Source organism: Schistocerca gregaria, unplaced genomic scaffold, assembly GCF_023897955.1.
Source record: "Schistocerca gregaria isolate iqSchGreg1 unplaced genomic scaffold, iqSchGreg1.2 ptg000634l, whole genome shotgun sequence".
Taxonomy (NCBI): Eukaryota; Metazoa; Arthropoda; class Insecta; order Orthoptera; family Acrididae; genus Schistocerca; species Schistocerca gregaria.
In genome coordinates, this window is record NW_026062020.1 from 362,765 (window position 1) to 506,943 (window position 144,179).

Genomic DNA, 144,179 nt, shown 5'->3' on the forward strand with positions numbered 1-144,179 from the left:
AGATATAGACTAGTTTGTTCAAGATGCTACTCTCTGCAGTGTCTGGTGCTAATTGCCGCTCTCGATGGCTCAAGGTATTTGCTGGCACTGAAGAGTAAATATACCAACTATGGTACATATGTGTGAACAGATTTAGTACACATTATTAGGTATCCCAGGTGGTAATGTAAATGTGAAACTTTATCTGAACATTATTTGGGTTGACATTATGAATTGCACAATTGCCTTGGACGTGTGTAACTAGTTGTGATTCACCACATACAAATGCTTAGACTATGACAGCATTCAACTTCTCGGATACCTTCATACTTATGACCTGTCTGTCGACATCTTTGTATGCACCATATCACTGTGTGGACGTGTTACATTCATTTCTTAAGAGTAGAAATGTTTCGAGTATTTGTTATGGAATACGCACATCTTCGTGAGTGTTATCATTTGCAGGAAACGTAGTCTCAAAATAATGTAATGGTTATGAAATTTGAGGATTTTTACGACCACATTTACAGTTGCACAGAGATGAGGCTGTGTATGTGTCATGTCATTCCCCACTCAATATAAAGTTGAGTATCTTGATTACCAAATGAGGTATTGCTCCCATTTCTATTTTAAATAATGTATCGACATCTCATCTACATTTCATACACAGTAAGGCATGAGATAATAAAAAAACAAATGCAATGTGTATCTAATATGCTTACATCTCTTTAAATGGATAGAAAAAATTGTGTTTTTCTTTAATTAATTAGATACAGAATTACAAATATGAGGAAAAACGAAAAGGAACGAAGTTCTGTATCTACAGAAGATATCTGGCAGCATAAAGGGCAGAGAACAGATCTTTCTCATTGAGTAAATTTCTTACCATTGCATGACGAGTTGTTCACAGTAGTCAAAACCGCATCTCTTAGTGCAGATACCAGCGTTAGATAGTAGTACAGCGACAACAAAGCTGCGCTCGGCACGGATTTCAAACCATACTTCAGTTTCTGTTAAAGATTAAAGAAAGATCAGAAACTATCTCCATCCACACTACATGGAACTACTGTTTTGACACCAACATATAAAGTAACAGTATGACAGCACTGGGAACTATATATTAATGTCTCAAGCATTAAAGTGTAAGCTGAAATTAGATTCTAGAAGCATAAAAAAGCTGCTGTACCTAAGAATGGCATTTTAATAAATATTTGGTGTTATGTGACCTTCATAATCTATGGCTATTATTTACGTTACGCTCAGGAAGTAAATGAGCATTCATAAAATAATATATGTCGCCAGCCGCTTATTAGTTGGCTTCACATGGACTGTCGAATGATGTCACACATGGTGATAATTGTGGGTAAACGTGAACAGCGGATCGACCAAAAATACAATACCTACAGGAAACAGGTTGCGGATATCTCCAGTTACATTACAGACAGAGCCAAAGACACTAACCATGACAGTACACAGTATATGAAACAACTGTGAAGAGGGAATGTAGTAACAGTACCTCAGAATGTTTGTGAATATAGCATACCTCATTCCTAACAACATTACACAAACGATGCACCTACAAAAAAATTCAGGACATTCAGTTAATCTAAAAAGTTTTATACTACCACATGTAATACTTGACATGTTAATGCTTGAACTAGTGAGGAAGGTTCCAATGCTGCATTTCACACTGAAGATTGAATAAACCAACAATGATACAAAAATGAAGTAGGTCCGGGTTACTAGTGATAAGTATCCATGGTGGTCCCAGAACAGTGAAATTATACCTACAGAACTCATGTGGATGACATTGCTGAAGACAATTTTGTACATTCACAAAGACCTTACATGGAACTACAATTTGGAACTAACCTATATTTCAGTGATGTAACTGGAATGAGAACTAAGGTATTTGGGTATGAGATATTAAAATACGCAAATAACTGAAATGTACCTATTTTAAGAGAGGTACTGCACTAAAATGGTCTAATTTCATACAATTAAAGACATATTTGCTTCGCTAGTTTATTAACACTCTTGTACACTGTTAGGATGTCACTCATTGTGTTTGAGTTAGTGCAGAATTTAAATGTCAGGAAACAAATTGGAGGCACAAAATGAGATATGAGGCAAGCAATTTATTTCCTGGTTTGCTCTAGCACTGTCGATTAATGCCACAGAAGATGTTCTCAGTGGGCACGCTAGAACAGTGCATGAACTTGAAACAAAAAGTCTACATGTGTATGAACCATGGATATTTCCTATTATTTTAGTCGTGGAGACAGCAACATAGATTAGTTGTTCCCAATATATGCAAAAAAGTTGAAGCGGAATTGCAGTAAGTGTATTATAGTTTGCTTGTTAATTTAACATAGTCCGTTCCTAACAACGTTATAGGAATGACTGTGTCTATTTCACACTCAGGATATCCACTTAATCCAACACAGTTGTCATAGTGTGTCACCCAGTACACATAATTCATCTGAATGAGAGTAATCAAGTACTACATGTGCAATAACTATCACTAGTAAGCCACAAAAAAATTATTGGAACAATAGAACTAAGAATTGGCTTTGAATCACTTGTTTTGGAGACAAGTTGTAAGTTACAGTGGAAGAGTGGCAATGGTTTTATGTCTCCATTATAGGGAAGACACACAAGGTAAACTAATCTAATTTATCACTACAAGCATTTTTCTTTTCTAATCTGTTGTGGTAGATAATAACAGAGGAAATATACACTGTTTATACTGATATGCATTCAATGCAATTGCAATGTGGCAGTCATACATAAATATATAAAACTTTGTGATCAAGATATAGACTAGTTTGTTCAAGATGCTACTCTCTGCAGTGTCTGGTGCTAATTGCCGCTCTCGATGGCTCAAGGTATTTGCTGGCACTGAAGATTAAATATACCAACAATGGTACATATGTGTGAACAGATTTAGTACACATTATTAGGTATCCCAGGTGGTAATGTAAATGTGAAACTTTATCTGAACATTATTTGGGTTGACATTATGAATTGCACAATTGCCTTGGACGTGTGTAGCTGGTTGTGATTCACCACATACAAATGCTTAGACTATGACAGCATTCAACTTCTCGGATACCTTCATACTTATGACCTGTCTGTCGACATCTTTGTATGCACCATATCACTGTGTGGACGTGTTACATTCATTTCTTAAGAGTAGAAATGTTTCGAGTATTTGTTATGGAATACGCACATCTTCGTGAGTGTTATCATTTGCAGGAAACGTAGTCTCAAAATAATGTAATGGTTATGAAATTTGAGGATTTTTACGACCACATTTACAGTTGCACAGAGATGAGGCTGTGTATGTGTCATGTCATTCCCCACTCAATATAAAGTTGAATATCTTGATTACCAAATGAGGTATTGCTCCCATTTCTATTTTAAATAATGTATCGACATCTCATCTACATTTCATACACAGTAAGGCATGAGATAATAAAAAACAAATGCAATGTGTATCTAATATGCTTACATCTCTTTAAATGGATAGAAAAAATTGTGTTTTTCTTTAATTAATTAGATGCAGCATTACAAATATGAGGAAAAACGAAAAGGAACGAAGTTCTTTATCTACAGAAGATATCTGGCAGCATAAAGGGCAGAGAACAGATCTTTCTCATTGAGTAAATTTCTTACCATTGCATGACGAGTTGTTCACAGTAGTCAAAACCGCATCTCTTAGTGCAGATACCAGCGTTAGATAGTAGTACAGCGACAACAAAGCTGCGCTCGGCACGGATTTCAAACCATACTTCAGTTTCTGTTAAAGATTAAAGAAAGATCAGAAACTATCTCCATCCACACTACATGGAACTACTGTTTTGACACCAACATATAAAGTAACAGTATGACAGCACTGGGAACTATATATTAATGTCTCAAGCATTAAAGTGTAAGCTGAAATTAGATTCTAGAAGCATAAAAAAGCTGCTGTACCTAAGAATGGCATTTTAATAAATATTTGGTGTTATGTGACCTTCATAATCTATGGCTATTATTTACGTTACGCTCAGGAAGTAAATGAGCATTCATAAAATAATATATGTCGCCAGCCGCTTATTAGTTGGCTTCACATGGACTGTCGAATGATGTCACACATGGTGATAATTGTGGGTAAACGTGAACAGCGGATCGACCAAAAATACAATACCTACAGGAAACAGGTTGCGGATATCTCCAGTTACATTACAGACAGAGCCAAAGACACTAACCATGACAGTACACAGTATATGAAACAACTGTGAAGAGGGAATGTAGTAACAGTACCTCAGAATGTTTGTGAATATAGCATACCTCATTCCTAACAACATTACACAAACGATGCACCTACAAAAAAATTCAGGACATTCAGTTAATCTAAAAAGTTTTATACTACCACATGTAATACTTGACATGTTAATGCTTGAACTAGTGAGGAAGGTTCCAATGCTGCATTTCACACTGAAGATTGAATAAACCAACAATGATACAAAAATGAAGTAGGTCCGGGTTACTAGTGATAAGTATCCATGGTGGTCCCAGAACAGTGAAATTATACCTACAGAACTCACGTGGATGACATTGCTGAAGACAATTTTGTACATTCACAAAGACCTTACATGGAACTACAATTTGGAACTAACCTATATTTCAGTGATGTAACTGGAATGAGAACTAAGGTATTTGGGTATGAGATATTAAAATACGCAAATAACTGAAATGTACCTATTTTAAGAGAGGTACTGCACTAAAATGGTCTAATTTCATACAATTAAAGACATATTTGCTTCGCTAGTTTATTAACACTCTTGTACACTGTTAGGATGTCACTCATTGTGTTTGAGTTAGTGCAGAATTTAAATGTCAGGAAACAAATTGGAGGCACAAAATGAGATATGAGGCAAGCAATTTATTTCCTGGTTTGCTCTAGCACTGTCGATTAATGCCACAGAAGATGTTCTCAGTGGGCACGCTAGAACAGTGCATGAACTTGAAACAAAAAGTCTACATGTGTATGAACCATGGATATTTCCTATTATTTTAGTCGTGGAGACAGCAACATAGATTAGTTGTTCCCAATATATGCAAAAAAGTTGAAGCGGAATTGCAGTAAGTGTATTATAGTTTGCTTGTTAATTTAACATAGTCCGTTCCTAACAACGTTATAGGAATGACTGTGTCTATTTCACACTCAGGATATCCACTTAATCCAACACAGTTGTCATAGTGTGTCACCCAGTACACATAATTCATCTGAATGAGAGTAATCAAGTACTACATGTGCAATAACTATCACTAGTAAGCCACAAAAAAATTATTGGAACAATAGAACTAAGAATTGGCTTTGAATCACTTGTTTTGGAGACAAGTTGTAAGTTACAGTGGAAGAGTGGCAATGGTTTTATGTCTCCATTATAGGGAAGACACACAAGGTAAACTAATCTAATTTATCACTACAAGCATTTTTCTTTTCTAATCTGTTGTGGTAGATAATAACAGAGGAAATATACACTGTTTATACTGATATGCATTCAATGCAATTGCAATGTGGCAGTCATACATAAATATATAAAACTTTGTGATCAAGATATAGACTAGTTTGTTCAAGATGCTACTCTCTGCAGTGTCTGGTGCTAATTGCCGCTCTCGATGGCTCAAGGTATTTGCTGGCACTGAAGATTAAATATACCAACAATGGTACATATGTGTGAACAGATTTAGTACACATTATTAGGTATCCCAGGTGGTAATGTAAATGTGAAACTTTATCTGAACATTATTTGGGTTGACATTATGAATTGCACAATTGCCTTGGACGTGTGTAGCTGGTTGTGATTCACCACATACAAATGCTTAGACTATGACAGCATTCAACTTCTCGGATACCTTCATACTTATGACCTGTCTGTCGACATCTTTGTATGCACCATATCACTGTGTGGACGTGTTACATTCATTTCTTAAGAGTAGAAATGTTTCGAGTATTTGTTATGGAATACGCACATCTTCGTGAGTGTTATCATTTGCAGGAAACGTAGTCTCAAAATAATGTAATGGTTATGAAATTTGAGGATTTTTACGACCACATTTACAGTTGCACAGAGATGAGGCTGTGTATGTGTCATGTCATTCCCCACTCAATATAAAGTTGAATATCTTGATTACCAAATGAGGTATTGCTCCCATTTCTATTTTAAATAATGTATCGACATCTCATCTACATTTCATGCACAGTAAGGCATGAGATAATAAAAAACAAATGCAATGTGTATCTAATATGCTTACATCTCTTTAAATGGATGGAAAAAATTGTGTTTTTCTTTAATTAATTAGATACAGCATTACAAATATGAGGAAAAACGAAAAGGAACGAAGTTCTTTATCTACAGAAGATATCTGGCAGTATAAAGGGCAGAAAACAGATCTTTCTCATTGAGTAAATTTCTTACCATTGCATGACGAGTTGTTCACAGTAGTCAAAACCGCATCTCTTAGTGCAGATACCAGCGTTAGATAGTAGTACAGCGACAACAAAGCTGCGCTCGGCACGGATTTCAAACCATACTTCAGTTTCTGTTAAAGATTAAAGAAAGATCAGAAACTCTCTCCATCCACACTACATGGAACTACTGTTTTGACACCAACATATAAAGTAACAGTATGACAGCACTGGGAACTACATATTAATGTCTCAAGCATTAAAGTGTAAGCTGAAATTAGATTCTAGAAGCATAAAAAAGCTGCTGTACCTAAGAATGGCATTTTAATAAATATTTGGTGTTATGTGACCTTCATAATCTATGGCTATTATTTACGTTACGCTCAGGAAGTAAATGAGCATTCATAAAATAATATATGTCGCCAGCCGCTTATTAGTTGGCTTCACATGGACTGTCGAGTGATGTCACACATGGTGATAATTGTGGGTAAACGTGAACAGTGGATCGACCAAAAATACAATACCTACAGGAAACAGGTTGCGGATATCTCCAGTTACATTACAGACAGAACCAAAGACACTAACCATGACAGTACACAGTATATGAAACAACTGTGAAGAGGGAATGTAGTAACAGTACCTCAGAATGTTTGTGAATATAGCATACCTCATTCCTAACAACATTACACAAACGATGCACCTACAAAAAAATTCAGGACATTCAGTTAATCTAAAAAGTTTTATACTACCACATGTAATACTTGACAAGTTAATGCTTGAACTAGTGAGAAAGGTTCCAATGCTGCATTTCACACTGAAGATTGAATAAACCAACAATGATACATAAATGAAGTAGGTTCGGGTTACTAGTGATAAGTATCCATGGTGGTCCCAGAACAGTGAAATTATACCTACAGAACTCATGTGGATGACATTGCTGAAGACAATTTTGTACATTCACAAAGACCTTACATGGAACTACAATTTGGAACTAACCTATATTTCAGTGATGTAACTGGAATGAGAACTAAGGTATTTGGGCATGAGATATTAAAATACGCAAATAACTGAAATGTACCTATTATAAGAGAGGTACTGCACTAAAATGGTCTAATTTCATACAATTAAAGACATATTTGCTTCGCTAGTTTATTAACACTCTTGTACACTGTTAGGATGTCACTCATTGTGTTTGAGTTAGTGCAGAATTTAAATGTCAGGAAACAAATTGGAGGCACAAAATGAGATATGAGGCAAGCAATTTATTTCCTGGTTTGCTCTAGCACTGTCGATTAATGCCACACAAGATGTTCTCAGTGGGCACGCTAGAACAGTGCATGAACTTGAAACAAAAAGTCTACATGTGTATGAACCATGGATATTTCCTATTATTTTAGTCGTGGAGACAGCAACATAGATTAGTTGTTCCCAATATATGCAAAAAAGTTGAAGCGGAATTGCAGTAAGTGTATTATAGTTTGCTTGTTAATTTAACATAGTCCGTTCCTAACAACGTTATAGGAATGGCTGTGTCTATTTCACACTCAAGATATCCACTTAATCCAACACAGTTGTCATAGTGTGTCACCCAGTACACATAATTCATCTGAACGAGAGTAATCAAGTACTACATGTGCAATAACTATCACTAGTAAGCCACAAAAAAATTACTGGAACAATAGAACTAAGAATTGGCTTTGAATCACTTGTTTTGGAGACAAGTTGTAAGTTACAGTGGAAGAGTGGCAATGGTTTTATGTCTCCATTATAGGGCAGACACACAAGGTAAACTAATCTAATTTATCACTACAAGCATTTTCTTTTCTAATCTGTTGTGGTAGATAATAACAGAGGAAATATTCACTGTTTATACTCATATGCATTCAATGCAATTGCAATGTGGCAGTCATACATAAATATATAAAACTTTGTGATCAAGATATAGACTAGTTTGTTCAAGATGCTACTCTCTGCAGTGTCTGGTGCTAATTGCCGCTCTCGATGGCTCAAGGTATTTGCTGGCACTGAAGAGTAAATATACCAACTATGGTACATATGTGTGAACAGATTTAGTACACATTATTAGGTATCCCAGGTGGTAATGTAAATGTGAAACTTTATCTGAACATTATTTGGGTTGACATTATGAATTGCACAATTGCCTTGGACGTGTGTAACTAGTTGTGATTCACCACATACAAATGCTTAGACTATGACAGCATTCAACTTGTCGGATACCTTCATACTTATGACCTGTCTGTCGACATCTTTGTATGCACCATATCACTGTGTGGACGTGTTACATTCATTTCTTAAGAGTAGAAATGTTTCGAGTATTTGTTATGGAATACGCACATCTTCGTGAGTGTTATCATTTGCAGGAAACGTAGTCTCAAAGTAATGTAATGGTTATGAAATTTGAGGATTTTTACGACCACATTTACAGTTGCACAGAGATGAGGCTGTGTATGTGTCATGTCATTCCCCACTCAATATAAAGTTGAATATCTTGATTACCAAATGAGGTATTGCTCCCATTTCTATTTTAAATAATGTATCGACATCTCATCTACATTTCATACACAGTAAGGCATGAGATAATAAAAAACAAATGCAATGTGTATCTAATATGCTTACATCTCTTTAAATGGATAGAAAAAATTGTGTTTTTCTTTAATTAATTAGATGCAGCATTACAAATATGAGGAAAAACGAAAAGGAACGAAGTTCTTTATCTACAGAAGATATCTGGCAGCATAAAGGGCAGAGAACAGATCTTTCTCATTGAGTAAATTTCTTACCATTGCATGACGAGTTGTTCACAGTAGTCAAAACCGCATCTCTTAGTGCAGATACCAGCGTTAGATAGTAGTACAGCGACAACAAAGCTGCGCTCGGCACGGATTTCAAACCATACTTCAGTTTCTGTTAAAGTTTAAAGAAAGATCAGAAACTCTCTCCATCCACACTACATGGAACTACTGTTTTGACACCAACATATAAAGTAACAGTATGACAGCACTGGGAACTACATATTAATGTCTCAAGCATTAAAGTGTAAGCTGAAATTAGATTCTAGAAGCATAAAAAAGCTGGTGTACCTAAGAATGGCATTTTAATAAATATTTGGTGTTATGTGACCTTCATAATCTATGGCTATTATTTACGTTACGCTCAGGAAGTAAATGAGCATTCATAAAATAATATATGTCGCCAGCCGCTTATTAGTTGGCTTCACATGGACTGTCGAATGATGTCACACATGGTGATAATTGTGGGTAAACGTGAACAGCGGATCGACCAAAAATACAATACCTACAGGAAACAGGTTGCGGATATCTCCAGTTACATTACAGACAGAGCCAAAGACACTAACCATGACAGTACACAGTATATGAAACAACTGTGAAGAGGGAATGTAGTAACAGTACCTCAGAATGTTTGTGAATATAGCATACCTCATTCCTAACAACATTACACAAACGATGCACCTACAAAAAAATTCAGGACATTCAGTTAATCTAAAAAGTTTTATACTACCACATGTAATACTTGACATGTTAATGCTTGAACTACTGAGAAAGGTTCCAATGCTGCATTTCACACTGAAGATTGAATAAACCAACAATGATACATAAATGAAGTAGGTTCGGGCTACTAGTGATAAGTATCCATGGTGGTCCCAGAACAGTGAAATTATACCTACAGAACTCATGTGGATGACATTGCTGAAGACAATTTTGAACATTCACAAAGACCTTACATGGAACTACAATTTGGAACTAACCTATATTTCAGTGATGTAACTGGAATGAGAACTAAGGTATTTGGGCATGAGATATTAAAATACGCAAATAACTGAAATGTACCTATTATAAGAGAGGTACTGCACTAAAAATGGTCTAATTTCATACAATTAAAGACATATTTGCTTCGCTAGTTTATTAACACTCTTGTACACTGTTAGGATGTCACTCATTGTGTTTGAGTTAGTGCAGAATTTAAATGTCAGGAAACAAATTGGTGGCACAAAATGACATATGAGGCAAGCAATTTATTTCCTGGTTTGCTCTAGCACTGTCGATTAATGCCACACAAGATGTCCTCAGTGGGCACGCTGGAACAGTGCATGAACTTGAAATAAAAAGTCTACATGTGTATGAACCATGGATATTGCCTATTATTTTAGTCGTGGAGACAGCAACATAGATTAGTTGTTCCCAATATATGCAAAAAAGTTGAAGCGGAATTGCAGTAAGTGTATTATAGTTTGCTTGTTAATTTAACATAGTCCGTTCCTAACAACGTTATAGGAATGGCTGTGTCTATTTCACACTCAGGATATCCACTTAATCCAACACAGTTGTCATAGTGTGTCACCCAGTACACATAATTCATCTGAACGAGAGTAATCAAGTACTACATGTGCAATAACTATCACTAGTAAGCCACAAAAAAATTACTGGAACAATAGAACTAAGAATTGGCTTTGAATCACTTGTTTTGGAGACAAGTTGTAAGTTACAGTGGAAGAGTGGCAATGGTTTTATGTCTCCATTATAGGGCAGACACACAAGGTAAACTAATCTAATTTATCACTACAAGCATTTTTCTTTTCTAATCTGTTGTGGTAGATAATAACAGAGGAAATATTCACTGTTTATACTGATATGCATTCAATGCAATTGCAATGTGGCAGTCATACATAAATATATAAAACTTTGTGATCAAGATATAGACTAGTTTGTTCAAGATGCTACTCTCTGCAGTGTCTGGTGCTAATTGCCGCTCTCGATGGCTCAAGGTATTTGCTGGCACTGAAGAGTAAATATACCAACTATGGTACATATGTGTGAACAGATTTAGTACACATTATTAGGTATCCCAGGTGGTAATGTAAATGTGAAACTTTATCTGAACATTATTTGGGTTGACATTATGAGTTGCACAATTGCCTTGGACGTGTGTATCTAGTTGTGATTCACCACATACAAATGCTTAGACTATGACAGCATTCAACTTCTCGGATACCTTCATACTTATGACCTGTCTGTCGACATCTTTGTATGCACCATATCACTGTGTGGACGTGTTACATTCATTTCTTAAGAGTAGAAATGTTTCGAGTATTTGTTATGGAATACGCACATCTTCGTGAGTGTTATCATTTGCAGGAAACGTAGTCTCAAAATAATGTAATGGTTATGAAATTTGAGGATTTTTACGACCACATTTACAGTTGCACAGAGATGAGGCTGTGTATGTGTCATGTCATTCCCCACTCAATATAAAGTTGAATATCTTGATTACCAAATGAGGTATTGCTCCCATTTCTATTTTAAATAATGTATCGACATCTCATCTACATTTCATACACAGTAAGGCATGAGATAATAAAAAACAAATGCAATGTGTATCTAATATGCTTACATCTCTTTAAATGGATAGAAAAAATTGTGTTTTTCTTTAATTAATTAGATACAGCATTACAAATATGAGGAAAAACGAAAAGGAACGAAGTTCTTTATCTACAGAAGATATCTGGCAGCATAAAGGGCAGAGAACAGATCTTTCTCATTGAGTAAATTTCTTACCATTGCATGACGAGTTGTTCACAGTAGTCAAAACCGCATCTCTTAGTGCAGATACCAGCGTTAGATAGTAGTACAGCGACAACAAAGCTGCGCTCGGCACGGATTTCAAACCATACTTCAGTTTCTGTTAAAGATTAAAGAAAGATCAGAAACTATCTCCATCCACACTACATGGAACTACTGTTTTGACACCAACATATAAAGTAACAGTATGACAGCACTGGGAACTACATATTAATGTCTCAAGCATTAAAGTGTAAGCTGAAATTAGATTCTAGAAGCATAAAAAAGCTGCTGTACCTAAGAATGGCATTTTAATAAATATTTGGTGTTATGTGACCTTCATAATCTATGGCTATTATTTACGTTACGCTCAGGAAGTAAATGAGCATTCATAAAATAATATATGTCGCCAGCCGCTTATTAGTTGGCTTCACATGGACTGTCGAATGATGTCACACATGGTGATAATTGTGGGTAAACGTGAACAGCGGATCGACCAAAAATACAATACCTACAGGAAACAGGTTGCGGATATCTCCAGTTACATTACAGACAGAGCCAAAGACACTAACCATGACAGTACACAGTATATGAAACAACTGTGAAGAGGGAATGTAGTAACAGTAGCTCAGAATGTTTGTGAATATAGCATACCTCATTCCTAACAACATTACACAAACGATGCACCTACAAAAAAATTCAGGACATTCAGTTAATCTAAAAAGTTTTATACTACCACATGTAATACTTGACATGTTAATGCTTGAACTACTGAGAAAGGTTCCAATGCTGCATTTCACACTGAAGATTGAATAAACCAACAATGATACATAAATGAAGTAGGTTCGGGCTACTAGTGATAAGTATCCATGGTGGTCCCAGAACAGTGAAATTATACCTACAGAACTCATGTGGATGACATTGCTGAAGACAATTTTGAACATTCACAAAGACCTTACATGGAACTACAATTTGGAACTAACCTATATTTCAGTGATGTAACTGGAATGAGAACTAAGGTATTTGGGCATGAGATATTAAAATACGCAAATAACTGAAATGTACCTATTATAAGAGAGGTACTGCACTAAAAATGGTCTAATTTCATACAATTAAAGACATATTTGCTTCGCTAGTTTATTAACACTCTTGTACACTGTTAGGATGTCACTCATTGTGTTTGAGTTAGTGCAGAATTTAAATGTCAGGAAACAAATTGGTGGCACAAAATGACATATGAGGCAAGCAATTTATTTCCTGGTTTGCTCTAGCACTGTCGATTAATGCCACACAAGATGTCCTCAGTGGGCACGCTGGAACAGTGCATGAACTTGAAATAAAAAGTCTACATGTGTATGAACCATGGATATTGCCTATTATTTTAGTCGTGGAGACAGCAACATAGATTAGTTGTTCCCAATATATGCAAAAAAGTTGAAGCGGAATTGCAGTAAGTGTATTATAGTTTGCTTGTTAATTTAACATAGTCCGTTCCTAACAACGTTATAGGAATGGCTGTGTCTATTTCACACTCAGGATATCCACTTAATCCAACACAGTTGTCATAGTGTGTCACCCAGTACACATAATTCATCTGAATGAGAGTAATCAAGTACTACATGTGCAATAACTATCACTAGTAAGCCACAAAAAAATTACTGGAACAATAGAACTAAGAATTGGCTTTGAATCACTTGTTTTGGAGACAAGTTGTAAGTTACAGTGGAAGAGTGGCAATGGTTTTATGTCTCCATTATAGGGCAGACACACAAGGTAAACTAATCTAATTTATCACTACAAGCATTTTTCTTTTCTAATCTGTTGTGGTAGATAATAACAGAGGAAATATTCACTGTTTATACTGATATGCATTCAATGCAATTGCACTGTGGCAGTCATACATAAATATATAAAACTTTGTGATCAAGATATAGACTAGTTTGTTCAAGATGCTACTCTCTGCAGTGTCTGGTGCTAATTGCCGCTCTCGATGGCTCAAGGTATTTGCTGGCACTGAAGAGTAAATATACCAACAATGGTACATATGTGTGAACAGATTTAGTACACATTATTAGGTATCCCAGGTGGTAATGTAAATGTGAAACTTTATCTGAACATTATTTGGGTTGACATTATGAGTTGCACAATTGCCTTGGACGTGTGTAACTAGTTGTGATTCACCACATACAAATGCTTAGACTATGACAGCATTCAACTTCTCGGATACCTTCATACTTATGACCTGTCTGTCGACATCTTTGTATGCACCATATCACTGTGTGGACGTGTTACATTCATTTCTTAAGAGTAGAAATGTTTCGAGTATTTGTTATGGAATACGCACATCTTCGTGAGTGTTATCATTTGCAGGAAACGTAGTCTCAAAATAATGTAATGGTTATGAAATTTGAGGATTTTTACGACCACATTTACAGTTGCACAGAGATGAGGCTGTGTATGTGTCATGTCATTCCCCACTCAATATAAAGTTGAATATCTTGATTACCAAATGAGGTATTGCTCCCATTTCTATTTTAAATAATGTATCGACATCTCATCTACATTTCATACACAGTAAGGCATGAGATAATAAAAAAACAAATGCAATGTGTATCTAATATGCTTACATCTCTTTAAATGGATAGAAAAAATTGTGTTTTTCTTTAATTAATTAGATACAGCATTACAAATATGAGGAAAAACGAAAAGGAACGAAGTTCTGTATCTACAGAAGATATCTGGCAGCATAAAGGGCAGAGAACAGATCTTTCTCATTGAGTAAATTTCTTACCATTGCATGACGAGTTGTTCACAGTAGTCAAAACCGCATCTCTTAGTGCAGATACCAGCGTTAGATAGTAGTACAGCGACAACAAAGCTGCGCTCGGCACGGATTTCAAACCATACTTCAGTTTCTGTTAAAGATTAAAGAAAGATCAGAAACTCTCTCCATCCACACTACATGGAACTACTGTTTTGACACCAACATATAAAGTAACAGTATGACAGCACTGGGAACTACATATTAATGTCTCAAGCATTAAAGTGTAAGCTGAAATTAGATTCTAGAAGCATAAAAAAGCTGCTGTACCTAAGAATGGCATTTTAATAAATATTTGGTGTTATGTGACCTTCATAATCTATGGCTATTATTTACGTTACGCTCAGGAAGTAAATGAGCATTCATAAAATAATATATGTCGCCAGCCGCTTATTAGTTGGCTTCACATGGACTGTCGAATGATGTCACACATGGTGATAATTGTGGGTAAACGTGAACAGCGGATCGACCAAAAATACAATACCTACAGGAAACAGAATTGCGGATATCTCCAATTATATTACAGACAGAGCCAAAGACACTAACCATGACAGTACACAGTATATGAAACAACTGTGAAGAGGGAATGTAGTAACAGTAGCTCAGAATGTTTGTGAATATAGCATACCTCATTCCTAACAACATTACACAAACGATGCACCTACAAAAAAATTCAGGACATTCAGTTAATCTAAAAAGTTTTATACTACCACATGTAATACTTGACATGTTAATGCTTGAACTAGTGAGAAAGGTTCCAATGCTGCATTTCACACTGAAGATTGAATAAACCAACAATGATACATAAATAAAGTAGGTTCGGGCTACTAGTGATAAGTATCCATGGTGGTCCCAGAACAGTGAAATTATACCTACAGAACTCATGTGGATGACATTGCTGAAGACAATTTCGAACATTCACAAAGACCTTACATGGAACTACAATTTGGAACTAACCTATATTTCAGTGATGTAACTGGAATGAGAACTAAGGTATTTGGGCATGAGATATTAAAATACGCAAATAACTGAAATGTACCTATTATAAGAGAGGTACTGCACTAAAAATGGTCTAATTTCATACAATTAAAGACATAATTGCTTCGCTAGTTTATTAACACTCTTGTACACTGTTAGAATGTCACTCATTGTGTTTGAGTTAGTGCAGAATTTAAATGTCAGGAAACAAATTGGTGGCACAAAATGACATATGAGGCAAGCAATTTATTTCCTGGTTTGCTCTAGCACTGTCGATTAATGCCACACAAGATGTCCTCAGTGGGCACGCTGGAACAGTGCATGAACTTGAAATAAAAAGTCTACATGTGTATGAACCATGGATATTGCCTATTATTTTAGTCGTGGAGACAGCAACATAGATTAGTTGTTCCCAATATATGCAAAAAAGTTGAAGCGGAATTGCAGTAAGTGTATTATAGTTTGCTTGTTAATTTAACATAGTCCGTTCCTAACAACGTTATAGGAATGGCTGTGTCTATTTCACACTCAGGATATCCACTTAATCCAACACAGTTGTCATAGTGTGTCACCCAGTACACATAATTCATCTGAATGAGAGTAATCAAGTACTACATGTGCAATAACTATCACTAGTAAGCCACAAAAAAATTACTGGAACAATAGAACTAAGAATTGGCTTTGAATCACTTGTTTTGGAGACAAGTTGTAAGTTACAGTGGAAGAGTGGCAATGGTTTTATGTCTCCATTATAGGGCAGACACACAAGGTAAACTAATCTAATTTATCACTACAAGCATTTTTCTTTTCTAATCTGTTGTGGTAGATAATAACAGAGGAAATATTCACTGTTTATACTGATATGCATTCAATGCAATTGCAATGTGGCAGTCATACATAAATATATAAAACTTTGTGATCAAGATATAGACTAGTTTGTTCAAGATGCTACTCTCTGCAGTGTCTGGTGCTTATTGCCGCTCTCGATGGCTCAAGGTATTTGCTGGCACTGAAGAGTAAATATACCAACAATGGTACATATGTGTGAACAGATTTAGTACACATTATTAGGTATCCCAGGTGGTAATGTAAATGTGAAACTTTATCTGAACATTATTTGGGTTGACATTATGAATTGCACAATTGCCTTGGACGTGTGTAACTGGTTGTGATTCACCACATACAAATGCTTAGACTATGACAGCATTCAACTTCTCGGATACCTTCATACTTATGACCTGTCTGTCGACATCTTTGTATGCACCATATCACTGTGTGGACGTGTTACATTCATTTCTTGAGAGTAGAAATGTTTCGAGTATTTGCTATGGAATACGCACATCTTCGTGAGTGTTATCATTTGCAGGAAACGTAGTCTCAAAATATTGTAATGGTTATGAAATTTGAGGATTTTTACGACCACATTTACAGTTGCACAGAGATGAGGCTGTGTATGTGTCATGTCATTCCCCACTCAATATAAAGTTGAATATCTTGATTACCAAATGAGGTATTGCTCCCATTTCTATTTTAAATAATGTATCGACATCTCATCTACATTTCATACACAGTAAGGCATGAGATAATAAAAAACAAATGCAATGTGTATCTAATATGCTTACATCTCTTTAAATGGATAGAAAAAATTGTGTTTTTCTTTAATTAATTAGATACAGCATTACAAATATGAGGAAAAACGAAAAGGAACGAAGTTCTGTATCTAGAGAAGATATCTGGCAGCATAAAGGGCAGAGAACAGATCTTTCTCATTGAGTAAATTTCTTACCATTGCATGACGAGTTGTTCACAGTAGTCAAAACCGCATCTCTTAGTGCAGATACCAGCGTTAGATAGTAGTACAGCGACAACAAAGCTGCGCTCGGCACGGATTTCAAACCATACTTCAGTTTCTGTTAAAGATTAAAGAAAGATCAGAAACTCTCTCCATCCACACTACATGGAACTACTGTTTTGACACCAACATATAAAGTAACAGTATGACAGCACTGGGAACTACATATTAATGTCTCAAGCATTAAAGTGTAAGCTGAAATTAGATTCTAGAAGCATAAAAAAGCTGCTGTACCTAAGAATGGCATTTTAATAAATATTTGGTGTTATGTGACCTTCATAATCTATGGCTATTATTTACATTACGCTCAGGAAGTAAATGAGCATTCATAAAATAATATATGTCGCCAGCCGCTTATTAGTTGGCTTCACATGGACTGTCGAATGATGTCACACATGGTGATAATTGTGGGTAAACGTGAACAGCGGATCGACCAAAAATACAATACCTACAGGAAACAGAATTGCGGATATCTCCAATTACATTACAGACAGAGCCAAAGACACTAACCATGACAGTACACAGTATATGAAACAACTGTGAAGAGGGAATGTAGTAACAGTAGCTCAGAATGTTTGTGAATATAGCATACCTCATTCCTAACAACATTACACAAACGATGCACCTACAAAAAAATTCAGGACATTCAGTTAATCTAAAAAGTTTTATACTACCACATGTAATACTTGACATGTTAATGCTTGAACTAGTGAGGAAGGTTCCAATGCTGCATTTCACACTGAAGATTGAATAAACCAACAATGATACATAAATGAAGTAGGTTCGGGTTACTAGTGATAAGTATCCATGGTGGTCCCAGAACAGTGAAATTATACCTACAGAACTCATGTGGATGACATTGCTGAAGACAATTTTGTACATTCACAAAGACCTTACATGGAACTACAATTTGGAACTAACCTATATTTCAGTGATGTAACTGGAATGAGAACTAAGGTATTTGGGCATGAGATATTAAAATACGCAAATAACTGAAATGTACCTATTATAAGAGAGGTACTGCACTAAAAATGGTCTAATTTCATACAATTAAAGACATATTTGCTTCGCTAGTTTATTAACACTCTTGTACACTGTTAGGATGTCACTCATTGTGTTTGAGTTAGTGCAGAATTTAAATGTCAGGAAACAAATTGGAGGCACAAAATGAGATATGAGGCAAGCAATTTATTTCCTGGTTTGCTCTAGCACTGTCGATTAATGCCACACAAGATGTCCTCAGTGGGCATGCTGGAACAGTGCATGAACTTGAAATAAAAAGTCTACATGTGTATGAACCATGGATATTGCCTATTATTTTAGTCGTGGAGACAGGAACATAGATTAGTTGTTCCCAATATATGCAAAAAAGTTGAAGCGGAATTGCAGTAAGTGTATTATAGTTTGCTTGTTAATTTAACATAGTCCGTTCCTAACAACGTTATTGGAATGGCTGTGTCTATTTCACACTCAGGATATCCACTTAATCCAACACAGTTGTCATAGTGTGTCACCCAGTACACATAATTCATCTGAATGAGAGTAATCAAGTACTACATGTGCAATAACTATCACTAGTAAGCCACAAAAAAATTACTGGAACAATAGAACTAAGAATTGGCTTTGAATCACTTGTTTTGGAGACAAGTTGTAAGTTACAGTGGAAGAGTGGCAATGGTTTTATGTCTCCATTATAGGGCAGACACACAAGGTAAACTAATCTAATTTATCACTACAAGCATTTTTCTTTTCTAATCTGTTGTGGTAGATAATAACAGAGGAAATATTCACTGTTTATACTGATATGCATTCAATGCAATTGCAATGTGGCAGTCATACATAAATATATAAAACTTTGTGATCAAGATATAGACTAGTTTGTTCAAGATGCTACTCTCTGCAGTGTCTGGTGCTTATTGCCGCTCTCGATGGCTCAAGGTATTTGCTGGCACTGAAGAGTAAATATACCAACAATGGTACATATGTGTGAACAGATTTAGTACACATTATTAGGTATCCCAGGTGGTAATGTAAATGTGAAACTTTATCAGAACATTATTTGGGTTGACATTATGAGTTGCTCAATTGCCTTGGACGTGTGTAACTAGTTGTGATTCACCACATACAAATGCTTAGACTATGACAGCATTCAACTTCTCGGATACCTTCATACTTATGACCTGTCTGTCGACATCTTTGTATGCACCATATCACTGTGTGGACGTGTTACATTCATTTCTTAAGAGTAGAAATGTTTCGAGTATTTGTTATGGAATACGCACATCTTCGTGAGTGTTATCATTTGCAGGAAACGTAGTCTCAAAATATTGTAATGGTTATGAAATTTGAGGATTTTTACTACCACATTTACAGTTGCACAGAGATGAGGCTGTGTATGTGTCATGTCATTCCCCACTCAATATAAAGTTGAATATCTTGATTACCAAATGAGGTATTGCTCCAATTTCTATTTTAAATAATGTATCGACATCTCATCTACATTTCATACAAAGTAAGGCATGAAATAATAAAAAACAAATGCAATGTGTATCTAATATGCTTACATCTCTTTAAATGGATAGAAAAAATTGTGTTTTTCTTTAATTAATTAGATACAGAATTACAAATATGAGGAAAAACGAAAAGGAACGAAGTTCTTTATCTACAGAAGATATCTGGCAGCATAAAGGGCAGAGAACAGATCTTTCTCATTGAGTAAATTTCTTACCATTGCATGACGAGTTGTTCACAGTAGTCAAAACCGCATCTCTTAGTGCAGATACCAGCGTTAGATAGTAGTACAGCGACAACAAAGCTGCGCTCGGCACGGATTTCAAACCATACTTCAGTTTCTGTTAAAGATTAAAGAAAGATCAGAAACTCTCTCCATCCACACTACATGGAACTACTGTTTTGACACCAACATATAAAGTAACAGTATGACAGCACTGGGAACTACATATTAATGTCTCAAGCATTAAAGTGTAAGCTGAAATTAGATTCTAGAAGCATAAAAAAGCTGCTGTACCTAAGAATGGCATTTTAATAAATATTTGGTGTTATGTGACCTTCATAATCTATGGCTATTATTTACGTTACGCTCAGGAAGTAAATGAGCATTCATAAAATAATATATGTCGCCAGCCGCTTATTAGTTGGCTTCACATGGACTGTCGAATGATGTCACACATGGTGATAATTGTGGGTAAACGTGAACAGCGGATCGACCAAAAATACAATACCTACAGGAAACAGAATTGCGGATATCTCCAATTACATTACAGACAGAGCCAAAGACACTAACCATGACAGTACACAGTATATGAAACAACTGTGAAGAGGGAATGTAGTAACAGTAGCTCAGAATGTTTGTGAGTATAGCATACCTCATTCCTAACAACATTACACAAACGATGCACCTACAAAAAATTCAGGACATTCAGTTAATCTAAAAAGTTTTATACTACCACATGTAATACTTGACATGTTAATGCTTGAACTAGTGAGGAAGGTTCCAATGCTGCATTTCACACTGAAGATTGAATAAACCAACAATGATACATAAATGAAGTAGGTTCGGGTTACTAGTGATAAGTATCCATGGTGGTCCCAGAACAGTGAAATTATACCTACAGAACTCATGTGGATGACATTGCTGAAGACAATTTTGTACATTCACAAAGACCTTACATGGAACTACAATTTGGAACTAACCTATATTTCAGTGATGTAACTGGAATGAGAACTAAGGTATTTGGGCATGAGATATTAAAATACGCAAATAACTGAAATGTACCTATTATAAGAGAGGTACTGCACTAAAAATGGTCTAATTTCATACAATTAAAGACATATTTGCTTCGCTAGTTTATTAACACTCTTGTACACTGTTAGGATGTCACTCATTGTGTTTGAGTTAGTGCAGAATTTAAATGTCAGGAAACAAATTGGAGGCACAAAATGAGATATGAGGCAAGCAATTTATTTCCTGGTTTGCTCTAGCACTGTCGATTAATGCCACACAAGATGTCCTCAGTGGGCATGCTGGAACAGTGCATGAACTTGAAATAAAAAGTCTACATGTGTATGAACCATGGATATTGCCTATTATTTTAGTCGTGGAGACAGGAACATAGATTAGTTGTTCCCAATATATGCAAAAAAGTTGAAGCGGAATTGCAGTAAGTGTATTATAGTTTGCTTGTTAATTTAACATAGTCCGTTCCTAACAACGTTATTGGAATGGCTGTGTCTATTTCACACTCAGGATATCCACTTAATCCAACACAGTTGTCATAGTGTGTCACCCAGTACACATAATTCATCTGAATGAGAGTAATCAAGTACTACATGTGCAATAACTATCACTAGTAAGCCACAAAAAAATTACTGGAACAATAGAACTAAGAATTGGCTTTGAATCACTTGTTTTGGAGACAAGTTGTAAGTTACAGTGGAAGAGTGGCAATGGTTTTATGTCTCCATTATAGGGCAGACACACAAGGTAAACTAATCTAATTTATCACTACAAGCATTTTTCTTTTCTAATCTGTTGTGGTAGATAATAACAGAGGAAATATTCACTGTTTATACTGATATGCATTCAATGCAATTGCAATGTGGCAGTCATACATAAATATATAAAACTTTGTGATCAAGATATAGACTAGTTTGTTCAAGATGCTACTCTCTGCAGTGTCTGGTGCTTATTGCCGCTCTCGATGGCTCAAGGTATTTGCTGGCACTGAAGAGTAAATATACCAACAATGGTACATATGTGTGAACAGATTTAGTACACATTATTAGGTATCCCAGGTGGTAATGTAAATGTGAAACTTTATCTGAACATTATTTGGGTTGACATTATGAGTTGCTCAATTGCCTTGGACGTGTGTAACTAGTTGTGATTCACCACATACAAATGCTTAGACTATGACAGCATTCAACTTCTCGGATACCTTCATACTTATGACCTGTCTGTCGACATCTTTGTATGCACCATATCACTGTGTGGACGTGTTACATTCATTTCTCAAGAGTAGAAATGTTTCGAGTATTTGTTATGGAATACGCACATCTTCGTGAGTGTTATCATTTGCAGGAAACGTAGTCTCAAAATAATGTAATGGTTATGAAATTTGAGGATTTTTACTACCACATTTACAGTTGCACAGAGATGAGGCTGTGTATGTGTCATGTCATTCCCCACTCAATATAAAGTTGAATATCTTGATTACCAAATGAGGTATTGCTCCAATTTCTATTTTAAATAATGTATCGACATCTCATCTACATTTCATACAAAGTAAGGCATGAAATAATAAAAAACAAATGCAATGTGTATCTAATATGCTTACATCTCTTTAAATGGATAGAAAAAATTGTGTTTTTCTTTAATTAATTAGATACAGAATTACAAATATGAGGAAAAACGAAAAGGAACGAAGTTCTTTATCTACAGAAGATATCTGGCAGCATAAAGGGCAGAGAACAGATCTTTCTCATTGAGTAAATTTCTTACCATTGCATGACGAGTTGTTCACAGTAGTCAAAACCGCATCTCTTAGTGCAGATACCAGCGTTAGATAGTAGTACAGCGACAACAAAGCTGCGCTCGGCACGGATTTCAAACCATACTTCAGTTTCTGTTAAAGATTAAAGAAAGATCAGAAACTATCTCCATCCACACTACATGGAACTACTGTTTTGACACCAACATATAAAGTAACAGTATGACAGCACTGGGAACTACATATTAATGTCTCAAGCATTAAAGTGTAAGCTGAAATTAGATTCTAGAAGCATAAAAAAGCTGCTGTACCTAAGAATGGCATTTTAATAAATATTTGGTGTTATGTGACCTTCATAATCTATGGCTATTATTTACGTTACGCTCAGGAAGTAAATGAGCATTCATAAAATAATATATGTCGCCAGCCGCTTATTAGTTGGCTTCACATGGACTGTCGAATGATGTCACACATGGTGATAATTGTGGGTAAACGTGAACAGCGGATCGACCAAAAATACAATACCTACAGGAAACAGAGTTGCGGATATCTCCAATTACATTACAGACAGAGCCAAAGACACTAACCATGACAGTACACAGTATATGAAACAACTGTGAAGAGGGAATGTAGTAACAGTAGCTCAGACTGTTTGTGAATATAGCATACCTCATTCCTAACAACATTACACAAACGATGCACCTACAAAAAAATTCAGGACATTCAGTTAATCTAAAAAGTTTTATACTACCACATGTAATACTTGACATGTTAATGCTTGAACTAGTGAGGAAGGTTCCAATGCTGCATTTCACACTGAAGATTGAATAAACCAACAATGATACATAAATGAAGTAGGTTCGGGTTACTAGTGATAAGTATCCATGGTGGTCCCAGAACAGTGAAATTATACCTACAGAACTCATGTGGATGACATTGCTGAAGACAATTTTGTACATTCACAAAGACCTTACATGGAACTACAATTTGGAACTAACCTATATTTCAGTGATGTAACTGGAATGAGAACTAAGGTATTTGGGCATGAGATATTAAAATACGCAAATAACTGAAATGTACCTATTATAAGAGAGGTACTGCACTAAAAATGGTCTAATTTCATACAATTAAAGACATATTTGCTTCGCTAGTTTATTAACACTCTTGTACACTGTTAGGATGTCACTCATTGTGTTTGAGTTAGTGCAGAATTTAAATGTCAGGAAACAAATTGGAGGCACAAAATGAGATATGAGGCAAGCAATTTATTTCCTGGTTTGCTCTAGCACTGTCGATTAATGCCACACAAGATGTCCTCAGTGGGCATGCTGGAACAGTGCATGAACTTGAAATAAAAAGTCTACATGTGTATGAACCATGGATATTGCCTATTATTTTAGTCGTGGAGACAGGAACATAGATTAGTTGTTCCCAATATATGCAAAAAAGTTGAAGCGGAATTGCAGTAAGTGTATTATAGTTTGCTTGTTAATTTAACATAGTCCGTTCCTAACAACGTTATTGGAATGGCTGTGTCTATTTCACACTCAGGATATCCACTTAATCCAACACAGTTGTCATAGTGTGTCACCCAGTACACATAATTCATCTGAATGAGAGTAATCAAGTACTACATGTGCAATAACTATCACTAGTAAGCCACAAAAAAATTACTGGAACAATAGAACTAAGAATTGGCTTTGAATCACTTGTTTTGGAGACAAGTTGTAAGTTACAGTGGAAGAGTGGCAATGGTTTTATGTCTCCATTATAGGGCAGACACACAAGGTAAACTAATCTAATTTATCACTACAAGCATTTTTCTTTTCTAATCTGTTGTGGTAGATAATAACAGAGGAAATATTCACTGTTTATACTGATATGCATTCAATGCAATTGCAATGTGGCAGTCATACATAAATATATAAAACTTTGTGATCAAGATATAGACTAGTTTGTTCAAGATGCTACTCTCTGCAGTGTCTGGTGCTTATTGCCGCTCTCGATGGCTCAAGGTATTTGCTGGCACTGAAGAGTAAATATACCAACAATGGTACATATGTGTGAACAGATTTAGTACACATTATTAGGTATCCCAGGTGGTAATGTAAATGTGAAACTTTATCTGAACATTATTTGGGTTGACATTATGAGTTGCTCAATTGCCTTGGACGTGTGTAACTAGTTGTGATTCACCACATACAAATGCTTAGACTATGACAGCATTCAACTTCTCGGATACCTTCATACTTATGACCTGTCTGTCGACATCTTTGTATGCACCATATCACTGTGTGGACGTGTTACATTCATTTCTTAAGAGTAGAAATGTTTCGAGTATTTGTTATGGAATACGCACATCTTCGTGAGTGTTATCATTTGCAGGAAACGTAGTCTCAAAATAATGTAATGGTTATGAAATTTGAGGATTTTTACTACCACATTTACAGTTGCACAGAGATGAGGCTGTGTATGTGTCATGTCATTCCCCACTCAATATAAAGTTGAATATCTTGATTACCAAATGAGGTATTGCTCCAATTTCTATTTTAAATAATGTATCGACATCTCATCTACATTTCATACAAAGTAAGGCATGAAATAATAAAAAACAAATGCAATGTGTATCTAATATGCTTACATCTCTTTAAATGGATAGAAAAAATTGTGTTTTTCTTTAATTAATTAGATACAGAATTACAAATATGAGGAAAAACGAAAAGGAACGAAGTTCTTTATCTACAGAAGATATCTGGCAGCATAAAGGGCAGAGAACAGATCTTTCTCATTGAGTAAATTTCTTACCATTGCATGACGAGTTGTTCACAGTAGTCAAAACCGCATCTCTTAGTGCAGATACCAGCGTTAGATAGTAGTACAGCGACAACAAAGCTGCGCTCGGCACGGATTTCAAACCATACTTCAGTTTCTGTTAAAGATTAAAGAAAGATCAGAAACTATCTCCATCCACACTACATGGAACTACTGTTTTGACACCAACATATAAAGTAACAGTATGACAGCACTGGGAACTACATATTAATGTCTCAAGCATTAAAGTGTAAGCTGAAATTAGATTCTAGAAGCATAAAAAAGCTGCTGTACCTAAGAATGGCATTTTAATAAATATTTGGTGTTATGTGACCTTCATAATCTATGGCTATTATTTACGTTACGCTCAGGAAGTAAATGAGCATTCATAAAATAATATATGTCGCCAGCCGCTTATTAGTTGGCTTCACATGGACTGTCGAATGATGTCACACATGGTGATAATTGTGGGTAAACGTGAACAGCGGATCGACCAAAAATACAATACCTACAGGAAACAGAGTTGCGGATATCTCCAATTACATTACAGACAGAGCCAAAGACACTAACCATGACAGTACACAGTATATGAAACAACTGTGAAGAGGGAATGTAGTAACAGTAGCTCAGAATGTTTGTGAATATAGCATACCTCATTCCTAACAACATTACACAAACGATGCACCTACAAAAAAATTCAGGACATTCAGTTAATCTAAAAAGTTTTATACTACCACATGTAATACTTGACATGTTAATGCTTGAACTAGTGAGGAAGGTTCCAATGCTGCATTTCACACTGAAGATTGAATAAACCAACAATGATACATAAATGAAGTAGGTTCGGGTTACTAGTGATAAGTATCCATGGTGGTCCCAGAACAGTGAAATTATACCTACAGAACTCATGTGGATGACATTGCTGAAGACAATTTTGTACATTCACAAAGACCTTACATGGAACTACAATTTGGAACTAACCTATATTTCAGTGATGTAACTGGAATGAGAACTAAGGTATTTGGGCATGAGATGTTAAAATACGCAAATAACTGAAATGTACCTATTATAAGAGAGGTACTGCACTAAAAATGGTCTAATTTCATACAATTAAAGACATATTTGCTTCGCTAGTTTATTAACACTCTTGTACACTGTTAGGATGTCACTCATTGTGTTTGAGTTAGTGCAGAATTTAAATGTCAGGAAACAAATTGGAGGCACAAAATGACATATGAGGCAAGCAATTTATTTCCTGGTTTGCTCTAGCACTGTCGATTAATGCCACACAAGATGTTCTCAGTGGGCACGCTAGAACAGTGCATGAACTTGAAATAAAAAGTCTACATGTGTATGAACCATGGATATTTCCTATTATTTTAGTCGTGGAGACAGCAACATAGATTAGTTGTTCCCAATATATGCAAAAAAGTTGAAGCGGAACTGCAGTAAGTGTATTATAGTTTGCTTGTTAATTTAACATAGTCCGTTCCTAACAACGTTATAGGAATGACTGTGTCTATTTCACACTCAGGATATCCACTTAATCCAACACAGTTGTCATAGTGTGTCACCCAGTACACATAATTCATCTGAATGAGAGTAATCAAGTACTACATGTGCAATAACTATCACTAGTAAGCCACAAAAAAATTATTGGAACAATAGAACTAAGAATTGGCTTTGAATCACTTGTTTTGGAGACAAGTTGTAAGTTACAGTGGAAGAGTGGCAATGGTTTTATGTCTCCATTATAGGGTAGACACACAAGGTAAACTAATCTAATTTATCACTACAAGCATTTTTCTTTTCTAATCTGTTGTGGTAGATAATAACAGAGGAAATATTCACTGTTTATACTGATATGCATTCAATGCAATTGCAATGTGGCAGTCATACATAAATATATAAAACTTTGTGATCAAGATATAGACTAGTTTGTTCAAGATGCTACTCTCTGCAGTGTCTGGTGCTTATTGCCGCTCTCGATGGCTCAAGGCATTTGCTGGCACTGAAGAGTAAATATACCAACAATGGTACATATGTGTGAACAGATTTAGTACACATTATTAGGTATCCCAGGTGGTAATGTAAATGTGAAACTTTATCGGAACATTATTTGGGTTGACATTATGAATTGTACAATTGCCTTGGACGTGTGTAACTGGTTGTGATTCACCACATACAAATGCTTAGACTATGACAGCATTCAACTTCTCGGATACCTTCTTACTTATGACCGGTCTGTCGACATCTTTGTATGCACCATATCACTGTGTGGACGTGTTACATTCATTTCTTAAGAGTAGAAATGTTTCGAGTATTTGTTATGGAATACGCACATCTGCATGAGTGTTATCATTTGCAGGAAACGTAGTCTCAAAGTAATGTAATGGTTATGAAATTTGAGGAATTTTACTACCACATTTACAGTTGCACAGAGATGAGGCTGTGTATGTGTCATGTCATTCCCCACTCAATATAATGTTGAATATCTTGATTACCAAATGAGGTATTGCTCCCATTTATATTTTAAATAATGTATCGACATCTCATCTACATTTCATACACAGTAAGGCATGAGATAATAAAAAACAAATGCAATGTGTATCTAATATGCTTACATCTCTTTAAATGGATAGAAAAAATTGTGTTTTTCTTTAATTAATTAGATACAGCATTACAAATATGAGGAAAAACGAAAAGGAACGAAGTTCTGTATCTACAGAAGATATCTGGCAGCATAAAGGGCAGAGAACAGATCTTTCTCATTGAGTAAATTTCTTACCATTGCATGACGAGTTGTTCACAGTAGTCAAAACCGCATCTCTTAGTGCAGATACCAGCGTTAGATAGTAGTACAGCGACAACAAAGCTGCGCTCGGCACGGATTTCAAACCATACTTCAGTTTCTGTTAAAGATTAAAGAAAGATCAGAAACTCTCTCCATCCACACTACATGGAACTACTGTTTTGACACCAACATATAAAGTAACAGTATGACAGCACTGGGAACTACATATTAATGTCTCAAGCATTAAAGTGTAAGCTGAAATTAGATTCTAGAAGCATAAAAAAGCTGCTGTACCTAAGAATGGCATTTTAATAAATATTTGGTGTTATGTGACCTTCATAATCTATGGCTATTATTTACGTTACGCTCAGGAAGTAAATGAGCATTCATAAAATAATATATGTCGCCAGCCGCTTATTAGTTGGCTTCACATGGACTGTCGAATGATGTCACACATGGTGATAATTGTGGGTAAACGTGAACAGCGGATCGACCAAAAATACAATACCTACAGGAAACAGGTTGCGGATATCTCCAGTTACATTACAGACAGAGCCAAAGACACTAACCATGACAGTACACAGTATATGAAACAACTGTGAAGAGGGAATGTAGTAACAGTAGCTCAGAATGTTTGTGAATATAGCATACCTCATTCCTAACAACATTACACAAACGATGCACCTACAAAAAAATTCAGGACATTCAGTTAATCTAAAAAGTGTTGTACTACCACATGTAATACTTGACATGTTAATGCTTGAACTAGTGAGAAAGGTTCCAATGCTGCATTTCACACTGAAGATTGAATAAACCAACAATGATACATAAATGAAGTAGGTTCGGGCTACTAGTGATAAGTATCCATGGTGGTCCCAGAACAGTGAAATTATACCTACAGAACTCATGTGGATGACATTGCTGAAGACAATTTTGTACATTCACAAAGACCTTTCATGGAACTACAATTTGGAACTAACCTATATTTCAGTGATGTAACTGGAATGAGAACTAAGGTATTTGGGCATGAGATATTAAAATACGCAAATAACTGAAATGTACCTATTATAAGAGAGGTACTGCACTAAAAATGGTCTAATTTCATACAATTAAAGACATATTTGCTTCGCTAGTTTATTAACACCCTTGTACACTGTTAGGATATCTTTCATTGTGTTTGAGTTAGTGCAGAATTTAAATGTCAGGAAACAAATTGGTGGCACAAAATGACATATGAGGCAAGCAATTTATTTCCTGGTTTGCTCTAGCACTGTCGATTAATGCCACACAAGATGTTCTCAGTGGGCACGCTAGAACAGTGCATGAACTTGAAATAAAAAGTCTACATGTGTATGAACCATGGATATTGCCTATTATTTTAGTCGTGGAGACAGCAACATAGATTAGTTGTTCCCAATATATGCAAAAAAGTTGAAGCGGAATTGCAGTAAGTGTATTATAGTTTGCTTGTTAATTTAACATAGTCCGTTCCTAACAACGTTATAGGAATGGCTGTGTCTATTTCACACTCAGGATATCCACTTAATCCAACACAGTTGTCATAGTGTGTCACCCAGTACACATAATTCATCTGAATGAGAGTAATCAAGTACTACATGTGCAATAACTATCACTAGTAAGCCACAAAAAAATTATTGGAACAATAGAACTAAGAATTGGCTTTGAATCACTTGTTTTGGAGACAAGTTGTAAGTTACAGTGGAAGAGTGGCAATGGTTTTATGTCTCCATTATAGGGCAGACACACAAGGTAAACTAATCTAATTTATCACTACAAGCATTTTTCTTTTCTAATCTGTTGTGGTAGATAATAACAGAGGAAATATTCACTGTTTATACTGATATGCATTCAATGCAATTGCAATGTGGCAGTCATACATAAATATATAAAACTTTGTGATCAAGATATAGACTAGTTTGTTCAAGATGCTACTCTCTGCAGTGTCTGGTGCTTATTGCCGCTCTCGATGGCTCAAGGCATTTGCTGGCACTGAAGAGTAAATAAACCAACAATGGTACATATGTGTGAACAGATTTAGTACACATTATTAGGTATCCCAGGTGGTAATGTAAATGTGAAACTTTATCTGAACATTATTTGAGTTGACATTATGAATTGTACAATTGCCTTGGACGTGTGTAACTGGTTGTGATTCACCACATACAAATGCTTAGACTATGACAGCATTCAACTTCTCGGATACCTTCATACTTATGACCGGTCTGTCGACATCTTTGTATGCACCATATCACTGTGTGGACGTGTTACATTCATTTCTTAACAGTAGAAATGTTTCGAGTATTTGTTATGGAATACGCACATCAGCATGAGTGTTATCATTTGCAGGAAACGTAGTCTCAAAATAATGTAATGGTTATGAAATTTGAGGAATTTTACTACCACATTTACAGTTGCACAGAGATGAGGCTGTGTATGTGTCATGTCATTCCCCACTCAATATAAAGTTGAATATCTTGATTACCAAATGAGGTATTGCTCCCATTTATATTTTAAATAATGTATCGACATCTAATCTACATTTCATACACAGTAAGGCATGAGATAATAAAAAACAAATGCAATGTGTATCTAATATGCTTACATCTCTTTAAATGGATAGAAAAAATTGTGTTTTTCTTTAATTAATTAGATACAGCATTACAAATATGAGGAAAAACGAAAAGGAACGAAGTTCTTTATCTACAGAAGATATCTGGCAGTATAAAGGGCAGAGAACAGATCTTTCTCATTGAGTAAATTTCTTACCATTGCATGACGAGTTGTTCACAGTAGTCAAAACCGCATCTCTTAGTGCAGATACCAGCGTTAGATAGTAGTACAGCGACAACAAAGCTGCGCTCGGCACGGATTTCAAACCATACTTCAGTTTCTGTTAAAGTTTAAAGAAAGATCAGAAACTCTCTCCATCCACACTACATGGAACTACTGTTTTGACACCAACATATAAAGTAACAGTATGACAGCACTGGGAACTACATATTAATGTCTCAAGCATTAAAGTGTAAGCTGAAATTAGATTCTAGAAGCATAAAAACGCTGCTGTACCTAAGAATGGCATTTTAATAAATATTTGGTGTTATGTGACCTTCATAATCTATGGCTATTATTTACGTTACGCTCAGGAAGTAAATGAGCATTCATAAAATAATATATGTCGCCAGCCGCTTATTAGTTGGCTTCACATGGACTGTCGAATGATGTCACACATGGTGATAATTGTGGGTAAACGTGAACAGCGGATCGACCAAAAATACAATACCTACAGGAAACAGGTTGCGGATATCTCCAGTTACATTACAGACAGAGCCAAAGACACTAACCATGACAGTACACAGTATATGAAACAACTGTGAAGAGGGAATGTAGTAACAGTACCTCAGAATGTTTGTGAATATAGCATACCTCATTCCTAACAACATTACACAAACGATGCACCTACAAAAAAATTCAGGACATTCAGTTAATCTAAAAAGTTTTATACTACCACATGTAATACTTGACATGTTAATGCTTGAACTACTGAGAAAGGTTCCAATGCTGCATTTCACACTGAAGATTGAATAAACCAACAATGATACATAAATGAAGTAGGTTCGGGCTACTAGTGATAAGTATCCATGGTGGTCCCAGAACAGTGAAATTATACCTACAGAACTCATGTGGATGACATTGCTGAAGACAATTTTGAACATTCACAAAGACCTTACATGGAACTACAATTTGGAACTAACCTATATTTCAGTGATGTAACTGGAATGAGAACTAAGGTATTTGGGCATGAGATATTAAAATACGCAAATAACTGAAATGTACCTATTATAAGAGAGGTACTGCACTAAAAATGGTCTAATTTCATACAATTAAAGACATATTTGCTTCGCTAGTTTATTAACACCCTTGTACACTGTTAGGATGTCACTCATTGTGTTTGAGTTAGTGCAGAATTTAAATGTCAGGAAACAAATTGGTGGCACAAAATGACATATGAGGCAAGCAATTTATTTCCTGGTTTGCTCTAGCACTGTCGATTAATGCCACACAAGATGTCCTCAGTGGGCACGCTGGAACAGTGCATGAACTTGAAATAAAAAGTCTACATGTGTATGAACCATGGATATTGCCTATTATTTTAGTCGTGGAGACAGCAACATAGATTAGTTGTTCCCAATATATGCAAAAAAGTTGAAGCGGAATTGCAGTAAGTGTATTATAGTTTGCTTGTTAATTTAACATAGTCCGTTCCTAACAACGTTATAGGAATGGCTGTGTCTATTTCACACTCAGGATATCCACTTAATCCAACACAGTTGTCATAGTGTGTCACCCAGTACACATAATTCATCTGAATGAGAGTAATCAAGTACTACATGTGCAATAACTATCACTAGTAAGCCACAAAAAAATTACTGGAACAATAGAACTAAGAATTGGCTTTGAATCACTTGTTTTGGAGACAAGTTGTAAGTTACAGTGGAAGAGTGGCAATGGTTTTATGTCTCCATTATAGGGCAGACACACAAGGTAAACTAATCTAATTTATCACTACAAGCATTTTTCTTTTCTAATCTGTTGTGGTAGATAATAACAGAGGAAATATTCACTGTTTATACTGATATGCATTCAATGCAATTGCAATGTGGCAGTCATACATAAATATATAAAACTTTGTGATCAAGATATAGACTAGTTTGTTCAAGATGCTACTCTCTGCAGTGTCTGGTGCTAATTGCCGCTCTCGATGGCTCAAGGTATTTGCTGGCACTGAAGAGTAAATATACCAACAATGGTACATAAGTGTGAACAGATTTAGTACACATTATTAGGTATCCCAGGTGGTAATGTAAATGTGAAACTTTATCTGAACATTATTTGGGTTGACATTATGAGTTGCACAATTGCCTTGGACGTGTGTAACTAGTTGTGATTCACCACATACAAATGCTTAGACTATGACAGCATTCAACTTCTCGGATACCTTCATACTTATGACCTGTCTGTCGACATCTTTGTATGCACCATATCACTGTGTGGACGTGTTACATTCATTTCTTAAGAGTAGAAATGTTTCGAGTATTTGTTATGGAATACGCACATCTTCGTGAGTGTTATCATTTGCAGGAAACGTAGTCTCAAAATAATGTAATGGTTATGAAATTTGAGGATTTTTACGACCACATTTACAGTTGCACAGAGATGAGGCTGTGTATGTGTCATGTCATTCCCCACTCAATATAAAGTTGAATATCTTGATTACCAAATGAGGTATTGCTCCCATTTCTATTTTAAATAATGTATCGACATCTCATCTACATTTCATACACAGTAAGGCATGAGATAATAAAAAACAAATGCAATGTGTATCTAATATGCTTACATCTCTTTAAATGGATAGAAAAAATTGTGTTTTTCTTTAATTAATTAGATACAGCATTACAAATATGAGGAAAAACGAAAAGGAACGAAGTTCTTTATCTACAGAAGATATCTGGCAGCATAAAGGGCAGAGAACAGATCTTTCTCATTGAGTAAATTTCTTACTATTGCATGACGAGTTGTTCACAGTAGTCAAAACCGCATCTCTTAGTGCAGATACCAGCGTTAGATAGTAGTACAGCGACAACAAAGCTGCGCTCGGCACGGATTTCAAACCATACTTCAGTGTCTGTTAAAGATTAAAGAAAGATCAGAAACTCTCTCCATCCACACTACATGGAACTACTGTTTTGACACCAACATATAAAGTAACAGTATGACAGCACTGGGAACTACATATTAATGTCTCAAGCATTAAAGTGTAAGCTGAAATTAGATTCTAGAAGCATAAAAAAGCTGCTGTACCTAAGAATGGCATTTTAATAAATATTTGGTGTTATGTGACCTTCATAATCTATGGCTATTATTTACGTTACGCTCAGGAAGTAAATGAGCATTCATAAAATAATATATGTCGCCAGCCGCTTATTAGTTGGCTTCACATGGACTGTCGAATGATGTCACACATGGTGATAATTGTGGGTAAACGTGAACAGCGGATCGACCAAAAATACAATACCTACAGGAAACAGAATTGCGGATATCTCCAATTACATTACAGACAGAGCCAAAGACACTAACCATGATAGTACACAGTATATGAAACAACTGTGATGAGGGAATGTAGTAACAGTAGCTCAGAATGTTTGTGAATATAGCATACCTCATTCCTAACAACATTACACAAACGATGCACCTACAAAAAATTCAGGACATTCAGTTAATCTAAAAAGTTTTATACTACCACATGTAATACTTGACATGTTAATGCTTGAACTAGTGAGAAAGGTTCCAATGCTACATTTCACACTGAAGATTGAATAAACCAACAATGATACATAAATGAAGTAGGTTCGGGCTACTAGTGATAAGTATCCATGGTGGTCCCAGAACAGTGAAATTATACCTACAGAACTCATGTGGATGACATTGCTGAAGACAATTTTGTACATTCACAAAGACCTTTCATGGAACTACAATTTGGAACTAACCTATATTTCAGTGATGTAACTGGAATGAGGACTAAGGTATTTGGGCATGAGATATTAAAATACGCAAATAACTGAAATGTACCTATTATAAGAGAGGTACTGCACTAAAAATGGTCTAATTTCATACAATTAAAGACATATTTGCTTCGCTAGTTTATTAACACCCTTGTACACTGTTAGGATGTCACTCATTGTGTTTGAGTTAGTGCAGAATTTAAATGTCAGGAAACAAATTGGTGGCACAAAATGACATATGAGGCAAGCAATTTATTTCCTGGTTTGCTCTAGCACTGTCGATTAATGCCACACAAGATGTCCTCAGTGGGCACGCTGGAACAGTGCATGAACTTGAAATAAAAAGTCTACATGTGTATGAACCATGGATATTGCCTATTATTTTAGTCGTGGAGACAGCAACATAGATTAGTTGTTCCCAATATATGCAAAAAAGTTGAAGCGGAATTGCAGTAAGTGTATTATAGTTTGCTTGTTAATTTAACATAGTCCGTTCCTAACAACGTTATAGGAATGGCTGTGTCTATTTCAAACTCAGGATATCCACTTAATCCAACACAGTTGTCATAGTGTGTCACCCAGTACACATAATTCATCTGAATGAGAGTAATCAAGTACTACATGTGCAATTACTATCACTAGTAAGCCACAAAAAAATTACTGGAACAATAGAACTAAGAATTGGCTTTGAATCACTTGTTTTGGAGACAAGTTGTAAGTTACAGTGGAAGAGTGGCAATGGTTTTATGTGTCCATTATAGGGCAGACACACAAGGTAAACTAATCTAATTTATCACTACAAGCATTTTTCTTTTCTAATCTGTTGTGGTAGATAATAACAGAGGAAATATTCACTGTTTATACTGATATGCATTCAATGCAATTGCAATGTGGCAGTCATACATAAATATATAAAACTTTGTGATCAAGATATAGACTAGTTTGTTCAAGATGCTACTCTCTGCAGTGTCTGGTGCTAATTGCCGCTCTCGATGGCTCAAGGTATTTGCTGGCACTGAAGAGTAAATATACCAACAATGGTACATAAGTGTGAACAGATTTAGTACACATTATTAGGTATCCCAGGTGGTAATGTAAATGTGAAACTTTATCCGAACATTATTTGGGTTGACATTATGAGTTGCACAATTGCCTTGGACGTGTGTAACTAGTTGTGATTCACCACATACAAATGCTTAGACTATGACAGCATTCAACTTCTCGGATACCTTCATACTTATGACCTGTCTGTCGACATCTTTGTATGCACCATATCACTGTGTGGACGTGTTACATTCATTTCTTAAGAGTAGAAATGTTTCGAGTATTTGTTATGGAATACGCACATCTTCGTGAGTGTTATCATTTGCAGGAAACGTAGTCTCAAAATAATGTAATGGTTATGAAATTTGAGGATTTTTACGACCACATTTACAGTTGCACAGAGATGAGGCTGTGTATGTGTCATGTCATTCCCCACTCAATATAAAGTTGAATATCTTGATTACCAAATGAGGTATTGCTCCCATTTCTATTTTAAATAATGTATCGACATCTCATCTACATTTCATACACAGTAAGGCATGAGATAATAAAAAACAAATGCAATGTGTATCTAATATGCTTACATCTCTTTAAATGGATAGAAAAAATTGTGTTTTTCTTTAATTAATTAGATACAGCATTACAAATATGAGGAAAAACGAAAAGGAACGAAGTTCTTTATCTACAGAAGATATCTGGCAGCATAAAGGGCAGAGAACAGATCTTTCTCATTGAGTAAATTTCTTACCATTGCATGACGAGTTGTTCACAGTAGTCAAAACCGCATCTCTTAGTGCAGATACCAGCGTTAGATAGTAGTACAGCGACAACAAAGCTGCGCTCGGCACGGATTTCAAACCATACTTCAGTTTCTGTTAAAGATTAAAGAAAGATCAGAAACTCTCTCCATCCACACTACATGGAACTACTGTTTTGACACCAACATATAAAGTAACAGTATGACAGCACTGGGAACTACATATTAATGTCTCAAGCATTAGAGTGTAAGCTGAAATTAGATTCTAGAAGCATAAAAAAGCTGCTGTACCTAAGAATGGCATTTTAATAAATATTTGGTGTTATGTGACCTTCATAATCTATGGCTATTATTTACGTTACGCTCAGGAAGTAAATGAGCATTCATAAAATAATATATGTCGCCAGCCGCTTATTAGTTGGCTTCACATGGACTGTCGAATGATGTCACACATGGTGATAATTGTGGGTAAACGTGAACAGCGGATCGACCAAAAATACAATACCTACAGGAAACAGGTTGCAGATATCTCCAGTTACATTACAGACAGAGCCAAAGACACTAACCATGACAGTACACAGTATATGAAACAACTGTGAAGAGGGAATGTAGTAACAGTACCTCAGAATGTTTGTGAATATAGCATACCTCATTCCTAACAACATTACACAAACGATGCACCTACAAAAAAATTCAGGACATTCAGTTAATCTAAAAAGTTTTATACTACCACATGTAATACTTGACATGTTAGTGCTTGAACTAGTGAGAAAGGTTCCAATGCTGCATTTCACACTGAAGATTGAATAAACCAACAATGATACATAAATGAAGTAGGTTCGGGCTACTAGTGATAAGTATCCATGGTGGTCCCAGAACAGTGAAATTATACCTACAGAACTCATGTGGATGACATTGCTGAAGACAATTTTGAACATTCACAAAGACCTTACATGGAACTACAATTTGGAACTAACCTATATTTCAGTGATCTAACTGGAATGAGAACTAAGGTATTTGGGCATGAGATATTAAAATACGCAAATAACTGAAATGTACCTATTATAAGAGAGGTACTGCACTAAAAATGGTCTAATTTCATACAATTAAAGACATATTTGCTTCGCTAGTTTATTAACACCCTTGTACACTGTTAGGATGTCACTCATTGTGTTTGAGTTAGTGCAGAATTTAAATGTCAGGAAACAAATTGGTGGCACAAAATGACATATGAGGCAAGCAATTTATTTCCTGGTTTGCTCTAGCACTGTCGATTAATGCCACACAAGATGTCCTCAGTGGGCACGCTAGAACAGTGCATGAACTTGAAATAAAAAGTCTACATGTGTATGAACCATGGATATTGCCTATTATTTTAGTCGTGGAGACAGCAACATAGATTAGTTGTTCCCAATATATGCAAAAAAGTTGAAGCGGAATTGCAGTAAGTGTATTATAGTTTGCTTGTTAATTTAACATAGTCCGTTCCTAACAACGTTATAGGAATGGCTGTGTCTATTTCACACTCAGGATATCCACTTAATCCAACACAGTTGTCATAGTGTGTCACCCAGTACACATAATTCATCTGAATGAGAGTAATCAAGTACTACATGTGCAATAACTATCACTAGTAAGCCACAAAAAAATTACTGGAACAATAGAACTAAGAATTGGCTTTGAATCACTTGTTTTGGAGACAAGTTGTAAGTTACAGTGGAAGAGTGGCAATGGTTTTATGTCTCCATTATAGGGCAGACACACAAGGTAAACTAATCTAATTTATCACTACAAGCATTTTTCTTTTCTAATCTGTTGTGGTAGATAATAACAGAGGAAATATTCACTGTTTATACTGATATGCATTCAATGCAATTGCAATGTGGCAGTCATACATAAATATATAAAACTTTGTGATCAAGATATAGACTAGTTTGTTCAAGATGCTACTCTCTGCAGTGTCTGGTGCTAATTGCCGCTCTCGATGGCTCAAGGTATTTGCTGGCACTGAAGAGTAAATATACCAACAATGGTACATAAGTGTGAACAGATTTAGTACACATTATTAGGTATCCCAGGTGGTAATGTAAATGTGAAACTTTATCTGAACATTATTTGGGTTGACATTATGAGTTGCACAATTGCCTTGGACGTGTGTAACTAGTTGTGATTCACCACATACAAATGCTTAGACTATGACAGCATTCAACTTCTCGGATACCTTCATACTTATGACCTGTCTGTCGACATCTTTGTATGCACCATATCACTGTGTGGACGTGTTACATTCATTTCTTAAGAGTAGAAATGTTTCGAGTATTTGTTATGGAATACGCACATCTTCGTGAGTGTTATCATTTGCAGGAAACGTAGTCTCAAAATAATGTAATGGTTATGAAATTTGAGGATTTTTACGACCACATTTACAGTTGCACAGAGATGAGGCTGTGTATGTGTCATGTCATTCCCCACTCAATATAAAGTTGAATATCTTGATTACCAAATGAGGTATTGCTCCCATTTCTATTTTAAATAATGTATCGACATCTCATCTACATTTCATACACAGTAAGGCATGAGATAATAAAAAACAAATGCAATGTGTATCTAATATGCTTACATCTCTTTAAATGGATAGAAAAAATTGTGTTTTTCTTTAATTAATTAGATACAGCATTACAAATATGAGGAAAAACGAAAAGGAACGAAGTTCTTTATCTACAGAAGATATCTGGCAGCATAAAGGGCAGAGAACAGATCTTTCTCATTGAGTAAATTTCTTACTATTGCATGACGAGTTGTTCACAGTAGTCAAAACCGCATCTCTTAGTGCAGATACCAGCGTTAGATAGTAGTACAGCGACAACAAAGCTGCGCTCGGCACGGATTTCAAACCATACTTCAGTGTCTGTTAAAGATTAAAGAAAGATCAGAAACTCTCTCCATCCACACTACATGGAACTACTGTTTTGACACCAACATATAAAGTAACAGTATGACAGCACTGGGAACTACATATTAATGTCTCAAGCATTAAAGTGTAAGCTGAAATTAGATTCTAGAAGCATAAAAAAGCTGCTGTACCTAAGAATGGCATTTTAATAAATATTTGGTGTTATGTGACCTTCATAATCTATGGCTATTATTTACGTTACGCTCAGGAAGTAAATGAGCATTCATAAAATAATATATGTCGCCAGCCGCTTATTAGTTGGCTTCACATGGACTGTCGAATGATGTCACACATGGTGATAATTGTGGGTAAACGTGAACAGCGGATCGACCAAAAATACAATACCTACAGGAAACAGAATTGCGGATATCTCCAATTACATTACAGACAGAGCCAAAGACACTAACCATGATAGTACACAGTATATGAAACAACTGTGATGAGGGAATGTAGTAACAGTAGCTCAGAATGTTTGTGAATATAGCATACCTCATTCCTAACAACATTACACAAACGATGCACCTACAAAAAATTCAGGACATTCAGTTAATCTAAAAAGTTTTATACTACCACATGTAATACTTGACATGTTAATGCTTGAACTAGTGAGAAAGGTTCCAATGCTACATTTCACACTGAAGATTGAATAAACCAACAATGATACATAAATGAAGTAGGTTCGGGCTACTAGTGATAAGTATCCATGGTGGTCCCAGAACAGTGAAATTATACCTACAGAACTCATGTGGATGACATTGCTGAAGACAATTTTGTACATTCACAAAGACCTTTCATGGAACTACAATTTGGAACTAACCTATATTTCAGTGATGTAACTGGAATGAGGACTAAGGTATTTGGGCATGAGATATTAAAATACGCAAATAACTGAAATGTACCTATTATAAGAGAGGTACTGCACTAAAAATGGTCTAATTTCATACAATTAAAGACATATTTGCTTCGCTAGTTTATTAACACCCTTGTACACTGTTAGGATGTCACTCATTGTGTTTGAGTTAGTGCAGAATTTAAATGTCAGGAAACAAATTGGTGGCACAAAATGACATATGAGGCAAGCAATTTATTTCCTGGTTTGCTCTAGCACTGTCGATTAATGCCACACAAGATGTCCTCAGTGGGCACGCTGGAACAGTGCATGAACTTGAAATAAAAAGTCTACATGTGTATGAACCATGGATATTGCCTATTATTTTAGTCGTGGAGACAGCAACATAGATTAGTTGTTCCCAATATATGCAAAAAAGTTGAAGCGGAATTGCAGTAAGTGTATTATAGTTTGCTTGTTAATTTAACATAGTCCGTTCCTAACAACGTTATAGGAATGGCTGTGTCTATTTCAAACTCAGGATATCCACTTAATCCAACACAGTTGTCATAGTGTGTCACCCAGTACACATAATTCATCTGAATGAGAGTAATCAAGTACTACATGTGCAATTACTATCACTAGTAAGCCACAAAAAAATTACTGGAACAATAGAACTAAGAATTGGCTTTGAATCACTTGTTTTGGAGACAAGTTGTAAGTTACAGTGGAAGAGTGGCAATGGTTTTATGTGTCCATTATAGGGCAGACACACAAGGTAAACTAATCTAATTTATCACTACAAGCATTTTTCTTTTCTAATCTGTTGTGGTAGATAATAACAGAGGAAATATTCACTGTTTATACTGATATGCATTCAATGCAATTGCAATGTGGCAGTCATACATAAATATATAAAACTTTGTGATCAAGATATAGACTAGTTTGTTCAAGATGCTACTCTCTGCAGTGTCTGGTGCTAATTGCCGCTCTCGATGGCTCAAGGTATTTGCTGGCACTGAAGAGTAAATATACCAACAATGGTACATAAGTGTGAACAGATTTAGTACACATTATTAGGTATCCCAGGTGGTAATGTAAATGTGAAACTTTATCCGAACATTATTTGGGTTGACATTATGAGTTGCACAATTGCCTTGGACGTGTGTAACTAGTTGTGATTCACCACATACAAATGCTTAGACTATGACAGCATTCAACTTCTCGGATACCTTCATACTTATGACCTGTCTGTCGACATCTTTGTATGCACCATATCACTGTGTGGACGTGTTACATTCATTTCTTAAGAGTAGAAATGTTTCGAGTATTTGTTATGGAATACGCACATCTTCGTGAGTGTTATCATTTGCAGGAAACGTAGTCTCAAAATAATGTAATGGTTATGAAATTTGAGGATTTTTACGACCACATTTACAGTTGCACAGAGATGAGGCTGTGTATGTGTCATGTCATTCCCCACTCAATATAAAGTTGAATATCTTGATTACCAAATGAGGTATTGCTCCCATTTCTATTTTAAATAATGTATCGACATCTCATCTACATTTCATACACAGTAAGGCATGAGATAATAAAAAACAAATGCAATGTGTATCTAATATGCTTACATCTCTTTAAATGGATAGAAAAAATTGTGTTTTTCTTTAATTAATTAGATACAGCATTACAAATATGAGGAAAAACGAAAAGGAACGAAGTTCTTTATCTACAGAAGATATCTGGCAGCATAAAGGGCAGAGAACAGATCTTTCTCATTGAGTAAATTTCTTACCATTGCATGACGAGTTGTTCACAGTAGTCAAAACCGCATCTCTTAGTGCAGATACCAGCGTTAGATAGTAGTACAGCGACAACAAAGCTGCGCTCGGCACGGATTTCAAACCATACTTCAGTTTCTGTTAAAGATTAAAGAAAGATCAGAAACTCTCTCCATCCACACTACATGGAACTACTGTTTTGACACCAACATATAAAGTAACAGTATGACAGCACTGGGAACTACATATTAATGTCTCAAGCATTAGAGTGTAAGCTGAAATTAGATTCTAGAAGCATAAAAAAGCTGCTGTACCTAAGAATGGCATTTTAATAAATATTTGGTGTTATGTGACCTTCATAATCTATGGCTATTATTTACGTTACGCTCAGGAAGTAAATGAGCATTCATAAAATAATATATGTCGCCAGCCGCTTATTAGTTGGCTTCACATGGACTGTCGAATGATGTCACACATGGTGATAATTGTGGGTAAACGTGAACAGCGGATCGACCAAAAATACAATACCTACAGGAAACAGGTTGCAGATATCTCCAGTTACATTACAGACAGAGCCAAAGACACTAACCATGACAGTACACAGTATATGAAACAACTGTGAAGAGGGAATGTAGTAACAGTACCTCAGAATGTTTGTGAATATAGCATACCTCATTCCTAACAACATTACACAAACGATGCACCTACAAAAAAATTCAGGACATTCAGTTAATCTAAAAAGTTTTATACTACCACATGTAATACTTGACATGTTAGTGCTTGAACTAGTGAGAAAGGTTCCAATGCTGCATTTCACACTGAAGATTGAATAAACCAACAATGATACATAAATGAAGTAGGTTCGGGCTACTAGTGATAAGTATCCATGGTGGTCCCAGAACAGTGAAATTATACCTACAGAACTCATGTGGATGACATTGCTGAAGACAATTTTGAACATTCACAAAGACCTTACATGGAACTACAATTTGGAACTAACCTATATTTCAGTGATCTAACTGGAATGAGAACTAAGGTATTTGGGCATGAGATATTAAAATACGCAAATAACTGAAATGTACCTATTATAAGAGAGGTACTGCACTAAAAATGGTCTAATTTCATACAATTAAAGACATATTTGCTTCGCTAGTTTATTAACACCCTTGTACACTGTTAGGATGTCACTCATTGTGTTTGAGTTAGTGCAGAATTTAAATGTCAGGAAACAAATTGGTGGCACAAAATGACATATGAGGCAAGCAATTTATTTCCTGGTTTGCTCTAGCACTGTCGATTAATGCCACACAAGATGTCCTCAGTGGGCACGCTAGAACAGTGCATGAACTTGAAATAAAAAGTCTACATGTGTATGAACCATGGATATTGCCTATTATTTTAGTCGTGGAGACAGCAACATAGATTAGTTGTTCCCAATATATGCAAAAAAGTTGAAGCGGAATTGCAGTAAGTGTATTATAGTTTGCTTGTTAATTTAACATAGTCCGTTCCTAACAACGTTATAGGAATGGCTGTGTCTATTTCACACTCAGGATATCCACTTAATCCAACACAGTTGTCATAGTGTGTCACCCAGTACACATAATTCATCTGAATGAGAGTAATCAAGTACTACATGTGCAATAACTATCACTAGTAAGCCACAAAAAAATTACTGGAACAATAGAACTAAGAATTGGCTTTGAATCACTTGTTTTGGAGACAAGTTGTAAGTTACAGTGGAAGAGTGGCAATGGTTTTATGTCTCCATTATAGGGCAGACACACAAGGTAAACTAATCTAATTTATCACTACAAGCATTTTTCTTTTCTAATCTGTTGTGGTAGATAATAACAGAGGAAATATTCACTGTTTATACTGATATGCATTCAATGCAATTGCAATGTGGCAGTCATACATAAATATATAAAACTTTGTGATCAAGATATAGACTAGTTTGTTCAAGATGCTACTCTCTGCAGTGTCTGGTGCTAATTGCCGCTCTCGATGGCTCAAGGTATTTGCTGGCACTGAAGAGTAAATATACCAACAATGGTACATAAGTGTGAACAGATTTAGTACACATTATTAGGTATCCCAGGTGGTAATGTAAATGTGAAACTTTATCTGAACATTATTTGGGTTGACATTATGAGTTGCACAATTGCCTTGGACGTGTGTAACTAGTTGTGATTCACCACATACAAATGCTTAGACTATGACAGCATTCAACTTCTCGGATACCTTCATACTTATGACCTGTCTGTCGACATCTTTGTATGCACCATATCACTGTGTGGACGTGTTACATTCATTTCTTAAGAGTAGAAATGTTTCGAGTATTTGTTATGGAATACGCACATCTTCGTGAGTGTTATCATTTGCAGGAAACGTAGTCTCAAAATAATGTAATGGTTATGAAATTTGAGGATTTTTACGACCACATTTACAGTTGCACAGAGATGAGGCTGTGTATGTGTCATGTCATTCCCCACTCAATATAAAGTTGAATATCTTGATTACCAAATGAGGTATTGCTCCCATTTCTATTTTAAATAATGTATCGACATCTCATCTACATTTCATACACAGTAAGGCATGAGATAATAAAAAACAAATGCAATGTGTATCTAATATGCTTACATCTCTTTAAATGGATAGAAAAAATTGTGTTTTTCTTTAATTAATTAGATACAGCATTACAAATATGAGGAAAAACGAAAAGGAACGAAGTTCTTTATCTACAGAAGATATCTGGCAGCATAAAGGGCAGAGAACAGATCTTTCTCATTGAGTAAATTTCTTACCATTGCATGACGAGTTGTTCACAGTAGTCAAAACCGCATCTCTTAGTGCAGATACCAGCGTTAGATAGTAGTACAGCGACAACAAAGCTGCGCTCGGCACGGATTTCAAACCATACTTCAGTTTCTGTTAAAGATTAAAGAAAGATCAGAAACTCTCTCCATCCACACTACATGGAACTACTGTTTTGACACCAACATATAAAGTAACAGTATGACAGCACTGGGAACTACATATTAATGTCTCAAGCATTAGAGTGTAAGCTGAAATTAGATTCTAGAAGCATAAAAAAGCTGCTGTACCTAAGAATGGCATTTTAATAAATATTTGGTGTTATGTGACCTTCATAATCTATGGCTATTATTTACGTTACGCTCAGGAAGTAAATGAGCATTCATAAAATAATATATGTCGCCAGCCGCTTATTAGTTGGCTTCACATGGACTGTCGAATGATGTCACACATGGTGATAATTGTGGGTAAACGTGAACAGCGGATCGACCAAAAATACAATACCTACAGGAAACAGGTTGCAGATATCTCCAGTTACATTACAGACAGAGCCAAAGACACTAACCATGACAGTACACAGTATATGAAACAACTGTGAAGAGGGAATGTAGTAACAGTACCTCAGAATGTTTGTGAATATAGCATACCTCATTCCTAACAACATTACACAAACGATGCACCTACAAAAAAATTCAGGACATTCAGTTAATCTAAAAAGTTTTATACTACCACATGTAATACTTGACATGTTAGTGCTTGAACTAGTGAGAAAGGTTCCAATGCTGCATTTCACACTGAAGATTGAATAAACCAACAATGATACATAAATGAAGTAGGTTCGGGCTACTAGTGATAAGTATCCATGGTGGTCCCAGAACAGTGAAATTATACCTACAGAACTCATGTGGATGACATTGCTGAAGACAATTTTGAACATTCACAAAGACCTTACATGGAACTACAATTTGGAACTAACCTATATTTCAGTGATCTAACTGGAATGAGAACTAAGGTATTTGGGCATGAGATATTAAAATACGCAAATAACTGAAATGTACCTATTATAAGAGAGGTACTGCACTAAAAATGGTCTAATTTCATACAATTAAAGACATATTTGCTTCGCTAGTTTATTAACACCCTTGTACACTGTTAGGATGTCACTCATTGTGTTTGAGTTAGTGCAGAATTTAAATGTCAGGAAACAAATTGGTGGCACAAAATGACATATGAGGCAAGCAATTTATTTCCTGGTTTGCTCTAGCACTGTCGATTAATGCCACACAAGATGTCCTCAGTGGGCACGCTAGAACAGTGCATGAACTTGAAATAAAAAGTCTACATGTGTATGAACCATGGATATTGCCTATTATTTTAGTCGTGGAGACAGCAACATAGATTAGTTGTTCCCAATATATGCAAAAAAGTTGAAGCGGAATTGCAGTAAGTGTATTATAGTTTGCTTGTTAATTTAACATAGTCCGTTCCTAACAACGTTATAGGAATGGCTGTGTCTATTTCACACTCAGGATATCCACTTAATCCAACACAGTTGTCATAGTGTGTCACCCAGTACACATAATTCATCTGAATGAGAGTAATCAAGTACTACATGTGCAATAACTATCACTAGTAAGCCACAAAAAAATTACTGGAACAATAGAACTAAGAATTGGCTTTGAATCACTTGTTTTGGAGACAAGTTGTAAGTTACAGTGGAAGAGTGGCAATGGTTTTATGTCTCCATTATAGGGCAGACACACAAGGTAAACTAATCTAATTTATCACTACAAGCATTTTTCTTTTCTAATCTGTTGTGGTAGATAATAACAGAGGAAATATTCACTGTTTATACTGATATGCATTCAATGCAATTGCAATGTGGCAGTCATACATAAATATATAAAACTTTGTGATCAAGATATAGACTAGTTTGTTCAAGATGCTACTCTCTGCAGTGTCTGGTGCTAATTGCCGCTCTCGATGGCTCAAGGTATTTGCTGGCACTGAAGAGTAAATATACCAACAATGGTACATAAGTGTGAACAGATTTAGTACACATTATTAGGTATCCCAGGTGGTAATGTAAATGTGAAACTTTATCTGAACATTATTTGGGTTGACATTATGAGTTGCACAATTGCCTTGGACGTGTGTAACTAGTTGTGATTCACCACATACAAATGCTTAGACTATGACAGCATTCAACTTCTCGGATACCTTCATACTTATGACCTGTCTGTCGACATCTTTGTATGCACCATATCACTGTGTGGACGTGTTACATTCATTTCTTAAGAGTAGAAATGTTTCGAGTATTTGTTATGGAATACGCACATCTTCGTGAGTGTTATCATTTGCAGGAAACGTAGTCTCAAAATAATGTAATGGTTATGAAATTTGAGGATTTTTACGACCACATTTACAGTTGCACAGAGATGAGGCTGTGTATGTGTCATGTCATTCCCCACTCAATATAAAGTTGAATATCTTGATTACCAAATGAGGTATTGCTCCCATTTCTATTTTAAATAATGTATCGACATCTCATCTACATTTCATACACAGTAAGGCATGAGATAATAAAAAACAAATGCAATGTGTATCTAATATGCTTACATCTCTTTAAATGGATAGAAAAAATTGTGTTTTTCTTTAATTAATTAGATACAGCATTACAAATATGAGGAAAAACGAAATGGAACGAAGTTCTTTATCTACAGAAGATATCTGGCAGCATAAAGGGCAGAGAACAGATCTTTCTCATTGAGTAAATTTCTTACCATTGCATGACGAGTTGTTCACAGTAGTCAAAACCGCATCTCTTAGTGCAGATACCAGCGTTAGATAGTAGTACAGCGACAACAAAGCTGCGCTCGGCACGGATTTCAAACCATACTTCAGTTTCTGTTAAAGATTAAAGAAAGATCAGAAACTCTCTCCATCCACACTACATGGAACTACTGTTTTGACACCAACATATAAAGTAACAGTATGACAGCACTGGGAACTACATATTAATGTCTCAAGCATTAAAGTGTAAGCTGAAATTAGATTCTAGAAGCATAAAAACGCTGCTGTACCTAAGAATGGCATTTTAATAAATATTTGGTGTTATGTGACCTTCATAATCTATGGCTATTATTTACGTTACGCTCAGGAAGTAAATGAGCATTCATAAAATAATATATGTCGCCAGCCGCTTATTAGTTGGCTTCACATGGACTGTCGAATGATGTCACACATGGTGATAATTGTGGGTAAACGTGAACAGCGGATCGACCAAAAATATAATACCTACAGGAAACAGAATTGCGGATATCTCCAATTACATTACAGACAGAGCCAAAGACACTAACCATGACAGTACACAGTATATGAAACAACTGTGATGAGGGAATGTAGTAACAGTAGCTCAGAATGTTTGTGAATATAGCATACCTCATTCCTAACAACATTACACAAACGATGCACCTACAAAAAAATTCAGGACATTCAGTTAATCTAAAAAGTTTTATACTACCACATGTAATACTTGACATGTTAATGCTTGAACTAGTGAGAAAGGTTCCAATGCTGCATTTCACACTGAAGATTGAATAAACCAACAATGATACATAAATGAAGTAGGTTCGGGTTACTAGTGATAAGTATCCATGGTGGTCCCAGAACAGTGAAATTATACCTACAGAACTCATGTGGATGACATTGCTGAAGACAATTTTGTACATTCACAAAGACCTTTCATGGAACTACAATTTGGAACTAACCTATATTTCAGTGATGTAACTGGAATGAGAACTAAGGTATTTGGGCATGAGATATTAAAATACGCAAATAACTGAAATGTACCTATTATAAGAGAGGTACTGCACTAAAAATGGTCTAATTTCATACAATTAAAGACATATTTGCTTCGCTAGTTTATTAACACCCTTGTACACTGTTAGGATGTCACTCATTGTGTTTGAGTTAGTGCAGAATTTAAATGTCAGGAAACAAATTGGTGGCACAAAATGACATATGAGGCAAGCAATTTATTTCCTGGTTTGCTCTAGCACTGTCGATTAATGCCACACAAGATGTCCTCAGTGGGCACGCTGGAACAGTGCATGAACTTGAAATAAAAAGTCTACATGTGTATGAACCATGGATATTGCCTATTATTTTAGTCGTGGAGACAGCAACATAGATTAGTTGTTCCCAATATATGCAAAAAAGTTGAAGCGGAATTGCAGTAAGTGTATTATAGTTTGCTTGTTAATTTAACATAGTCCGTTCCTAACAACGTTATAGGAATGGCTGTGTCTATTTCACACTCAGGATATCCACTTAATCCAACACAGTTGTCATAGTGTGTCACCCAGTACACATAATTCATCTGAATGAGAGTAATCAAGTACTACATGTGCAATAACTATCACTAGTAAGCCACAAAAAAATTACTGGAACAATAGAACTAAGAATTGGCTTTGAATCACTTGTTTTGGAGACAAGTTGTAAGTTACAGTGGAAGAGTGGCAATGGTTTTATGTCTCCATTATAGGGCAGACACACAAGGTAAACTAATCTAATTTATCACTACAAGCATTTTTCTTTTCTAATCTGTTGTGGTAGATAATAACAGAGGAAATATTCACTGTTTATACTGATATGCATTCAATGCAATTGCAATGTGGCAGTCATACATAAATATATAAAACTTTGTGATCAAGATATAGACTAGTTTGTTCAAGATGCTACTCTCTGCAGTGTCTGGTGCTAATTGCCGCTCTCGATGGCTCAAGGTATTTGCTGGCACTGAAGAGTAAATATACCAACAATGGTACATATGTGTGAACAGATTTAGTACACATTATTAGGTATCCCAGGTGGTAATGTAAATGTGAAACTTTATCTGAACATTATTTGGGTTGACATTATGAGTTGCACAATTGCCTTGGACGTGTGTAACTAGTTGTGATTCACCACATACAAATGCTTAGACTATGACAGCATTCAACTTCTCGGATACCTTCATACTTATGACCTGTCTGTCGACATCTTTGTATGCACCATATCACTGTGTGGACGTGTTACATTCATTTCTTAAGAGTAGAAATGTTTCGAGTATTTCTTATGGAATACGCACATCTTCGTGAGTGTTATCATTTGCAGGAAACGTAGTCTCAAAATAATGTAATGGTTATGAAATTTGAGGATTTTTACGACCACATTTACAGTTGCACAGAGATGAGGCTGTGTATGTGTCATGTCATTCCCCACTCAATATAAAGTTGAATATCTTGATTACCAAATGAGGTATTGCTCCCATTTCTATTTTAAATAATGTATCGACATCTCATCTACATTTCATACACAGTAAGGCATGAGATAATAAAAAACAAATGCAATGTGTATCTAATATGCTTACATCTCTTTAAACGGATAGAAAAAATTGTGTTTTTCTTTAATTAATTAGATACAGCATTACAAATATGAGGAAAAACGAAAAGGAACGAAGTTCTTTATCTACAGAAGATATCTGGCAGCATAAAGGGCAGAGAACAGATCTTTCTCATTGAGTAAATTTCTTACCATTGCATGACGAGTTGTTCACAGTAGTCAAAACCGCATCTCTTAGTGCAGATACCAGCGTTAGATAGTAGTACAGCGACAACAAAGCTGCGCTCGGCACGGATTTCAAACCATACTTCAGTTTCTATTAAAGATTAAAGAAAGATCAGAAACTCTCTCCATCCACACTACATGGAACTACTGTTTTGACACCAACATATAAAGTAACAGTATGACAGCACTGGGAACTACATATTAATGTCTCAAGCATTAAAGTGTAAGCTGAAATTAGATTCTAGAAGCATAAAAAAGCTGCTGTACCTAAGAATGGCATTTTAATAAATATTTGGTGTTATGTGACCTTCATAATCTATGGCTATTATTTACGTTACGCTCAGGAAGTAAATGAGCATTCATAAAATAATATATGTCGCCAGCCGCTTATTAGTTGGCTTCACATGGACTGTCGAATGATGTCACACATGGTGATAATTGTGGGTAAACGTGAACAGCGGATCGACCAAAAATACAATACCTACAGGAAACAGAATTGCGGATATCTCCAATTACATTACAGACAGAGCCAAAGACACTAACCATGACAGTACACAGTATATGAAACAACTGTGAAGAGGGAATGTAGTAACAGTAGCTCAGAATGTTTGTGAATATAGCATACCTCATTCCTAACAACATTACACAAACGATGCACCTACAAAAAAATTCAGGACATTCAGTTAATCTAAAAAGTTTTATACTACCACATGTAATACTTGACATGTTAATGCTTGAACTAGTGAGGAAGGTTCCAATGCTGCATTTCACACTGAAGATTGAATAAACCAACAATGATACATAAATGAAGTAGGTTCGGGTTACTAGTGATAAGTATCCATGGTGGTCCCAGAACAGTGAAATTATACCTACAGAACTCATGTGGATGACATTGCTGAAGACAATTTTGTACATTCACAAAGACCTTACATGGAACTACAATTTGGAACTAACCTATATTTCAGTGATGTAACTGGAATGAGAACTAAGGTATTTGGGCATGAGATATTAAAATACGCAAATAACTGAAATGTACCTATTATAAGAGAGGTACTGCACTAAAAATGGTCTAATTTCATACAATTAAAGACATATTTGCTTCGCTAGTTTATTAACACCCTTGTACACTGTTAGGATGTCACTCATTGTGTTTGAGTTAGTGCAGAATTTAAATGTCAGGAAACAAATTGGAGGCACAAAATGACATATGAGGCAAGCAATTTATTTCCTGGTTTGCTCTAGCACTGTCAATTAATGCCACACAAGATGTTCTCAGTAGGCACGCTAGAACAGTGCATGAACTTGAAATAAAAAGTCTACATGTGTATGAACCATGGATATTGCCTATTATTTTAGTCGTGGAGACAGCAACATAGATTAGTTGTTCCCAATATATGCAAAAAAGTTGAAGCGGAATTGCAGTAAGTGTATTATAGTTTGCTTGTTAATTTAACATAGTCCGTTCCTAACAACGTTATAGGAATGGCTGTGTCTATTTCACACTCAGGATATCCACTTAATCCAACACAGTTGTCATAGTGTGTCACCCAGTACACATAATTCATCTGAATGAGAGTAATCAAGTACTACATGTGCAATAACTATCACTAGTAAGCCACAAAAAAATTATTGGAACAATAGAACTAAGAATTGGCTTTGAATCACTTGTTTTGGAGACAAGTTGTAAGTTACAGTGGAAGAGTGGCAATGGTTTTATGTCTCCATTATAGGGCAGACACACAAGGTAAACTAATCTAATTTATCACTACAAGCATTTTTCTTTTCTAATCTGTTGTGGTAGATAATAACAGAGGAAATATTCACTGTTTATACTGATATGCATTCAATGCAATTGCAATGTGGCAGTCATACATAAATATATAAAACTTTGTGATCAAGATATAGACTAGTTTGTTGAAGATGCTACTCTCTACAGTGTCTGGTGCTTATTGCCGCTCTCGATGGCTCAAGGCATTTGCTGGCACTGAAGAGTAAATATACCAACAATGGTACATATGTGTGAACAGATTTAGTACACATTATTACGTATCCCAGGTGGTAATGTAAATGTGAAACTTTATCTGAACATTATTTGGGTTGACATTATGAATTGTACAATTGCCTTGGACGTGGGTAACTGGTTGTGATTCACCACATACAAATGCTTAGACTATGACAGCATTCAACTTCTCGGATACCTTCTTACTTATGACCGGTCTGTCGACATCTTTGTATGCACCATATCACTGTGTGGACGTGTTACATTCATTTCTTAAGAGTAGAAATGTTTCGAGTATTTGTTATGGAATACGCACATCTGCATGAGTGTTATCATTTGCAGGAAACGTAGTCTCAAAATAATGTAATGGTTATGAAATTTGAGGATTTTTACGACCACATTTACAGTTGCACAGAGATGAGGCTGTGTATGTGTCATGTCATTCCCCACTCAATATAAAGTTGAATATCTTGATTACCAAATGAGGTATTGCTCCCATTTCTATTTTAAATAATGTATCGACATCTCATCTACATTTCATACACAGTAAGGCATGAGATAATAAAAAACAAATGCAATGTGTATCTAATATGCTTACATCTCTTTAAATGGATAGAAAAAATTGTGTTTTTCTTTAATTAATTAGATGCAGCATTACAAATATGAGGAAAAACGAAAAGGAACGAAGTTCTTTATCTACAGAAGATATCTGGCAGTATAAAGGGCAGAGAACAGATCTTTCTCATTGAGTAAATTTCTTACCATTGCATGACGAGTTGTTCACAGTAGTCAAAACCGCATCTCTTAGTGCAGATACCAGCGTTAGATAGTAGTTCAGCGACAACAAAGCTGCGCTCGGCACGGATTTCAAACCATACTTCAGTTTCTGTTAAAGTTTAAAGAAAGATCAGAAACTCTCTCCATCCACACTACATGGAACTACTGTTTTGACACCAACATATAAAGTAACAGTATGACAGCACTGGGAACTACATATTAATGTCTCAAGCATTAAAGTGTAAGCTGAAATTAGATTCTAGAAGCATAAAAACGCTGCTGTACCTAAGAATGGCATTTTAATAAATATTTGGTGTTATGTGACCTTCATAATCTATGGCTATTATTTACGTTACGCTCAGGAAGTAAATGAGCATTCATAAAATAATATATGTCGCCAGCCGCTTATTAGTTGGCTTCACATGGACTGTCGAATGATGTCACACATGGTGATAATTGTGGGTAAACGTGAACAGCGGATCGACCAAAAATATAATACCTACAGGAAACAGAATTGCGGATATCTCCAATTACATTACAAACAGAGCCAAAGACACTAACCATGACAGTACACAGTATATGAAACAACTGTGATGAGGGAATGTAGTAACAGTAGCTCAGAATGTTTGTGAATATAGCATACCTCATTCCTAACAACATTACACAAACGATGCACCTACAAAAAAATTCAGGACATTCAGTTAATCTAAAAAGTTTTATACTACCACATGTAATACTTGACATGTTAATGCTTGAACTAGTGAGAAAGGTTCCAATGCTGCATTTCACACTGAAGATTGAATAAACCAACAATGATACATAAATGAAGTAGGTTCGGGTTACTAGTGATAAGTATCCATGGTGGTCCCAGAACAGTGAAATTATACCTACAGAACTCATGTGGATGACATTGCTGAAGACAATTTTGAACATTCACAAAGATCTTACATGGAACTACAATTTGGAACTAACCTATATTTCAGTGATGTAACTGGAATGAGAACTAAGGTATTTGGGCATGAGATATTAAAATACGCAAATAACTGAAATGTACCTATTATAAGAGAGGTACTGCACTAAAAATGGTCTAATTTCATTCAATTAAAGACATATTTGCTTCGCTAGTTTATTAACACCCTTGTACACTGTTAGGATGTCACTCATTGTGTTTGAGTTAGTGCAGAATTTAAATGTCAGGAAACAAATTGGTGGCACAAAATGACATATGAGGCAAGCAATTTCTTTCCTGGTTTGCTCTAGCACAGTCGATTAATGCCACACAAGATGTCCTCAGTGGGCACGCTGGAACAGTGCATGAACTTGAAATAAAAAGTCTACATGTGTATGAACCATGGATATTGCCTATTATTTTAGTCGTGGAGACAGCAACATAGATTAGTTGTTCCCAATATATGCAAAAAAGTTGAAGCGGAATTGCAGTAAGTGTTTTATAGTTTGCTTGTTAATTTAACATAGTCCGTTCCTAACAACGTTATAGGAATGGCTGTGTCTATTTCACACTCAGGATATCCACTTAATCCAACACAGTTGTCATAGTGTGTCACCCAGTACACATAATTCATCTGAATGAGAGTAATCAAGTACTACATGTGCAATAACTATCACTAGTAAGCCACAAAAAAATTACTGGAACAATAGAACTAAGAATTGGCTTTGAATCACTTGTTTTGGAGACAAGTTGTAAGTTACAGTGGAAGAGTGGCAATGGTTTTATGTCTCCATTATAGGGCAGACACACAAGGTAAACTAATCTAATTTATCACTACAAGCATTTTTCTTTTCTAATCTGTTGTGGTAGATAATAACAGAGGAAATATTCACTGTTTATACTGATATGCATTCAATGCAATTGCAATGTGGCAGTCATACATAAATATATAAAACTTTGTGATCAAGATATAGACTAGTTTGTTCAAGATGCTACTCTCTGCAGTGTCTGGTGCTAATTGCCGCTCTCGATGGCTCAAGGCATTTGCTGGCACTGAAGAGTAAATATACCAACAATGGTACATATGTGTGAACAGATTTAGTACACATTATTAGGTATCCCAGGTGGTAATGTAAATGTGAAACTTTATCTGAACATTATTTGGGTTGACATTATGAGTTGCACAATTGCCTTGGACGTGGGTAACTGGTTGTGATTCACCACATACAAATGCTTAGACTATGACAGCATTCAACTTCTCGGATACCTTCATACTTATGACCTGTCTGTCGACATCTTTGTATGCACCATATCACTGTGTGGACGTGTTACATTCATTTCTTAAGAGTAGAAATGTTTCGAGTATTTGTTATGGAATACGCACATCTTCGTGAGTGTTATCATTTGCAGGAAACGTAGTCTCAAAATAATGTAATGGTTATGAAATTTGAGGATTTTTACTACCACATTTTCAGTTGCACAGAGATGAGGCTGTGTATGTGTCATGTCATTCCCCACTCAATATAAAGTTGAATATCTTGATTACCAAATGAGGTATTGCTCCCATTTCTATTTTAAATAATGTATCGACATCTCATCTACATTTCATACACAGTAAGGCATGAGATAATAAAAAACAAATGCAATGTGTATCTAATATGCTTACATCTCTTTAAATGGATAGAAAAAATTGTGTTTTTCTTTAATTAATTAGATACAGCATTACAAATATGAGGAAAAACGAAAAGGAACGAAGTTCTGTATCTACAGAAGATATCTGGCAGCATAAAGGGCAGAGAACAGATCTTTCTCATTGAGTAAATTTCTTACCATTGCATGACGAGTTGTTCACAGTAGTCAAAACCGCATCTCTTAGTGCAGATACCAGCGTTAGATAGTAGTACAGCGACAACAAAGCTGCGCTCAGCACGGATTTCAAACCATACTTCAGTTTCTGTTAAAGATTAAAGAAAGATCAGAAACTATCTCCATCCACACTACATGGAACTACTGTTTTGACACCAACATATAAAGTAACAGTATGACAGCACTGGGAACTACATATTAATGTCTCAAGCATTAAAGTGTAAGCTGAAATTAGATTCTAGAAGCATAAAAAAGCTGCTGTACCTAAGAATGGCATTTTAATAAATATTTGGTGTTATGTGACCTTCATAATCTATGGCTATTATTTACGTTACGCTCAGGAAGTAAATGAGCATTCATAAAATAATATATGTCGCCAGCCGCTTATTAGTTGGCTTCACATGGACTGTCGAATGATGTCACACATGGTGATAATTGTGGGTAAACGTGAACAGCGGATCGACCAAAAATACAATACCTACAGGAAACAGGTTGCGGATATCTCCAGTTACATTACAGACAGAGCCAAAGACACTAACCATGACAGTACACAGTATATGAAACAACTGTGATGAGGGAATGTAGTAACAGTACCTCAGAATGTTTGTGAATATAGCATACCTCATTCCTAACAACATTACACAAACGATGCACCTACAAAAAAATTCAGGACATTCAGTTAATCTAAAAAGTTTTATACTACCACATGTAATACTTGACATGTTAATGCTTGAACTAGTGAGGAAGGTTCCAATGCTGCATTTCACACTGAAGATTGAATAAACCAACAATGATACATAAATGAAGTAGGTTCGGGTTACTAGTGATAAGTATCCATGGTGGTCCCAGAACAGTGAAATTATACCTACAGAACCCATGTGGATGACATTGCTGAAGACAATTTTGTACATTCACAAAGACCTTACATGGAACTACAATTTGGAACTAACCTATATTTCAGTGATGTAACTGGAATGAGAACTAAGGTATTTGGGCATGAGATATTAAAATACGCAAATAACTGAAAGGTACCTATTATAAGAGAGGTACTGCACTAAAAATGGTCTAATTTCATACAATTAAAGACATATTTGCTTCGCTAGTTTATTAACACTCTTGTACACTGTTAGGATGTCACTCATTGTGTTTGAGTTAGTGCAGAATTTAAATGTCAGGAAACAAATTGGAGGCACAAAATGACATATGAGGCAAGCAATTTATTTCCTGGTTTGCTCTAGCACTGTCGATTAATGCCACACAAGATGTCCTCAGTGGGCACGCTGGAACAGTGCATGAACTTGAAATAAAAAGTCTACATGTGTATGAACCATGGATATTGCCTATTATTTTAGTCGTGGAGACAGCAACATAGATTAGTTGTTCCCAATATATGCAAAAAAGTTGAAGCGGAATTGCAGTAAGTGTATTATAGTTTGCTTGTTAATTTAACATAGTCCGTTCCTAACAACGTTATAGGAATGGCTGTGTCTATTTCACACTCAGGATATCCACTTAATCCAACACAGTTGTCATAGTGTGTCACCCAGTACACATAATTCACCTGAATGAGAGTAATCAAGTACTACATGTGCAATAACTATCACTAGTAAGCCACAAAAAAAATTACTGGAACAATAGAACTAAGAATTGGCTTTGAATCACTTGTTTTGGAGACAAGTTGTAAGTTACAGTGGAAGAGTGGCAATGGTTTTATGTCTCCATTATAGGGCAGACACACAAGGTAAACTAATCTAATTTATCACTACAAGCATTTTTCTTTTCTAATCTGTTGTGGTAGATAATAACAGAGGAAATATTCACTGTTTATACTGATATGCATTCAATGCAATTGCAATGTGGCAGTTATACATAAATATATAAAACTTTGTGATCAAGATATAGACTAGTTTGTTCAAGATGCTACTCTCTGCAGTGTCTGGTGCTTATTGCCGCTCTCGACGGCTCAAGGTATTTGCTGGCACTGAAGAGTAAATATACCAACAATGGTACATATGTGTGAACAGATTTAGTACACATTATTAGGTATCCCAGGTGGTAATGTAAATGTGAAACTTTATCTGAACATTATTTGGGTTGACATTATGAATTGCACAATTGCCTTGGACCTGTGTAACTGGTTGTTATTCACCACACACAAATGCTTAGACTATGACAGCATTTAACTTCTCAGATACCTTCATACTTATGACCTGTCTGTCGACATCTTTGTATGCACCATATCACTGTGTGGACGTGTTACATTCATTTCTTAAGAGTAGAAATGTTTCGAGTATTTGTTATGGAATACGCACATCTGCATGAGTGTTATCATTTGCAGGAAACGTAGTCTCAAAATAATGTAATGGTTATGAAATTTGAGGATTTTTACGACCACATTTACAGTTGCACAGAGATGAGGCTGTGTATGTGTCATGTCATCCCCCACTCAATATAAAGTTGAATATCTTGATTACCAAATGAGGTATTGCTCCCATTTCTATTTTAAATAATGTATCGACATCTCATCTACATTTCATACACAGTAAGGCATGAGATAATAAAAAAAACAAATGCAATGTGTATCTAATATGCTTACATCTCTTTAAATGGATAGAAAAAAATGTGTTTTTCTTTAATTAGTTAGATACAGCATTACAAATATGAGGAAAAACGAAAAGGAACGAAGTTCTTTATCTACAGAAGATATCTGGCAGTATAAAGGGCAGAGAACAGATCTTTCTCATTGAGTAAATTTCTTACCATTGCATGACGAGTTGTTCACAGTAGTCAAAACCGCATCTCTTAGTGCAGATACCAGCGTTAGATAGTAGTACAGCGACAACAAAGCTGCGCTCGGCACGGATTTCAAACCATACTTCAGTTTCTGTTAAAGTTTAAAGAAAGATCAGAAACTCTCTCCATCCACACTACATGGAACTACTGTTTTGACACCAACATATAAAGTAACAGTATGACAGCACTGGGAACTACATATTAATGTCTCAAGCATTAAAGTGTAAGCTGAAATTAGATTCTAGAAGCATAAAAACGCTGCTGTACCTAAGAATGGCATTTTAATAAATATTTGGTGTTATGTGACCTTCATAATCTATGGCTATTATTTACGTTACGCTCAGGAAGTAAATGAGCATTCATAAAATAATATATGTCGCCAGCCGCTTATTAGTTGGCTTCACATGGACTGTCGAATGATGTCACACATGGTGATAATTGTGGGTAAACGTGAACAGCGGATCGACCAAAAATACAATACCTACAGAAAACAGAATTGCGGATATATCCAATTACATTACAGACAGAGCCAAAGACACTAACCATGACAGTACACAGTATATGAAACAACTGTGAAGAGGGAATGTAGTAACAGTACCTCAGAATGTTTGTGAATATAGCATACCTCATTCCTAACAACATTACACAAACGATGCACCTACAAAAAAATTCAGGACATTCAGTTAATCTAAAAAGTTTTATACTACCACATGTAATACTTGACATGTTAATGCTTGAACTAGTGAGGAAGGTTCCAATGTTGCATTTCACACTGAAGATTGAATAAACCAACAATGATACATAAATGAAGTAGGTTCGGGTTACTAGTGATAAGTATCCATGGTGGTCCCAGAACAGTGAAATTATACCTACAGAACCCATGTGGATGACATTGCTGAAGACAATTTTGTACATTCACAAAGACCTTTCATGGAACTACAATTTGGAACTAACCTATATTTCAGTGATGTAACTGGAATGAGAACTAAGGTATTTGGGCATGAGATATTAAAATACGCAAATAACTGAAATGTACCTATTATAAGAGAGGTACTGCACTAAAAATGGTCTAATTTCATACAATTAAAGACATATTTGCTTCGCTAGTTTATTAACACTCTTGTACACTGTTAGGATGTTACTCATTGTGTTTGAGTTAGTGCAGAATTTAAATGTCAGGAAACAAATAGGTGGCACAAAATGACATATGAGGCAAGCAATTTATTTCCTGGTTTGCTCTAGCACTGTCGATTAATGCCACACAAGATGTTCTCAGTGGGCACGCTAGAACAGTGCATGAACTTGAAATAAAAAGTCTACATGTGTATGAACCATGGATATTTCCTATTATTTTAGTCGTGGAGACAGCAACATAGATTAGTTGTTCCCAATATATGCAAAAAAGTTGAAGCGGAATTGCAGTAAGTGTATTATAGTTTGCTTGTTAATTTAACATAGTCCGTTCCTAACAACGTTATAGGAATGACTGTGTCTATTTCACACTCAGGATATCCACTTAATCCAACACAGTTGTCATAGTGTGTCACCCAGTACACATAATTCATCTGAATGAGAGTTATCAAGTACTACATGTGCAATAACTATCACTAGTAAGCCACAAAAAAATTACTGGAACAATAGAACTAAGAATTGGCTTTGAATCACTTGTTTTGGAGACAAGTTGTAAGTTACAGTGGAAGAGTGGCAATGGTTTTATGTCTCCATTATAGGGCAGACACACAAGGTAAACTAATCTAATTTATCACTACAAGCATTTTTCTTTTCTAATCTGTTGTGGTAGATAATAACAGAGGAAATATTCACTGTTTATACTGATATGCATTCAATGCAATTGCAATGTGGCAGTCATACATAAATATATAAAACTTTGTGATCAAGATATAGACTAGTTTGTTCAAGATGCTACTCTCTGCAGTGTCTGGTGCTAATTGCCGCTCTCGATGGCTCAAGGTATTTGCTGGCACTGAAGAGTAAATATACCAACAATGGTACATATGTGTGAACAGATTTAGTACACATTATTAGGTATCCCAGGTGGTAATGTAAATGTGAAACTTTATCTGAACATTATTTGGGTTGACATTATGAGTTGCACAATTGCCTTGGACGTGTGTAACTAGTTGTGATTCACCACATACAAATGCTTAGACTATGACAGCATTCAACTTCTCGGATACCTTCATACTTATGACCTGTCTGTCGACATCTTTGTATGCACCATATCACTGTGTGGACGTGTTACATTCATTTCTTAAGAGTAGAAATGTTTCGAGTATTTGTTATGGAATACGCACATCTTCGTGAGTGTTATCATTTGCAGGAAACGTAGTCTCAAAATAATGTAATGGTTATGAAATTTGAGGATTTTTACGACCACATTTACAGTTGCACAGAGATGAGGCTGTGTATGTGTCATGTCATTCCCCACTCAATATAAAGTTGAATATCTTGATTACCAAATGAGGTATTGCTCCCATTTATATTTTAAATAATGTATCGACATCTCATCTACATTTCATACACAGTAAGGCATGAGATAATAAAAAACAAATGCAATGTGTATCTAATATGCTTACATCTCTCTAAATGGATAGAAAAAATTGTGTTTTTCTTTAATTAATTAGATACAGCATTACAAATATGAGGAAAAACGAAAAGGAACGAAGTTCTTTATCTACAGAAGATATCTGGCAGCATAAAGGGCAGAGAACAGATCTTTCTCATTGAGTAAATTTCTTACCATTGCATGACGAGTTGTTCACAGTAGTCAAAACCGCATCTCTTAGTGCAGATACCAGCGTTAGATAGTAGTACAGCGACAACAAAGCTGCGCTCGGCACGGATTTCAAACCATACTTCAGTTTCTGTTAAAGATTAAAGAAAGATCAGAAACTATCTCCATCCACACTACATGGAACTACTGTTTTGACACCAACATATAAAGTAACAGTATGACAGCACTGGGAACTACATATTAATGTCTCAAGCATTAAAGTGTAAGCTGAAATTAGATTCTAGAAGCATAAAAAAGCTGCCGTACCTAAGAATGGCATTTTAATAAATATTTGGTGTTATGTGACCTTCATAATCTATGGCTATTATTTACGTTACGCTCAGGAAGTAAATGAGCATTCATAAAATAATATATGTCGCCAGCCACTTATTAGTTGGCTTCACATGGACTGTCGAATGATGTCACACATGGTGATAATTGTGGGTAAACGTGAACAGCGGATCGACCAAAAATACAATACCTACAGGAAACAGAATTGCGGATATCTCCAATTACATTACAGACAGAGCCAAAGACACTAACCATGACAGTACACAGTATATGAAACAACTGTGAAGAGGGAATGTAGTAACAGTACCTCAGAATGTTTGTGAATACAGCATACCTTATTCCTAAGAACATTACACAAACGATGCACCTACAAAAAAATTCAGGACATTCAGTTAATCTAAAAAGTTTTATACTACCACATGTAATACTTGACATGTTAATGCTTGAACTAGTGAGGAAGGTTCCAATGCTGCATTTCACACTGAAGATTGAATAAACCAACAATGATACATAAATGAAGTAGGTTCGGGTTACTAGTGATAAGTATCCATGGTGGTCCCAGAACAGTGAAATTATACCTACAGAACCCATGTGGATGACATTGCTGAAGACAATTTTGTACATTCACAAAGACCTTACATGGAACTACAATTTGGAACTAACCTATATTTCAGTGATGTAACTGGAATGAGAACTAAGGTATTTGGGCATGAGATATTAAAATACGCAAATAACTGAAATGTACCTATTATAAGAGAGGTACTGCACTAAAAATGGTCTAATTTCATACAATTAAAGACATATTTGCTTCGCTAGTTTATTAACACCCTTGTACACTGTTAGGATGTCACTCATTGTGTTTGAGTTAGTGCAGAATTTAAATGTCAGGAAACAAATAGGTGGCACAAAATGACATATGAGGCAAGCAATTTATTTCCTGGTTTGCTCTAGCACTGTCGATTAATGCCACACAAGATGTTCTCAGTGGGCATGCTAGAACAGTGCATGAACTTGAAATAAAAAGTCTACATGTGTATGAACCATGGATATTTCCTATTATTTTAGTCGTGGAGACAGCAACATAGATTAGTTGTTCCCAATATATGCAAAAAAGTTGAAGCGGAATTGCAGTAAGTGTATTATAGTTTGCTTGTTAATTTAACATAGTCCGTTCCTAACAACGTTATAGGAATGGCTGTGTCTATTTCACACTCAGGATATCCACTTAATCCAACACAGTTGTCATAGTGTGTCACCCAGTACACATAATTCATCTGAATGAGAGTAATCAAGTACTACATGTGCAATAACTATCACTAGTAAGCCACAAAAAAATTATTGGAACAATAGAACTAAGAATTGGCTTTGAATCACTTGTTTTGGAGACAAGTTGTAAGTTACAGTGGAAGAGTGGCAATGGTTTTATGTCTCCATTATAGGGCAGACACACAAGGTAAACTAATCTAATTTATCACTACAAGCATTTTTCTTTTCTAATCTGTTGTGGTAGATAATAACAGAGGAAATATTCACTGTTTATACTGATATGCATTCAATGCAATTGCAATGTGGCAGTCATACATAAATATATAAAACTTTGTGATCAAGATATAGACTAGTTTGTTCAAGATGCTACTCTCTGCAGTGTCTGGTGCTTATTGCCGCTCTCGATGGCTCAAGGCATTTGCTGGCACTGAAGAGTAAATATACCAACAATGGTACATATGTGTGAACAGATTTAGTACACATTATTAGGTATCCCAGGTGGTAATGTAAATGTGAAACTTTATCTGAACATTATTTGGGTTGACATTATGAATTGTACAATTGCCTTGGACGTGTGTAACTGGTTGTGATTCACCACATACAAATGCTTAGACTATGACAGCATTCAACTTCTCGGATACCCTCATACTTATGACCTGTCTGTCGACATCTTTGTATGCACCATATCACTGTGTGGACGTGTTACATTCATTTCTTAAGAGTAGAAATGTTTCGAGTATTTGTTATGGAATACGCACATCTTCGTGAGTGTTATCATTTGCAGGAAACGTAGTCTCAAAATAATGTAATGATTATGAAATTTGAGGATTTTTACGACCACATTTACAGTTGCACAGAGATGAGGCTGTGTATGTGTCATGTCATTCCCCACTCAATATAAAGTTGAATAATTTGATTACCAAATGAGGTATTGCTCCCATTTCTATTTTAAATAATGTATCGACATCTCATCTACATTTCATACACAGTAAGGCATGAGATAATAAAAAAAACAAATGCAATGTGTATCTAATATGCTTACATCTCTTTAAATGGATAGAAAAAATTGTGTTTTTCTTTAATTAATTAGATACAGCATTACAAATATGAGGAATAACGAAAAGGAACGAAGTTCTGTATCTACAGAAGATATCTGGCAGCATAAAGGGCAGAGAACAGATCTTTCTCATTGAGTAAATTTCTTACCATTGCATGACGAGTTGTTCACAGTAGTCAAAACCGCATCTCTTAGTGCAGATACCAGCGTTAGATAGTAGTACAGCGACAACAAAGCTGCGCTCGGCACGGATTTCAAACCATACTTCAGTTTCTGTTAAAGATTAAAGAAAGATCAGAAACTCTCTCCATCCACACTACATGGAACTACTGTTTTGACACCAACATATAAAGTAACAGTATGACAGCACTGGGAACTACATATTAATGTCTCAAGCATTAAAGTGTAAGCTGAAATTAGATTCTAGAAGCATAAAAAAGCTGCTGTACCTAAGAATGGCATTTTAATAAATATTTGGTGTTATGTGACCTTCATAATCTATGGCTATTATTTACGTTACGCTCAGGAAGTAAATGAGCATTCATAAAATAATATATGTCGCCAGCCGCTTATTAGTTGGCTTCGCATTGACTGTCGAATGATGTCACACATGGTGATAATTGTGGGTAAACGTGAACAGCGGATCGACCAAAAATACAATACCTACAGGAAACCGAATTGCGGATATCTCCAATTACATTACAGACAGAGCCAAAGACACTAACCATGACAGTACACAGTATATGAAACAACTGTGAAGAGGGAATGTAGTAACAGTAGCTCAGAATGTTTGTGAATATAGCATACCTCATTCCTAACAACATTACACAAACGATGCACCTACAAAAAAATTCAGGACATTCAGTTAATCTAAAAAGTTTTATACTACCACATGTAATACTTGACATGTTAATGCTTGAACTAGTGAGGAAGGTTCCAATGCTGCATTTCACACTGAAGATTGAATAAACCAACAATGATACATAAATGAAGTAGGTTCGGGCTACTAGTGATAAGTATCCATGGTGGTCCCAGAACAGTGAAATTATACCTACAGAACTCATGTGGATGACATTGCGGAAGACAATTTTGTACATTCACAAAGACCTTTCATGGAACTACAATTTGGAACTAACCTATATTTCAGTGATGTAACTGGAATGAGAACTAAGGTATTTGGGCATGAGATATTAAAATACGCAAATAACTGAAATGTACCTATTATAAGAGAGGTACTGCACTAAAAATGGTCTAATTTCATACAATTAAAGACATATTTGCTTCGCTAGTTTATTAACACCCTTGTACACTGTTAGGATGTCACTCATTGTGTTTGAGTTAGTGCAGAATTTAAATGTCAGGAAACAAATTGGTGGCACAAAATGACATATGAGGCAAGCAATTTATTTCCTGGTTTGCTCTAGCACTGTCGATTAATGCCACACAAGATGTCCTCAGTGGGCACGCTGGAACAGTGCATGAACTTGAAATAAAAAGTCTACATGTGTATGAACCATGGATATTGCCTATTATTTTAGTCGTGGAGACAGCAACATAGATTAGTTGTTCCCAATATATGCAAAAAAGTTGAAGCGGAATTGCAGTAAGTGTATTATAGTTTGCTTGTTAATTTAACATAGTCCGTTCCTAACAACGTTATAGGAATGGCTGTGTCTATTTCACACTCAGGATATCCACTTAATCCAACACAGTTGTCATAGTGTGTCACCCAGTACACATAATTCACCTGAATGAGAGTAATCAAGTACTACATGTGCAATAACTATCACTAGTAAGCCACAAAAAAAATTACTGGAACAATAGAACTAAGAATTGGCTTTGAATCACTTGTTTTGGAGACAAGTTGTAAGTTACAGTGGAAGAGTGGCAATGGTTTTATGTCTCCATTATAGGGCAGACACACAAGGTAAACTAATCTAATTTATCACTACAAGCATTTTTCTTTTCTAATCTGTTGTGGTAGATAATAACAGAGGAAATATTCACTGTTTATACTGATATGCATTCAATGCAATTGCAATGTGGCAGTCATACATAAATATATAAAACTTTGTGATCAAGATATAGACTAGTTTGTTCAAGATGCTACTCTCTGCAGTGTCTGGCGCTTATTGCCGCTCTCGATGGCTCAAGGCATTTGCTGGCACTGAAGAGTAAATATACCAACAATGGTACATATGTGTGAACAGATTTAGTACACATTATTAGGTATCCCAGGTGGTAATGTAAATGTGAAACTTTATCTGAACATTATTTGGGTTGACATTATGAATTGTACAATTGCCTTGGACGTGTGTAACTGGTTGTGATTCACCACATACAAATGCTTAGACTATGACAGCATTCAACTTCTCGGATACCTTCTTACTTATGACCGGTCTGTCGACATCTTTGTATGCACCATATCACTGTGTGGACGTGTTACATTCATTTCTTAAGAGTAGAAATGTTTCGAGTATTTGTTATGGAATACGCACATCTGCATGAGTGTTATCATTTGCAGGAAACGTAGTCTCAAAATAATGTAATGGTTATGAAATTTGAGGAATTTTACTACCACATTTACAGTTGCACAGAGATGAGGCTGTGTATGTGTCATGTCATTCCCCACTCAATATAAAGTTGAATATCTTGATTACCAAATGAGGTATTGCTCCCATTTATATTTTAAATAATGTATCGACATCTCATCTACATTTCACACACAGTAAGGCATGAGATAATAAAAAACAAATGCAATGTGTATCTAATATGCTTACATCTCTTTAAATGGATAGAAAAAATTGTGTTTTTCTGTAATTAATTAGATACAGCATTACAAATATGAGGAAAAACGAAAAGGAACGAAGTTCTTTATCTACAGAAGATAACTGGCAGTATAAAGGGCAGAGAACAGATCTTTCTCATTGAGTAAATTTCTTACCATTGCATGACGAGTTGTTCACAGTAGTCAAAACCGCATCTCTTAGTGCAGATACCAGCGTTAGATAGTAGTACAGCGACAACAAAGCTGCGCTCGGCACGGATTTCAAACCATACTTCAGTTTCTGTTAAAGTTTAAAGAAAGATCAGAAACTCTCTCCATCCACACTACATGGAACTACTGTTTTGACACCAACATATAAAGTAACAGTATGACAGCACTGGGAACTACATATTAATGTCTCAAGCATTAAAGTGTAAGCTGAAATTAGATTCTAGAAGCATAAAAACGCTGCTGTACCTAAGAATGGCATTTTAATAAATATTTGGTGTTATGTGACCTTCATAATCTATGGCTATTATTTACGTTACGCTCAGGAAGTAAATGAGCATTCATAAAATAATATATGTCGCCAGCCGCTTATTAGTTGGCTTCACATGGACTGTCGAATGATGTCACACATGGTGATAATTGTGGGTAAACGTGAACAGCGGATCGACCAAAAATATAATACCTACAGGAAACAGAATTGCGGATATCTCCAATTACATTACAGACAGAGCCAAAGACACTAACCATGACAGTACACAGTATATAAAACAACTGTGATGAGGGAATGTAGTAACAGTACCTCAGAATGTTTGTGAATATAGCATACCTCATTCCTAACAACATTACACAAACGATGCACCTACAAAAAAATTCAGGACATTCAGTTAATCTAAAAAGTTTTATACTACCACATGTAATACTTGACATGTTAATGCTTGAACTAGTGAGAAAGGTTCCAATGCTGCATTTCACACTGAAGATTGAATAAACCAACAATGATACATAAATGAAGTAGGTTCGGGTTACTAGTGATAAGTATCCATGGTGGTCCCAGAACAGTGAAATTATACCTACAGAACTCATGTGGATGACATTGCTGAAGACAATTTTGTACATTCACAAAGACCTTTCATGGAACTACAATTTGGAACTAACCTATATTTCAGTGATGTAACTGGAATGAGAACTAAGGTATTTGGGCATGAGATATTAAAATACGCAAATAACTGAAATGTACCTATTATAAGAGAGGTACTGCACTAAAAATGGTCTAATTTCATACAATTAAAGACATATTTGCTTCGCTAGTTTATTAACACCCTTGTACACTGTTAGGATGTCACTCATTGTGTTTGAGTTAGTGCAGAATTTAAATGTCAGGAAACAAATTGGTGGCACAAAATGACATATGAGGCAAGCAATTTATTTCCTGGTTTGCTCTAGCACTGTCGATTAATGCCACACAAGATGTCCTCAGTGGGCACGCTGGAACAGTGCATGAACTTGAAATAAAAAGTCTACATGTGTATGAACCATGGATATTGCCTATTATTTTAGTCGTGGAGACAGCAACATAGATTAGTTGTTCCCAATATATGCAAAAAAGTTGAAGCGGAATTGCAGTAAGTGTATTATAGTTTGCTTGTTAATTTAACATAGTCCGTTCCTAACAACGTTATAGGAATGGCTGTGTCTATTTCACACTCAGGATATCCACTTAATCCAACACAGTTGTCATAGTGTGTCACCCAGTACACATAATTCATCTGAATGAGAGTAATCAAGTACTACATGTGCAATAACTATCACTAGTAAGCCACAAAAAAATTACTGGAACAATAGAACTAAGAATTGGCTTTGAATCACTTGTTTTGGAGACAAGTTGTAAGTTACAGTAGACGAGTGGCAATGGTTTTATGTCTCCATTATAGGGCAGACACACAAGGTAAACTAATCTAATTTATCACTACAAGCATTTTTCTTTTCTAATCTGTTGTGGTAGATAATAACAGAGGAAATATTCACTGTTTATACTGATATGCATTCAATGCAATTGCAATGTGGCAGTCATACATAAATATATAAAACTTTGTGATCAAGATATAGACTAGTTTGTTCAAGATGCTACTCTCTGCAGTGTCTGGTGCTAATTGCCGCTCTCGATGGCTCAAGGTATTTGCTGGCACTGAAGAGTAAATATACCAACAATGGTACATATGTGTGAACAGATTTAGTACACATTATTAGGTATCCCAGGTGGTAATGTAAATGTGAAACTTTATCTGAACATTATTTGGATTGACATTATGAGTTGCACAATTGCCTTGGACGTGTGTAACTAGTTGTGATTCACCACATACAAATGCTTAGACTATGACAGCATTCAACTTCTCGGATACCTTCATACTTATGACCTGTCTGTCGACATCTTTGTATGCACCATATCACTGTGTGGACGTGTTACATTCGTTTCTTAAGAGTAGAAATGTTTCGAGTATTTGTTATGGAATACGCACATCTTCGTGAGTGTTATCATTTGCAGGAAACGTAGTCTCAAAATAATGTAATGGTTATGAAATTTGAGGATTTTTGCGACCACATTTACAGTTGCACAGAGATGAGGCTGTGTATGTGTCATGTCATTCCCCACTCAATATAAAGTTGAATATCTTGATTACCAAATGAGGTATTGCTCCCATTTCTATTTTAAATAATGTATCGACATCTCATCTACATTTCATACACAGTAAGGCATGAGATAATAAAAAACAAATGCAATGTGTATCTAATATGCTTACATCTCTTTAAATGGATAGAAAAAATTGTGTTTTTCTTTAATTAATTAGATACAGCATTACAAATATGAGGAAAAACGAAAAGGAACGAAGTTCTTTATCTACAGAAGATATCTGGCAGCATAAAGGGCAGGGAACAGATCTTTCTCATTGAGTAAATTTCTTACCATTGCATGACGAGTTGTTCACAGTAGTCAAAACCGCATCTCTTAGTGCAGATACCAGCGTTAGATAGTAGTACAGCGACAACAAAGCTGCGCTCGGCACGGATTTCAAACCATACTTCAGTTTCAGTTAAAGATTAAAGAAAGATCAGAAACTATCTCCATCCACACTACATGGAACTACTGTTTTGACACCAACATATAAAGTAACAGTATGACAGCACTGGGAACTACATATTAATGTCTCAAGCATTAAAGTGTAAGCTGAAATTAGATTCTAGAAGCATAAAAAAGCTGCTGTACCTAAGAATGGCATTTTAATAAATATTTGGTTTTATGTGACCTTCATAATCTATGGCTATTATTTACGTTACGCTCAGGAAGTAAATGAGCATTCATAAAATAATATATGTCGCCAGCCGCTTATTAGTTGGCTTCACATGGACTGTCGAATGATGTCACACATGGTGATAATTGTGGGTAAACGTGAACAGCGGATCGACCAAAAATACAATACCTACAGGAAACAGAATTGCGGATATCTCCAATTACATTACAGACAGAGCCAAAGACACTAACCATGACAGTACACAGTATATGAAACAACTGTGAAGAGGGAATGTAGTAACAGTACCTCAGAATGTTTGTGAATATAGCATACCTCATTCCTAACAACATTACACAAATGATGCACCTACAAAAAAATTCAGGACATTCAGTTAATCTAAAAAGTTTTATACTACCACATGTAATACTTGACATGTTAATGCTTGAACTAGTGAGGAAGGTTCCAATGCTGCATTTCACACTGAAGATTGAATAAATGAACAATGATACATAAATGAAGTAGGTTCGGGTTACTAGTGATAAGTATCCATGGTGGTCCCAGAACAGTGAAATTATACCTACAGAACTCATGTGGATGACATTGCTGAAGACAATTTTGTACATTCACAAAGACCTTACATGGAACTACAATTTGGAACTAACCTATATTTCAGTGATGTAACTGGAATGAGAACTAAGGTATTTGGGCATGAGATATTAAAATACGCAAATAACTGAAATGTACCTATTATAAGAGAGGTACTGCACTAAAAATGGTCTAATTTCATACAATTAAAGACATATTTGCTTCGCTAGTTTATTAACACTCTTGTACACTGTTAGGATGTCACTCATTGTGTTTGAGTTAGTGCAGAATTTAAATGTCAGGAAACAAATTGGAGGCACAAAATGACATATGAGGCAAGCAATTTATTTCCTGGTTTGCTCTAGCACTGTCGATTAATGCCACACAAGATGTTCTCAGTGGGCACGCTAGAACAGTGCATGAACTTGAAATAAAAAGTCTACATGTGTATGAACCATGGATATTGCCTATTATTTTAGTCGTGGAGACAGCAACATAGATTAGTTGTTCCCAATATATGCAAAAAAGTTGAAGCGGAATTGCAGTAAGTGTATTATAGTTTGCTTGTTAATTTAACATAGTCCGTTCCTAACAACGTTATAGGAATGACTGTGTCTATTTCACACTCAGGATATCCACTTAATCCAACACAGTTGTCATAGTGTGTCACCCAGTACACATAATTCATCTGAATGAGAGTAATCAAGTACTACATGTGCAATAACTATCACTAGTAAGCCACAAAAAAATTACTGGAACAATAGAACTAAGAATTGGCTTTGAATCACTTGTTTTGGAGACAAGTTGTAAGTTACAGTGGAAGAGTGGCAATGGTTTTATGTCTCCATTATAGGGCAGACACACAAGGTAAACTAATCTAATTTATCACTACAAGCATTTTTCTTTTCTAATCTGTTGTGGTAGATAATAACAGAGGAAATATTCACTGTTTATACTGTTATGCATTCAATGCAATTGCAATGTGGCAGTCATACATAAATATATAAAACTTTGTGATCAAGATATAGACTAGTTTGTTCAAGATGCTACTCTCTGCAGTGTCTGGAGCTTATTGCCGCTCTCGATGGCTCAAGGTATTTGCTGGCACTGAAGAGTAAATATACCAACAATGGTACATATGTGTGAACAGATTTAGTACACATTATTAGGTATCCCAGGTGGTAATGTAAATGTGAAACTTTATCTGAACATTATTTGGGTTGACATTATGAACTGCACAATTGCCTTGGACCTGTGTAACTGGTTGTGATTCACCACATACTAATGCTTAGACTATGACAGCATTCAACTTCTCGGATACCTTCATACTTATGACCTGTCTGTCGACATCTTTGTATGCACCATATCACTGTGTGGACGTGTTACATTCATTTCTTAAGAGTAGAAATGTTTCGAGTATTTGTTATGGAATACGCACATCTTCGTGAGTGTTATCATTTGCAGGAAACGTAGTCTCAAAATAATGTAATGGTTATGAAATTTTTAGGATTTTTACGACCACATTTACAGTTGCACAGAGATGAGGCTGTGTATGTGTCAATTCATTCCCCACTCAATATAAAGTTGAATATCTTGATTACCAAATGAGGTATTGCTCCCATTTATATTTTAAATAATGTATCGACATCTCATCTACATTTCATACACAGTAAGGCATGAGATAATAAAAAAACAAATGCAATGTGTATCTAATATGCTTACATCTCTTTAAATGGATAGAAAAAATTGTGTTTTTCTTTAATTAATTAGATACAGCATTACAAATATGAGGAAAAACGAAAAGGAACGAAGTTCTTTATCTACAGAAGATATCTGGCAGCATAAAGGGCAGAGAACAGATCTTTCTCATTGAGTAAATTTCTTACCATTGCATGACGAGTTGTTCACAGTAGTCAAAACCGCATCTCTTAGTGCAGATACCAGCGTTAGATAGTAGTACAGCGACAACAAAGCTGCGCTCGGCACGGATTTCAAACCATACTTCAGTTTCTGTTAAAGATTAAAGAAAGATCAGAAACTCTCTCCATCCACACTACATGGAACTACTGTTTTGACACCAACATATAAAGTAACAGTATGACAGCACTGGGAACTACATATTAATGTCTCAAGCATTAAAGTGTAAGCTGAAATTAGATTCTAGAAGCATAAAAAAGCTGCTGTACCTAAGAATGGCATTTTAATAAATATTTGGTTTTATGTGACCTTCATAATCTATGGCTATTATTTACGTTACGCTCAGGAAGTAAATGAGCATTCATAAAATAATATATGTCGCCAGCCGCTTATTAGTTGGCTTCACATGGACTGTCGAATGATGTCACACATGGTGATAATTGTGGGTAAACGTGAACAGCGGATCGACCAAAAATACAATACCTACAGGAAACAGAATTGCGGATATCTCCAATTACATTACAGACAGAGCCAAAGACACTAACCATGACAGTACACAGTATATGAAACAACTGTGAAGAGGGAATGTAGTAACAGTACCTCAGAATGTTTGTGAATATAGCATACCTCATTCCTAACAACATTACACAAATGATGCACCTACAAAAAAATTCAGGACATTCAGTTAATCTAAAAAGTTTTATACTACCACATGTAATACTTGACATGTTAATGCTTGAACTAGTGAGGAAGGTTCCAATGCTGCATTTCACACTGAAGATTGAATAAACCAACAATGATACATAAATGAAGTAGGTTCGGGTTACTAGTGATAAGTATCCATGGTGGTCCCAGAACAGTGAAATTATACCTACAGAACTCATGTGGATGACATTGCTGAAGACAATTTTGTACATTCACAAAGACCTTACATGGAACTACAATTTGGAACTAACCTATATTTCAGTGATGTAACTGGAATGAGAACTAAGGTATTTGGGCATGAGATATTAAAATACGCAAATAACTGAAATGTACCTATTATAAGAGAGGTACTGCACTAAAAATGGTCTAATTTCATACAATTAAAGACATATTTGCTTCGCTAGTTTATTAACACTCTTGTACACTGTTAGGATGTCACTCATTGTGTTTGAGTTAGTGCAGAATTTAAATGTCAGGAAACAAATTGGAGGCACAAAATGACATATGAGGCAAGCAATTTATTTCCTGGTTTGCTCTAGCACTGTCGATTAATGCCACACAAGATGTTCTCAGTGGGCACGCTAGAACAGTGCATGAACTTGAAATAAAAAGTCTACATGTGTATGAACCATGGATATTTCCTATTATTTTAGTCGTGGAGACAGCAACATAGATTAGTTGTTCCCAATATATGCAAAAAAGTTGAAGCGGAATTGCAGTAAGTGTATTATAGTTTGCTTGTTAATTTAACATAGTCCGTTCCTAACAACGTTATAGGAATGACTGTGTCTATTTCACACTCAGGATATCCACTTAATCCAACACAGTTGTCATAGTGTGTCACCCAGTACACATAATTCATCTGAATGAGAGTAATCAAGTACTACATGTGCAATAACTATCACTAGTAAGCCACAAAAAAATTACTGGAACAATAGAACTAAGAATTGGCTTTGAATCACTTGTTTTGGAGACAAGTTGTAAGTTACAGTGGAAGAGTGGCAATGGTTTTATGTCTCCATTATAGGGCAGACACACAAGGTAAACTAATCTAATTTATCACTACAAGCATTTTTCTTTTCTAATCTGTTGTGGTAGATAATAACAGAGGAAATATTCTCTGTTTATACTGATATGCATTCAATGCAATTGCAATGTGGCAGTCATACATAAATATATAAAACTTTGTGATCAAGATATAGACTAGTTTGTTCAAGATGCTACTCTCTGCAGTGTCTGGTGCTTATTGCCGCTCTCGATGGATCAAGGCATTTGCTGGCACTGAAGAGTAAATATACCAACAATGGTACATATGTGTGAACAGATTTAGTACACATTATTAGGTATCCCAGGTGGTAATGTAAATGTGAAACTTTATCTGAACATTATTTGGGTTGACATTATGAATTGTACAATTGCCTTGGACGTGTGTAACTGGTTGTGATTCACCACATACAAATGCTTAGACTATGACAGCATTCAACTTCTCGGATACCTTCTTACTTATGACCGGTCTGTCGACATCTTTGTATGCACCATATCACTGTGTGGACGTGTTACATTCATTTCTTAAGAGTAGAAATGTTTCGAGTATTTGTTATGGAATACGCACATCTGCATGAGTGTTATCATTTGCAGGAAACGTAGTCTCAAAATAATGTAATGGTTATGAAATTTGAGGAATTTTACTACCACATTTACAGTTGCACAGAGATGAGGCTGTGTATGTGTCAATTCATTCCCCACTCAATATAAAGTTGAATATCTTGATTACCAAATGAGGTATTGCTCCCATTTCTATTTTAAATAATGTATCGACATCTCATCTACATTTCATACACAGTAAGGCATGAGATAATAAAAAACAAATGCAATGTGTATCTAATATGCTTACATCTCTTTAAATGGATAGAAAAAATTGTGTTTTTCTTTAATTAATTAGATACAGCATTACAAATATGAGGAAAAACGAAAAGGAACGAAGTTCTTTATCTACAGAAGATATCTGGCAGCATAAAGGGCAGAGAACAGATCTTTCTCATTGAGTAAATTTCTTACCATTGCATGACGAGTTGTTCACAGTAGTCAAAACCGCATCTCTTAGTGCAGATACCAGCGTTAGATAGTAGTACAGCGACAACAAAGCTGCGCTCGGCACGGATTTCAAACCATACTTCAGTTTCTGTTAAAGATTAAAGAAAGATCAGAAACTATCTCCATCCACACTACATGGAACTACTGTTTTGACACCAACATATAAAGTAACAGTATGACAGCACTGGGAACTACATATTAATGTCTCAAGCATTAAAGTGTAAGCTGAAATTAGATTCTAGAAGCATAAAAAAGCTGCTGTACCTAAGAATGGCATTTTAATAAATATTTGGTGTTATGTGACCTTCATAATCTATGGCTATTATTTACGTTACGCTCAGGAAGTAAATGAGCATTCATAAAATAATATATGTCGCCAGCCGCTTATTAGTTGGCTTCACATGGACTGTCGAGTGATGTCACACATGGTGATAATTGTGGGTAAACGTGAACAGCGGATCGACCAAAAATATAATACCTACAGGAAACAGAATTGCGGATATCTCCAATTACATTACAGACAGAGCCAAAGACACTAACCATGACAGTACACAGTATATGAAACAACTGTGATGAGGGAATGTAGTAACAGTAGCTCAGAATGTTTGTGAATATAGCATACCTCATTCCTAACAACATTACACAAACGATGCACCTACAAAAAAATTCAGGACATTCAGTTAATCTAAAAAGTTTTATACTACCACATGTAATACTTGACATGTTAATGCTTGAACTAGTGAGAAAGGTTCCAATGCTGCATTTCACACTGAAGATTGAATAAACCAACAATGATACATAAATGAAGTAGGTTCGGGTTACTAGTGATAAGTATCCATGGTGGTCCCAGAACAGTGAAATTATACCTACAGAACTCATGTGGATGACATTGCTGAAGACAATTTTGTACATTCACAAAGACCTTTCATGGAACTACAATTTGGAACTAACCTTTATTTCAGTGATGTAACTGGAATGAGAACTAAGGTATTTGGGCATGAGATATTAAAATACGCAAATAACTGAAATGTACCTATTATAAGAGAGGTACTGCACTAAAAATGGTCTAATTTCATACAATTAAAGACATATTTGCTTCGCTAGTTTATTAACACCCTTGTACACTGTTAGGATGTCACTCATTGTGTTTGAGTTAGTGCAGAATTTAAATGTCAGGAAACAAATTGGTGGCACAAAATGACATATGAGGCAAGCAATTTATTTCCTGGTTTGCTCTAGCACTGTCGATTAATGCCACACAAGATGTCCTCAGTGGGCACGCTGGAACAGTGCATGAACTTGAAATAAAAAGTCTACATGTGTATGAACCATGGATATTGCCTATTATTTTAGTCGTGGAGACAGCAACATAGATTAGTTGTTCCCAATATATGCAAAAAAGTTGATGCAGAATTGCAGTAAGTGTATTATAGTTTGCTTGTTAATTTAACATAGTCCGTTCCTAACAACGTTATAGGAATGGCTGTGTCTATTTCACACTCAGGATATCCACTTAATCCAACACAGTTGTCATAGTGTGTCACCCAGTACACATAATTCATCTGAATGAGAGTAATCAAGTACTACATGTGCAATAACTATCACTAGTAAGCCACAAAAAAATTACTGTAACAATAGAACTAAGAATTGGCTTTGAATCACTTGTTTTGGAGACAAGTTGTAAGTTACAGTGGAAGAGTGGCAATGGTTTTATGTCTCCATTATAGGGCAGACACACAAGGTAAACTAATCTAATTTATCACTACAAGCATTTTTCTTTTCTAATCTGTTGTGGTAGATAATAACAGAGGAAATATTCACTGTTTATACTGATATGCATTCAATGCAATTGCAATGTGGCAGTCATACATAAATATATAAAACTTTGTGATCAAGATATAGACTAGTTTGTTCAAGATGCTACTCTCTGCAGTGTCTGGTGCTAATTGCCGCTCTCGATGGCTCAAGGCATTTGCTGGCACTGAAGAGTAAATATACCAACAATGGTACATATGTGTGAACAGATTTAGTACACATTATTAGGTATCCCAGGTGGTAATGTAAATGTGAAACTTTATCTGAACATTATTTGGGTTGACATTATGAATTGTACAATTGCCTTGGACGTGTGTAACTGGTTGTGATTCACCACATACAAATGCTTAGACTATGACAGCATTCAACTTCTCGGATACCTTCTTACTTATGACCGGTCTGTCGACATCTTTGTATGCACCATATCACTGTGTGGACGTGTTACATTCATTTCTTAAGAGTAGAAATGTTTCGAGTATTTGTTATGGAATACGCACATCTTCGTGAGTGTTATCATTTGCAGGAAACGTAGTCTCAAAATAATGTAATGGTTATGAAATTTGAGGAATTTTACTACCACATTTACAGTTGCACAGAGATGAGGCTGTGTATGTGTCATGTCATTCCCCACTCAATATAAAGTTGAATATCTTGATTACCAAATGAGGTATTGCTCCCATTTATATTTTAAATAATGTATCGACATCTCATCTACATTTCATACACAGTAAGGCATGAGATAATAAAAAACAAATGCAATGTGTATCTAATATGCTTACATCTCTTTAAATGGATAGAAAAAATTGTGTTTTTCTTTAAGTAATTAGATGCAGCATTACAAATATGAGGAAAAACGAAAAGGAACGAAGTTCTTTATCTACAGAAGATATCTGGCAGTATAAAGGGCAGAGAACAGATCTTTCTCATTGAGTAAATTTCTTACCATTGCATGACGAGTTGTTCACAGTAGTCAAAACCGCATCTCTTAGTGCAGATACCAGCGTTAGATAGTAGTACAGCGACAACAAAGCTGCGCTCGGCACGGATTTCAAACCATACTTCAGTTTCTGTTAAAGATTAAAGAAAGATCAGAAACTATCTCCATCCACACTACATGGAACTACTGTTTTGACACCAACATATAAAGTAACAGTATGACAGCACTGGGAACTACATATTAATGTCTCAAGCATTAAAGTGTAAGCTGAAATTAGATTCTAGAAGCATAAAAACGCTGCTGTACCTAAGAATGGCATTTTAATAAATATTTGGTGTTATGTGACCTTCATAATCTATGGCTATTATTTACGTTACGCTCAGGAAGTAAATGAGCATTCATAAAATAATATATGTCGCCAGCCGCTTATTAGTTGGCTTCACATGGACTGTCGAATGATGTCACACATGGTGATAATTGTGGGTAAACGTGAACAGCGGATCGACCAAAAATATAATACCTACAGGAAACAGAATTGCGGATATCTCCAATTACATTACAGACAGAGCCAAAGACACTAACCATGACAGTACACAGTATATGAAACAACTGTGATGAGGGAATGTAGTAACAGTAGCTCAGAATGTTTGTGAATATAGCATACCTCATTCCTAACAACATTACACAAACGATGCACCTACAAAAAAATTCAGGACATTCAGTTAATCTAAAAAGTTTTATACTACCACATGTAATACTTGACATGTTAATGCTTGAACTAGTGAGAAAGGTTCCAATGCTGCATTTCACACTGAAGATTGAATAAACCAACAATGATACATAAATGAAGTAGGTTCGGGTTACTAGTGATAAGTATCCATGGTGGTCCCAGAACAGTGAAATTATACCTACAGAACTCATGTGGATGACATTGCTGAAGACAATTTTGTACATTCACAAAGACCTTTCATGGAACTACAATTTGGAACTAACCTATATTTCAGTGATGTAACTGGAATGAGAACTAAGGTATTTGGGCATGAGATATTAAAATACGCAAATAACTGAAATGTACCTATTATAAGAGAGGTACTGCACTAAAAATGGTCTAATTTCATACAATTAAAGACATATTTGCTTCGCTAGTTTATTAACACCCTTGTACACTGTTAGGATGTCACTCATTGTGTTTGAGTTAGTGCAGAATTTAAATGTCAGGAAACAAATTGGTGGCACAAAATGACATATGAGGCAAGCAATTTATTTCCTGGTTTGCTCTAGCACTGTCGATTAATGCCACACAAGATGTCCTCAGTGGGCACGCTGGAACAGTGCATGAACTTGAAATAAAAAGTCTACATGTGTATGAACCATGGATATTGCCTATTATTTTAGTCGTGGAGACAGCAACATAGATTAGTTGTTCCCAATATATGCAAAAAAGTTGAAGCGGAATTGCAGTAAGTGTATTATAGTTTGCTTGTTAATTTAACATAGTCCGTTCCTAACAACGTTATAGGAATGGCTGTGTCTATTTCACACTCAGGATATCCACTTAATCCAACACAGTTGTCATAGTGTGTCACCCAGTACACATAATTCATCTGAATGAGAGTAATCAAGTACTACATGTGCAATAACTATCACTAGTAAGCCACAAAAAATTACTGGAACAATAGAACTAAGAATTGGCTTTGAATCACTTGTTTTGGAGACAAGTTGTAAGTTACAGTGGAAGAGTGGCAATGGTTTTATGTCTCCATTATAGGGCAGACACACAAGGTAAACTAATCTAATTTATCACTACAAGCATTTTTCTTTTCTAATCTGTTGTGGTAGATAATAACAGAGGAAATATTCACTGTTTATACTGATATGCATTCAATGCAATTGCAATGTGGCAGTCATACATAAATATATAAAACTTTGTGATCAAGATATAGACTAGTTTGTTCAAGATGCTACTCTCTGCAGTGTCTGGTGCTTATTGCCACTCTCGATGGCTCAAGGCATTTGCTGGCACTGAAGAGTAAATATACCAACAATGGTACATATGTGTGAACAGATTTAGTACACATTATTAGGTATCCCAGGTGGTAATGTAAATGTGAAACTTTATCTGAACATTATTTGGGTTGACATTATGAATTGTACAATTGCCTTGGACGTGTGTAACTGGTTGTGATTCACCACATACAAATGCTTAGACTATGACAGCATTCAACTTCTCGGATACCTCCTTACTTATGACCGGTCTGTCGACATCTTTGTATGCACCATATCACTGTGTGGACGTGTTACATTCATTTCTTAAGAGTAGAAATGTTTCGAGTATTTGTTATGGAATACGCACATCTGCATGAGTGTTATCATTTGCAGGAAACGTAGTCTCAAAATAATGTAATGGTTATGAAATTTGAGGAATTTTACTACCACATTTACAGTTGCACAGAGATGAGGCTGTGTATGTGTCATGTCATTCCCCACTCAATATAAAGTTGAATATCTTGATTACCAAATGAGGTATTGCTCCCATTTCTATTTTAAATAATGTATCGACATCTCATCTACATTTCATACACAGTAAGGCATGAGATAATAAAAAACAAATGCAATGTGTATCTAATATGCTTACATCTCTTTAAATGGATAGAAAAAATTGTGTTTTTCTTTAATTAATTAGATACAGCATTACAAATATGAGGAAAAACGAAAAGGAACGAAGTTCTTTATCTACAGAAGATATCTGGCAGCATAAAGGGCAGAGAACAGATCTTTCTCATTGAGTAAATTTCTTACCATTGCATGACGAGTTGTTCACAGTAGTCAAAACCGCATCTCTTAGTGCAGATACCAGCGTTAGATAGTAGTACAGCGACAACAAAGCTGCGCTCGGCACGGATTTCAAACCATACTTCAGTTTCTGTTAAAGATTAAAGAAAGATCAGAAACTATCTCCATCCACACTACATGGAACTACTGTTTTGACACCAACATATAAAGTAACAGTATGACAGCACTGGGAACTACATATTAATGTCTCAAGCATTAAAGTGTAAGCTGAAATTAGATTCTAGAAGCATAAAAAAGCTGCTGTACCTAAGAATGGCATTTTAATAAATATTTGGTGTTATGTGACCTTCATAATCTATGGCTATTATTTACGTTACGCTCAGGAAGTAAATGAGCATTCATAAAATAATATATGTCGCCAGCCGCTTATTAGTTGGCTTCACATGGACTGTCGAATGATGTCACACATGGTGATAATTGTGGGTAAACGTGAACAGCGGATCGACCAAAAATATAATACCTACAGGAAACAGAATTGCGGATATCTCCAATTACATTACAGACAGAGCCAAAGACACTAACCATGACAGTACACAGTATATGAAACAACTGTGATGAGGGAATGTGGTAACAGTAGCTCAGAATGTTTGTGAATATAGCATACCTCATTCCTAACAACATTACACAAACGATGCACCTACAAAAAAATTCAGGACATTCAGTTAATCTAAAAAGTTTTATACTACCACATGTAATACTTGACATGTTAATGCTTGAACTAGTGAGAAAGGTTCCAATGCTGCATTTCACACTGAAGATTGAATAAACCAACAATGATACATAAATGAAGTAGGTTCGGGTTACTAGTGATAAGTATCCATGGTGGTCCCAGAACAGTGAAATTATACCTACAGAACTCATGTGGATGACATTGCTGAAGACAATTTTGTACATTCACAAAGACCTTTCATGGAACTACAATTTGGAACTAACCTATATTTCAGTGATGTAACTGGAATGAGAACTAAGGTATTTGGGCATGAGATATTAAAATACGCAAATAACTGAAATGTACCTATTATAAGAGAGGTACTGCACTAAAAATGGTCTAATTTCATACAATTAAAGACATATTTGCTTCGCTAGTTTATTAACACCCTTGTACACTGTTAGGATGTCACTCATTGTGTTTGAGTTAGTGCAGAATTTAAATGTCAGGAAACAAATTGGTGGCACAAAATGACATATGAGGCAAGCAATTTATTTCCTGGTTTGCTCTAGCACTGTCGATTAATGCCACACAAGATGTCCTCAGTGGGCACGCTGGAACAGTGCATGAACTTGAAATAAAAAGTCTACATGTGTATGAACCATGGATATTGCCTATTATTTTAGTCGTGGAGACAGCAACATAGATTAGTTGTTCCCAATATATGCAAAAAAGTTGAAGCGGAATTGCAGTAAGTGTATTATAGTTTGCTTGTTAATTTAACATAGTCCGTTCCTAACAACGTTATAGGAATGGCTGTGTCTATTTCACACTCAGGATATCCACTTAATCCAACACAGTTGTCATAGTGTGTCACCCAGTACACATAATTCATCTGAATGAGAGTAATCAAGTACTACATGTGCAATAACTATCACTAGTAAGCCACAAAAAAATTACTGGAACAATAGAACTAAGAATTGGCTTTGAATCACTTGTTTTGGAGACAAGCTGTAAGTTACAGTGGAAGAGTGGCAATGGTTTTATGTCTCCATTATAGGGCAGACACACAAGGTAAACTAATCTAATTTATCACTACAAGCATTTTTCTTTTCTAATCTGTTGTGGTAGATAATAACAGAGGAAATATTCACTGTTTATACTGATATGCATTCAATGCAATTGCAATGTGGCAGTCATACATAAATATATAAAACTTTGTGATCAAGATATAGACTAGTTTGTTCAAGATGCTACTCTCTGCAGTGTCTGGTGCTAATTGCCGCTCTCGATGGCTCAAGGTATTTGCTGGCACTGAAGAGTAAATATACCAACAATGGTACATATGTGTGAACAGATTTAGTACACATTATTAGGTATCCCAGGTGGTAATGTAAATGTGAAACTTTATCTGAACATTATTTGGATTGACATTATGAGTTGCACAATTGCCTTGGACGTGTGTAACTAGTTGTGATTCACCACATACAAATGCTTAGACTATGACAGCATTCAACTTCTCGGATACGTTCATACTTATGACCTGTCTGTCGACATCTTTGTATGCACCATATCACTGTGTGGACGTGTTACATTCGTTTCTTAAGAGTAGAAATGTTTCGAGTATTTGTTATGGAATACGCACATCTTCGTGAGTGTTATCATTTGCAGGAAACGTAGTCTCAAAATAATGTAATGGTTATGAAATTTGAGGATTTTTACGACCACATTTACAGTTGCACAGAGATGAGGCTGTGTATGTGTCATGTCATTCCCCACTCAATATAAAGTTGAATATCTTGATTACCAAATGAGGTATTGCTCCCATTTCTATTTTAAATAATGTATCGACATCTCATCTACATTTCATACACAGTAAGGCATGAGATAATAAAAAACAAATGCAATGTGTATCTAATATGCTTACATCTCTTTAAATGGATAGAAAAAATTGTGTTTTTCTTTAATTAATTAGATACAGCATTACAAATATGAGGAAAAACGAAAAGGAACGAAGTTCTTTATCTACAGAAGATATCTGGCAGCATAAAGGGCAGAGAACAGATCTTTCTCATTGAGTAAATTTCTTACCATTGCATGACGAGTTGTTCACAGTAGTCAAAACCGCATCTCTTAGTGCAGATACCAGCGTTAGATAGTAGTACAGCGACAACAAAGCTGCGCTCGGCACGGATTTCAAACCATACTTCAGTTTCTGTTAAAGATTAAAGAAAGATCAGAAACTATCTCCATCCACACTACATGGAACTACTGTTTTGACACCAACATATAAAGTAACAGTATGACAGCACTGGGAACTACATATTAATGTCTCAAGCATTAAAGTGTAAGCTGAAATTAGATTCTAGAAGCATAAAAAAGCTGCTGTACCTAAGAATGGCATTTTAATAAATATTTGGTGTTATGTGACCTCATAATCTATGGCTATTATTTACGTTACGCTCAGGAAGTAAATGAGCATTCATAAAATAATATATGTCGCCAGCCGCTTATTAGTTGGCTTCACATGGACTGTCGAATGATGTCACACATGGTGATAATTGTGGGTAAACGTGAACAGCGGATCGACCAAAAATACAATACCTACAGGAAACAGGTTGCGGATATCTCCAGTTACATTACAGACAGAGCCAAAGACACTAACCATGACAGTACACAGTATATGAAACAACTGTGAAGAGGGAATGTAGTAACAGTACCTCAGAATGTTTGTGAATATAGCATACCTCATTCCTAACAATATTACACAAACGATGCACCTACAAAAAAATTCAGGACATTCAGTTAATCTAAAAAGTTTTATACTACCACATGTAATACTTGACATGTTAATGCTTGAACTAGTGAGAAAGGTTCCAATGCTGCATTTCACACTGAAGATTGAATAAACCAACAATGATACATAAATGAAGTAGGTTCGGGCTACTAGTGATAAGTATCCATGGTGGTCCCAGAACAGTGAAATTATACCTACAGAACTCATGTGGATGACATTGCTGAAGACAATTTTGAACATTCACAAAGACCTTACATGGAACTACAATTTGGAACTAACCTATATTTCAGTGATGTAACTGGAATGAGAACTAAGGTATTTGGGCATGAGATATTAAAATATGCAAATAACTGAAATGTACCTATTATAAGAGAGGTACTGCACTAAAAATGGTCTAATTTCATACAATTAAAGACATATTTGCTTCGCTAGTTTATTAACACCCTTGTACACTGTTAGGATGTCACTCATTGTGTTTGAGTTAGTGCAGAATTTAAATGTCAGGAAACAAATTGGTGGCACAAAATGACATATGAGGCAAGCAATTTATTTCCTGGTTTGCTCTAGCACTGTCGATTAATGCCACACAAGATGTCCTCAGTGGGCACGCTGGAACAGTGCATGAACTTGAAATAAAAAGTCTACATGTGTATGAACCATGGATATTGCCTATTATTTTAGTCGTGGAGACAGCAACATAGATTAGTTGTTCCCAATATATGCAAAAAAGTTGAAGCGGAATTGCAGTAAGTGTATTATAGTTTGCTTGTTAATTTAACATAGTCCGTTCCTAACAACGTTATAGGAAAGGCTGTGTCTATTTCACACTCAGGATATCCACTTAATCCAACACAGTTGTCATAGTGTGTCACCCAGTACACATAATTCATCTGAATGAGAGTAATCAAGTACTACATGTGCAATAACTATCACTAGTAAGCCACAAAAAAATTACTGGAACAATAGAACTAAGAATTGGCTTTGAATCACTTGTTTTGGAGACAAGTTGTAAGTTACAGTGGAAGAGTGGCAATGGTTTTATGTCTCCATTATAGGGCAGACACACAAGGTAAACTAATCTAATTTATCACTACAAGCATTTTTCTTTTCTAATCTGTTGTGGTAGATAATAACAGAGGAAATATTCACTGTTTATACTGTTATGCATTAATGCAATTGCAATGTGGCAGTCATACATAAATATATAAAACTTTGTGATCAAGATATAGACTAGTTTGTTCAAGATGCTACTCTCTGCAGTGTCTGGAGCTTATTGCCGCTCTCGATGGCTCAAGGTATTTGCTGGCACTGAAGAGTAAATATACCAACAATGGTACATATGTGTGAACAGATTTAGTACACATTATTAGGTATCCCAGGTGGTAATGTAAATGTGAAACTTTATCTGAACATTATTTGGGTTGTCATTATGAACTGCACAATTGCCTTGGACCTGTGTAACTGGTTGTGATTCACCACATACAAATGCTTAGACTATGACAGCATTCAACTTCTCGGATACCTTCATACTTATGACCTGTCTGTCGACATCTTTGTATGCACCATATCACTGTGTGGACGTGTTACATTCATTTCTTAAGAGTAGAAATGTTTCGAGTATTTGTTATGGAATACGCACATCTTCGTGAGTGTTATCATTTGCAGGAAACGTAGTCTCAAAATAATGTAATGGTTATGAAATTTTTAGGATTTTTACGACCACATTTACAGTTGCACAGAGATGAGGCTGTGTATGTGTCATGTCATTCCCCACTCAATATAAAGTTGAATATCTTGATTACCAAATGAGGTATTGCTCCCATTTCTATTTTAAATAATGTATCGACATCTCATCTACATTTCATACACAGTAAGGCATGAGATAATAAAGAAACAAATGCAATGTGTATCTAATATGCTTACATCTCTTTAAATGGATAGAAAAAATTGTGTTTTTCTTTAATTAATTAGATACAGCATTACAAATATGAGGAAAAACGAAAAGGAACGAAGTTCTATCTACAGAAGATATCTGGCAGCATAAAGGGCAGAGAACAGATCTTTCTCATTGAGTAAATTTCTTACCATTGCATGACGAGTTGTTCACAGTAGTCAAAACCGCATCTCTTAGTGCAGATACCAGCGTTAGATAGTAGTACAGCGACAACAAAGCTGCGCTCGGCACGGATTTCAAACCATACTTCAGTTTCTGTTAAAGATTAAAGAAAGATCAGAAACTCTCTCCATCCACACTACATGGAACTACTGTTTTGACACCAACATATAAAGTAACAGTATGACAGCACTGGGAACTACATATTAATGTCTCAAGCATTAAAGTGTAAGCTGAAATTAGATTCTAGAAGCATAAAAAAGCTGCTGTACCTAAGAATGGCATTTTAATAAATATTTGGTGTTATGTGACCTTCATAATCTATGGCTATTATTTACGTTACGCTCAGGAAGTAAATGAGCATTCATAAAATAATATATGTCGCCAGCCGCTTATTAGTTGGCTTCACATGGACTGTCGAATGATGTCACACATGGTGATAATTGTGGGTAAACGTGAACAGCGGATCGACCAAAAATACAATACCTACAGGAAACAGAATTGCGGATATCTCCAATTACATTACAGATAGAGCCAAAGACACTAACCATGACAGTACACAGTATATGAAACAACTGTGAAGAGGGAATGTAGTAACAGTACCTCAGAATGTTTGTGAATATAGCATACCTCATTCCTAACAACATTACACAAACGATGCACCTACAAAAAAATTCAGGACATTCAGTTAATCTAAAAAGTTTTATACTACCACATGTAATACTTGACATGTTAATGCTTGAACTAGTGAGGAAGGTTCCAATGCTGCATTTCACACTGAAGATTGAATAAATCAACAATGATACATAAATGAAGTCGGTTCGGGTTACTAGTGATAAGTATCCATGGTGGTCCCAGAACAGTGAAATTATACCTACAGAACTCATGTGGATGACATTGCTGAAGACAATTTTGTACATTCACAAAGACCTTACATGGAACTACAATTTGGAACTAACCTATATTTCAGTGATGTAACTGGAATGAGAACTAAGGTATTTGGGCATGAGATATTAAAATACGCAAATAACTGAAATGTACCTATTATAAGAGAGGTACTGCACTAAAAATGGTCTAATTTCATACAATTAAAGACATAGTTGCTTCGCTAGTTTATTAACACTCTTGTACACTGTTAGGATGTCACTCATTGTGTTTGAGTTAGTGCAGAATTTAAATGTCAGGAAACAAATTGGAGGCACAAAATGACATATGAGGCAAGCAATTTATTTCCTGGTTTGCTCTAGCACTGTCGATTAATGCCACACAAGATGTTCTCAGTGGGCACGCTAGAACAGTGCATGAACTTGAAATAAAAAGTCTACATGTGTATGAACCATGGATATTTCCTATTATTTTAGTCGTGGAGACAGCAACATAGATTAGTTGTTCCCAATATATGCAAAAAAGTTGAAGCGGAATTGCAGTAAGTGTATTATAGTTTGCTTGTTAATTTAACATAGTCCGTTCCTAACAACGTTATAGGAATGACTGTGTCTATTTCACACTCAGGATATCCACTTAATCCAACACAGTTGTCATAGTGTGTCACCCAGTACACATAATTCATCTGAATGAGAGTAATCAAGTACTACATGTGCAATAACTATCACTAGTAAGCCACAAAAAAATTACTGGAACAATAGAACTAAGAATTGGCTTTGAATCACTTGTTTTGGAGACAAGTTGTAAGTTACAGTGGAAGAGTGGCAATGGTTTTATGTCTCCATTATAGGGCAGACACACAAGGTAAACTAATCTAATTTATCACTACAAGCATTTTTCTTTTCTAATCTGTTGTGGTAGATAATAACAGAGGAAATATTCACTGTTTATACTGATATGCATTCAATGCAATTGCAATGTGGCAGTCATACATAAATATATAAAACTTTGTGATCAAGATATAGACTAGTTTGTTCAAGATGCTACTCTCTGCAGTGTCTGGTGCTTATTGCCGCTCTCGATGGCTCAAGGCATTTGCTGGCACTGAAGAGTAAATATACCAACAATGGTACATATGTGTGAACAGATTTAGTACACATTATTAGGTATCCCAGGTGGTAATGTAAATGTGAAACTTTATCTGAACATTATTTGGGTTGACATTATGAATTGTACAATTGCCTTGGACGTGTGTAACTGGTTGTGATTCACCACATACAAATGCTTAGACTATGACAGCATTCAACTTCTCGGATACCTTCTTACTTATGACCGGTCTGTCGACATCTTTGTATGCACCATATCACTGTGTGGACGTGTTACATTCATTTCTTAAGAGTAGAAATGTTTCGAGTATTTGTTATGGAATACGCACATCTGCATGAGTGTTATCATTTGCAGGAAACGTAGTCTCAAAATAATGTAATGGTTATGAAATTTGAGGAATTTTACTACCACATTTACAGTTGCACAGAGATGAGGCTGTGTATGTGTCATGTCATTCCCCACTCAATATAAAGTTGAATATCTTGATTACCAAATGAGGTATTGCTCCCATTTATATTTTAAATAATGTATCGACATCTCATCTACATTTCATACACAGTAAGGCATGAGATAATAAAAAACAAATGCAATGTGTATCTAATATGCTTACATCTCTTTAAATGGATAGAAAAAATTGTGTTTTTCTGTAATTAATTAGATACAGCATTACAAATATGAGGAAAAACGAAAAGGAACGAAGTTCTTTATCTACAGAAGATATCTGGCAGTATAAAGGGCAGAGAACAGATCTTTCTCATTGAGTAAATTTCTTACCATTGCATGACGAGTTGTTCACAGTAGTCAAAACCGCATCTCTTAGTGCAGATACCAGCGTTAGATAGTAGTACAGCGACAACAAAGCTGCGCTCGGCACGGATTTCAAACCATACTTCAGTTTCTGTTAAAGTTTAAAGAAAGATCAGAAACTCTCTCCATCCACACTACATGGAACTACTGTTTTGACACCAACATATAAAGTAACAGTATGACAGCACTGGGAACTACATATTAATGTCTCAAGCATTAAAGTGTAAGCTGAAATTAGATTCTAGAAGCATAAAAACGCTGCTGTACCTAAGAATGGCATTTTAATAAATATTTGGTGTTATGTGACCTTCATAATCTATGGCTATTATTTACGTTACGCTCAGGAAGTAAATGAGCATTCATAAAATAATATATGTCGCCAGCCGCTTATTAGTTGGCTTCACATGGACTGTCGAATGATGTCACACATGGTGATAATTGTGGGTAAACGTGAACAGCGGATCGACCAAAAATATAATACCTACAGGAAACAGAATTGCGGATATCTCCAATTACATTACAGACAGAGCCAAAGACACTAACCATGACAGTACACAGTATATGAAACAACTGTGATGAGGGAATGTAGTAACAGTAGCTCAGAATGTTTGTGAATATAGCATACCTCATTCCTAACAACATTACACAAACGATGCACCTACAAAAAAATTCAGGACATTCAGTTAATCTAAAAAGTTTTATACTACCACATGTAATACTTGACATGTTAATGCTTGAACTAGTGAGAAAGGTTCCAATGCTGCATTTCACACTGAAGATTGAATAAACCAACAATGATACATAAATGAAGTAGGTTCGGGCTACTAGTGATAAGTATCCATGGTGGTCCCAGAACAGTGAAATTATACCTACAGAACTCATGTGGATGACATTGCTGAAGACAATTTTGAACATTCACAAAGACCTTACATGGAACTACAATTTGGAACTAACCTATATTTCAGTGATGTAACTGGAATGAGAACTAAGGTATTTGGGCATGAGATATTAAAATATGCAAATAACTGAAATGTACCTATTATAAGAGAGGTACTGCACTAAAAATGGTCTAATTTCATACAATTAAAGACATATTTGCTTCGCTAGTTTATTAACACCCTTGTACACTGTTAGGATGTCACTCATTGTGTTTGAGTTAGTGCAGAATTTAAATGTCAGGAAACAAATTGGTGGCACAAAATGACATATGAGGCAAGCAATTTATTTCCTGGTTTGCTCTAGCACTGTCGATTAATGCCACACAAGATGTCCTCAGTGGGCACGCTGGAACAGTGCATGAACTTGAAATAAAAAGTCTACATGTGTATGAACCATGGATATTGCCTATTATTTTAGTCGTGGAGACAGCAACATAGATTAGTTGTTCCCAATATATGCAAAAAAGTTGAAGCGGAATTGCAGTAAGTGTATTATAGTTTGCTTGTTAATTTAACATAGTCCGTTTCTAACAACGTTATAGGAATGGCTGTGTCTATTTCACACTCAGGATATCCACTTAATCCAACACAGTTGTCATAGTGTGTCACCCAGTACACATAATTCATCTGAATGAGAGTAATCAAGTACTACATGTGCAATAACTATCACTAGTAAGCCACAAAAAAATTACTGGAACAATAGAACTAAGAATTGGCTTTGAATCACTTGTTTTGGAGACAAGTTGTAAGTTACAGTGGAAGAGTGGCAATGGTTTTATGTCTCCATTATAGGGCAGACACACAAGGTAAACTAATCTAATTTATCACTACAAGCATTTTTCTTTTCTAATCTGTTGTGGTAGATAATAACAGAGGAAATATTCACTGTTTATACTGTTATGCATTCAATGCAATTGCAATGTGGCAGTCATACATAAATATATAAAACTTTGTGATCAAGATATAGACTAGTTTGTTCAAGATGCTACTCTCTGCAGTGTCTGGAGCTTATTGCCGCTCTCGATGGCTCAAGGTATTTGCTGGCACTGAAGAGTAAATATACCAACAATGGTACATATGTGTGAACAGATTTAGTACACATTATTAGGTATCCCAGGTGGTAATGTAAATGTGAAACTTTATCTGAACATTATTTGGGTTGTCATTATGAACTGCACAATTGCCTTGGACCTGTGTAACTGGTTGTGATTCACCACATACAAATGCTTAGACTATGACAGCATTCAACTTCTCGGATACCTTCATACTTATGACCTGTCTGTCGACATCTTTGTATGCACCATATCACTGTGTGGACGTGTTACATTCATTTCTTAAGAGTAGAAATGTTTCGAGTATTTGTTATGGAATACGCACATCTTCGTGAGTGTTATCATTTGCAGGAAACGTAGTCTCAAAATAATGTAATGGTTATGAAATTTTTAGGATTTTTACGACCACATTTACAGTTGCACAGAGATGAGGCTGTGTATGTGTCATGTCATTCCCCACTCAATATAAAGTTGAATATCTTGATTACCAAATGAGGTATTGCTCCCATTTCTATTTTAAATAATGTATCGACATCTCATCTACATTTCATACACAGTAAGGCATGAGATAATAAAGAAACAAATGCAATGTGTATCTAATATGCTTACATCTCTTTAAATGGATAGAAAAAATTGTGTTTTTCTTTAATTAATTAGATACAGCATTACAAATATGAGGAAAAACGAAAAGGAACGAAGTTCTGTATCTACAGAAGATATCTGGCAGCATAAAGGGCAGAGAACAGATCTTTCTCATTGAGTAAATTTCTTACCATTGCATGACGAGTTGTTCACAGTAGTCAAAACCGCATCTCTTAGTGCAGATACCAGCGTTAGATAGTAGTACAGCGACAACAAAGCTGCGCTCGGCACGGATTTCAAACCATACTTCAGTTTCTGTTAAAGATTAAAGAAAGATCAGAAACTCTCTCCATCCACACTACATGGAACTACTGTTTTGACACCAACATATAAAGTAACAGTATGACAGCACTGGGAACTACATATTAATGTCTCAAGCATTAAAGTGTAAGCTGAAATTAGATTCTAGAAGCATAAAAAAGCTGCTGTACCTAAGAATGGCATTTCAATAAATATTTGGTGTTATGTGACCTTCATAATCTATGGCTATTATTTACGTTACGCTCAGGAAGTAAATGAGCATTCATAAAATAATATATGTCGCCAGCCGCTTATTAGTTGGCTTCACATGGACTGTCGAATGATGTCACACATGGTGATAATTGTGGGTAAACGTGAACAGCGGATCGACCAAAAATACAATACCTACAGGAAACAGGTTGCGGATATCTCCAGTTACATTACAGACAGAGCCAAAGACACTAACCATGACAGTACACAGTATATGAAACAACTGTGAAGAGGGAATGTAGTAACAGTACCTCAGAATGTTTGTGAATATAGCATACCTCATTCCTAACAATATTACACAAACGATGCACCTACAAAAAAATTCAGGACATTCAGTTAATCTAAAAAGTTTTATACTACCACATGTAATACTTGACATGTTAATGCTTGAACTAGTGAGAAAGGTTCCAATGCTGCATTTCACACTGAAGATTGAATAAACCAACAATGATACATAAATGAAGTAGGTTCGGGCTACTAGTGATAAGTATCCATGGTGGTCCCAGAACAGTGAAATTATACCTACAGAACTCATGTGGATGACATTGCTGAAGACAATTTTGAACATTCACAAAGACCTTACATGGAACTACAATTTGGAACTAACCTATATTTCAGTGATGTAACTGGAATGAGAACTAAGGTATTTGGGCATGAGATACTAAAATATGCAAATAACTGAAATGTACCTATTATAAGAGAGGTACTGCACTAAAAATGGTCTAATTTCATACAATTAAAGACATATTTGCTTCGCTAGTTTATTAACACCCTTGTACACTGTTAGGATGTCACTCATTGTGTTTGAGTTAGTGCAGAATTTAAATGTCAGGAAACAAATTGGTGGCACAAAATGACATATGAGGCAAGCAATTTATTTCCTGGTTTGCTCTAGCACTGTCGATTAATGCCACACAAGATGTCCTCAGTGGGCACGCTGGAACAGTGCATGAACTTGAAATAAAAAGTCTACATGTGTATGAACCATGGATATTGCCTATTATTTTAGTCGTGGAGACAGCAACATAGATTAGTTGTTCCCAATATATGCAAAAAAGTTGAAGCGGAATTGCAGTAAGTGTATTATAGTTTGCTTGTTAATTTAACATAGTCCGTTCCTAACAACGTTATAGGAAAGGCTGTGTCTATTTCACACTCAGGATATCCACTTAATCCAACACAGTTGTCATAGTGTGTCACCCAGTACACATAATTCATCTGAATGAGAGTAATCAAGTACTACATGTGCAATAACTATCACTAGTAAGCCACAAAAAAATTACTGGAACAATAGAACTAAGAATTGGCTTTGAATCACTTGTTTTGGAGACAAGTTGTAAGTTACAGTGGAAGAGTGGCAATGGTTTTATGTCTCCATTATAGGGCAGACACACAAGGTAAACTAATCTAATTTATCACTACAAGCATTTTTCTTTTCTAATCTGTTGTGGTAGATAATAACAGAGGAAATATTCACTGTTTATACTGTTATGCATTCAATGCAATTGCAATGTGGCAGTCATACATAAATATATAAAACTTTGTGATCAAGATATAGACTAGTTTGTTCAAGATGCTACTCTCTGCAGTGTCTGGAGCTTATTGCCGCTCTCGATGGCTCAAGGTATTTGCTGGCACTGAAGAGTAAATATACCAACAATGGTACATATGTGTGAACAGATTTAGTACACATTATTAGGTATCCCAGGTGGTAATGTAAATGTGAAACTTTATCTGAACATTATTTGGGTTGTCATTATGAACTGCACAATTGCCTTGGACCTGTGTAACTGGTTGTGATTCACCACATACAAATGCTTAGACTATGACAGCATTCAACTTCTCGGATACCTTCATACTTATGACCTGTCTGTCGACATCTTTGTATGCACCATATCACTGTGTGGACGTGTTACATTCATTTCTTAAGAGTAGAAATGTTTCGAGTATTTGTTATGGAATACGCACATCTTCGTGAGTGTTATCATTTGCAGGAAACGTAGTCTCAAAATAATGTAATGGTTATGAAATTTTTAGGATTTTTACGACCACATTTACAGTTGCACAGAGATGAGGCTGTGTATGTGTCATGTCATTCCCCACTCAATATATAGTTGAATATCTTGATTACCAAATGAGGTATTGCTCCCATTTCTATTTTAAATAATGTATCGACATCTCATCTACATTTCATACACAGTAAGGCATGAGATAATAAAGAAACAAATGCAATGTGTATCTAATATGCTTACATCTCTTTAAATGGATAGAAAAAATTGTGTTTTTCTTTAATTAATTAGATACAGCATTACAAATATGAGGAAAAACGAAAAGGAACGAAGTTCTGTATCTACAGAAGATATCTGGCAGCATAAAGGGCAGAGAACAGATCTTTCTCATTGAGTAAATTTCTTACCATTGCATGACGAGTTGTTCACAGTAGTCAAAACCGCATCTCTTAGTGCAGATACCAGCGTTAGATAGTAGTACAGCGACAACAAAGCTGCGCTCGGCACGGATTTCAAACCATACTTCAGTTTCTGTTAAAGATTAAAGAAAGATCAGAAACTCTCTCCATCCACACTACATGGAACTACTGTTTTGACACCAACATATAAAGTAACAGTATGACAGCACTGGGAACTACATATTAATGTCTCAAGCATTAAAGTGTAAGCTGAAATTAGATTCTAGAAGCATAAAAAAGCTGCTGTACCTAAGAATGGCATTTTAATAAATATTTGGTGTTATGTGACCTTCATAATCTATGGCTATTATTTACGTTACGCTCAGGAAGTAAATGAGCATTCATAAAATAATATATGTCGCCAGCCGCTTATTAGTTGGCTTCACATGGACTGTCGAATGATGTCACACATGGTGATAATTGTGGGTAAACGTGAACAGCGGATCGACCAAAAATACAATACCTACAGGAAACAGAATTGCGGATATCTCCAATTACATTACAGACAGAGCCAAAGACACTAACCATGACAGTACACAGTATATGAAACAACTGTGAAGAGGGAATGTAGTAACAGTACCTCAGAATGTTTGTGAATATAGCATACCTCATTCCTAACAACATTACACAAACGATGCACCTACAAAAAAATTCAGGACATTCAGTTAATCTAAAAAGTTTTATACTACCACATGTAATACTTGACATGTTAATGCTTGAACTAGTGAGGAAGGTTCCAATGCTGCATTTCACACTGAAGATTGAATAAACCAACAATGATACATAAATGAAGTAGGTTCGGGTTACTAGTGATAAGTATCCATGGTGGTCCCAGAACAGTGAAATTATACCTACAGAACTCATGTGGATGACATTGCTGAAGACAATTTTGTACATTCACAAAGACCTTACATGGAACTACAATTTGGAACTAACCTATATTTCAGTGATGTAACTGGAATGAGAACTAAGGTATTTGGGCATGAGATATTAAAATACGCAAATAACTGAAATGTACCTATTATAAGAGAGGTACTGCACTAAAAATGGTCTAATTTCATACAATTAAAGACATAGTTGCTTCGCTAGTTTATTAACACTCTTGTACACTGTTAGGATGTCACTCATTGTGTTTGAGTTAGTGCAGAATTTAAATGTCAGGAAACAAATTGGAGGCACAAAATGACATATGAGGCAAGCAATTTATTTCCTGGTTTGCTCTAGCACTGTCGATTAATGCCACACAAGATGTCCTCAGTGGGCACGCTGGAACAGTGCATGAACTTGAAATAAAAAGTCTACATGTGTATGAACCATGGATATTTCCTATTATTTTAGTCGTGGAGACAGCAACATAGATTAGTTGTTCCCAATATATGCAAAAAAGTTGAAGCGGAATTGCAGTAAGTGTATTATAGTTTGCTTGTTAATTTAACATAGTCCGTTCCTAACAACGTTATAGGAATGGCTGTGTCTATTTCACACTCAGGATATCCACTTAATCCAACACAGTTGTCATAGTGTGTCACCCAGTACACATAATTCATCTGAATGAGAGTAATCAAGTACTACATGTGCAATAACTATCACTAGTAAGCCACAAAAAAATTATTGGAACAATAGAACTAAGAATTGGCTTTGAATCACTTGTTTTGGAGACAAGTTGTAAGTTACAGTGGAAGAGTGGCAATGGTTTTATGTCTCCATTATAGGACAGACACACAAGGTAAACTAATCTAATTTATCACTACAAGCATTTTTCTTTTCTAATCTGTTGTGGTAAGGAAATATTCACTGTTTATACTCATATGCATTCAATGCAATTGCAATGTGGCAGTCATACATAAATATATAAAACTTTGTGATCAAGATATTGACTAGTTTGTTCAAGATGCTACTCTCTGCAGTGTCTGGTGCTAATTGCCGCTGTCGATGGCCCAAAGTATTTGCTGGCACTGAAGAGTAAATATACCAACAATGGTACATATGTGTGAACAGATTTAGTACACATTATTAGGTATCCCAGGTGGTAATGTAAATGTGAAACTTTATCTGAACATTATTTGGGTTGACATTATGAATTGTACAATTGCCTTGGACGTGTGTAACTGGTTGTGATTCACCACATACAAATGCTTAGACTATGACAGCATTCAACTTCTCGGATACCTTCATACTTATGACCTGTCTGTCGACATCTTTGTATGCACCATAGCACTGTGTGGACGTGTTACATTCATTTATTAAGAGTAGAAATGTTTCGAGTATTTGTTATGGAATACGCACATCTTCGTGAGTGTTATCATTTGCAGGAAATGTAGTCTCAAAATAATGTAATGGTTATGAAATTTGAGGATTTTTACGACCACATTTACAGTTGCACAGAGATGAGGCTGTGTATGTGTCATGTCATTCCCCACTCAATATAAAGTTGAATATCTTGATTACCAAATGAGGTATTGCTCCCATTTCTATTTTAAATAATGTATCGACATCTCATCTACATTTCATACACAGTAAGGCATGAGATAATAAAAAACAAATGCAATGTGTATCTAATACGCTTACATCTCTTTAAATGGATAGAAAAAATTGTGTTTTTCTTTAATTAATTAGATACAGCATTACAAATATGAGGAAAAACGAAAAGGAACGAAGTTCTTTATCTACAGAAGATATCTGGCAGTATAAAGGGCAGAGAACAGATCTTTCTCATTGAGTAAATTTCTTACCATTGCATGACGAGTTGTTCACAGTAGTCAAAACCGCATCTCTTAGTGCAGATACCAGCGTTAGATAGTAGTACAGCGACAACAAAGCTGCGCTCGGCACGGATTTCAAACCATACTTCAGTTTCTGTTAAAGATTAAAGAAAGATCAGAAACTCTCTCCATCCTCACTACATGGAACTACTGTTTTGACACCAGCATATAAAGTAACAGTATGACAGCACTGGGAACTACATATTAAGGTCTCAAGCATTAAAGTGTAAGCTGAAATTAGATTCTAGAAGCATAAAAAAGCTGCTGTACCTAAGAATGGCATTTTTATAAATATTTGGTGTTATGTGACGTTCATAATCTATGGCTATTATTTAAGTTACGCTCAGGAAGTAAATGAGCATTCATAAAATAATATATGTCGCCAGCCGCTTATTAGTTGGCTTCACATGGACTGTCGAATGATGTCACACATGGTGATAATTGTGGGTAAACGTGAACAGCGGATCGACCAAAAATACAATACCTACAGGAAACAGAATTGCGGATATCTCCAATTACATTACAGACAGAGCCAAAGACACTAACCATGACAGTACACAGTATATGAAACAACTGTGAAGAGGGAATGTAGTAACAGTACCTCAGAATGTTTGTGAATATAGCTTACCTCATTCCTAACAACATTACACAAACGATGCACCTACAAAAAAATTCAGGACATTCAGTTATTCTAAACAGTTTTATACTACCACATGTAATACTTGACATGTTAATGCTTGAACTAGTGAGAAAGGTTCCAATGCTGCATTTCACACTGAAGATTGAATAAACCAACAATGATACATAAATGAAGTAGGTTCGGGTTACTAGTGATAAGTATCCATGGTGGTCCCAGAACAGTGAAATTATACCTACAGAACTCATGTGGATGACATTGCTGAAGACAATTTTGTACATTCACAAAGACCTTACATGGAACTACAATTTGGAACTAACCTATATTTCAGTGATGTAACTGGAATGAGAACTAAGGTATTTGGGCATGAGTTATTAAAATACGCAAATAACTGAAATGTACCTATTATAAGAGAGGTACTGCACTAAAAATGGTCTAATTTCATACAATTAAAGACATATTTGCTTCGCTAGTTTATTAACACTCTTGTACACTGTTAGGATGTCACTCATTGTGTTTGAGTTAGTGCAGAATTTAAATGTCAGGAAACAAATTGGAGGCACAAAATGACATATGAGGCAAGCAATTTATTTCCTGGTTTGCTCTAGCACTGTCGATTAATGCCACACAAGATGTCCTCAGTGGGCACGCTGGAACAGTGCATGAACTTGAAATAAAAAGTCTACATGTGTATGAACCATGGATATTTCCTATTATTTTAGTCGTGGAGACAGCAACATAGATTAGTTGTTCCCAATATATGCAAAAAAGTTGAAGCGGAATTGCAGTAAGTGTATTATAGTTTGCTTGTTAATTTAACATAGTCCGTTCCTAACAACGTTATAGGAATGGCTGTGTCTATTTCACACTGAGGATATCCACTTAATCCAACACAGTTGTCATAGTGTGTCACCCAGTACACATAATTCATCTGAATGAGAGTAATCAAGTACTACATGTGCAATAACTATCACTAGTAAGCCACAAAAAAATTATTGGAACAATAGAACTAAGAATTGGCTTTGAATCACTTGTTTTGGAGACAAGTTGTAAGTTACAGTGGAAGAGTGGCAATGGTTTTATGTCTCCGTTATAGGGCAGACACACAAGGTAAACTAATCTAATTTATCACTACAAGCATTTTTCTTTTCTAATCTGTTGTGGTAGATAATAACAGAGGAAATATTCACTGTTTATACTCATATGCATTCAATGCAATTGCAATGTGGCAGTCATACATAAATATATAAAACTTTGTGATCAAGATATAGACTAGTTTGTTCAAGATGCTACTCTCTGCAGTGTCTGGTGTTAATTGCCGCTGTCGATGGCTCAAGGTATTTGCTGGCACTGAAGATTAAATATACCAACAATGGTACATATGTGTGAACAGATTTAGTACACATTATTAGGTATCCCAGGTGGTAATGTAAATGTGAAACTTTATCTGAACATTATCTGGGTTGACATTATGAATTGCACAATTGCCTTGGACATGTGTAACTGGCTGTGATTCACCACATACAAATGCTTAGACTATGACAGCATTCAACTTCTTGGAAACCTTCATACTTATGACCTGTCTGTCGACATCTTTGTATGCACCATATCACTGTGTGGACGTGTTACATTCATATTTTAGAGTAGAAATGTTTCGAGTATTTGTTATGGAATACGCACATCTTCGTGAGTGTTATCATTTGCAGGAAATGTAGTCTCAAAATAATGTAATGGTTATGAAATTTGAGGATTTTTACGACCACATTTACAGTTGCACAGAGATGAGGCTGTGTATGTGTCATGTCATTCCCCACTCAATATAAAGTTGAATATCTTGATTACCAAATGAGGTATTGCTCCCATTTCTATTTTAAATAATGTATCGACATCTCATCTACATTTCATACACAGTAAGGCATGAGATAATAAAAAACAAATGCAATGTGTATCTAATACGCTTACATCTCTTTAAATGGATAGAAAAAATTGTGTTTTTCTTTAATTAATTAGATACAGCATTACAAATATGAGGAAAAACGAAAAGGAACGAAGTTCTTTATCTACAGAAGATATCTGGCAGTATAAAGGGCAGAGAACAGATCTTTCTCATTGAGTAAATTTCTTACCATTGCATGACGAGTTGTTCACAGTAGTCAAAACCGCATCTCTTAGTGCAGATACCAGCGTTAGATAGTAGTACAGCGACAACAAAGCTGCGCTCGGCACGGATTTCAAAGCATACTTCAGTTTCTGTTAAAGGTTAAAGAAAGATCAGAAACTCTCTCCATCCACACTACATGGAACTACTGTTTTGACACCAACATATAAAGTAACAGTATGACAGCACTGGGAACTACATATTAATGTCTCAAGCATTAAAGTGTAAGCTGAAATTAGATTCTAGAAGCATAAAAAAGCTGCTGTACCTAAGAATGGCATTTTAATAAATATTTGGTGTTATGTGACCTTCATAATCTATCGCTATTATTTACGTTACGCTCAGGAAGTAAATGAGCATTCATAAAATAATATATGTCGCCAGCCGCTTATTAGTTGGCTTCACATGGACTGTCGAATGATGTCACACATGGTGATAATTGTGGGTAAACGTGAACAGCGGATCGACCAAAAATACAATACCTACAGGAAACAGAATTGCGGATATCTCCAATTACATTACAGACAGAGCCAAAGACACTAACCATGACAGTACACAGTATATGAAACAACTGTGAAGAGGGAATGTAGTAACAGTACCTCAGAATGTTTGTGAATATAGCATACCTCATTCCTAACAACATTACACAAACGATGCACCTACAAAAAAATTCAGGACATTCAGTTATTCTAAACAGTTTTATACTACCACATGTAATACTTGACATGTTAATGCTTGAACTAGTGAGAAAGGTTCCAATGCTGCATTTCACACTGAAGATTGAATAAACCAACAATGATACATAAATGAAGTAGGTTCGGGTTACTAGTGATAAGTATCCATGGTGGTCCCAGAACAGTGAAATTATACCTACAGAACTCATGTGGATGACATTGCTGAAGACAATTTTGTACATTCACAAAGACCTTTCATGGAACTACAATTTGGAACTAACCTATATTTCAGTGATGTAACTGGAATGAGAACTGAGGTATTTGGGCATGAGATATTATAATACGCAAATAACTGAAATGTACCTATTATAAGAGAGGTACTGCACTAAAAATGGTCTAATTTCATACAATTAAAGACATATTTGCTTCGCTAGTTTATTAACACTCTTGTACACTGTTAGGATGTCACTCATTGTGTTTGAGTTAGTGCAGAATTTAAATGTCAGGAAACAAATTGGAGGCACAAAATGACATATGAGGCAAGCAATTTATTTCCTGGTTTGCTCTAGCACTGTCGATTAATGCCACACAAGATGTCCTCAGTGGGCACGCTGGAACAGTGCATGAACTTGAAATAAAAAGTCTACATGTGTATGAACCATGGATATTGCCTATTATTTTAGTCGTGGAGACAGCAACATAGATTAGTTGTTCCCAATATATGCAAAAAAGTTGAAGCGGAATTGCAGTAAGTGTATTATAGTTTGCTTGTTAATTTAACATAGTCCGTTCCTAACAACGTTATAGGAATGACTGTGTCTATTTCACACTCAGGATATCCACTTAATCCAACACAGTTGTCATAGTGTGTCACCCAGTACACATAATTCATCTGAATGAGAGTAATCAAGTACTACATGTGCAATAACTATCACTAGTAAGCCACAAAAAAATTATTGGAACAATAGAACTAAGAATTGGCTTTGAATCACTTGTTTTGGAGACAAGTTGTAAGTTACAGTGGAAGAGTGGCAATGGTTTTATGTCTCCATTATAGGGCAGACACACAAGGTAAACTAATCTAATTTATCACTACAAGCATTTTTCTTTTCTAATCTGTTGTGGTAGATAATAACAGAGGAAATATTCACTGTTTATACTGATATGCATTCAATGCAATTGCAATGTGGCAGTCATACATAAATATATAAAACTTTGTGATCAAGATATAGACTAGTTTGTTCAAGATGCTACTCTCTGCAGTGTCTGGTGCTAATTGCCGCTGTCGATGGCTCAAGGTATTTGCTGGCACTGAAGATTAAATATACCAACAATGGTACATATGTGTGAACAGATTTAGTAAACATTATTAGGTATCCCAGGTGGTAATGTAAATGTGAAACTTTATCTGAACATTATTTGGGTTGACATTATGAATTGTACAATTGCCTTGGACGTGTGTAACTGGTTGTGATTCACCACATATAAATGCTTAGACTATGACAGCATTCAACTTCTCGGATACCTTCGTACTTATGACCTGTCTGTCGACATCTTTGTATGCACCATATCACTGTGTGGACGTGTTACATTCATTTCTTAAGAGTAGAAATGTTTCGAGTATTTGTTATGGAATACGCACATCTTCGTGAGTGTTATCATTTGCAGGAAACGTAGTCTCAAAATAATAGAATGGTTATGAAATTTGAGGATTTTTACGACCACGTTTACAGTTGCACAGAGATGAGGCTGTGTATGTGTCATGTCATTCCCCACTCAATATAAAGTTGAATATCTTGATTACCAAATGAGGTATTGCTCCCATTTCTATTTTAAATAATGTATCGACATCTCATCTACATTTCATACACAGTAAGGCATGAGATAATAAAAAACAATTGCAATGTGTATCTAATATGCTTACATCTCTTTAAATGGATAGAAAAAATTGTGTTTTTCTTTAATTAATTAGATACAGCATTACAAATATGAGAAAAAACGAAAAGGAACGAAGTTCTTTATCTACAGAAGATATCTGGCAGTATAAAGGGCAGAGAACAGATCTTTCTCATTGAGTAAATTTCTTACCATTGCATGACGAGTTGTTCACAGTAGTCAAAACCGCATCTCTTAGTGCAGATACCAGCGTTAGATAGTAGTACAGCGACAACAAAGCTGCGCTCGGCATGGATTTCAAACCATACTTCAGTTTCTGTTAAAGGTTAAAGAAAGATCAGAAACTCTCTCCATCCACACTACATGGAACTACTGTTTTGACACCAACATATAAAGTAACAGTATGACAGCACTGGGAACTACATATTAATGTTTCAAGCATTAAAGTGTAAGCTGAAATTAGATTCTAGAAGCATAAAAAAGCTGCTGTACCTAAGAATGGCATTTTAATAAATATTTGGTGTTATGTGACCGTCATAATCTATGGCTATTATTTAAGTTACGCTCAGGAAGTAAATGAGCATTCATAAAATAATATATGTCGCCAGCCGCTTATTAGTTGGCTTCACATCGACTGTCGAATGATGTCACACATGGTGATAATTGTGGGTAAACGTGAACAGCGGATCGACCAAAAATACAATACCTACAGGAAACAGAATTGCGGATATCTCCAATTACATTACAGACAGAGCCAAAGACACTAACCATGACAGTACACAGTATATGAAACAACTGTGAAGAGGGAATGTAGTAACAGTACCTCAGAATGTTTGTGAATATGGCATACCTCATTCCTAACAACATTACACAAACGATGCACGTACAAAAAAATTCAGTACATTCAGTTAATCTAAAAAGTTTTATACTACCACATGTAATACTTGACATGTTAATGCTTGAACTAGTGAGAAAGGTTCCAATGCTGCATTTCACACTGAAGATTGAATAAACCAACAATGATACATAAATGAAGTAGGTTTGGGTTACTAGTGATAAGTATCCATGGTGGTCCCAAAACAGTGAAATTATACCTACACAATTCATGTGGATGACGTTGCTGAAGACAATTTTGTAGATTCACAAAGACCTTTCATGGAACTACAATTTGGAACTAACCTATACTTCAGTGATGTAACTGGAATGAGAACTAAGGTATTTGGGCATGAGATATTAAAATACGCAAATAACTGAAATGTACCTATTATAAGAGAGGTACTGCACTAAAAATGGTCTAATTTCATACAATTAAAGACATATTTGCTTCGCTAGTTTATTAACACTCTTGTACACTGTTAGGATGTCACTCATTGTGTTTGAGTTAGTGCAGAATTTAAATGTCAGGAAACAAATTGGTGGCACAAAATGACATATGAGGCAAGCAATTTATTTCCTGGTTTGCTCTAGCACTGTCGATTAATGCCACACAAGATGTTCTCAGTGGGCACGCTAGAACAGTGCATGAACTTGAAATAAAAAGTCTACATGTGTATGAACCATGGATATTTCCTATTATTTTGGTCGTGGAGACAGCAACATAGATTAGTTGTTCCCAATATATGCAAAAAAGTTGAAGCGGAATTGCAGTAAGTGTATTATAGTTTGCTTGTTAATTTAGCCTAGTCCGTTATAGGAATTACTGTGTCTATTTCACACTCAGGATAGCCACTTAATCCAACACAGTTGTCATAGTGTGTCACCCAGTACACATAATTCATCTGAATGAGAGTAATCAAGTACTACATGGGCAATAACTATCACTAGTAAGCCACAAAAAAATTATTGGAACAATAGAACTAAGAATTGGCTTTGAATCACTTGTTTTGGAGACAAGTTGTAAGTTACAGTGGAAGAGTGGCAATGGTTTTATGTCTCCATTATAGGGCACACACACAAGGTAAACTAATCTAATTTATCACTACAAGCATTTTTCTTTTCTAATCTGTTGTGGTAGATAATAACAGAGGAAATATTCACTGTTTATACTGATATGCATTCAATGCAATTGCAATGTGGCAGTCATACATAAATATATAAAACTTTGTGATCAAGATATAGACTAGTTTGTTCAAGATGCTACTCTCTGCAGTGTCTGGTGCTAATTACCGCTGTCGATGGCTCAAGGTATTTGCTGGCACTGAAGATTAAATATACCAACAATGGTACATATGTGTGAACAGATTTAGTACACATTATTAGGTATCCCAGGTGGTAATGTAAGTGTGAAACTTTATCTGAACATTATTTGGGTTGACATTATGAATTGTACAATTGCCTTGGACGTGTGTAACTGGTTGTGATTCACCACATACAAATGCTTAGACTATGACAGCATTCAACTTCTCGGATACTTTCATACTTATGACCTGTCTGTCGACATTTTTGTATGCACCATATCACTGTGTGGACCTGTTACATTCATTTCTTAAGAGTAGAAATGTTTCGAGTATTTGTTATGGAATACGCACATCTTCGTGAGTGTTATCATTTGCAGGAAACGTAGTCTCAAAATAATGTAATTGTTATGAAATTTGAGGATTTTTACGACCACATTTACAGTTGCACAGAGATGAGGCTGTGTATGTGTCATGTCATTCCCCACTCAATATAAAGTTGAATATCTTGATTACCAAATGAGGTATTGCTCCCATTTCTATTTTAAATAATGTATCGACATCTCATCTACATTTCATACACAGTAAGGCATGAGATAATAAAAAACAAATGCAATGTGTATCTAATATGCTTACATCTCTTTAAATGGATAGAAAAAATTGTGTTTTTCTTTAATTAATTAGATACAGCATTACAAATATGAGGAAAAACGAAAAGGAACGAAGTTCTTTATCTACAGAAGATATCTGGCAGTATAAAGGGCAGAGAACAGATCTTTCTCATTGAGTAAATTTCTTACCATTGCATGACGAGTTGTTCACAGTAGTCAAAACCGCATCTCTTAGTGCAGATACCAGCGTTAGATAGTAGTACAGCGACAACAAAGCTGCGCTCGGCACGGATTTCAAACCATACTTCAGTTTCTGTTAAAGGTTAAAGAAAGATCAGAAACTCTCTCCATCCACACTACATGGAACTACTGTTTTGACACCAACATATAAAGTAACAGTATGACAGCACTGGGAACTACATATTAATGTCTCAAGCATTAAAGTGTAAGCTGAAATTAGATTCTAGAAGCATAAAAAAGCTGCTGTACCTAAGAATGGCATTTTAATAAATATTTGGTGTTATGTGACCTTCATAATCTATGGCTATTATTTACGTTACGCTCAGGAAGTAAATGAGCATTCATAAAATAATATATGTCGCCAGCCGCTTATTAGTTGGCTTCACATGGACTGTCGAATGATGTCACACATGGTGATAATTGTGGGTAAACGTGAACAGCGGATCGACCAAAAATACAATACCTACAGGAAACAGAATTGCGGATATCTCCAATTACATTACAGACAGAGCCAAAGACACTAACCATGACAGTACACAGTATATGAAACAACTGTGAAGAGGGAATGTAGTAACAGTACCTCAGAATGTTTGTGAATATAGCATACCTCATTCCTAACAACATTACACAAACGATGCACCTACAAAAAAATTCAGGACATTCAGTTAATCTAAAAAGTTTTATACTACCACATGTAATACTTGACATGTTAATGCTTGAACTAGTGAGAAAGGTTCCAATGCTGCATTTCACACTGAAGATTGAATAAACCAACAATGATACATAAATGAAGTAGGTTCGGGCTACTAGTGATAAGTATCCATGGTGGTCCCAGAACAGTGAAATTATACCTACAGAACTCATGTGGATGACATTGCTGAAGACAATTTTGTACATTCACAAAGACCTTACATGGAACTACAATTTGGAACTAACCTATATTTCAGTGATGTAACTGGAATGAGAACTAAGGTATTTGGGCATGAGATATTAAAATACGCAAATAACTGAAATGTACCTATTATAAGAGAGGTACTGCACTAAAAATGGTCTAATTTCATACAATTAAAGACATATTTGCTTCGCTAGTTTATTAACACTCTTGTACACTGTTAGGATGTCACTCATGTTCCTAAAAACGTTGTAGGAATGACTGTGTCTATTTCACACTCAGGATATCCACTTAATCCAACACAGTTGTCATAGTGTGTCACCCAGTACACATAATTCATCTGAATGAGAGTAATCAAGTACTACATGTGCAATAACTATCACTAGTAAGCCACAAAAAAATTATTGGAACAATAGAACTAAGAATTGGCTTTGAATCACTTGTTTTGGAGACAAGTTGTAAGTTACAGTGGAAGAGTGGCAATGGTTTTATGTCTCCATTATAGGGCAGACACACAAGGTAAACTAATCTAATTTATCACTACAAGCATTTTTCTTTTCTAATCTGTTGTGGTAGATAATAACAGAGGAAATATTCACTGTTTATACTGATATGCATTCAATGCAATTGCAATGTGGCAGTCATACATAAATATATAAAACTTTGTGATCAAGATATAGACTAGTTTGTTCAAGATGCTACTCTCTGCAGTGTCTGGTGCTAATTGCCGCTGTCGATGGCTCAAGGTATTTGCTGGCACTGAAGATTAAATATACCAACAATGGTACATATGTGTGAACAGATTTAGTAAACATTATTAGGTATCCCAGGTGGTAATGTAAATGTGAAACTTTATCTGAACATTATTTGGGTTGACATTATGAATTGTACAATTGCCTTGGACGTGTGTAACTGGTTGTGATTCACCACATATAAATGCTTAGACTATGACAGCATTCAACTTCTCGGATACCTTCATACTTATGACCTGTCTGTCGACATCTTTGTATGCACCATATCACTGTGTGGACGTGTTACATTCATTTCTTAAGAGTAGAAATGTTTCGAGTATTTGTTATGGAATACGCACATCTTCGTGAGTGTTATCATTTGCAGGAAACGTAGTCTCAAAATAATAGAATGGTTATGAAATTTGAGGATTTTTACGACCACATTTACAGTTGCACAGAGATGAGGCTGTGTATGTGTCATGTCATTCCCCACTCAATATAAAGTTGAATATCTTGATTACCAAATGAGGTATTGCTCCCATTTCTATTTTAAATAATGTATCGACATCTCATCTACATTTCATACACAGTAAGGCATGAGATAATAAAAAACAAATGCAATGTGTATCTAATAAGCTTACATCTCTTTAAATGGATAGAAAAAATTGGGTTTTTCTTTAATTAATTAGATACAGCATTACAAATATGAGGAAAAACGAAAAGGAACGAAGTTCTTTATCTACAGAAGATATCTGGCAGTATAAAGGGCAGAGAACAGATCTTTCTCATTGAGCAAATTTCTTACCATTACATGACGAGTTGTTCACAGTAGTCAAAACCGCATCTCTTAGTGCAGATACCAGCGTTAGATAGTAGTACAGCGACAACAAAGCTGCGCTCGGCACGGATTTCAAACCATACTTCAGTTTCTGTTAAAGATTAAAGAAAGATCAGAAACTCTCTCCATCCACACTACATGGAACTAGTGTTTTGACACCAACATATAAAGTAACAGTACGACAGCACTGGGAACTACATATTAATGTCTCAAGCATTAAAGTGTAAGCTGAAATTAGATTCTAGAAGCATAAAAAAGCTGCTGTACCTAAGAATGGCATTTTAATAAATATTTGGTGTTATGTGACCTTCATAATCTATGGCTATTATTTAAGTTACGCTCAGGAAGTAAATGAGCATTCATAAAATAATATATGTCGCCAGCCGCTTATTAGTTGGCTTCACATGGACTGTCGAATGATGTCACACATGGTGATAATTGTGGGTAAACGTGAACAGCGGATCGACCAAAAATACAATACCTACAGGAAACAGAATTGCGGATTTCTCCAATTACATTACAGACAGAGCCAAAGACACTAACCATGACAATACACAGTATATGAAACAACTGTGAAGAGGGAATGTAGTAACAGTATCTCAGAATGTTTGTGAATATAGCATACCTCATTCCTAACAATATTACACAAACGATGCACCTACAAAAAAATTCAGGACATTCAGTTAATCTAAAAAGTTTTATTCTACCACATGTAATACTTGACATGTTAATGCTTGAACTAGTGAGAAAGGTTCCAATGCTGCATTTCACACTGAAGATACCAACAATGATACATAAATGAAGTAGGTTCGGGTTACTAGTGATAAGTATCCATGGTGGTCCCAAAACAGTGAAATTATACCTACACAATTCATGTGGATGACGTTGCTGAAGACAATTTTGTAGATTCACAAAGACCTTTCATGGAACTACAATTTGGAACTAACCTATATTTCAGTGATGTAACTGGAATGAGAACTAAGGTATCTGGGCATGAGATATTAAAATACGCAAATAACTGAAATGTACCTATTATAAGAGAGGTACTGCACTAAAAATGGTCTAATTTCATACAATTAAACACATATTTGCTTCGCTAGTTTATTGACAATCTTGTACACTGTTAGGATGTCACTCATTGTGTTTGAGTTAGTGCAGAATTTAAATGTCAGGAAACAAATTGGTGGCACAAAATGACATATGAGGCAAGCAATTTATTTCCTGGTTTGCTCTAGCACTGTCGATTAATGCCACACAAGATGTTCTCAGTGGGCACGCTAGAACAGTGCATGAACTTGAAATAAAAAGTCTACATGTGTATGAACCATGGATATTTCCTATTATTTTAGTCGTGGAGACAGCAACATAGGTTACTTGTTCCCAATATATGCAAAAAAGTTGAAGCGGAATTGCAGTAAGTGTATTATAGTTTGCTTGTTAATTTAACATAGTCCGTTCCTAACAACGTTATAGGAATGACTGTGTCTATTTCACACTCAGGATATCCACTTAATCCAACACAGTTGTCATAGTGTGTCACCCAGTACACATAATTCATCTGAATGAGAGTAATCAAGTACTACATGTGCAATAACTATCACTAGTAAGCCACAAAAAAATTATTGGAACAATAGAACTAAGAATTGGCTTTGAATCACTTGTTTTGGAGACAAGTTGTAAGTTACAGTGGAAGAGTGGCAATGGTTTTATGTCTCCATTATAGGGCACACACACAAGGTAAACTAATCTAATTTATCACTACAAGCATTTTTCTTTTCTAATCTGTTGTGGTAGATAATAACAGAGGAAATATTCACTGTTTATACTCATATGCATTCAATGCAATTGCAATGTGGCAGTCATACATAAATATATAAAACTTTGTGATCAAGATATAGACTAGTTTGTTCAAGATGCTACTCTCTGCAGTGTCTGGTGCTAATTGCCGCTGTCGATGGCTCAAGGTATTTGCTGGCACTGAAGATTAAATATACCAACAATGGTACATATGTGTGAACAGATTTAGTACACATTATTAGGTATCCCAGGTGGTAATTTAAACGTGAAACTTTATCTGAACATTATTTGGGTTGACATTATGAATTGTACAATTGCCTTGGACGGATGTAATTGGTTGTGATTCACCACATACAAATGCTTAGACTATGACAGCATTCAACTTCTCGGATACCTTCATACTTATGACCTGTCTGTCGACATCTTTGTATGCACCATATCACTGTGTGGACGTGTTACATTCATTTCTTAAGAGTAGAAATGTTTCGAGTATTTGTTATGGAATACGCACATCTTCGTGAGTGTTATCATTTGCAGGAAACGTAGTCTCAAAGTAATGTAATGGTTATGAAATTTGAGGATTTTTACGACCACATTTACAGTTGCACAGAGATGAGGCTGTGTATGTGTCATGTCATTCCCCACTCAATATAAAGTTGAATATCTTGATTACCAAATGAGGTATTGCTCCCATTTCTATTTTAAATAATGTATCGACATCTCATCTACATTTCATACACAGTAAGGCATGAGATAATAAAAAACAAATGCAATGTGTATCTAATATGCTTACATCTCTTTAAACGGATAGAAAAAATTGTGTTTTTCTTTAATTAATTAGATACAGCATTACAAATATGAGGAAAAACGAAAAGGAACGAAGTTCTTTATCTACAGAAGATATCTGGCAGTATAAAGGGCAGAGAACAGATCTTTCTCATTGAGTAAATTTCTTACCATTGCATGACGAGTTGTTCACAGTAGTCAAAACCGCATCTCTTAGTGCAGATACCAGCGTTAGATAGTAGTACAGCGACAACAAAGCTGCGCTCGGCACGGATTTCAAACCATACTTCAGTTTCTGTTAAAGATTAAAGAAAGATCAGAAACTCTCTCCATCCACACTACATGGAACTACTGTTTTGACACCAACATATAAAGTAACAGTATGACAGCACTGGGAACTACATATTAATGTCTCAAGCATTAAAGTGTAAGCTGAAATTAGATTCTAGAAACATAAAAAAGCTGCTGTACCTAAGAATAGCATTTTAATAAATATTTGGTGTTATGTGACCTTCATAATCTATGGCTATTATTTACGTTACGCTCAGGAAGTAAATGAGCATTCATAACATAATATATGTCGCCAGCTGCTTATTAGTTGGCTTCACATGGACTGTCGAATTATGTCACACATGGTGATAATTTTGGGTAAACGTGAACAGCGGATCGACCAAAAATACAATACCTACAGGAAACAGAATTGCGGATATCTCCAATTACATTACAGACAGAGCCAAAGACACTAACCATGACAGTACACAGTATATGAAACAACTGTGAAGAGGGAATGTAGTAACAGTAGCTCAGAATGTTTGTGAATATAGCATACCTCATTACTAACAACATTACACAAACGATGCACCTACAAAAAAATTCAGGACATTCAGTTAATCTAAAAAGTTTTATACTACCACATGTAATACTTGACATGTTAATGCTTGAACTAGTGAGGAAGGTTCCAATGCTGCATTTCACACTGAAGATTGAATAAGCCAACAATGATACATAAATGAAGTAGGTTCGGGTTACTAGTGATAAGTATCCATGGTGGTCCCAGAACAGTGAAATTATACCTACACAATTCATGTGGATGACATTGCTGAAGACAATTTTGTACATTCACAAAGACCTTACATGGAACTACAATTTGGAACTAACCTATATTTCAGTGATGTGACTGGAATGAGAACTAAGGTATTTGGGCATGAGATATTAAAATACGCAAATAACTGAAATGTACCTATTATAAGAGACGTACTGCACTATAAATGGTCTAATTACATACAATTAAAGACATATTTGCTTCGCTAGTTTATTAACACTCTTGTACACTGTTAGGATGTCACTCATTGTGTTTGAGTTAGTGCAGAATTTAAATGTCAGGAAACAAATTGGTGGCACAAGATGACATATGAGGCAATCAATTTATTTCCTGGTTTGCTCTAGCACTGTCGATTAATGCCACACAAGATATTCTCAGTGGGCACGCTAGAAAAGTGCATGAACTTGAAATAAAAAGTCTACATGTGTATGAACCATGGATATTTCCTATTATTTTAGTCGTGGAGACAGCAACATAGATTAGTTGTTCCCAATATATGCAAAAAAGTTGAAGCGGAATTGCAGTAAGTGTATTATAGTTTGCTTGTTAATTTAACATAGTCCGTTCCTAACAACGTTATAGGAATGACTGTGTCTATTTCACACTCAGGATATCCACTTAATCCAACACAGTTGTCATAGTGTGTCACCCAGTACACATAATTCATCTGAATGAGAGTAATCAAGTACTACATATGCAATAACTATCACTAGTAAGCCACAAAAAAATTATTGGAACAATAGAACTAAGAATTGGCTTTGAATCACTTGTTTTGGAGACAAGTTGTAAGTTACAGTGGAAGAGTGGCAATGGGTTTATGTCTCCATTATAGGGCACACACACAAGGTAAACTAATCTAATTTATCACTACAAGCATTTTCTGTTCTAATCTGTTGTGGTAGATAATAACAGAGGAAATATTCACTGTTTATACTGTTATGCATTCAATGCAATTGCAATGTGGCAGTCATACATAAATATATAAAACTTTGTGATCAAGATATAGACTAGTTTGTTCAAGATGCTACTCTCTGCAGTGTCTGGTGCTAATTGCCGCTGTCGATGGCTCAAGGTATTTGCTGGCACTGAAGATTAAATATACCAACAATGGTACATATGTGTGAACAGATTTAGTACACATTATTAGGTATCCCAGGTGGTAATTTAAATGTGAAACTTTATCTGAACATTATTTGGGTTGACATTATGAATTGTACAATTGCCTTGGACGTATGTAACTGGTTGTGATTCACCACATACAATTGCTTAGACTATGACAGCATTCAACTTCTCGGATACCTTCATACTTATGACCTGTCTGTCGACATCTTTGTATGCACCATATCACTGTGTGAACGTGTTACATTCATTTCTTAAGAGTAGAAATGTTTCGAGTATTTGTTATGGAATACGCACATCTTCGTGAGTGTTATCATTTGCAGGAAACGTAGTCTCAAAATAATGTAATGGTTATGAAATTTGAGGATTTTTACGACCACATTTACAGTTGCACAGAGATGAGGCTGTGTATGTGTCATGTCATTCCCCACTCAATATAAGGTTGAATATCTTGATTACCAAATGAGGTATTGCTCCCATTTCTATTTTAAATAATGTATCGACATCTCATTTACATTTCATACACAGTAAGGCATGAGATAATAAAAAACAAATGCAATGTGTATCTAATATGCTTACATGTCTTTAAACGGATAGAAAAAATTGTGTTTTTCTTTAATTAATTAGATACAGCATTACAAATATGAGGAAAAACGAAAAGGAACGAAGTTCTTTATCTACAGAAGATATCTGGCAGTATAAAGGGCAGAGAACAGATCTTTCTCATTGAGTAAATTTCTTACCATTGCATGACGAGTTGTTCACAGTAGTCAAAACCGCATCTCTTAGTGCAGATACCAGCGTTAGATAGTAGTACAGCGACAACAAAGCTGCGCTCGGCACAGATTTCAAACCATACTTCAGTTTCTGTTAAAGATTAACGAAAGATCAGAAACTCTCTCCATCCACACTACATGGAACTACTGTTTGGACACCAACATATAAAGTAACAGTATGACAGCACTGGGAACTACATATTAATGTCTAAAGCATTAAAGTGTAAGCTGAAATTAGATTCTAGAAGCATAAAAAAGCTGCTGTACCTAAGAATGGCATTTTAATAAATATTTGGTGTTATGTGACCTTCATAATCTATGGCTATTATTTAAGTTACGCTCAGGAAGTAAATGAGCATTCATAAAATAATATATGTCGCCAGCCGCTTATTAGTTGGCTTCGCATTGACTGTCGAATGATGTCACACATGGTGATAATTGTGGGTAAACGTGAACAGCGGATCGACCAAAAATACAATAACTACAGGAAACAGAATTGCGGATATCTCCAATTACATTACAGACAGAGCCAAAGACACTAACCATGACAGTACACAGTATATGAAACAACTGTGAAGAGGGAATGTAGTAACAGTACCTCAGAATGTTTGTGAATATAGCATACCTCATTCCTAACAACATTACACAAACGATGCACCTACAAAAAAATTCAGGACATTCAGTTAATCTAAAAAGTTTTATACTACCACATGTAATACTTGACATATTAATGCTTGAACTAGTGAGAAAGGTTCCAATGCTGCATTTCACACTGAAGATTGAATAAACCAACAATGATACATAAATGAAGTAGGTTCGGGTTACTAGTGATAAGTATCCATGGTGGTCCCAGAACAGTGAAATTATACCTACACAATTCATGTGGATGACATTGCTGAAGACAATTTTGTATATTCACAAAGACCTTACATGGAACTACAATTTGGAACTAACCTATATTTCAGTGATGTAACTGGAATGAGAACTAAGGTATTTGGGCATGAGATATTAAAATACGCAAATAACTGAAATGTACCTATTATAAGAGAGGTACTGCACTAAAATGGTCTAATTTCATACAATTAAAGACATATTTGCTTCGCTAGTTTATTAACACTCTTGTACACTGTTAGGCTGTCACTCATTGTGTTTGAGTTAGTGCAGAATTTAAATGTCAGGAAACAAATTGGTGGCACAAAATGACATATGAGGCAAGCAATTTATTTCCTGGTTTGCTCTAGCACTGTCGATTAATGCCACACAAGATGTTCTCAGTGGGCACGCTAGAACAGTGCATGAACTTGAAATAAAAAGTCTACATGTGTATGAACCATGGATATTTCCTATTATTTTAGTCGTGGAGACAGCAACATAGATTAGTTGTTCCCAATATATGCAAAAAACTTGAAGCGGAATTGCAGTAAGTGTATTATAGTTTGCTTATTAATTTAACATAGTCCGTTCCTAACAACGTTATAGGAATGACTGTGTCTATTTCACACTCAGGATATCCACTTAATCCAACACAGTTGTCATAGTGTGTCACCCAGTACACATAATTCATCTGAATGAGAGTAATCAAGTACTACATGTGCAATAACTATCACTAGTAAGCCACAAAAAAATTATTGGAACAATAGAACTAAGAATTGGCTTTGAATCACTTGTTTTGGAGACAAGTTGTAAGTTACAGTGGAAGAGTGGCAATGGGTTTATGTCTCCATTATAGGGCACACACACAAGGTAAACTAATCTAATTTATCACTACAAGCATTTTCTGTTCTAATCTGTTGTGGTAGATAATAACAGAGGAAATATTCACTGTTTATACTGTTATGCATTCAATGCAATTGCAATGTGGCAGTCATACATAAATATATAAAACTTTGTGATCAAGATATAGACTAGTTTGTTCAAGATGCTACTCTCTGCAGTGTCTGGTGCTAATTGCCGCTGTCGATGGCTCAAGGTATTTGCTGGCACTGAAGATTAAATATACCAACAATGGTACATATGTGTGAACAGATTTAGTACACATTATTAGGTATCCCAGGTGGTAATTTAAATGTGAAACTTTATCTGAACATTATTTGGGTTGACATTATGAATTGTACAATTGCCTTGGACGTATGTAACTGGTTGTGATTCACCACATACAATTGCTTAGACTATGACAGCATTCAACTTCTCGGATACCTTCATACTTATGACCTGTCTGTCGACATCTTTGTATGCACCATATCACTGTGTGAACGTGTTACATTCATTTCTTAAGAGTAGAAATGTTTCGAGTATTTGTTATGGAATACGCACATCTTCGTGAGTGTTATCATTTGCAGGAAACGTAGTCTCAAAATAATGTAATGGTTATGAAATTTGAGGATTTTTACGACCACATTTACAGTTGCACAGAGATGAGGCTGTGTATGTGTCATGTCATTCCCCACTCAATATAAGGTTGAATATCTTGATTACCAAATGAGGTATTGCTCCCATTTCTATTTTAAATAATGTATCGACATCTCATTTACATTTCATACACAGTAAGGCATGAGATAATAAAAAACAAATGCAATGTGTATCTAATATGCTTACATGTCTTTAAACGGATAGAAAAAATTGTGTTTTTCTTTAATTAATTAGATACAGCATTACAAATATGAGGAAAAACGAAAAGGAACGAAGTTCTTTATCTACAGAAGATATCTGGCAGTATAAAGGGCAGAGAACAGATCTTTCTCATTGAGTAAATTTCTTACCATTGCATGACGAGTTGTTCACAGTAGTCAAAACCGCATCTCTTAGTGCAGATACCAGCGTTAGATAGTAGTACAGCGACAACAAAGCTGCGCTCGGCACAGATTTCAAACCATACTTCAGTTTCTGTTAAAGATTAACGAAAGATCAGAAACTCTCTCCATCCACACTACATGGAACTACTGTTTGGACACCAACATATAAAGTAACAGTATGACAGCACTGGGAACTACATATTAATGTCTAAAGCATTAAAGTGTAAGCTGAAATTAGATTCTAGAAGCATAAAAAAGCTGCTGTACCTAAGAATGGCATTTTAATAAATATTTGGTGTTATGTGACCTTCATAATCTATGGCTATTATTTAAGTTACGCTCAGGAAGTAAATGAGCATTCATAAAATAATATATGTCGCCAGCCGCTTATTAGTTGGCTTCGCATTGACTGTCGAATGATGTCACACATGGTGATAATTGTGGGTAAACGTGAACAGCGGATCGACCAAAAATACAATAACTACTGAAACAGAATTGCGGATATCTCCAATTACATTACAGACAGAGCCAAAGACACTAACCATGACAGTACACAGTATATGAAACAACTGTGAAGAGGGAATGTAGTAACAGTACCTCAGAATGTTTGTGAATATAGCATACCTCATTCCTAACAACATTACACAAACGATGCACCTACAAAAAAATTCAGGACATTCAGTTAATCTAAAAAGTTTTATACTACCACATGTAATACTTGACATATTAATGCTTGAACTAGTGAGAAAGGTTCCAATGCTGCATTTCACACTGAAGATTGAATAAACCAACAATGATACATAAATGAAGTAGGTTCGGGTTACTAGTGATAAGTATCCATGGTGGTCCCAGAACAGTGAAATTATACCTACACAATTCATGTGGATGACATTGCTGAAGACAATTTTGTATATTCACAAAGACCTTACATGGAACTACAATTTGGAACTAACCTATATTTCAGTGATGTAACTGGAATGAGAACTAAGGTATTTGGGCATGAGATATTAAAATACGCAAATAACTGAAATGTACCTATTATAAGAGAGGTACTGCACTAAAATGGTCTAATTTCATACAATTAAAGACATATTTGCTTCGCTAGTTTATTAACACTCTTGTACACTGTTAGGCTGTCACTCATTGTGTTTGAGTTAGTGCAGAATTTAAATGTCAGGAAACAAATTGGTGGCACAAAATGACATATGAGGCAAGCAATTTATTTCCTGGTTTGCTCTAGCACTGTCGATTAATGCCACACAAGATGTTCTCAGTGGGCACGCTAGAACAGTGCATGAACTTGAAATAAAAAGTCTACATGTGTATGAACCATGGATATTTCCTATTATTTTAGTCGTGGAGACAGCAACATAGATTAGTTGTTCCCAATATATGCAAAAAACTTGAAGCGGAATTGCAGTAAGTGTATTATAGTTTGCTTATTAATTTAACATAGTCCGTTCCTAACAACGTTATAGGAATGACTGTGTCTATTTCACACTCAGGATATCCACTTAATCCAACACAGTTGTCATAGTGTGTCACCCAGTACACATAATTCATCTGAATGAGAGTAATCAAGTACTACATGTGCAATAACTATCACTAGTAAGCCACAAAAAAATTATTGGAACAATAGAACTAAGAATTGGCTTTGAATCACTTGTTTTGGAGACAAGTTGTAAGTTACAGTGGAAGAGTGGCAATGGGTTTATGTCTCCATTATAGGGCACACACACAAGGTAAACTAATCTAATTTATCACTACAAGCATTTTCTGTTCTAATCTGTTGTGGTAGATAATAACAGAGGAAATATTCACTGTTTATACTGTTATGCATTCAATGCAATTGCAATGTGGCAGTCATACATAAATATATAAAACTTTGTGATCAAGATATAGACTAGTTTGTTCAAGATGCTACTCTCTGCAGTGTCTGGTGCTAATTGCCGCTGTCGATGGCTCAAGGTATTTGCTGGCACTGAAGATTAAATATACCAACAATGGTACATATGTGTGAACAGATTTAGTACACATTATTAGGTATCCCAGGTGGTAATTTAAATGTGAAACTTTATCTGAACATTATTTGGGTTGACATTATGAATTGTACAATTGCCTTGGACGTATGTAACTGGTTGTGATTCACCACATACAAATGCTTAGACTATGACAGCATTCAACTTCTCGGATACCTTCATACTTATGACCTGTCTGTCGACATCTTTGTATGCACCATATCACTGTGTGAACGTGTTACATTCATTTCTTAAGAGTAGAAATGTTTCGAGTATTTGTTATGGAATACGCACATCTTCGTGAGTGTTATCATTTGCAGGAAACGTAGTCTCAAAATAATGTAATGGTTATGAAATTTGAGGATTTTTACGACCACATTTACAGTTGCACAGAGATGAGGCTGTGTATGTGTCATGTCATTCCCCACTCAATATAAAGTTGAATATCTTGATTACCAAATGAGATATTGCTCCCATTTCTATTTTAAATAATGTATCGACATCTCATCTACATTTCATACACAGTAAGGCATGAGATAATAAAAAACAAATGCAATGTGTATCTAATATGCTTACATGTCTTTAAACGGATAGAAAAAATTGTGTTTTTCTTTATTTAATTAGATACAGCATTACAAATATGAGGAAAAACGAAAAGGAACGAAGTTCTTTATCTACAGAAGATATCGGGCAGAATAAAGGGCAGAGAACAGATCTTTCTCATTGAGTAAATTTCTTACCATTGCATGACGAGTTGTTCACAGTAGTCAAAACCGCATCTCTTAGTGCAGATACCAGCGTTAGATAGTAGTACAGCGACAACAAAGCTGCGCTCAGCACGAATTTCAAACCATACTTCAGTTTCTGTTGAAGATTAAAGAAAGATCAGAAACTCTCTCTATCCACACTACATGGAACTACTGTTTTGACAACAACATTTAAAGTAACAGTATGACAGCACTGGGAACTACATATTAATGTCTCAAGCGTTAAAGTGTAAGCTGAAATTAGATTCTAGAAGCATAAAAAAGCTGCTGTACCTAAGAATGGCATTTTAATAAATATTTGGTGTTATGTGACCTTCATAATCTATGGCTATTATTTACGTTACGCTCAGGAAGTAAATGAGCATTCATAAAATAATATATGTCGCCAGCCGCTTATTAGTTGGCTTCGCATTGACTGTAGAATGATGTCACACATGGTGATAATTGTGGGTAAACGTGAACAGCGGATCGACCAAAAATACAATACCTACAGGAAACAGAATTGCGGATATCTCCAATTACATTACAGACAGAGCCAAAGACACTAACCATGACAGTACACAGTATATGAAACAACTGTGAAGAGGGAATGTAGTAACAGTACCTCAGAATGTTTGTGAATATAGCATACCTCATTCCTAACCACATTACACAAACGATGCACCTACAAAAAAATTCAGGACATTCAGTTAATCTAAAAAGTTTTATACTACCACATGTAATACTTGACATATTAATGCTTGAACTAGTGAGAAAGGTTCCAATGCTGCATTTCACACTGAAGATTGAATAAACCAACAAAGATACATAAATGAAGTAGGTTCGGGTTACTAGTGATAAGTATCCATGGTGGTCCCAGAACAGTGAAATTATACCTACACAATTCATGTGGATGACATTGCTGAAGACAATTTTGTATATTCACAAAGACCTTACATGGAACTACAATTTGGAACTAACCTATATTTCAGTGATGTAACTGGAATGAGAACTAAGGTATTTGGGCATGAGATATTAAAATACGCAAATAACTGAAATGTACCTATTATAAGAGAGGTACTGCACTAAAATGGTCTAATTTCATACAATTAAAGACATATTTGCTTCGCTAGTTTATTAACACTCTTGTACACTGTTAGGCTGTCACTCATTGTGTTTGAGTTAGTGCAGAATTTAAATGTCAGGAAACAAATTGGTGGCACAAAATGACATATGAGGCAAGCAATTTATTTCCTGGTTTGCTCTAGCACTGTCGATTAATGCCACACAAGATGTTCTCAGTGGGCACGCTAGAACAGTGCATGAACTTGAAATAAAAAGTCTACATGTGTATGAACCATGGATATTTCCTATTATTTTAGTCGTGGAGACAGCAACATAGATTAGTTGTTCCCAATATATGCAAAAAACTTGAAGCGGAATTGCAGTAAGTGTATTATAGTTTGCTTATTAATTTAACATAGTCCGTTCCTAACAACGTTATAGGAATGACTGTGTCTATTTCACACTCAGGATATCCACTTAATCCAACACAGTTGTCATAGTGTGTCACCCAGTACACATAATTCATCTGAATGAGAGTAATCAAGTACTACATGTGCAATAACTATCACTAGTAAGCCACAAAAAAATTATTGGAACAATAGAACTAAGAATTGGCTTTGAATCACTTGTTTTGGAGACAAGTTGTAAGTTACAGTGGAAGAGTGGCAATGTGTTTATGTCTCCATTATAGGGCACACACACAAGGTAAACTAATCTAATTTATCACTACAAGCATTTTCTGTTCTAATCTGTTGTGGTAGATAATAACAGAGGAAATATTCACTGTTTATACTGTTATGCATTCAATGCAATTGCAATGTGGCAGTCATACATAAATATATAAAACTTTGTGATCAAGATATAGACTAGTTTGTTCAAGATGCTACTCTCTGCAGTGTCTGGTGCTAATTGCCGCTGTCGATGGCTCAAGGTATTTGCTGGCACTGAAGATTAAATATACCAACAATGGTACATATGTGTGAACAGATTTAGTACACATTATTAGGTATCCCAGGTGGTAATGTAAATGTGAAACTTTATCTGAACATTATTTGGGTTGACATTATGAATTGTACAATTGCCTTGGACGTGTGTAACTGGTTGTGATTCACCACATACAAATGCTTAGACTATGACAGCATTCAACTTCTCGGATACCTTTATACTTATGACCTGTCTGTCGACATCTTTGTATGCACCATATCACTGTGTGAACGTGTTACATTCATTTCTTAAGAGTAGAAATGTTTCGAGTATTTGTTATGGAATACGCACATCTTCGTGAGTGTTATCATTTGCAGGAAACGTAGTCTCAAAATAATGTAATGGTTATGAAATTTGAGGATTTTTACGACCACATTTACAGTTGCACAGAGATGAGGCTGTGTATGTGTCATGTCATTCCCCACTCAATATAAAGTTGAATATCTTGATTACCAAATGAGGTATTGCTCCCATTTCTATTTTAAATAATGTATCGACATCTCATCTACATTTCATACACAGTAAGGCATGAGATAATAAAAAACAAATGCAATGTGTATCTAATATGCTTACATGTCTTTAAACGGATAGAAAAAAATGTGTTTTTCTTTAATTAATTAGATACAGCATTACAAATATGAGGAAAAACGAAAAGGAACGAAGTTCTTTATCTACAGAAGATATCTGGCAGTATAAAGGGCAGAGAACAGATCTTTCTAATTGAGTAAATTTCTTACCATTGCATGACGAGTTGTTCACAGTAGTCAAAACCGCATCTCTTAGTGCAGATACCAGCGTTAGATAGTAGTACAGCGACAACTAAGCTGCGCTCGGCACGGATTTCAAACCATATTTCAGTTTCTGTTAAAGATTAAAGAAAGATCAGAAACTCTCTCCATCCACACTACATGGAACTACTGTTTTGACAACAACATTTAAAGTAACAGTATGACAGCACTGGGAACTACATATTAATGTCTCAAGCATTAAAGTGTAAGCTGAAATTAGATTCTAGAAGCATAAAAAAGCTGCTGTACCTAAGAATGGCATTTTAATAAATATTTGGTGTTATGTGACCTTCATAATCTATGGCTATTATTTACGTTACGCTCAGGAAGTAAATGAGCATTCATAAAATAATATATGTCGCCAGCTGCTTATTATTTGGCTTCACATGGACTGTCGAATGATGTCACACATGGTGATAATTGTGGGTAAACGTGAACAGCGGAACGGACAAAGATACAATACCTACTGGAAACAGAATTGCGGATATCTCCAATTACATTACAGACAGAGCCAAAGACGCTAACCATGACAGTACACAGTATATGAAACAACTGTGAAGAGGGAATGTAGTAACAGTACCTCAGAATGTTTGTGAATATAGCATACCTAATTCCTAACAACATTATACAAACGACAGCACCTACAAAAAAAATTCAGGACATTCAGTTAATCTAAAAAGTTTTATACTACCACATGTAATACTTGACATGTTAATGCTTGAACTAGTGAGAAAGCTTCCAATGCTGCATTTCACACTGAAGATTGAATAAACCAACAATGATACATAAATGAAGTAGGTTCAGGTTACTGGTGATAAGTATCCATGGTGGTCCCAGAACAGTGAAATTATACCTACACAATTCATGTGGATGACATTGCTGAAGACAATTTTGTACATTCACAAAGACCTTACATGGAACTACAATTTGGAACTAACCTATATTTCAGTGATGTAACTGGAATGAGAACTAAGGTATTTGGGCATGAGATATTAAAATACGCAAATAACTGAAATGTACCTATTATAAGAGACGTACAGCACTAAAAATGGTCTAATTTCATACAATTAAAGACATATTTGCTTCGCTAGTTTATTAACAATCTTGTACACTGTTAGGATGTCACTCATTGTGTTTGAGTTAGTGCAGAATTTAAATGTCAGGAAACAAATTGGTGGCACAAAATGACATATGAGGCAAGCAATTTATTTCCTGGTTTGCTCTAGCACTGTCGATTAATGCCACACAAGATGTTCTCAGTGGGCACGCTAGAACAGTGCATGAACTTGAAATAAAAAGTCTACATGTGTATGAACCATGGATATTTCCTATTATTTTAGTCGTGGAGACAGCAACATAGATTAGTTGTTCCCAATATATGCAAAAAACTTGAAGCGGAATTGCAGTAAGTGTATTATAGTTTGCTTGTTAATTTAACATAGTCCGTTCCTAACAACGTTATAGGAATGACTGTGTCTATTTCACACTCAGGATATACACTTAATCCAACACAGTTGTCATAGTGTGTCACCCAGTACACATAATTCATCTGAATGAGAGTAATCAAGTACTACATGTGCAATAACTATCACTAGTAAGCCACAAAAAAATTATTGGAACAATAGAACTTAGAATTGGCTTTGAATCACTTGTTTTGGAGACAAGTTGTAAGTTACAGTGGAAGAGTGGCAATGGGTTTATGTCTCCATTATAGGGCACACACACAAGGTAAACTAATCTAATTTATCACTACAAGCATTTTCTGTTCTAATCTGTTGTGGTAGATAATAACAGAGGAAATATTCACTGTTTATACTGTTATGCATTCAATGCAATTGCAATGTGGCAGTCATGCATAAATATATAAAACTTTGTGATCAAGATATAGACTAGTTTGTTCAAGATGCTACTCTCTGCAGTGTCTGGTGCTAATTGCCGCTGTCGATGGCTCAAGGTATTTGCTGGCACTGAAGATTAAATATACCAACAATGGTACATATGTGTGAACAGATTTAGTACACATTATTAGGTATCCCAGGTGGTAATTTAAATGTGAAACTTTATCTGAACATTATTTGGGTTGACATTATGAATTGTACAATTGCCTTGGACGTATGTAACTGGTTGTGATTCACCACATACAATTGCTTAGACTATGACAGCATTCAACTTCTCGGATACCTTCATACTTATGACCTGTCTGTCGACATCTTTGTATGCACCATTTCACTGTGTGAACGTGTTACATTCATTTCTTAAGAGTAGAAATGTTTCGAGTATTTGTTATGGAATACGCACATCTTCGTGAGTGTTATCATTTGCAGGAAACGTAGTCTCAAAATAATGTAATGGTTATGAAATTTGAGGATTTTTACGACCACATTTACAGTTGCACAGAGATGAGGCTGTGTATGTGTCATGTCATTCCCCACTCAATATAAAGTTGAATATCTTGATTACCAAATGAGGTATTGCTCCCATTTCTATTTTAAATAATGTATCGACATCTCATCTACATTTCATACACAGTAAGGCATGAGATAATAAAAAACAAATGCAATGTGTATCTAATATGCTTACATCTCTTTAAACGGATAGAAAAAATTGTGTTTTTCTTTAATTAATTAGATACAGCATTACAAATATGAGGAAAAACGAAAAGGAACGAAGTTCTTTATCTACAGAAGATATCTGGCAGTATAAAGGGCAGAGAACAGATCTTTCTCATTGAGTAAATTTCTTACCATTGCATGACGAGTTGTTCACAGTAGTCAAAATCGCATCTCTTAGTGCAGATACCAGCGTTAGATAGTAGTACAGCGACAACAAAGCTGCGCTCGGCACGGATTTCAAACCATACTTCAGTTTCTGTTAAAGATTAAAGAAAGATCAGAAACTCTCTCCATCCACACTACATGGAACTACTGTTTTGACACCAACATATAAAGTAACAGCATGACAGCACTGGGAACTACATATTAATGTCTCAAGCATTAAACTGTAAGCCGAAATTAGATTGTAGAAGCATAAAAAAGCTGCTGTACCTAAGAATGGCATTTTAATAAATATTTGGTGTTATGTGACCTTCATAATCTATGGCTATTATTTACGTTACGCTCAGGAAGTAAATGAGCATTCATAAAATAATATATATCGCCAGCCGCTTATTAGTTGGCTTCACATGGACTGTCGAATGATGTCACACATGGTGATAATTGTGGGTAAACGTGAACAGCGGATCGACCAAAAATACAATACCTACAGGAAACAGAATTGCGGATGTCTCCAATTACATTACAGACAGAGCCAAAGACACTAACCATGACAGTACACAGTATATGAAACAACTGTGAAGAGGGAATGTAGTAACAGTACCTCAGAATGTTTGTGAATATAGCATACCTCATTCCTAACAACATTACACAAACGATGCACCTACAAAAAAATTCAGGACATTCAGTTAATCTAAAAAGTTTTATACTACCACATGTAATACTTGACATGTTAATGCTTGAACTAGTGAGAAAGGTTCCAATGCTGCATTTCACACTGAAGATTGAATAAACCAACAATGATACATAAATGAAGTAGGTTCGGGTTACTAGTGATAAGTATCCATGGTGGTCCCAGAACAGTGAAATTATACCTACACAATTCATGTGGATGACATTGCTGAAGACAATTTTGTACATTCACAAAGACCTTTCATGGAACTACAATTTGGAACTAACCTATATTTCAGTGATGTAACTGGAATGAGAACTAAGGTATTTGGGCATGAGATATTAAAATACGCAAATAACTGAAATGTACCTATTATAAGAGAGGTACTGCACTAAAAATGGTCTAATTTCATACAATTAAAGACATATTTGCTTCGCTAGTTTATTAACACTCTTGTACACTGTTAGGATGTCACTCATTGTGTTTGAGTTAGTGCAGAATTTAAATGTCAGGAAACAAATTGGTGGCACAAAATGACATATGAGGCAAGCAATTTATTTCCTGGTTTGCTCTAGCACTGTCGATTAATGCCACACAAGATGTTCTCAGTCGGCACGCTAGAACAGTGCATGAACTTGAAATAAAAAGTCTACATGTGTATGAACCATGGATATTTCCTATTATTTTAGTCGTGGAGACAGCAACATAGATTAGTTGTTCCCAATATATGCAAAAAAGTTGAAGCGGAATTGCAGTAAGTGTATTATAGTTTGCTTGTTAATTTAACATAGTCCGTTCCTAACAACGTTATAGGAATGACTGTGTCTATTTCACACTCAGGATATCCACTTAATCCAACACAGTTGTCATAGTGTGTCACCCAGTACACATAATTCATCTGAATGAGAGTAATCAAGTACTACATGTGCAATAACTATCACTAGTAAGCCACAAAAAAAATTATTGGAACAATAGAACTAAGAATTGGCTTTGAATCACTTGTTTTGGAGACAAGTTGTAAGTTACAGTGGAAGAGTGGCAATGGTTTTATGTCTCCATTATAGGGCACACACACAAGGTAAACTAATCTAATTTATCACTACAAGCATTTTTCTTTTCTAATCTGTATTGGTAGATAATAACAGAGGAAATATTCACTGTTTATACTGATATGCATTCAATGCAATTGCAATGTGGCAGTCATACATAAATATATAAAACTTTGTGATCAAGATATAGACTAGTTTGTTCAAGATGCTACTCTCTGCAGTGTCTGGTGCTAATTGCCGCTGTCGATGGCTCAAGGTATTTGCTGGCACTGAAGATTAAATATACCAACAATGGTACATATGTGTGAACAGATTTAGTACACATTATTAGGTATCCCAGGTGGTAATGTAAATGTGAAACTTTATCTGAACATTATTTGGGTTGACATTATGAATTGTACAATTGCTTTGGACGTGTGTAACTGGTTGTGATTCACCACATATAAATGCTTAGACTATGACAGCATTCAACTTCTCGGATACCTTCATACTTATGACCTGTCTGTCGACATCTTTGTATGCACCATATCACTGTGTGAACGTGTTACATTCATTTCTTAAGAGTAGAAATGTTTCGAGTATTTGTTATGGAATACGCACATCTTCGTGAGTGTTATCATTTGCAGGAAACGTAGTCTCAAAGTAATGTAATGGTTATGAAATTTGAGGATTTTTACGACCACATTTACAGTTGCACAGAGATGAGGCTGTGTATGTGTCATGTCATTCCCCACTCAATATAAAGTTGAATATCTTGATTACCAAATGAGGTATTGCTCCCATTTCTATTTTAAATAATGTATCGACATCTCATCTACATTTCATACACAGTAAGGCATGAGATAATAAAAAACAAATGCAATGTGTATCTAATATGCTTACATCTCTTTAAACGGATAGAAAAAATTGTGTTTTTCTTTAATTAATTAGATACAGCATTACAAATATGAGGAAAAACGAAAAGGAACGAAGTTCTTTATCTACAGAAGATATCTGGCAGTATAAAGGGCAGAGAACAGCTCTTTCTCATTGAGTAAATTTCTTACCATTGCATGACGAGTTGTTCACAGTAGTCAAAACCGCATCTCTTAGTGCAGATACCAGCGTTAGATAGTAGTACAGCGACAACAAAGCTGCGCTCGGCACAGATTTCAAACCATACTTCAGTTTCTGTTAAAGATTAACGAAAGATCAGAAACTCTCTCCATCCACACTACATGGAACTACTGTTTGGACACCAACATATAAAGTAACAGTATGACACCACTGGGAACTACATATTAATGTCTCAAGCATTAAAGTGTAAGCTGAAATTAGATTCTAGAAGCATAAAAAAGCTGCTGTACCTAAGAATGGCATTTTAATAAATATTTGGTGTTATGTGACCATCATAAACTATGGCTATTATTTAAGTTACGCTCAGGAAGTAAATGAGCATTCATAAAATAATATATGTCGCCAGCCGCTTATTAGTTGGCTTCGCATTGACTGTCGAATGATGTCACACATGGTGATAATTGTGGGTAAACGTGAACAGCGGATCGACCAAAAATACAATACCTACAGGAAACAGAATTGCGGATATCTCCAATTACATTACAGACAGAGCCAAAGACACTAACCATGACAGTACACAGTATATGAAACAACTGTGAAGAGGGAATGTAGTAACAGTAGCTCAGAATGTTTGTGAATATAGCATACCTCATTCCTAACAACATTACACAAACGATGCACCTACAAAAAAATTCAGGACATTCAGTTAATCTAAAAAGTTTTATACTACCACATGTAATACTTGACATGTTAATGCTTGAACTAGTGAGGAAGGTTCCAATGCTGCATTTCACACTGAAGATTGAATAAACCAACAATGATACATAAATGAAGTAGGTTCGGGTTACTAGTGATAAGTATCCATGGTGGTCCCAGAACAGTGAAATTATACCTACACAATTCATGTGGATGACATTGCTGAAGACAATTTTGTACATTCACAAAGACCTTACATGGAACTACAATTTGGAACTAACCTATATTTCAGTGATGTAACTGGAATGAGAACTAAGGCATTTGGCATGAGATATTATAATACGCAAATAACTGAAATGTACCTATTATAAGAGAGGTACTGCACTAAAAATGGTCTAATTTCATACAATTAAAGACATATTTGCTTCGCTAGTTTATTAACACTCTTGTACACTGTTAGGATGTCACTCATTGTGTTTGAGTTAGTGCAGAATTTAAATGTCAGGAAACAAATTGGTGGCACAAGACGACATATGAGGCAAGCAATTTATTTCCTGGTTTGCTCTAGCACTGTCGATTAATGCCACACAAGATGTTCTCAGTGGGCACGCTAGAACAGTGCATGAACTTGAAATAAAAAGTCTACATGTGTATGAACCATGGATATTTCCTATTATTTTAGTCGTGGAGACAGCAACATAGATTAGTTGTTCCCAATATATGCAAAAAACTTGAAGCGGAATTGCAGTAAGTGTATTATAGTTTGCTTGTTAATTTAACATAGTCCGTTCCTACCAACGTTGTAGGAATGACTGTGTCTATTTCACACTCAGGATATCCACTTAATCCAACACAGTTGTCATAGTGTGTCACCCAGTACACATAATTCATCTGAATGAGAGTAATCAAGTACTACATGTGCAATAACTATCACTAGTAAGCCACAAAAAAATTATTGGAACAATAGAACTAAGAATTGGCTTTGAATCACTTGTTTTGGAGACAAGTTGTAAGTTACAGTGGAAGAGTGGCAATGGGTTTATGTCTCCATTATAGGGCACACACACAAGGTAAACTAATCTAATTTATCACTACAAGCATTTTTCTTTTCTAATCTGTTGTGGTAGATATTAACAGAGGAAATATTCACTGTTTCTACTCATACGCATTCAATGCAATTGCAATGTGGCAGTCATACATAAATATATAAAACTTTGTGATCAAGATATAGACTAGTTTGTTCAAGATGGTATTCTCTGCAGTGTCTGGTGCTAATTGCCGCTGTCGATGGCTCAAGGTATTTGCTGGCACTGAAGATTAAATATACCAACAATGGTACATATGTGTGAACAGATTTAGTACACATTATTAGGTATCCCAGGTGGTAATGTAAATGTGAAACTTTATCTGAACATTATTTGGGTTGACATTATGAATTGTACAATTGCCTTGGACGTGTGTAACTGGTTGTGACTCACCACATACAAATGCTTAGACTATGACAGCATTCAACTTCTCGGATACCTTCATACTTATGACCTGTCTGTCGACGTCTTTGTATGCACCATATCACTGTGTGGACGTGTTACATTCATTTCTTAAGAGTAGAAATGTTTCGAGTATTTGTTATGGAATACGCACATCTTCGTGAGTGTTATCATTTGCAGGAAACGTAGTCTCAAAATAATGTAATGGTTATGAAATTTGAGGATTTTTACGACCACATTTACAGTTGCACAGAGATGAGGCTGTGTATGTGTCATGTCATTCCCCACTCAATATAAAGTTGAATATCTTGATTACCAAATGAGGTATTGCTCCCATTTCTATTTTAAATAATGTATCGACATCTCATCTACATTTCATACACAGTAAGGCATGAGATAATAAAAAACAAATGCAATGTGTATCTAATATGCTTACATCTATTTAAACGAATAGAAAAATTGTGTTTTTCTTTAATTAATTAGATACAGCATTACAAATATGAGGAAAAACGAAAAGGAACGAAGTTCTTTATCTACAGAAGATATCTGGCAGTATAAAGGGCAGAGAACAGATCTTTCTCGTTGAGTAAATTTCTTACCATTGCATGACAAGTTGTTCACAGTAGTCAAAACCGCATCTCTTAGTGCAGATACCAGCGTTAGATAGTAGTACAGCGACAACAAAGCTGCGCTCGGCACAGATTTCAAACCATACTTCAGTTTCTGTTAAAGATTAAAGAAAGATCAGAAATTCTCTCCATCCACACTACATGGAACTACTGTTTTGACACCAACATATAAAGTAACAGTATGACAGCACTGGGAACTACATATTAATGTCTCAAGCATTAAAGTGTAAGCTGAAATTAGATTCTAGAAGCATAAAAAAGCTGCTGTACCTAAGAATGGCATTTTTATAAATATTTGGTGTTATGTGACCTTCATAATCTATGGCTATTATTTAAGTTACGCTCAGGAAGTAAATGAGCATTCATAAAATAATATATGTCGCCAGCTGCTTATTAGTTGGCTTCGCATTGACTGTCGAATGATGTCACACATGGTGATAATTGTGGGTAAACGTGAACAGCGGATCGACCAAAAATACAATACCTACAGGAAACAGAATTGCGGATATCTCCAATTACATTACAGACAGAGCCAAAGACACTAACCATGACAGTACACAGTATATGAAACAACTGTGAAGAGGGAATGTAGTAACAGTAGCTCAGAATGTTTGTGAATATAGCATACCTCATTCCTAACAACATTACACAAACGATGCACCTACAAAAAAATTCAGGACATTCAGTTAATCTAAAAAGTTTTATACTACCACATGTAATACTTGACATGTTAATGCTTGAACTAGTGAGGAAGGTTCCAATGCTGCATTTCACACTGAAGATTGAATAAACCAACAATGATACATAAATGAAGTAGGTTCGGGTTACTAGTGATAAGTATCCATGGTGGTCCCAGAACAGTGAAATTATACCTACACAATTCATGTGGATGACGTTGCTGAAGACAATTTTGTAGATTCACAAAGACCTTTCATGGAACTACAATTTGGAACTAACCTATATTTCAGTGATGTAACTGGAATGAGAACTAAGGTATTTGGGCATGAGATATTAAAATACGCAAATAACTGAAATGTACCTATTATAAGAGAGGTACTGCACTAAAAATGGTCTAATTTCATACAATTAAAGACATATTTGCTTCGCTAGTTTATTAACACTCTTGTACACTGTTAGGATGTCACTCATTGTGTTTGAGTTAGTGCAGAATTTAAATGTCAGGAAACAAATTGGAGGCACAAAATGACATATGAGGCAAGCAATTTATTTCCTGGTTTGCTCTAGCACTGTCGATTAATGCCACACAAGATGTTCTCAGTGGGCACGCTAGAACAGTGCATGAACTTGAAATAAAAGGTCTACATGTGTATGAACCACGGATATTTCCTATTATTTTAGTCGTGGAGACAGCAACATAGATTAGTTGTTCCCAATATATGCAAAAAAGTTGAAGCGTAATTGCAGTAAGTGTATTATAGTTTGCTTGTTAATTTAACATAGTCCGTTCCTAACAACGTTATAGGAATGGCTGTGTCTATTTCACACTCAGGATATCCACTTAATCCAACACAGTTGTCATAGTGTGTCACCCAGTACACATAATTCATCTGAATGAGAGTAATCAAGTACTACATGTGCAATAACTATCACTAGTAAGCCACAAAAAAATTACTGGAACAATAGAACTAAGAATTGGCTTTGAATCACTTGTTTTGGAGACAAGTTGTAAGTTACAGTGGAAGAGTGGCAATGGTTTTATGTCTCCATTATAGGGCAGACACACAAGGTAAACTAATCTAATTTATCACTACAAGCATTTTTCTTTTCTAATCTGTTGTGGTAGATAATAACAGAGGAAATATTCACTGTTTATACTGATATGCATTCAATGCAATTGCAATGTGGCAGTCATACATAAATATATAAAACTTTGTGATCAAGATATAGAGTAGTTTATTCAAGATGCTACTCTCTGCAGTGTCTAGTGCTTATTGCCGCTCTCGATGGCTCAAGGTATTTGCTGGCACTGAAGAGTAAATATACCAACAATGGTACATATGTGTGAACAGATTTAGTACACATTATTAGGTATCCCAGGTGGTAATGTAAATGTGAAACTTTATCTGAACATTATTTGGGTTGACATTATGAATTGTACAATTGCCTTGGACGTGTGTAACTGGTTGTGATTCACCACATACAAATGCTTAGACTATGACAGCATTCAACTTCTCGGATACCTTCTTACTTATGACCGGTCTGTCGACATCTTTGTATGCACCATATCACTGTGTGGACGTGTTACATTCATTTCTTAAGAGTAGAAATGTTTCGAGTATTTGTTATGGAATACGCACATCTGCATGAGTGTTATCATTTGCAGGAAACGTAGTCTCAAAATAATGTAATGGTTATGAAATTTGAGGAATTTTACTACCACATTTACAGTTGCACAGAGATGAGGCTGTGTATGTGTCATGTCATTCCCCACTCAATATAAAGTTGAATATCTTGATTACCAAATGAGGTATTGCTCCCATTTCTATTTTAAATAATGTATCGACATCTCATCTACATTTCATACACAGTAAGGCATGAGATAATAAAAAACAAATGCAATGTGTATCTAATATGCTTACATCTCTTTAAATGGATAGAAAAAATTGTGTTTTTCTTTAATTAATTAGATACAGAATTACAAATATGAGGAAAAACGAAAAGGAACGAAGTTCTTTATCTACAGAAGATATCTGGCAGCATAAAGGGCAGAGAACAGATCTTTCTCATTGAGTAAATTTCTTACCATTGCATGACGAATTGTTCACAGTAGTCAAAACCGCATCTCTTAGTGCAGATACCAGCGTTAGATAGTAGTACAGCGACAACAAAGCTGCGCTCGGCACGGATTTCAAACCATACTTCAGTTTCTGTTAAAGATTAAAGAAAGATCAGAAACTATCTCCATCCACACTACATGGAACTACTGTTTTGACACCAACATATAAAGTAACAGTATGACACCACTGGGAACTACATATTAATGTCTCAAGCATTAAAGTGTAAGCTGAAATTAGATTCTAGAAGCATAAAAAAGCTGCTGTACCTAAGAATGGCATTTTAATAAATATTTGGTGTTATGTGACCTTCATAATCTATGGCTATTATTTACGTTACGCTCAGGAAGTAAATGAGCATTCATAAAATAATATATGTCGCCAGCCACTTATTAGTTGGCTTCACATGGACTGTCGAATGATGTCACACATGGTGATAATTGTGGGTAAACGTGAACAGCGGATCGACCAAAAATACAATACCTACAGGAAACAGAATTGCGGATATCTCCAATTACATTACAGACAGAGCCAAAGACACTAACCATGACAATACACAGTATATGAAACAACTGTGAAGAGGGAATGTAGTAACAGTACCTTAGAATGTTTGTGAATATAGCATACCTCATTCCTAACAACATTACACAAACGATGCACCTACAAAAAAATTCAGGACATTCAGTTAATCTAAAAAGTTTTATACTACCACATGTAATACTTGACATGTTAATGCTTGAACTAGTGAGGAAGGTTCCAATGCTGCATTTCACACTGAAGATTGAATAAACCAACAATGATACATAAATGAAGTAGGTTCGGGTTACTAGTGATAAGTATCCATGGTGGTCCCAGAACAGTGAAATTATACCTACAGAACTCATGTGGATGACATTGCTGAAGACAATTTTGTACATTCACAAAGACCTTACATGGAACTACAATTTGGAACTAACCTATATTTCAGTGATGTAACTGGAATGAGAACTAAGGTATTTGGGCATGAGATATTAAAATACGCAAATAACTGAAATGTACCTATTATAAGAGAGGTACTGCACTAAAAATGGTCTAATTTCATACAATTAAAGACATATTTGCTTCGCTAGTTTATTAACACTCTTGTACACTGTTAGGATGTCACTCATTGTGTTTGAGTTAGTGCAGAATTTAAATGTCAGGAAACAAATTGGAGGCACAAAATGACATATGAGGCAAGCAATTTATTTCCTGGTTTGCTCTAGCACTGTCGATTAATGCCACACAAGATGTTCTCAGTGGGCACGCTAGAACAGTGCATGAACTTGAAATAAAAAGTCTACATGTGTATGAACCATGGATATTTCCTGTTATTTTAGTCGTGGAGACAGCAACATAGATTAGTTGTTCCCAATATATGCAAAAAAGTTGAAGCGGAATTGCAGTAAGTGTATTATAGTTTGCTTGTTAATTTAACAAAGTACGTTCCTAACAACGTTATAGGAATGACTGTGTCTATTTCACACTCAGGATATCCACTTAATCCAACACAGTTGTCATAGTGTGTCACCCAGTACACATAATTCATCTGAATGAGAGTAATCAAGTACTACATGTGCAATATCTATCACTAGTAAGCCACAAAAAAATTATTGGAACAATAGAACTAAGAATTGGCTTTGAATCACTTGTTTTGGAGACAAGTTGTAAGTTACAGTGGAAGAGTGGCAATGGTTTTATGTCTCCATTATAGGGCAGACACACAAGGTAAACTAATCTAATTTATCACTACAAGCATTTTTCTTTTCTAATCTGTTGTGGTAGATAATAACAGAGGAAATATTCACTGTTTATACTGATATGCATTCAATGCAATTGCAATGTGGCAGTCATACATAAATATATAAAACTTTGTGATCAAGATATAGACTAGTTTATTCAAGATGCTACTCTCTGCAGTGTCTAGTGCTTATTGCGCTCTCGATGGCTCAAGGCATTTGCTGGCACTGAAGAGTAAATATACCAACAATGGTACATATGTGTGAACAGATTTAGTACACATTATTAGGTATCCCAGGTGGTAATGTAAATGTGAAACTTTATCTGAACATTATTTGGGTTGACATTATGAATTGTACAATTGCCTTGGACGTGTGTAACTGGTTGTGATTCACCACATACAAATGCTTAGACTATGACAGCATTCAACTTCTCGGATACCTTCTTACTTATGACCGGTCTGTCGACATCTTTGTATGCACCATATCACTGTGTGGACGTGTTACATTCATTTCTTAAGAGTAGAAATGTTTCGAGTATTTGTTATGGAATACGCACATCTGCATGAGTGTTATCATTTGCAGGAAACGTAGTCTCAAAATAATGTAATGGTTATGAAATTTGAGGAATTTTACTACCACATTTACAGTTGCACAGAGATGAGGCTGTGTATGTGTCATGTCATTCCCCACTCAATATAAAGTTGAATATCTTGATTACCAAATGAGGTATTGCTCCCATTTCTATTTTAAATAATGTATCGACATCTCATCTACATTTCATACACAGTAAGGCATGAGATAATAAAAAACAAATGCAATGTGTATCTAATATGCTTACATCTCTTTAAATGGATAGAAAAAATTGTGTTTTTCTTTAATTAATTAGATACAGAATTACAAATATGAGGAAAAACGAAAAGGAACGAAGTTCTTTATCTACAGAAGATATCTGGCAGCATAAAGGGCAGAGAACAGATCTTTCTCATTGAGTAAATTTCTTACCATTGCATGACGAGTTGTTCACAGTAGTCAAAACCGCATCTCTTAGTGCAGATACCAGCGTTAGATAGTAGTACAGCGACAACAAAGCTGCGCTCGGCACGGATTTCAAACCATACTTCAGTTTCTGTTAAAGATTAAAGAAAGATCAGAAACTATCTCCATCCACACTACATGGAACTACTGTTTTGACACCAACATATAAAGTAACAGTGTGACAGCACTGGGAACTACATATTAATGTCTCAAGCATTAAAGTGTAAGCTGAAATTAGATTCTAGAAGCATAAAAAAGCTGCTGTACCTAAGAATGGCATTTTTATAAATATTTGGTGTTATGTGACCTTCATAATCTATGGCTATTATTTACGTTACGCTCAGGAAGTAAATGAGCATTCATAAAATAATATATGTCGCCAGCCGCTTATTAGTTGGCTTCACATGGACTGTCGAATGATGTCACACATGGTGATAATTGTGGGTAAACGTGAACAGCGGATCGACCAAAAATACAATACCTACAGGAAACAGAATTGCGGATATCTCCAATTACATTACAGACAGAGCCAAAGACACTAACCATGACAATACACAGTATATGAAACAACTGTGAAGAGGGAATGTAGTAACAGTACCTCAGAATGTTTGTGAATATAGCATACCTCATTCCTAACAACATTACACAAACGATGCACCTACAAAAAAATTCAGGACATTCAGTTAATCTAAAAAGTTTTATACTACCACATGTAATACTTGACATGTTAATGCTTGAACTAGTGAGGAAGGTTCCAATGCTGCATTTCACACTGAAGATTGAATAAACCAACAATGATACATAAATGAAGTAGGTTCGGGTTACTAGTGATAAGTATCCATGGTGGTCCCAGAACAGTGAAATTATACCTACAGAACTCATGTGGATGACATTGCTGAAGACAATTTTGTACATTCACAAAGACCTTACATGGAACTACAATTTGGAACTAACCTATATTTCAGTGATGTAACTGGAATGAGAACTAAGGTATTTGGGCATGAGATATTAAAATACGCAAATAACTGAAATGTACCTATTATAAGAGAGGTACTGCACTAAAAATGGTCTAATTTCATACAATTAAAGACATATTTGCTTCGCTAGTTTATTAACACTCTTGTACACTGTTAGGATGTCACTCATTGTGTTTGAGTTAGTGCAGAATTTAAATGTCAGGAAACAAATTGGAGGCACAAAATGACATATGAGGCAAGCAATTTATTTCCTGGTTTGCTCTAGCACTGTCGATTAATGCCACACAAGATGTTCTCAGTGGGCACGCTAGAACAGTGCATGAACTTGAAATAAAAAGTCTACATGTGTATGAACCATGGATATTTCCTGTTATTTTAGTCGTGGAGACAGCAACATAGATTAGTTGTTCCCAATATATGCAAAAAAGTTGAAGCGGAATTGCAGTAAGTGTATTATAGTTTGCTTGTTAATTTAACAAAGTCCGTTCCTAACAACGTTATAGGAATGACTGTGTCTATTTCACACTCAGGATATCCACTTAATCCAACACAGTTGTCATAGTGTGTCACCCAGTACACATAATTCATCTGAATGAGAGTAATCAAGTACTACATGTGCAATATCTATCACTAGTAAGCCACAAAAAAATTATTGGAACAATAGAACTAAGAATTGGCTTTGAATCACTTGTTTTGGAGACAAGTTGTAAGTTACAGTGGAAGAGTGGCAATGGTTTTATGTCTCCATTATAGGGCAGACACACAAGGTAAACTAATCTAATTTATCACTACAAGCATTTTTCTTTTCTAATCTGTTGTGGTAGATAATAACAGAGGAAATATTCACTGTTTATACTGATATGCATTCAATGCAATTGCAATGTGGCAGTCATACATAAATATATAAAACTTTGTGATCAAGATATAGACTAGTTTGTTCAAATTGCTACTCTCTGCAGTGTCTGGTGCTTATTGCCGCTCTCGATGGCTCAAGGCATTTGCTGGCACTGAAGAGTAAATATACCAACAATGGTACATATGTGTGAACAGATTTAGTACACATTATTAGGTATCCCAGGTGGTAATGTAAATGTGAAACTTTATCTGAACATTATATGGGTTGACATTATGAATTGTACAATTGCCTTGGACGTGTGTAACTGGTTGTGATTCACCACATACAAATGCTTAGACTATAACAGCATTCAACTCTCGGATACCTTCTTACTTATGACCGGTCTGTCGACATCTTTGTATGCACCATATCACTGTGTGGACGTGTTACATTCATTTCTTAAGAGTAGAAATGTTTCGAGTATTTGTTATGGAATACGCACATCTGCATGAGTGTTATCATTTGCAGGAAACGTAGTCTCAAAATAATGTAATGGTTATGAAATTTGAGGAATTTTACTACCACATTAACAGTTGCACAGAGATGAGGCTGTGTATGTGTCATGTCATTCCCCACTCAATATAAAGTTGAATATCTTGATTACCAAATGAGGTATTGCTCCCATTTCTATTTTAAATAATGTATCGACATCTCATCTACATTTCATACACAGTAAGGCATGAGATAATAAAAAACAAATGCAATGTGTATCTAATATGCTTACATCTCTTTAAATGGATAGAAAAAATTGTGTTTTTCTTTAATTAATTAGATACAGCATTACAAACATGAGGAAAAACGAAAAGGAACGAAGTTCTTTATCTACAGAAGATATCTGGCAGCATAAAGGGCAGAGAACAGATCTTTCGCATTGAGTAAATTTCTTACCATTGCATGACGAGTTGTTCACAGTAGTCAAAACCGCATCTCTTAGTGCAGATATCAGCGTTAGATAGTAGTACAGCGACAACAAAGCTGCGCTCGGCACGGATTTCAAACCATACTTCAGTTTCTGTTAAAGTTTAAAGAAAGGTCAGAAACTCTCTCCATCCACACTACATGGAACTACTGTTTTGACACCAACATATAAAGTGACAGTATGACAGCACTGGGAACTACATATTAATGTCTCAAGCATTAAAGTGTAAGCTGAAATTAGATTCTAGAAGCATAAAAACGCTGCTGTACCTAAGAATGGCATTTTAATAAATTTTTGGTGTTATGTGACCTTCATAATCTATGGCTATTATTTACGTTACGCTCAGGAAGTAAATGAGCATTCATAAAATAATATATGTCGCCAGCCGCTTATTAGTTGGCTTCACATGGACTGTCGAATGATGTCACACATGGTGATAATTGTGGGTAAACGTGAACAGCGGATCGACCAAAAATATAATACCTACAGGAAACAGAATTGCGGATATCTCCAATTACATTACAGACAGAGCCAAAGACACTAACCATGACAGTACACAGTATATGAAACAACTGTGATGAGGGAATGTAGTAACAGTAGCTCAGAATGTTTGTGAATATAGCATACCTCATTCCTAACAACATTACACAAACGATGCACCTACAAAAAAATTCAGGACATTCAGTTAATCTAAAAAGTTTTATACTACCACATGTAATACTTGACATGTTAATGCTTGAACTAGTGAGAAAGGTTCCAATGCTGCATTTCACACTGAAGATTGAATAAACCAACAATGATACATAAATGAAGTAGGTTCGGGTTACTAGTGATAAGTATCCATGGTGGTCCCAGAACAGTGAAATTATACCTACAGAACTCATGTGGATGACATTGCTGAAGACAATTTTGTACATTCACAAAGACCTTACATGGAACTACAATTTGGAACTAACCTATATTTCAGTGATGTAACTGGAATGAGAACTAAGGTATTTGGGCATGAGATATTAAAATACGCAAATAACTGAAATGTACCTATTACAAGAGAGGTACTGCACTAAAAATGGTCTAATTTCATACAATTAAAGACATATTTGCTTCGCTAGTTTATTAACACTCTTGTACACTGTTAGGATGTCACTCATTGTGTTTGAGTTAGTGCAGAATTTAAATGTCAGGAAACAAATTGGTGGCACAAAATGACATATGAGGCAAGCAATTTATTTCCTGGTTTGCTCTAGCACTGTCGATTAATGCCACACAAGATGTTCTCAGTGGGCACGCTTGAACAGTGCATGAACTTGAAATAAATCAGTGTACACGTGTATGAACCATGGATATTTCCTATTATTTTAGTCGTGGAGACAGCAACATAGATTAGTTGTACCCAATATATGCAAAAAACTTGAAGCGGAATTGCTGTAAGTGTATTATAGTTTGCTTGTTAATTTAACATAGTCCGTTCCTAACAACGTTATAGGAATGACTGTGTCTATTTCACACTCAGGATATCCATTTAATCCAACACAGTTGTCATAGTGTGTCACCCAGTACACATAATTCATCTGAATGAGAGTAATCAAGTACTACATGTGCAATAACTATCACTAGTAAGCCACAAAAAAATTATTGGAACAATAGAACTAAGAATTGGCTTTGAATCACTTGTTTTGGAGACAAGTTGTAAGTTACAGTGGAAGAGTGGCAATGGTTTTATGTCTCCATTATAGGGCAGACACACAAGGTAAACTAATCTAATTTATCACTACAAGCATTTTTCTTTTCTAATCTGTTGTGGTAGATAATAACAGAGGAAATATTCACTGTTTATACTGATATGCATTCAATGCAATTGCAATGTGGCAGTCATACATAAATATATAAAACTTTGTGATCAAGATATAGACTAGTTTGTTCAAGATGCTACTCTCTGCAGTGTCTGGTGCTTATTGCCGCTCTCGATGGCTCAAGGCATTTGCTGGCACTGAAGAGTAAATATACCAACAATGGTACATATGTGTGAACAGATTTAGTACACATTATTAGGTATCCCAGGTGGTAATGTAAATGTGAAACTTTATCTGAACATTATTTGGGTTGACATTATGAATTGTACAATTGCCTTGGACGTGTGTAACTGGTTGTGATTAACCACATATAAATGCTTAGACTATGACAGCATTCAACTTCTCGGATACCTTCATACTTATGACCTGTCTGTCGACATCTTTGTATGCACCATATCACTGTGTGGACGTGTTACATTCATTTCTTAAGAGTAGAAATGTTTCGAGTATTTGTTATGGAATACGCACATCTTCGTGAGTGTTATCATTTGCAGGAAACGTAGTCTCAAAATAATGTAATGGTTACGAAATTTGAGGATTTTTACGACCACATTTACAGTTGCACAGAGATGAGGCTGTGTATGTGTCATGTCATTCCCCACTCAATATAAAGTTGAATATCTTGATTACCAAATGAGGTATTGCTCCCATTTCTATTTTAAATAATGTATCGACATCTCATCTACATTTCATACACAGTAAGGCATGAGATAATAAAAAACAAATGCAATGTGTATCTAATATGCTTACATCTCTTTAAATGGATAGAAAAAATTGTGTTTTTCTTTAATTAATTAGATACAGCATTACAAATATGAGGAAAAACGAAAAGGAACAAAGTTCTTTATCTACAGAAGATATCTGGCAGTATAAAGGGCAAAGAACAGATCTTTCTCATTGAGTAAATTTCTTACCATTGCATGACGAGTTGTTCACAGTAGTCAAAACCGCATCTCTTAGTGCAGATACCAGCGTTAGATAGTAGTACAGCGACAACAAAGCTGCGCTCGGCACGGATTTCAAACCATACTTCAGTTTCTGTTAAAGATTAAAGAAAGATCAGAAACTCTCTCCATCCACACTACATGGAACTACTGTTTTGACACCAACATATAAAGTAACAGTATGACAGCACTGGGAACTACATATTAATGTCTCAAGCATTAAAGTGTAAGCTGAAATTAGATTCTAGAAGCATAAAAAAGCTGCTGTACCTAAGAATGGCATTTTAATAAATATTTGGTGTTATGTGACCTTCATAATCTATGGCTATTATTTACGTTACGCTCAGGAAGTAAATGAGCATTCATAAAATAATATATGTCGCCAGCCGCTTATTAGTTGGCTTCACATGGACTGTCGAATGATGTCACACATGGTGATAATTGTGGGTAAACGTGAACAGCGGATCGACCAAAATTACAATACCTACAGGAAACAGAATTGCGGATATCTCCAATTACATTACAGACAGAGCCAAAGACACTAACCATGACAGTACACAGTATATGAAACAACTGTGAAGAGGGAATGTAGTAACAGTAGCTCAGAATGTTTGTGAATATAGCATACCTCATTCCTAACAACATTACACAAACGATGCACCTACAAAAAAATTCAGGACATTCAGTTAATCTAAAAAGTTTTATACTACCACATGTAATACTTGACATGTTAATGCTTGAACTAGTGAGGAAGGTTCCAATGCTGCATTTCACACTGAAGATTGAATAAACCAACAATGATACATAAATGAAGTAGGTTCGGGTTACTAGTGATAAGTATCCATGGTGGTCCCAGAACAGTGAAATTATACCTACAGAACTCATGTGGATGACATTGCTGAAGACAATTTTGTACATTCACAAAGACCTTACATGGAACTACAATTTGGAACTAACCTATATTTCAGTGATGTAACTGGAATGAGAACTAAGGTATTTGGGCATGAGATATTAAAATACGCAAATAACTGAAATGTACCTATTATAAGAGAGGTACTGCACTAAAAATGGTCTAATTTCATACAATTAAAGACATATTTGCTTCGCTAGTTTATTAACACTCTTGTACACTGTTAGGATGTCACTCATTGTGTT